Source organism: Neltuma alba, unplaced genomic scaffold (assembly GCF_004799145.2).
Source record: "Neltuma alba isolate B1F8T4 unplaced genomic scaffold, ASM479914v2 tig00011648_pilon, whole genome shotgun sequence".
Classification (NCBI taxonomy): Eukaryota; Viridiplantae; Streptophyta; class Magnoliopsida; order Fabales; family Fabaceae; genus Neltuma; species Neltuma alba.
The window spans coordinates 2,160-138,483 of NW_021636296.1; the positions used below are offsets into that span (position 1 = coordinate 2,160).

At 38.2% G+C, this 136,324-nt stretch overlaps 20 protein-coding genes, 3 long non-coding RNA genes and 1 pseudogene across 36 annotated transcripts in view; 16 read left to right on the top strand and 8 right to left on the bottom strand.

Moving 5' to 3' along the window:
• Window positions 1–9,219, top strand: part of LOC114716250 (helicase protein MOM1-like) — a 10,966-nt gene extending 1,747 nt beyond the window's left edge. Inside the window, 12 exon segments of the mRNA XM_028901231.1 lie at window positions 1,131–2,064; window positions 2,233–2,342; window positions 2,593–2,697; window positions 3,666–3,801; window positions 3,804–3,980; window positions 3,983–5,110; window positions 5,257–5,588; window positions 6,086–7,216; window positions 7,311–7,524; window positions 7,654–8,057; window positions 8,268–8,444; window positions 9,064–9,219. Coding sequence (XP_028757064.1) covers window positions 1,131–2,064; window positions 2,233–2,342; window positions 2,593–2,697; window positions 3,666–3,801; window positions 3,804–3,980; window positions 3,983–5,110; window positions 5,257–5,588; window positions 6,086–7,216; window positions 7,311–7,524; window positions 7,654–8,057; window positions 8,268–8,444; window positions 9,064–9,219 — 5,004 coding nt within the window.
• A 5,707-nt stretch (window positions 9,220–14,926) lies between these two features.
• Window positions 14,927–19,530, top strand: LOC114716207 (E3 ubiquitin-protein ligase WAV3-like). Its single transcript, XM_028901170.1, has 2 exons — window positions 14,927–15,435; window positions 17,171–19,530. The coding sequence occupies exons 1-2, from the start codon at window positions 15,202–15,204 to the stop codon at window positions 19,088–19,090; spliced, it is 2,154 nt and encodes a 717-aa protein (XP_028757003.1). The 5' UTR covers window positions 14,927–15,201; the 3' UTR covers window positions 19,091–19,530.
• A 3,078-nt stretch (window positions 19,531–22,608) lies between these two features.
• Window positions 22,609–27,842, top strand: LOC114716209 (receptor-like serine/threonine-protein kinase NCRK). The gene is given in 11 exon segments (XM_028901173.1): window positions 22,609–22,968; window positions 23,813–23,882; window positions 24,129–24,233; window positions 24,604–24,717; window positions 25,055–25,324; window positions 25,483–25,724; window positions 25,865–26,161; window positions 26,349–26,582; window positions 26,871–26,973; window positions 26,976–27,100; window positions 27,273–27,842. Coding segments are annotated over 10 exon segments (1,794 nt in total). The 5' UTR covers window positions 22,609–22,968; the 3' UTR covers window positions 27,507–27,842.
• Window positions 27,843–30,485: 2,643 nt separating this feature from the next.
• On the top strand, window positions 30,486–34,708 carry LOC114716214 (exosome complex component RRP41-like). 4 transcript variants are annotated; one of them, XR_003737605.1, is made up of 8 exons: window positions 30,486–30,677; window positions 31,744–31,822; window positions 31,905–32,007; window positions 32,100–32,220; window positions 33,071–33,159; window positions 33,505–33,654; window positions 33,884–34,472; window positions 34,552–34,708. XR_003737605.1 is itself a non-coding variant. In XM_028901182.1 (7 exons), the coding sequence occupies exons 1-7, from the start codon at window positions 30,545–30,547 to the stop codon at window positions 33,971–33,973; spliced, it is 765 nt and encodes a 254-aa protein (XP_028757015.1). In that variant the 5' UTR covers window positions 30,486–30,544; the 3' UTR covers window positions 33,974–34,708. The 4 variants fall into 4 exon arrangements, 2 of the variants coding, with proteins under 2 accessions (XP_028757015.1, XP_028757017.1); XR_003737604.1 differs by having other exon boundaries at window positions 33,884–34,465; XM_028901182.1 differs by having other exon boundaries at window positions 33,884–34,708.
• Window positions 34,709–42,045: 7,337 nt separating this feature from the next.
• On the top strand, window positions 42,046–44,986 carry LOC114716216 (cytokinin riboside 5'-monophosphate phosphoribohydrolase LOG1). The gene is made up of 7 exons (XM_028901185.1): window positions 42,046–42,309; window positions 42,598–42,695; window positions 42,810–42,840; window positions 43,419–43,518; window positions 44,273–44,343; window positions 44,442–44,585; window positions 44,686–44,986. The coding sequence occupies exons 1-7, from the start codon at window positions 42,190–42,192 to the stop codon at window positions 44,779–44,781; spliced, it is 660 nt and encodes a 219-aa protein (XP_028757018.1). The 5' UTR covers window positions 42,046–42,189; the 3' UTR covers window positions 44,782–44,986.
• Window positions 44,987–45,142: 156 nt separating this feature from the next.
• Window positions 45,143–51,093, top strand: LOC114716206 (uncharacterized). The gene is made up of 4 exons (XM_028901169.1): window positions 45,143–45,415; window positions 47,515–48,640; window positions 49,287–49,957; window positions 50,064–51,093. Exons 2-4 carry the CDS (start codon window positions 47,547–47,549, stop codon window positions 51,083–51,085), a joined length of 2,787 nt encoding a protein of 928 aa, XP_028757002.1. The 5' UTR covers window positions 45,143–45,415; window positions 47,515–47,546; the 3' UTR covers window positions 51,086–51,093.
• Window positions 51,094–51,114: 21 nt separating this feature from the next.
• LOC114716217 (uncharacterized) lies at window positions 51,115–66,594 on the bottom strand. The gene is made up of 3 exons (XR_003737606.1): window positions 66,518–66,594; window positions 66,280–66,281; window positions 51,115–51,187 (listed from the first exon to the last, which is right to left on the bottom strand). It is a non-coding gene; the product is annotated as an uncharacterized LOC114716217 (long non-coding RNA).
• Window positions 52,788–55,117, top strand: LOC114716212 (UDP-xylose transporter 1). 2 transcript variants are annotated; one of them, XM_028901180.1, is made up of 9 exons: window positions 52,788–52,891; window positions 52,972–53,017; window positions 53,154–53,310; window positions 53,446–53,630; window positions 53,808–53,875; window positions 53,977–54,109; window positions 54,220–54,381; window positions 54,483–54,755; window positions 54,868–55,117. In XM_028901180.1, the coding sequence occupies exons 3-9, from the start codon at window positions 53,190–53,192 to the stop codon at window positions 54,970–54,972; spliced, it is 1,047 nt and encodes a 348-aa protein (XP_028757013.1). In that variant the 5' UTR covers window positions 52,788–52,891; window positions 52,972–53,017; window positions 53,154–53,189; the 3' UTR covers window positions 54,973–55,117. The 2 variants fall into 2 exon arrangements, with proteins under 2 accessions (XP_028757013.1, XP_028757012.1); XM_028901179.1 differs by lacking the exon at window positions 52,788–52,891 and having other exon boundaries at window positions 52,904–53,017.
• LOC114716210 (protein-tyrosine sulfotransferase) lies at window positions 56,607–61,558 on the top strand. Of its 5 annotated transcripts, none has more exons than XM_028901176.1 (13): window positions 56,607–56,862; window positions 57,254–57,347; window positions 57,475–57,622; window positions 57,705–57,776; window positions 57,931–58,219; window positions 58,413–58,553; window positions 59,013–59,117; window positions 59,239–59,380; window positions 59,615–59,661; window positions 59,745–59,813; window positions 59,918–60,037; window positions 60,724–60,852; window positions 61,085–61,558. In XM_028901176.1, the coding sequence occupies exons 2-13, from the start codon at window positions 57,299–57,301 to the stop codon at window positions 61,226–61,228; spliced, it is 1,455 nt and encodes a 484-aa protein (XP_028757009.1). In that variant the 5' UTR covers window positions 56,607–56,862; window positions 57,254–57,298; the 3' UTR covers window positions 61,229–61,558. The 5 variants fall into 5 exon arrangements, with proteins under 5 accessions (XP_028757009.1, XP_028757007.1, XP_028757011.1 ...); XM_028901174.1 differs by having other exon boundaries at window positions 56,608–56,862; window positions 57,457–57,622; XM_028901175.1 differs by lacking the exon at window positions 56,607–56,862 and adding an exon at window positions 56,890–56,970 and having other exon boundaries at window positions 57,457–57,622.
• On the top strand, window positions 62,775–67,082 carry LOC114716213 (GATA transcription factor 11). The gene is made up of 3 exons (XM_028901181.1): window positions 62,775–63,135; window positions 64,145–64,399; window positions 66,158–67,082. Exons 1-3 carry the CDS (start codon window positions 63,127–63,129, stop codon window positions 66,794–66,796), a joined length of 903 nt encoding a protein of 300 aa, XP_028757014.1. The 5' UTR covers window positions 62,775–63,126; the 3' UTR covers window positions 66,797–67,082.
• Window positions 67,083–71,463: 4,381 nt separating this feature from the next.
• Window positions 71,464–75,636, top strand: LOC114716208 (auxin response factor 18). Of its 2 annotated transcripts, XM_028901172.1 has the most exons (7): window positions 71,464–71,600; window positions 71,709–71,769; window positions 71,903–72,104; window positions 72,234–73,443; window positions 74,115–75,001; window positions 75,148–75,213; window positions 75,364–75,636. In XM_028901172.1, exons 4-6 carry the CDS (start codon window positions 72,370–72,372, stop codon window positions 75,209–75,211), a joined length of 2,025 nt encoding a protein of 674 aa, XP_028757005.1. In that variant the 5' UTR covers window positions 71,464–71,600; window positions 71,709–71,769; window positions 71,903–72,104; window positions 72,234–72,369; the 3' UTR covers window positions 75,212–75,213; window positions 75,364–75,636. The 2 variants fall into 2 exon arrangements, with proteins under 2 accessions (XP_028757005.1, XP_028757004.1); XM_028901171.1 differs by lacking the exon at window positions 71,464–71,600 and having other exon boundaries at window positions 71,623–71,769.
• LOC114716218 (uncharacterized) lies at window positions 75,631–76,075 on the bottom strand. The gene is made up of 2 exons (XR_003737607.1): window positions 76,001–76,075; window positions 75,631–75,908 (listed from the first exon to the last, which is right to left on the bottom strand). It is a non-coding gene; the product is annotated as an uncharacterized LOC114716218 (long non-coding RNA).
• A 1,380-nt stretch (window positions 76,076–77,455) lies between these two features.
• LOC114716219 (serine/threonine-protein phosphatase 6 regulatory subunit 3) lies at window positions 77,456–86,951 on the bottom strand. Of its 2 annotated transcripts, none has more exons than XM_028901187.1 (19): window positions 86,547–86,951; window positions 85,610–85,713; window positions 85,383–85,469; window positions 85,206–85,281; window positions 85,031–85,105; window positions 84,871–84,924; window positions 84,618–84,677; window positions 84,415–84,531; window positions 83,667–83,761; window positions 83,373–83,581; window positions 82,409–82,506; window positions 82,094–82,197; window positions 81,789–81,954; window positions 81,345–81,467; window positions 80,871–80,953; window positions 80,239–80,380; window positions 80,017–80,046; window positions 79,629–79,699; window positions 77,456–78,531 (listed from the first exon to the last, which is right to left on the bottom strand). In XM_028901187.1, the coding sequence occupies exons 1-19, from the start codon at window positions 86,583–86,585 to the stop codon at window positions 77,703–77,705; spliced, it is 2,562 nt and encodes an 853-aa protein (XP_028757020.1). In that variant the 5' UTR covers window positions 86,586–86,951; the 3' UTR covers window positions 77,456–77,702. The 2 variants fall into 2 exon arrangements, with proteins under 2 accessions (XP_028757020.1, XP_028757019.1); XM_028901186.1 differs by having other exon boundaries at window positions 77,456–78,534; window positions 86,547–86,949.
• A 2,333-nt stretch (window positions 86,952–89,284) lies between these two features.
• Window positions 89,285–93,290, top strand: LOC114716221 (CASP-like protein 5A2). 2 transcript variants are annotated; one of them, XM_028901190.1, is made up of 6 exons: window positions 89,285–89,433; window positions 89,704–89,983; window positions 91,632–91,764; window positions 91,841–92,406; window positions 92,545–92,668; window positions 92,833–93,290. In XM_028901190.1, exons 2-4 carry the CDS (start codon window positions 89,769–89,771, stop codon window positions 92,030–92,032), a joined length of 540 nt encoding a protein of 179 aa, XP_028757023.1. In that variant the 5' UTR covers window positions 89,285–89,433; window positions 89,704–89,768; the 3' UTR covers window positions 92,033–92,406; window positions 92,545–92,668; window positions 92,833–93,290. The 2 variants fall into 2 exon arrangements, with proteins under 2 accessions (XP_028757023.1, XP_028757022.1); XM_028901189.1 differs by having other exon boundaries at window positions 92,545–93,290.
• A 578-nt stretch (window positions 93,291–93,868) lies between these two features.
• LOC114716220 (double-stranded RNA-binding protein 2-like) lies at window positions 93,869–96,856 on the bottom strand. The gene is made up of 3 exons (XM_028901188.1): window positions 96,366–96,856; window positions 95,239–95,458; window positions 93,869–94,948 (listed from the first exon to the last, which is right to left on the bottom strand). The coding sequence occupies exons 1-3, from the start codon at window positions 96,609–96,611 to the stop codon at window positions 94,245–94,247; spliced, it is 1,170 nt and encodes a 389-aa protein (XP_028757021.1). The 5' UTR covers window positions 96,612–96,856; the 3' UTR covers window positions 93,869–94,244.
• Window positions 96,857–100,483: 3,627 nt separating this feature from the next.
• Window positions 100,484–101,267, bottom strand: LOC114716223 (uncharacterized). Its single transcript, XM_028901192.1, has one exon. The coding sequence runs from the start codon at window positions 101,137–101,139 to the stop codon at window positions 100,666–100,668; it is 474 nt and encodes a 157-aa protein (XP_028757025.1). The 5' UTR covers window positions 101,140–101,267; the 3' UTR covers window positions 100,484–100,665.
• Window positions 101,268–103,177: 1,910 nt separating this feature from the next.
• Window positions 103,178–103,932, top strand: LOC114716222 (60S ribosomal protein L12-like). Its single transcript, XM_028901191.1, has one exon. It carries the CDS (start codon window positions 103,214–103,216, stop codon window positions 103,712–103,714), a length of 501 nt encoding a protein of 166 aa, XP_028757024.1. The 5' UTR covers window positions 103,178–103,213; the 3' UTR covers window positions 103,715–103,932.
• Window positions 103,933–104,069: 137 nt separating this feature from the next.
• LOC114716225 (uncharacterized) lies at window positions 104,070–105,308 on the top strand. The gene is made up of 2 exons (XR_003737609.1): window positions 104,070–104,104; window positions 104,492–105,308. It is a non-coding gene; the product is annotated as an uncharacterized LOC114716225 (long non-coding RNA).
• Window positions 105,309–108,976: 3,668 nt separating this feature from the next.
• Window positions 108,977–110,730, top strand: LOC114716244 (aquaporin PIP2-7). The gene is made up of 4 exons (XM_028901226.1): window positions 108,977–109,350; window positions 109,448–109,743; window positions 109,833–109,973; window positions 110,076–110,730. Exons 1-4 carry the CDS (start codon window positions 109,044–109,046, stop codon window positions 110,187–110,189), a joined length of 858 nt encoding a protein of 285 aa, XP_028757059.1. The 5' UTR covers window positions 108,977–109,043; the 3' UTR covers window positions 110,190–110,730.
• Window positions 110,731–113,732: 3,002 nt separating this feature from the next.
• LOC114716245 (uncharacterized) lies at window positions 113,733–114,520 on the top strand. Its single transcript, XM_028901227.1, has one exon. It carries the CDS (start codon window positions 113,785–113,787, stop codon window positions 114,193–114,195), a length of 411 nt encoding a protein of 136 aa, XP_028757060.1. The 5' UTR covers window positions 113,733–113,784; the 3' UTR covers window positions 114,196–114,520.
• A 596-nt stretch (window positions 114,521–115,116) lies between these two features.
• Window positions 115,117–117,159, bottom strand: LOC114716246 (uncharacterized). The gene is made up of 3 exons (XM_028901228.1): window positions 117,048–117,159; window positions 116,812–116,931; window positions 115,117–115,448 (listed from the first exon to the last, which is right to left on the bottom strand). Exons 1-3 carry the CDS (start codon window positions 117,066–117,068, stop codon window positions 115,332–115,334), a joined length of 258 nt encoding a protein of 85 aa, XP_028757061.1. The 5' UTR covers window positions 117,069–117,159; the 3' UTR covers window positions 115,117–115,331.
• A 662-nt stretch (window positions 117,160–117,821) lies between these two features.
• Window positions 117,822–121,833, top strand: LOC114716243 (protein disulfide isomerase-like 1-4). 2 transcript variants are annotated; one of them, XM_028901224.1, is made up of 12 exons: window positions 117,822–118,445; window positions 118,700–118,829; window positions 119,238–119,403; window positions 119,492–119,616; window positions 119,750–119,830; window positions 120,103–120,189; window positions 120,290–120,364; window positions 120,520–120,588; window positions 120,672–120,752; window positions 120,846–120,980; window positions 121,245–121,301; window positions 121,408–121,833. In XM_028901224.1, the coding sequence occupies exons 1-12, from the start codon at window positions 117,886–117,888 to the stop codon at window positions 121,570–121,572; spliced, it is 1,731 nt and encodes a 576-aa protein (XP_028757057.1). In that variant the 5' UTR covers window positions 117,822–117,885; the 3' UTR covers window positions 121,573–121,833. The 2 variants fall into 2 exon arrangements, with proteins under 2 accessions (XP_028757057.1, XP_028757058.1); XM_028901225.1 differs by having other exon boundaries at window positions 117,823–118,445; window positions 119,498–119,616.
• A 129-nt stretch (window positions 121,834–121,962) lies between these two features.
• Window positions 121,963–127,495, bottom strand: LOC114716242 (4-hydroxy-3-methylbut-2-en-1-yl diphosphate synthase (ferredoxin), chloroplastic). 2 transcript variants are annotated; one of them, XM_028901223.1, is made up of 20 exons: window positions 127,281–127,495; window positions 126,536–126,769; window positions 126,104–126,261; window positions 125,859–125,965; window positions 125,662–125,762; window positions 125,487–125,563; window positions 125,263–125,382; window positions 124,923–125,153; window positions 124,719–124,835; window positions 124,538–124,612; window positions 124,368–124,445; window positions 124,121–124,180; window positions 123,969–124,031; window positions 123,729–123,873; window positions 123,381–123,519; window positions 123,179–123,256; window positions 122,930–123,089; window positions 122,739–122,837; window positions 122,486–122,590; window positions 121,963–122,358 (listed from the first exon to the last, which is right to left on the bottom strand). In XM_028901223.1, the coding sequence occupies exons 2-20, from the start codon at window positions 126,744–126,746 to the stop codon at window positions 122,257–122,259; spliced, it is 2,226 nt and encodes a 741-aa protein (XP_028757056.1). In that variant the 5' UTR covers window positions 126,747–126,769; window positions 127,281–127,495; the 3' UTR covers window positions 121,963–122,256. The 2 variants fall into 2 exon arrangements, with proteins under 2 accessions (XP_028757056.1, XP_028757055.1); XM_028901222.1 differs by having other exon boundaries at window positions 126,536–126,779.
• Window positions 127,496–129,221: 1,726 nt separating this feature from the next.
• Window positions 129,222–132,896, bottom strand: LOC114716259 (uncharacterized; annotated as a pseudogene).
• Window positions 132,897–136,324: the final 3,428 nt, after the last annotated feature.

Here is a 136,324-nt window from a genome sequence, read left to right on the forward strand (position 1 = left end):
AATAAATATGGTTTTTGGGGTTTATTGTATTGATTCCCTGGGGGCTTTTAAATATAACCTTTTTTTTTTTTCCAATTCAAGCTGGACATGCCATTCTTCATAAATTTTTATGACATATTGTGGTTTATACAATTTTGCAAATGAATTTCTGCATCTATTTCACTATTGTTAAAAGAATTCTATGCTTCAGTTTTGACACGATAATAAATATAAAATAATTCTCTTGGCACTTAACTAGTAAAGAATGGGTGGTGATAGGGTTGGAGGAAAACTTTTACATGTTCCTCTTATTTTGTTCAAATTTCCCTTTTACAAACACGTACACCAATAAGTGCGCGTCACATATATTTGTCCCTGTGCAGTTTGATTTAAGGTATTACTATATCTTGACCAAATGCAACTTTTAACCAAGTTTTCTTGTTGTGAGGGACGACAACTGGACAAGAGTTGGGAGTCTTGCTCACCCCTGCCCTATTCTCTTTTGTAGGGAATAAACTTCTTCCGTTCCAATTCCTCATAGGGATTTGGGATTCTCATATATGTAAAATCTTATAGAAAGTAGCCAAAATTTTATAATTTCAGTGGCAAGGCTTTTATGGGGAAACATGTTGATGATTTATTGTTCATTATGGACTTTAATGTTATTATTAGAATTTGAAGCAATCTAAAGAAGATTTATTTCTTTTATGTTAGTCCAATCGCACTACTCAAGTTTTACATTCTTTGTTGTCCCTTCAGTGATAATTTTAGGGTGGATTGTGATTCAGGAACTTCTAGTGTAGGTTTTTCCAATTATAGAGTTTCCGTTGAAAATTGTTTATATCCGACTTCAAAGAATAGTTAATTTCCTTGGCTAGGCTTTCTAGACCGGAAATTTCTTAACCGTCAACTGGTCAATTATTATCTGTCAACTTTGAGGGGGATTACTTAAGCAAGGAAGTCAAAAAAGCCTAGAAATAAGTAGTGATTGTTATCATAAATTTCAGTTGTATTCTTCTTATTGTTGTGCTGCCTAACTTTCTTGGCAGGTTAATACATGAGGACTATTATTCTTCTCTTTTTTTCGTGCCTACATTCATTTGTCCAGTGGGTTATCTAATGTTATTATTATTAAAATGATTGGTTTGCAGTCTATAGGTGGTTCTGGGAAGGATTCCATGGGAGACATTTTGGATGATTTCTTGCATCAGAGATTTGGTTCAGATGCTTATGAGCGGGTTGACAAAGGTGTCTTGCATTCTAAGAAGCTAGCTGCCCTGAATCTGTTCAACAATATCGACAGTGGAAGATTCATTTTTTTATTGGAAGCATATGCTTGCGTTCCTAGCATTAAATTGTCATCAGTTGATATCATTATTATATTTAATAGTGATTGGAATCCAATGAATGATATAAAATCGCTTCAGAGGATAACACTTGATTCACAGTCTGAACAAATAAAAATATTTCGTTTGTATGCATGTTTCACTGTTGAAGAAAAAGCCCTAGTTCTTGCTAAGCAAGGTAAGACACTTGATAGCAATTTGCAGAACATAAGCTGGAGCATCAGTCATACGCTGTTGATGTGGGGTTCATCTTGTCTATTTGATAAATTGAGACTTATTCATTATCGCAAAAGTTCTAGTTCATGTGCCAATTATTCATTTGAAGACTCCGGACAACTTTCCAAAGAAGCATTCCGTGAGTTCTCATCCATACTTTTGGAAGACAGTGGACATAATGATCCAGGCAACAGTTCAATTATATTGAAAGTCCAGCTAAATGAAGGAAAATACTGTACTAATTTTGCTCTGCTTGGTGAGAAAAAACTTGGATCTCCGGATGAGGGATTACCCCATGTGTTTTGGACTGAACTTTTAAAGGGAAAAGTTCCTCAATGGAAACACTCATGTGGTTCATCTCAACGGAGTCGTCAAAGGGCTCATCATGTTGGTGGTTCAGTAAATACTCCCAACTTTGAGAGTGAAGAAATAATAAGGAAGCGCAGGAAAGTGATAGATGGTGTTGTTTATGAGCCCCCTTCAAATTTTCAAGGTGAGAAGTCATCCAATGGAAACGAGGAAGGTTAGTGGTCACCATTATTATTACAGCTACTCTCTTATGACCTTTGTAGTTGATGGAGCTGAGAAATTTTAAGAGTTCTTGTCTTTCAATTCTTGCCGCGTTCAACTGCTAATGTCGGCTATCCACTCTGTGATAATTATACCTTTTACTCAATTGATTTGTCTCAAGGTGATAAAGCTACATATCAGAAAAGAAGGAAATTGTGTGATGAGCAGAAGAGCTTACATATCTTACTGGTGCCAGAGATAGCAAAGCTTTGCGAAATTCTTCTTCTTCCTGTATGCATCTCATTATTTTTCTGCCATGCTCTACTTATTGTCTGTCAGTCCTTTGCTGTTCTTTATCATTGGAAAGGCTGGAATTCATTTATGAGACATTTTCAAAATTGGTAGCCTGTGATCCTTTGCACTGTAGAGCTACCTCATTTTATGTGTCTTTGTTGGCTAAAGTTTGGTTTGTATATTTCAATGCAAGCTTCATCATCAATATGAATTTGATGGCATCTTGAAATATGTTTATGTGATGCAGGATAATGTCAAGACTGTGGTGCATAATTTTCTTGAATATATTATGAACAATCACCACATTAGCAGGGAATCCGAGTCAATCTTGCAGGCTTTTCAAATATCTCTGGTCAGATTATTCTCTTGTATTTCCTACCATTTCATCCTCTTTTTCATCTCTCCCCATGGAGAAATGAACTGTTATTTATTCTTGTAGACTGTTGGAGGGATGATCAGAGTCAATCAATCTCTGACCTCTACTCTTTTACCATTGTAAAAACAGAGGCGTGGAAAATTGGGATATCCTGGGATGATCAGTGCAATACAATAATTTCATGCTATCAACTAAATAAAGACAGAAATACAATCTTTTTTTTTTTTTGGTTGACTTAAGAAATACACAATAGAGAACATAGAAGAAAAATAATTGAAGGAGAATTAAAGTCGCTGGATCGGGAAGCACTCAGAAAAAGGGCATGTGGTCGCTAACACGTCTCTGTATTTATAGATGGCTATTTGGCGATCTTGTAGTAGACATTATTCTAGCGTCGTTATTATTCATGTTGTTGATTCATGATCTCAGCCTTCTCCTCTACTAAAATTGCTTTGGGTGTCTGTTACCCCAGAATTCCTAATTAACATAAACATCAAATTCTTTGATGTTGCATTCGTATTCTTTTTCTTTCTTTTTTTTTTGTTTGGCCAAACTTTACTCTTCTTTTTCAACTGAGGGGGTGTTTGGGTAACCCCAAAATCACTTTTCAAAAGCACTTTTCCGCAAATCGAGACAAACTCCTCCACATATTTACTTCGTATACCGTAAAAGCACTTCTGAAACCATGGTTTTGATCTTACCCAAACACCCCCTGAGACTTTTTCGCTGTCAATAGTGAGACTCTCTCTCTCTCTCTCTCTGTGGATTTTTTTTCCAATGTGGTCTCCTCTTCATCGCTATAAATCATTTGATGCTGATAATATTTTAGTATCTCTTTTTGTTTGCAAGTAATTAGTTTGCTATCTTGCGGGTCCTTGATGCCCTAATGATTATTTTCAATATTTATGTCCGATGTGTTTTTTAATCAACCCTCCAAATTTCAGTGTTGGACTGCAGCTTCTTTGCTAAAGCACAAGATTAACCACAGAGATTCCCTAATTCTTGCGAGAGAGCATTTAAAATTTGACTGTAGAAAGCAAGAGGCTGATTATATGTATTCGATGTTGCGATGTCTAAAGAAATATTTTTATATCGCGCTGGAAATTCCAATGGGGTTGGCTTTTCTAGACCTTGTGAATCACCAAGCAAGGTTTATTCCTGTACAGGAGTGGCACCAGGGGTTGAATTGGCTATGAAAGATGTTACCAAAAGCATTGAAGAAATTCAGAAGAAGTTCCAAAAGAAGCTGAGGAAGCTCCTTCTAAGCAAGATGAAGAAAAGAATAAGCTGAATCAAGTCAATGAGGAGAAAAAGGCTGTTTTTAGGGAAAAATACAAAATAGAATTGGCTGTTATTCGTTGTTGTTTTTCTAATGATGCAATGAGGTCAGAAAAAATTAAGATTTTGGATAAAGAATTTGCTAAAAGAATTGAAGATTTGGCATGCCAGCATGGAATACTTCTCAAGGATCTTGAAGCTGTACAACTGGAAGCAAGGCAGAAATTCCAACGTTGGGAGGCCACTTGGATAGAAGAAGTGAAGTATTGGGCCCAAGATGAACTGAAAATATGTCTTTCAAAGGAATTTGGGTCTGGGTTGAATCACTCCAAGACCATTGACCAAGCTCAGCCTCATGATGGTTCAAAGAATGTTGGCACTGCGCCTGATTATGTTGATGAAGGTTCCATTGCAGCTTCATATGGAGGATCAATATCTAGAAATGATGGTCATAATAAAGCTGAAAGTTTATCTGAAAGTCAAGGGAATATTATATCCATGCTTTCTGATTCCAAGGAACATGATTCTAATAGAGCCACTGATGGGGCATATGAAAGTGATAGCCAAAATAATTCTAGTTGTTCTTGTATAGATGATATAGTCAATTCAGTTCTACCTTCATCTGAAGGAAAGGTATGTGATGGGAAAACATTGGACGCTTCCATCCAAGAGGCGGCTGTCGAAGTGCATAATTCTGACAGGTTAAATGATGGCTGGGATGAGGTTCCTTCTACTAGGGAGGGGGGCTTTTGTCAGACTGTATTGCTTAATCCTGATAGTGGTTTTTCATTAGGAAGCAAGGTCAGTGTTTCTAGTAATGGTATGGATGTCTCCTTAAATTCGCAATTATCTCCAGATCTTATTCCAAGTGCAACTGCTGTATGCATACCAAATTTTGATAATGCTGTACAAATCCATGAGGCCAATGAAAGCGGTGGTATGGACGCCTCCTTAAATTCACAATTACCTCCAGATCCTGCCCCAAATGAAACTGCTGTATGCTTGCCAAATTGTGATGATGCTGTACCGATCCACGATGCCAATGAGAGTAGTGGTTTAGATAGACTTGCCACCTTCAGTTCGCCCTTTTCTGAAGATAGAACAGCTGAAGGTGCCACGGGATTTTTATTAGAAAAAGAAGTACCTATTGAAACAATTGGGACTGTCTTTTTGACTGATTCTCCAAAAATGCTATTCCTCCAAAGCCTCCTTCATCCATACAACAAAGATTTGATGAAGGTGCCTCGAATGTTTCAGATGGAGAATTATTACTAAGGCCATTTGGAACTGCTGGCCCAAGCCATGGTTCTGATATTATTTATGACACTAATTCACTCTCGCCAGAGCAACAACCTCTTGGAGAAATCCCAACTGAAGTGTTAGAAAATAGTCATGGAGAGAATGAATGTTGTAATGACAAAGAGAACCAGACAGATGTTATAATGTTGGATAACATTGCTTCATTAGATCAACAGGAAGGAATTTCTAGAACCATCAATGAAGACTCGGTGTCGCAGGAAATTCCAGTATCATGCTCACAGTCAGAGCAGCCTTTAGTGATCTCATCCCCTGTGCCTGCTGTGAATGAGGTGCGAATCAGTTTTTAACCTTGGCAATCCAAATAAATAATCTCATTAATCTCTATCTCTGCATACTTAAATTATACTTGTGTTTCTCTGCTAGTAAAGTTAAAAAGTTTCCCTTATGATAATAATGCGTCTGAGTGGGTGCTAGTTACCAGGTGAGCTGCATTATATTGTGGATGTTATAAACAATTTCCTACAATCAAATAGCTATGTATAGAATATTCTCTCTGGATACTCTATTTTCCTTCAAATTTTGTGGGATATTTCCTAATTGTTTTACCCAATACTGTTGACATGATGCAAAGCTACTGGGGTCTTTATAGCAATTGCTAGGAATTGTTAAGTTGTCATTTTAAACTCTTCGGAAGGAGGGTCCTTCTTTAATAGGACCAAATTATATATAGTAGAAGATTTATCTACCTAAATGGTTCTTAAAATTTTTCAATAATATTAGGCTCATTTTACATAAACCTTTTTTTTTTTAATGTTATACTTACCAGGTGCCACAGGATTTTCGTACCTCTTTATTTGCATCCAATAAAATTGCTGATGAAGATGTAAGAGTTGGAGAAGTGCATTACTCTTCTCAGCAAGCAGAGCGATCATCTGGTCTAGTTGATGATGTAGCGATTCAATCTAATCCTGAGTCACTAGCTATGGAGACTACAGTGCAAGTGCAGCTGTCATCTGCAAAGTTCCCTTTTAGCAGTCAGGATGCTACTGAAAAAATGCTAAATGCTTCCCAACAAGCTGAGTCGGTGTCTACTCCTTTTAGTACTGTCCCGGTCACTCTAACTAACCCTGATTTACTGCTCGTGAATTCTCCAGAACAAGTACAGATATTACATTCTGCAGAGTTTCCCTTGTCCAACCAAGATCTAGCTGAAGAAGTGGAGAAATTTTCCCAAGAAGTTGAGCCGCTATCTAATCCTGTCAGTCTTGTACTGCCTAATCAATCAAATAGTGAATCACTAGTCATGGAGCCTCTGATGCAAGAGCAGCATTTACCAACTTCAGAGTTCCCTTCTTCCAACCACGACATAGTTGAAGAAATGCATAATCCTTCCCAACAAGACAGGCAAGTAATGGCCAATCAAGATCTGGTGAAGGGATTACCGTCTGCAGAGCACCCTTCTTCCAATGAAAATACTGCTGAAGAATTACAGAGCTCTTCTCAACAAATTGGATCCGTATGTTGTCCAATTGATTATACGCCACATGCTCGAGCTAATGGTGAGATACGGGTGATGGGGCCTCTGGAGCATGCACAGCAATTATTGTCCGTAAGGTTGCCTTCTTCCAACTTGCATCGAGCTATTTTACCTTTGGCCCCTACAGCTGAGGACCAACGAATCAATGAAATTACTGTCTCCAGCCACGTTCCTCAGGCAATAGATGAGGTTCCTAATCAGGTTGTTATGCAACTTGATTCAATGACGCCTACTGGAGGCAGAACACATTTCTCAAACACAATAAATAGGTCCACTCCTGGGATGAGCAGTCAACCTATTCAAACTGCAACCCGATCTGCTTCTAGGATTCCTCCACCATTGTACGTTGATCCGCTTGAAATTGAAATGGAGAAAATACGTAAAGAAACATATCAAGCTGTGGGAGACCATGAAAAAGTGGTCAGTTTCTGACTTGAATTGCCTTGTTGATGCTTAGTTTGAGTTTTCTTTCATTTTATTCTTTAGTTTTAACTTATCTTGCTCACGGGAGCAGAAATTGCAGTTGAAATCTGATCGTGAAAAGGAAATGAAAGAAATTGTTAGGAAGTATAATATGAAACTTCAGGAGATGGAGGTTGAATATCAGCAAAAGAAGAAGAGCTTGAATGCAAATATGAAAAAAACTCTTGCCGAGATGAAATTAGCAGAGGTTATCCGGTCAAAATGTTGGGGCCCTAAATTAATAGGTGCAACGGGAATGCCAATAGGTATGTTAATTGCACATTTTTTTCCCTTATTGATGAAGCATACATGTCACTAAATGTGTTTAATGTACATTTGTAATGCTTGCGTTACCTTTTTCGTTAATCATTTCCTAACGACTTGGTTAATGTCAGATGCAAATTTCGCTCAACAGTTTGTTCAATTTCATGGAGAACAGAGTGCTGTCAGGCCCTCCCTAGTTGGTTCATCTTCATGTATGCGTCCTGCAACCACTCTGCAAAGTAGCTTTGCCATGGTTAGATCTCAGCTTGTGGCGACTCCTATTCAGTCTTCATATGGAACGACAGGAAATTTCTCCAATGTTTCTGCAAGAACACCTCAGGTTGTTGGTAATATGCATACCTTTGCACCATGTCCCCAGCTGTATGGATCATTAACTTCTATGCCCACCACGAGTCATGTCAGTCACCCCACCCCTCTAAGTGGGACGTCCAGTCGCCTAGTTCCCAGTACCATCCCTGCAACGCCTTTCTCACTCCCTTACATTTTACCCCAACCGACACCACCACCCTATCAGGTATATCCTCGTAATAGTGGGCAATGGCCTTTCTACTCTTATGGCCTGAATAATCTTATAGATTCTGCCAATCAATTTGGGCTCAATTTGCCAAATGTTCGGCCTCACATGTAAGGGGTAGCTTTATTGAGCCCATCTTTAACTTGTAATGGGGATCGCATGCAGGGTAACTCAATTTGATAGTAGTTTCTCTTTTCTGTCAAACTTTAGTTACAGTCATCACCACGGTATAGAACATATGTAACTTGCTTGTCATTGGTACTTTCGAGTTTCGATTCTAGACATTTGATATTTGGGCTTAATGTTTGTGACCTGTCTGAAGCAACTGTTTCGGAAGGAATATCATCTCCTGCTGCGGCACTGGAAAGTTTTCAAGGTGGGAAGGGGGTAAGTCAATGTCGAAAGAGGCCTCAAATTTTATTAATACTACGTTCAGTCATTAATACAAAAACTAGTTACTAATTTGAGTAGATTAAAAAAATTAGTTAAGTTAGTTATTTGTAATAAATAAGCATTGTCTTCTTTAAAATAATTTTATGAATCATGTGTATTAGTTAGAATTACTATTTGATAAAATTTTTAACATATGCAATTACTGTGAGAATTACTTTTAAAAAAAATAAATATAAAAGACAGAAATACGAGTATAGGAATATGTTCCTTTCCCGGGATGCGATGGGTAACTGCGAGAAAACGGAAATTATTATTCAAGTATAATAAATTGTGTTTATTAGAAGTCATATAAACCAAGGTAAAAAAAACCGGACCGGACCGGCCGGTTCAACCGGAAAACCGGTGAACCGGTCGCTAGTCCGGTCTGGTTTGAAGAAAAAACCGGAGGTGGTTTGAACCGGTGGGGAACCGGTCCAACCGGTAAAAACCGGTGTTGAACCGGGAAAAACCGGTTGGGCGGTTCACATGTTTTTTTTTTTGGTTGCCTAGCCACAGAAAACGACGTCGTTTTGTCCAAAAAAAACCAGAATGAAAACTCTTTGTCCCTCCCTAGGGTGCCAATCTCGACTCAAGCTGCCGGTCCTCCTCCAGTCCTCCCCATTTGGCCATTTGTGACCAAATCGCTGAGATCTCTTCCCCCTCCTCCAAGTCCCAGATTCGTGCCGTGAACCCCAACAAAATCGGATCTATGGCGTCGCCTCATCACTGACAATGGCACTCCTTCCTCTTTGGCTCCGTTCGCCGCTCACATTGCTTCGCATTCGCAGCTCTACTTCGCCTTCGCCGGTCGCCTTCACCTTCGCCTTCGCCGTTCACCTTCGCCGCTCACATTGCTTCAGATTTGTAGCTCGACTTCGCCTTCACCGTTCGCCCTCACAGCTCCCATCGCAAGTCATGAGTCTCCATAGTCCATCCTGCTTCACCTTCATCATTCACGGACGTCCTGCTTCAACCTTCGATTCAGGCATTGAGCTCTAGCCTTGTGGGTAAGCTCAATACCTTTCCTTTTAGTTGGGTTGTTTTTTTTAAGATCGAAGAGCTGCTTCTCTCTGTGCTATGACCCTGTGACTGCTGTCGTGAGATTTCAGATTTGATAAGGGAGGAGAGTGTTGTTTGACTTGATCCATAGCTGTGAGATTTGAGAAGGGAGGAGAGCGAGATTTAAGATCCATAGTCGTTGATTGACTTGATATTAATTTTGTACAGAAGAGAAGCTATCGTTCTGTACTTCTGCATTATAATTTTGATTATACTGTGAGCTTAGTTTTTGCTGTTGTGCTGATGTTGATCTTCACATATATAATTTAATTCCTTTTGTTTAGTTGTGGATTGGTGATGGATATTTTGATTGTAAATTATATATTCTGGAATAGATTTAATCCAAACTTTAGGTGCCTAACTGATTTTGTGAATTAAATTATATTATTTTATTATGACCGGTCCGACCCCGGTTCGACCACGGTCTAACCAGTGACCCTTAACCCACTACCTGGACCGGTTGAGTTCCCGGTCCGGTTTTTTGTTCCTTGATATAAACTGACTAACCCGAACGGGCCCGGCTAATTCCATACCCTCCCTTGCTGATTTTACCAGTAATGGCCTCTCTACGCTCAACAACGCTGATGAAATGTAGCTCCCGATTAAATTTCATTCTGATGATTTTTTTTAAAAAAAAAACAGTCTGCATTTCAATTAGGAAGTTGATTCTTGAGTGTGTTAAAAGAATTGAAAAACTTTTCTGTTCAATGAAAATTAATTCATGTTAAACAATATAAATTGAATTTTGACATTTTTTTCTGACAACATAGAGTTTGACATTTCGGTCAACAAAGAAAAGAGGCTCTATGATGACCTTACGCATTAATTACTGGTACGAAACAAGGTGATCTTTTATAATGAAAATTAATAATAAAATTAAAAGAAAAAAACCAATGTTATCTTCAAACCATTTTGATTGGTTGAATTAAATCAATTCCTGCTCACAGCCCATTCTCCGTCATTGAACACATGACAAGATGCCGTTTGAATTGACTTTGTGCTTTTCCTTTCGGGACACTCACCACCACCCTGATCTTCCATTTTTGCCTCCTTTATTAGGCAATCTATGGAAGTTGACAACCACCACACTCATTCATATAACTTTCAATTTTCATTCAAACTTGGCCTTTTCTTTTTAGCAACAAGTTCAGTTTTGTGGAACCAGCTTATCCCCATTCCCCACCTTCCCTATCTCAGCTTACGTTCTTCTGCATAACACCCACAAGCCACATGGATAAAGATATTGGTGAATTCAAACCGGCCATCTCTTGAGATCCATTGAACTCAAACATTAGGATTTTAGAGTTGAAAATGCACCTTTAAATTTGAGGGACACAGCTAAGGCCTAAGGAAACGGAACAACCCAACTTCGCAGAGATTAAAGGAGAAAAGATGAGCCACCCACAAACAAACTGCGCACTCTGACACAATCACACTAGAAAAGACAAGTCACAATGTTGTCCAAACTTCCCACTCATTTCTTCCGCCTTAAGAGGGCCCGTTATAAAAGAGAGCCTCTATCTCTGGAAGCAAAGTTATTCTTCTCCACAAGTTAACATGAACAAGGAGACCCCAGGGCACTGCTTCCTTTTTCCCATTTTAACTCCTTTTGAGACCGTCAATACTACTTGGCAATGAATGCCCCAGTTTTTGCTTTCTTCCTTTTCTGGTGGGGATTGAGATGGAGTGCTCTTGCCAGTATCATTGGTAAAGAATCCCCAAGATTCTTTCTGGGGTTAAGCCTCTTTCTCCTAGCCCTAAGTCTGCAAGACTTTTTTTGGGCAAGTCAACAGAAAAAGGCTTAAAGCAGCGTTTGTTTGTCACCTCCTAATCATGTCTCTAAATGACACTTTGTTGCCTAACCATCTTTATTATAACATATCATAGGCAGATGTGCATAAAGGTTCAGCATGACCCTGCAAATTGCTCACTGCATTATTCAACATTTGTCTTTTTCCATCTGATGTAACGCATCACTTACAAACAATTTTGCTTGAGCGAGCCTACAAATGCTGAGATTGTTTGCAAGCCAGAGGTTTAAATTTATTTTATCCTAACCCACAGTTTTCGCCTATTGAACAGTGATGAGCTGATGTAATATATCCGTGACACGTCTCGCTCATCTCAACGGCCGATCTCGCATCCTATCGGTTGTAGTTTCGTATTTAAAAGTTTGGAATATCTTTAATCCATGTCACTCTTTTTTCTCCACGGAAAAGAATGTCTGGGGTCCCACCCCTTGTACATTTTGTTGGGATTCTGAAGCTGTTTGGGTTGGGTCCAAATCAAACCCACTTGGTGAATTGCCTTAGCCGAAGACGCACACATATATATAGTCGGACTGCAGCCGAATGGAGTACGCATTAGTGATTAGTGACTACCATATCATTTTCAGAAAGGGTGGTCCAGAGACATTGAGCGGCCACTACGTCAAATTAAGAGAAAAAGGAAAGAAAGAAAGAAAGAAAATAACTGGTGTCTATGTTTGCTATCATGGCCTCGTTTGTCTGATGACCAAACGAGGTATTTTCCTTGAATAGCCTCTTGTGGGCTTGTGGCCCTCAATTTATTAGCTGTGAAAAACTGAAAGTATCGCTTCCATGAAGAAACCCCTACAAAAGCATGTGATTCCTTCTCTGTCTCATAAATGAGAATGAAGGCTGCCATTTGTAGTTGGAGGTAAGAAACAAAGTTATATAGAGCCGAACTAACACATTCGAGAGGTTTTTGCTTTATTTCTGTCCATATTTAATCACAAAAAACTCTTGACTTCAACGGTTTATGCATGTCATGAATGAATAAACCTAAGAACACGATCAATGGCGGAGACATTAAAATAGAACAGATAAGGTTGCGTCATGCACTAAGATTTAGATTAGGTTCTCTAATAGTGCTTAAATAAATGGCCTTGCTTTTGGTTACACCAAAAGTGGTTTTCCTTTTAATCTTTACCCAGAAGCCATCAGAACTGAGAGCCACCTGGACGGCTCTGTTTTGATATAGTTTACTGGGCATTCAATGTCAACAACAACTAGGGGTAGATGGTGTTTGTGGCCGTAGTATTCGGCCGGTTTGATATTAATTAGTGGAACTGGAATCTCTCTCTCTCTCTCTCTCTCTCGCGCGTCGGTTTCTCTTTCTTGGTATGGGCACATAGTTTAGTCCAAGACGTTTCCTTCCAATTAGAGAAAGCTCCACTTGATGAGGATGAAAGATTTGGATGAACCTCGCACTTTTCTTTTCTTTTTTTTTCAAAGAAAAATGAAATTAATTACTCCGTCTTCTGTATTCGTTTTTTGAAAACGTCGGGAAGAGAAAAAGGACAAAGCAGTCTTCAAGTCCCTCCGTAGAAAAATGAGAAGGAGCAGTGCACGTAAGCACGCTGAATAGAAACACCATTAATATAGATATAATGTTTTAAAAAATTATATAAATAGTAAAACTGTGCAGGGAAGTAGTATTTGGTCGGTCCCCCACCTAAGCATGACAGCCTGTACCAATTTCTAAACTATAATACTCTTTTTTTTAAAAAAATTGGATAAATTGTTTTGATAATTCTTCTATCTTACGTAAATGATAAAATCCTCCTTTTTTATTTTGAAAACGCAAATAATTTTTTTTTTAAATTAAATCGTATATTATACTTTTACAGGTCTCCTTTACATATTTGAATTTTTAAGGTTATTTGGATTTTTTTTAAAAATGATTTTATAGCGTGTGAAATATTTTTTTTATTTTGTAAATTTAATTATTAAATTTTATTCTGACCAAATAATCATTTTTAACGTGGAAATCATTTAAATATCTATATTTGCACCCTCCAGTCGGCCAACCCTTGGGGCTGGAATTCTTAAGTCCTTGACTATGATTTATTGATTTTTCTTTTCAGGCGGCGTAATCTGCAATGCGTTTCGTTTGCAGCCCGAGGAGGGTGGCGGTGGTGGAGGAGAGGTGAGGTCGCAGAGAAATTTTTTCTTGGTCTGAGACTGAGAGGTGGCAGAGAATGAGACAGCTTGGATTATAATTAATTAATTAGAGAGTGATGTGCACAAAAATTACTATTAAACCGGCACAATCCCCTCACTCTGAATCTCTGATTGCGAACAATCGCACGACCTGGTTCGGTTCAAGGTCCAACCTCACAATTAGATATGATCTTTGATCGATTCTGTCTTCTGAACAATGATTAGATCACTAAATTAATCATCCATCTCTGCACGACAAGACACAGAAGCAAATCACAGAAAAGGGATAGGCCTAACATGAGATTTGCCAACTTGCTAATCATCTCATACAATACAACTAAAGCGTCATTATCCAGAAGGTCAACGATTTTAAATCTAAATACGTCATTTTGTGGCATTTAATTAATTTACTGCTATCTATATTCCAACCTTCAACGCATGGTGGTTAAAAACAGTTTGCGTCATCCTCCGGAGAAACTTTAAACAATTGTTGTTAACAAACCAAGTCACCTAAATTATAACGATATGTCAATTGAAAAGTTAAAATCATTAAAGCTATTAGAAGTAGAGTCCGAAGGAAAAAAAAAAGACGGAAATATTGGAGGAAAAAACATCTCACATTAAAAATTTTATTAGCGATCATAACTTGATAAATTTTTATTTATAAAAAACAGTTAATCGTTTACAAATTTTGTATACAGAGTATCAGTATTATAATCCAGTCATTCTCTCCAATACAATTTTAATTGAGAATTTTGCCAATTTTTTTAAAATGCATATTCAACAATGATTTTTTTTAAAAAAATTAACCTTTCGGGGTCTAGTCCAAATCCCTATTTTGCATATGTAGATGACTATGAGCAAAAAAAGAAGAAGAAGAACCATTTGATTTTTCCTCCTATATTGATGTGTACATGTAGCAAACTTTATCTATATTGGGTAAAAGTAGATATATTTATTTGATTCCACCCATATATATTACTCCCTCCGTTCTTTATTATAAGAGACATTTGATGCTTATGGTATATTTCTATATATAAGAGACACTTAAAAGTTGTCCCTACTTTTTTGTGTTGATTTCCTATTTTACCCATATTTATTGTCTCCAACTCACACTATCTCTCCCTCACACTTCTCTTTCTTTCAATAATTTAATTGTTTTCTCTCATGCTTTCTCTCCCCTTATTAATGAGGGTATTTTAGAAAAAAATTATATTTTTTACACATTGATTGTTCTTAACTAATTTTAACTACTTTTTTTATCAACGTAATTCGGTTATTCATCTCTTATAATAAAGAACGGAGGGAGTAATATAATTCTCAAGCTAAGCTTACAATGTTTTCGCTGACCAGGGGACCCAAAAAAAAAAAAAAAGGGTAGCAGAGGCAAATTAAAACTTTGACAAAACTAGAATGGTCATTCAATTCAGGCTGATGATAAAGCAGGGGCAGTTTCGACTTCGAAGTTGGTGAAATATTATAATGAGAAAGAAACCTTCAAAAAAACTGCTTATTCAATGACAATTGGGCGGAAGATGCAGCAATATTGCTTCCATCTTCTTCACTCCCATTCCATGGCCCTCCCCATACCATGTTTCCTCCTTGGTTCAGATTCCTTCAAATCTTTCCTGCGTTTCCATTCAAGTTTTCCAGCTTAAAGATCTGATTGTCTACCCTTCTGGACCGACATGGGAAGCAAATGGAGAAAAGTGAAGCTTGCTCTTGGAATGAATATGTGCGTTTATGTTCCAAGAGCTTTAGATGATTCCTCTTCTCCCCTCAACTCCGTCGCCAGAGCTTCAGATGCTCACTCCCGCTCTAGTGTTTCGCCGGCCGATCATAGCTCCGGTTACCGCCCAATGACCCCGACGCCGTCTTCCTCCGGACTCCGACTTCCCAGTAACGGAACCAAATCTCCCAAGGTTAGCATTTCCGATCACACTTCCGTGTATTGAAAAAACAACTCCAGATTTTCTCTTTTATTGCCTTTTCTGATTCAGCTACAAATGAAAAATCAAATGAATCTCCATGGGAGATTCTGGTCTGACCTTTGGACTGTTTTATTTTATTTTAATTTTTGCTTTGGGTGGCGGTGGGGAGGCTCGTTCACTGGTTTTTTTTTTTTTTTTTGCACCCTTGGTGCCGCGAAATTACTAAACTTTCTACGTGAAAACACATTTTAATGAATTTTAATGAACATAATTGAAAAACACATCAGTATCAGGTCTGTCTATTGGTTTATTGCTGCTTTTGCTTTGGCTTTTCTGTTGGGGCATCGTTGTGGCACATTTTAATGAATTTTAATGAACATGATTGAAAAACACATCAGTATCAGGTCTGTCAATTGGTTTATTGCTGCTTTGGCTTTGGCTTTTCTGTTGGGGCATCGTTGTGGGCTTATCAGATTGTGACGTATCTGACAATTGCGGGAACGATGATTACTATTCCTCGCGTTGTTTTCAACTCAACCGCGGCCTTACCATTAAGGACCAGTTGCTTGGCTAAGCTTATCAGAAAAAACTGAATGAGATTTACATTTAAGACCGTTCTTTTTCCTTGGCTTTAGCCCATTACTGTGTTGTTTACATGTCTGTATTATGCCCTCTTTCTCTCTCCTTTACGTGCTAATAATGATATATCCCCACAAAGACCCGTCGACCGTTGATTGTGAGATTTCTGGATTCGAACAAAGATAAAGTTGAAATTTACCCCATTAAAAATATTAAAGAGAAAGAAATCCTAGAGCGATGAATCATCTCTGTCTCTTTGATCTCCCCTTCTTTTGATGACATTTTATTTTTTAATGTCTCGAAAGTTTCAATATTGGAGTTTCAATTTGTCTTAGTGCTTTAATATGAAAGTCGTTCGCTCATTGTTGTTTAATTTCCCTTGGTATCCTCAGCGTTTGACCACTTAACGTTGACCTTTGGCCTTTTATTAAGTGGAGATTTGCCTGGGAATCCTCGATATTTGGTCATCAGCCATCTAAATAGGATCAGTGGGAAGGATGGGTTGCATTCTGTTTCACCTTTTTATGCGCTGGTCTTATTAGTGGACCTGCATCACGACAGAAGGGGACAGTGTTAGACACTATATTGTATTAGTGGGCTTTGGCCTTTGCGTATTTTTCTTTTATCTATGAATACTTTCTTGAGGCACTCCTCAGATTCGCGGATTTAAAGAACTTGGATATCTTTCCTTCTTTTTTATCATTATTTTCCCCCACAAAGGCATGTTGCAACTTTCATCATACCTAAATTTTGTTTTATCTATCATAACTATCATTATTAAAGAGCTCCACTATATCCGTGATTTTAATCTTTAACTAAAGGCAATGTTGACCAGGTCTCAGCGTAAGTAGTGAATGGATAATATTGGGCAGCTTCCGACTTCGAAGTTAAAATCTACTATTTCAGTAACGGGGTCTGGAATTCCAATTAAAGTTTTCTAGTTGTTACTTTTAGTCTGTTGGCAGTTAATTTCGTATTCAAAGACTAAACTTGAGTAATTCCCCGAACTCGACTTTGTTAACCGTCTTAATCTGAGGGATCCAACTTGTAGAGTAACATTTGACGTGTACGAGGAACTTCGTTGATAATTTGTAACGCTAATCTGTGGTCTTTTTCATCTCACACTGTTTATAATTATTATCTTCAGGGGACATGCGCAATATGCCTAACTGCGATGAAACCAGGGCTGGGGCACGCCATTTTTACTGCAGAATGCTCTCACTCTTTCCACTTCCATTGCATCACATCTAACGTAAAACATGGGAACCGGATTTGTCCCGTCTGCAGAGCAGAATGGAAAGAAGTGCCTTTTCAGGGCCCTGCTTCTAATGTTTCTCAAGGAATGACTCGAATCAACCAACCAGCTTTCCCACCAGGTGGTGACTGGACAACTGTCTTCCGCCGGCTTCCTTCCCCTCCAGCTGCGGGTGCAGGTCGTCAGAGTTCATCTATTTATCAAGTTCCTGAACCTGCCATCTTTAATGATGATGATGCTTTGGATCAACGAACTCCAAGTACTCCTTCTAACGAACGGGGAGATTCATTTGATGCGATGGAAATCAGAACCTATCCTGAAATTTCAGCTGTTCCAAAATCAGTTTCTCGTGATAATTTTGCTGTATTAATCCATCTCAAAGCTCCTCATTCAGGGAGACGGCAAAATAATGGTGAAAACAATGCAAAAACATCGCCTTCGGATCAAAATTCCCGTGCTCCAATCGACCTTGTCACGGTTCTTGATGTAAGCGGTAGCATGGCAGGCACTAAGCTTGCGTTGCTAAAACGAGCCATGGGTTTTGTCATACAGCATCTAGGTCCAGCAGACCGACTTTCTGTCGTTGCCTTCTCCTCAACAGCCCGCCGCATCTTTCCTCTCCGGCGGATGACTGGTACTGGACGGCAGGAGGCATTGCAGGCTGTTAATTCTTTGGTATCAAATGGCGGGACAAATATTGCCGAGGGCTTAAGGAAAGGTTTGAAGGTTTTTGTTGACCGTCAATGGAAGAATCCGGTCGGCAGTATCATATTACTATCTGATGGGCAGGATACGTACACTGTCACTAGCAGTAGACCCCATGTTGGAAGAGATTACCAATCACTTGTTCCAAATTCTATTCATCGCAATAATGGGGTGGGCTTGCAAATACCAGTGCATGTGTTTGGCTTTGGTGCTGACCATGATGCTACTTCAATGCATTCAATTTCTGAGGTGTCAGGGGGTACATTTTCTTTCATTGAAGCCGAGGATGTTATCCAGGATGCATTTGCACAGTGTATTGGGGGACTCTTGAGTGTGGTGGTGCAGGAATTGCAGGTGGAAATAGTCTGTGTTCATCCCCGACTGCAACTTAGTTCAGTAAAAGCAGGAAGCTATAGAACCAGCATGATGGCCAATTCAAGAAAGGCTTCTATCGAAGTAGGAGATTTGTATGCTGATGAAGAAAGGGACTTTTTGGTGACAGTCAACGTTCCAGTTGATGGATCCAGTGATGAGATGTCATTGTTTATCGTTAAAAGTCTTTATAGAGACCCAATCACAAAAGAAATGGTGGCTTTGAACGACAGCAGTGAAGTAAAAATCCAGAGACCCGAAATAGCTAGAGAGGCAACTCTCTCAATGGAAGTAGACCGGCAGCGAAACAGGCTGCTTGCTGCAGAGGCAATGGCTGATGCTAGAGTTGCAGCTGAACGTGGTGATTTGGCTGCCGCAGTTTCTATCCTGGAAAGCTGTCACAAGGCATTATCTGAGACCGTGTCTGCTCAAGCCGGCGATCGGCTATGTGTGGCTCTTTCTGCTGAGTTAAAGGAGATGCAAGAAAGGATGGTGAACCAACGTGTGTATGAGCAATCTGGAAGGGCTTATGTTCTGTCAGGATTGAGTTCACATTCATGGCAGAGGGCAACAACAAGAGGTGATTCCACCGACAGTACCAGCCTTGTGCAAGCATACCAAACGCCGTCTATGGTGGACATGGTGAGCCGTTCTCAAACAATGCTTCTGGGCTCTCCACAAGCCCGGCGCTCTCTCCGGCCTGCTAAATCATTTCCTGAACGGCGCGGACGATAATGATGCAGAAGTTTCTTCTCAGGCTACAAGCTTCTTGAGGGGTCCTTCAAGTTCCTCCTTTTATCGTCTTATTTAATTTTTTTTGAGGGGGCTTTACTAGTGATTTTGTCATGGTGGGTATAATGAGGAGTCTAAGGTGGGCAAAGATTCTAATTTGGTCAGCATAAATATGTAGAATAATAATAGGCGGGGATAATGGGGCTTTGAAGCGGACGGAGGAAAAGAATTGGTCCGGATATTACCGGAGTGTGATTCTGAGGGATGTGCATAATTCTTTTTTATTTTCTCTTCTTTTTCCTTTTGGGCTTTTTTATTGGTTCTTTCATTCTATATGCGAGCCTTTTAAAGGAGGGGTATAGTCTGTCAACTGTGAAGATATTCCTGGTAATTTCTTCGCTTTAATACATGATATAATATGTATTCTCCCCATTCATTTCATATCTAGTCCTCCCCATATAAAATTTATTTTAATTACTACCCAAAAAAAAAATTATTTTAATTATTAGCAATCAGCTTCTTTTGTAGGTGCAACATTTGCCTGGTCAGATGTTATTTTACCACTTAATAAATCTTTGACCTAATAGCCTTCGATGCTGTTGTCATTCTACTCTTTCCATCCTTAATATAATATCTATTTAACTAATTTGATTAAATTAAGAAAGTTAGGTAAGATAGTTAATTATAAGAAAAGTAACACATTTTTCCTAAAACACTATCATCATCTTTCTCAATATCCTCTCTCTCTTTTGTACTTGATTATGGTTGAGGGAATATCTATAGGAATAATTTAGAGAAAATTGATAAATATGAGAAATTGGTCTTATATTTAAGATCAAAATCAATTTAAGAATTAAGTCCTATATTAAGTACAGGAGGAGTACACCAAAAAAGGGGAATTATTCTTTATTTGGGCTTGGGTTTGTCAATGCTCGAGATTGTTAATATTGATGATTTGATAGCGCAGTAGAAGTCGGAGGAAGGATCAACTGCGATTGGATCTAATAGAAAAGATGATTTTTTTTCCCCGTGATATGACCAATTAAAGATCAAATTTTTACAGAAAAAGATGCTCATTTGTTATTTGATAGCAGCCTGAGCAAGCGATATGAAAAAAAAAATTATTTGATAGTATTAAGTCTATTAATTGATAATTGATATTGATTAAAGAAAAATGTTGACTATAAATAAATGGGAAGTTGAATCATGCTCATATTCATAAAATAGTTTAGATTGGTATAAATTCTATATCGGTTTGGCAAAGAACTTTATGTAGTGTATTACTACCTCCGGTCCTAATTATAAGACCCAGTTGACTTATTTGAGGAGATTAAGGAAGTAAGTTAAGTTAGTTATTTGTAATAAATAAGTGTTGTCATTCCTAAAATATCCTTGCTAATTAAATATATTGGCTAGAACTATCATTATTAGAAGGATTATCTTGGAAAAAAATGCATAAATATGAGAGACAAAATAGATTGGGGTCTTATAATTAGGACCAAACAAAAAGTCAAACGAGGTCTTATAATAAGGACCGGAGGTAGTATTAACTAGTCTAACTATATAAGATTTAGTTCGTATTGCAACTATAATAAGATCAAAACACTACTATTTTCAACCCTAATTAGAAGATCTAGTATATTAAAAAATATACTTTATATTATTGGTTTTTAATATAAGAGTTAATTGACTAATTTGAGTAGATTAAGAAAATTAGTTAAGTTAGTTATTAGTAATAAATATGTGGTCTTTTGTAAAATATCATTACTAATTAAATGTATTAGTTAGAACTATTATTATTATAAGAACTATCTTAAAAAAATGAATAAGTATAAGAAATAAAATGAATTAAAATTTTATATTCAAGATAAAAATAAAAATTAAACAAAGTTTTTTTATATATATTACGGTTTTTGCTGGAGAGCAAGGCCACGTGTTTTCCAGAGAGAAGCAGCGGATGCCACCTGCGCATTACCAGCTTTAATGCTTTTCCTCTGTGGTCACTTCAAAATTGAAGTTGGAGTCCTGAAACTGCAGGGCGCGCTCCCTCCTCCCTACGCACAACTGAGTTTTATGCATCTTGAAGTGCCAGTGGCAGCAATTTCCATTGTGATGGAGAGGCAGCAGATGTTCCTATCTCGGCCAATTCCGCGTTGGCAGGTACAGAGTTGCTTCAGAAACGTCTAAAGTTTCCAGCTTTGGTCTGGTGAGTGTCTCCCGCAGGCCGATCATAAGAGATGGTCATAATCTCCAGTTTCTTGTTCCTTTTTCTTCATCTTTCATTTCGAGGTGCGCAATACTATTTCGTCTTCCTCAAGAAGTAGCTTTGTTGTTCCCCATTCATCCAACTGTCGCTTCCCTCCTGAATCCAACCCTTTTTTTTTCCCCAATAGGTTATTTTCTAATTTAAAAATGAAAAGAAATGATTATGCGGGATCAGTAAAATTCTTCGGGGATCTATTTCACATATGACAAGAGTTTCCGAGACATGATCTTTGTAAGCATTTTCCAGTGAATTCAGAATCACCGCTAACAGTCTCTGATTCTGCTCAACTTCTCCTTAGCCGACGCTCTCGTCCCGAGGGGCCCATATTAATCGCAGTTCCCGCTGTGGACAACATAGGAGGTAGTCGGACCCGCGGGAAACATCATCAATATAAATCAGCCGTCTTATCATTTATATAACCACGTATATACTACATTACTACTTTTTTTGACCGAAATATACTGCATTACTACACTAGTATTGCGTATGATTATTTATATAAATTACTTCCGTCTTGTTTAATTTTTATTTTCATCTTAATTATAAAATTTTAATTTATTTTATTTTTATATTTATTTATTTTTTTAATATAATTATTTTAATAATAGTAGTTTTAGTCGCTCAATTTGATTAATAACAAAGATATTTTAAAAAACATAATATATATTTATTATAAATAATTAATTTAATTTAATCTATTTAAATTAATCAGTTAATTCTTATATTTAATACAAGATCCAAATATATGAGAAATGACACTGTTTTTAATGCGCGACAAGAGTAAGAAGCTTCCCCCCGACCCCGAGGAATAGATGACAAGGCTTTTACCATCACAGACTCGCTGCGTACCTGCGTTGGTTAGACTAAAATTTGTCTGCGCGCGAAATTACGGACCGTGAACCGGATATATGTCTTTGAAGCTAAGTTATGTGTAGTCGTCGTATCTCCCCACAAGATGCATTTCTTTCCCCATTTTCTTGTCTAATAGATGACAAAGTTCTTACCTTTAGCCATCAACTGTAAAATATTCTTATTAACATTTCTTATCTTGATATAATCCAGAATCAGTGACAAATCGTCTGGTTTTGGTTTTTATTTTATAACAACGACGCTTAGTAGATGTATTTAAGGTTGACAGGTCCCTTTCAGTTGGCGAACATTTTGCTTTCAGGGAGTTGGTAGATGGTCCCCCCCCCCCCACCTCAAGCCTCAATTTTTTCTCGCTTGTGATTTTGTAGACCCATTAGTCTCTATCCGCGCGTTATCTTTTGTCATTTGCCTATCATAATCCTCCATTTTAATTTGCGGATAGATTCTTGTCTTGCGTTTTATTCGGGTGGCGATGTTGGAAGCCGGGAAGCTGGTGTAGATGAGCTCCCATTGGTCTATTTACTGCTCTCCTGTTAATTCAAGTTCAGTGAACTAGTTTGATTACGAACAGATAGGCCCTGCTTGTTACATTAGTCCATGCTTTCTAGGGGAAAATTCATTGGCCATCATGCTGATTTGACTTGCGCTCTCGTATCTGTTCCTATTCTGATGAGAATCTTCAAGACCAAGCTGTTGCATTTCCAGACATAAAGCATACAAGCCTCTGATTCTGAAGATTGCGAAGGTTGAAACCGTGATAGGTTCTTGGTAGTTCCTGATTCATTACGTTAGTAGATTTGTGTATTGAGTATGATTTTGGAAGTCCCCTACACTGGACAACAACAGCATTCTCGGGGGTCAATTCATTTGACCAGAAATTAGTTTATGCTATTCAGTTGTGGATTTTTATCTATGGCTGTTCTTCACCGTATATAAATATTAATATCATAGCTGAAAATGCTAATTAATTCATCACTTCCTGCTGCTCACCTGGCCAACCATGGATTTTTTCTTCACCACTTGTTTCACCTAGTTACATAAATACTCCCCAGAATTTGGGCCCACAAAAAGGAGTTCCTCTTACCAAACTTGATATGGTTGGCATTCATTTTCTTCCCCCTGCTGGTTCGTGGAATAAGCAAAGCTGAAACTGAATACTTTTGGCTGTCTTCATATTTCTGATTAACTCCGCTTTTTTGAAGGCTCACCAATTGATTGGCATCTGCAATTTTTATTATGACTTGATACACTGGCACGGTAAAATTCTAGCTTGGAAACTGGAAAAAAAAAAGGAAAAAGAAAAATTCTTTCAGTTTCTTCAGTGTTATGTTCTAGGGCTAATATATAATTATATATATTAGCCACCTGAATGGTGCTTCAATTGTTAAAGATCGGTAATAAATGTATACTCGAGGTTGACTAAGATATAACTTATGAATCTTCATACTTCCAGTATGTTATATAGCCAATAATAGATAAAATACCGCCCCATCTCTCTGTTTCATAGCATGGGATGCATTCTTACCCTAAAATTTATATTGCACTAAACGGTTTCATTTTCTTTCTTTGTTGGGTATGGGCTGTAAAAGATGAAGCTGCAATTCAAAGTTGCTCTTGCTTCTGTTATTAGCTTGCTCTGGATTCAGCCCTCATTCTGTGGTTAGTATTACAATTTATTACATGTTGCCTACTTAATGCTAAGAGGAGGATATAGCTGCTTTTGATGTATTGGGCATCCCATGGCATGGACACTTTAACCCAGCAACTTATATCATGATTCAATTGTGTTCTTTTGATGATATAAAGCATTTATCGGATTCGTAGTCCACATAGTGCTTCTTGGTGACCGGTAATATTCACAAGTCCCTTTTTTGCGTGTGTCTGAGTGGCATTATTTCCTGTCAGATGGACCTTCTGGGAGCCTAAACAAATGGTTATGTAGGTGTTCTTTTCAAGGGAACCAGAGTTCCTCTCTCGCTAACTGTTCTACATCATGTGATTGCCGTTCAGGTATACTGCCTCATTTTCACCCATTAAATGTTCCAATTGATTTGGCTTGGGCTTGTGCATTTGATGATTGTATTCTAGCAGAATCTGCCTGGTGTAAACTTATTAAACCTGTTTCTATTTTCAATTCCAAATTATGTTCCTTAAAGGAAGATTATGGTGTAGGTTGGCAACAGCTAAATGGATAAGTAAGATTCTATATGGGTAACTCCTTTTCTTCTAAATGCTATGTTGCAAAATTCAAGAGGACTTTCTTATATAAAAAGCTGTCGGTAATTGTATTAGTCAATGTGCTCACAGTAGCAATGCAATATGCGTTATCCATATTAAGTTAGCTTGAATAGTAGCGTTTGCTTCTTTGCCTCAAATGTAGATGCCAAAGAGAGTGCAGACTTATGGACATGCTTGTGTGACCCCACTGGGTTTCCTAATGTGGAAGCCGATGGTCATAGTTCGAATTGCTTTACTGCCTGCAACTGCACCTGGGGTATCTTTCCTTCTGTCTCTCTTTATAATATCGGATTCCCACTGCAATATTTCACCAAAATTTCTTCCTCCATATGATTTAGATGGACTAGTTTTAATTGAAACACATATATATGCTCCGGACATTTTCCTTGTCACTACACCTTGTGTTAAGTTAATGCAAAACATTCACCTGATTGAGCACTTGTCCTAACTGTGAAACTTAGCTTACTTCTTCTCTTTAATCCCATGTATTTGTGTCATAGGAATGATCGTACATCCTTGTCCATTTGATAGAAAATCAGTAGTACACAGATAAGGTACTTAACTGAATCTATGGCGTTTTGAATGTTCTGCAGGAGCTCTCACCATCTCACAAGGTTCGAACAAACACATTTCCAGCAAGACTGTTATAATTATACTCTTACTCAGTGTAATATGCACAACTGTTGCATTTCTTGCCTCAATCGCATGCTATGTACGGCGAAGGGACAAATGGCCTATTCAATCACCCATATTCTCATCAGACAACGAAACAAGTTACAATAGCACTGCCATCTTGATTAGTAATAGAACTTCAGTGCCAGAAACAAAAGCTGTTGCAAATTCTCCCTTTAATCTGATCTCAGGTAAGTTAGTTTCATGTTTGCCTAGTTAAAATTTATTTCTTTTGAAAAAAACAAATTCAACCTACCTGAATGTGTGGGAAAAATCAAGGGTTACACTCTTATTTTCCCATGTCATATGGCTTTTGTCTTCACTATGTTTTTATATTATTTGTATGCAGGATGCTTTCGGACGGCCTCTTTCTTGTGTGGGAGCAAAGGAGAAACTTTTCATGGAAATACTATTCAATTTTCATTTGCAGTACTAGAAAATGCCACTGAAAAGTTTTCGGCTTCCAACCTGATTGGACTAGGCAGAAGTAGTTATGTATATCGTGGTCAACTGAAGGGTGGTACTAATGTGGCAGTGAAGCGACTAAGAGCTCAAGTGGGGACCGAAGCAGACTCTGAGTTTTTGACGGAGGTTGTACCCTAGGCCTGCAATATCAGTATTCTTTGTTTTGTTATACAATGTTAAATGGTCCGTGATTCTGGATAATAAACCTATAACATTTTCTTTTCTTACAGCATTCATTGTGATCAACAAAATTTTTATGTATGCAGATTGAACTACTCTCTAGACTTCATCACTGTCACCTGGTGCCTTTGCTTGGATACTGCTTAGAATCAAAAGGGAAACATGTTGAGAGGTTACTTGTATTTAAGTACATGGCTAATGGCAATTTGAGGGACTGTTTGGATGGAGCTTCTGGAAAAAGTCTGGATTGGGCGACCCGTGTTACAGTTGCAATAGGAGCTGCAAGGGGATTGGAATACCTACATGAAGCGGCTGCTCCAAGAATTCTACATAGAGATGTTAAATCAACAAACATCCTTCTGGATGAAAATTATCAAGCAAAAGTACGAAGCTTGAGTGTTATAGATGGTAGTTCATAATGGTTTTTAGTCTAAATTTCTTGCTGCTTTTTCCCCCATTAAATTCTTTTGGAAAACTGCAGAAGTATTTACCATAGTTGGCATTATATCACTTATGACTTGCGTCATCATAAGGCATAATTTTTTTTTTCTTTCAATAATCAACTTGCAGATTACCGATCTTGGTATGGCTAAAAACTTACGAGCTGATGACTTCCCCAGCTGTTCAAATTCTCCAGCCAGAATGCAGGGCACATTTGGTTATTTTGCACCTGAATATGCAATTGTTGGAAGAGCCTCTCTTAAGTCAGACGTCTTCAGTTTTGGGGTGGTTCTTCTTGAGATTATCAATGGTCGAAAACCTATCTATAAATCTAAAGGCAAAGAAGAAAGCCTTGTCATATGGGTATTGTAGATCCTCCTTTTAAGCTTATTACCCTTTGTTCACACATAGGGAAGATCTTTAATATGCTTAGCTCAGCTCAGTCTTTTTAGAATTTTATGAATAAATGTCTTTTACATTTTTATAATATATTGGATCTTCTGCCACCAGTATGAATTTGTATGAAGTACACTATGATCAATAATGATTAACTACCTGCTTCAAAATGAACTTGCTCAATAATGTCAGTTAACACATATTTTGTGGAAAGTCAACAATTGACACGGAATACAAAAATTTCTTTTGTCATAGGCTGCTCCTCTCTTACAAGATAAAAGGCGCATAATAACCGAGTTAGCCGACCCACAATTAAAAGGAAACTTCCCGGAAAAGGAGATGCAGATAATGGCATATTTAGCAAGGAGTGTTTGCTGTTGGATCCTGATACTCGACCAACCATGAGTGAAGTCGTTCAAATTCTTTCAACTATATCGCCAGACAAATCTAGAAGGACAAGAAACATTCCAGTGATCCTTTTCCAGGTGAGCACATTCACTTCACGTCCTCATTACTTAAATGCGATGCTGGGTTTAACTAACTTCTTTTTTTTTTGGGGGAAAAAACTGCCATTCAAAATAATCCTCCCGTATCAAGAAAAAAGAAAAATCAAATCCTGGCCTTCTTATTCCTCTTTCTGGACATTTACATGTATAGGAACCAAAGAATTCAGAGAAGCTAGAGCAAGTTCCATCTAGTAGAGTAGACACTGACCACAATCTTTGGGTCGGAAACCTCAATAATGAAGCAGATATAATTTCTGCTACGGATAGTTTGGTCCTCGCGACTCCAAAAGCTGGGAGCTGGTATGGATCCGAGGAAGAAATTGTAGACCTAACTGAGCCTCGGTTTGAATCATTTTGCGTGACAAACGTTAGTTCATCCTCATAACTTGTACCTGGCATGAACAGAGAGAAGGAGAGAACCTCAAGTCTGAAGAATCCACAAAGGAACAGTGCGGTTCTGTTCCAGATTCAATTGTTCTACCCTTCTCCGGCGCGTTGCTCAGTGGGATATCAAGAAGGAAGCAATCTCGTGTGCTGGTTTTGTGAATGTATTCATCTTTTTTTCTTCACAAAGGTCATTTTTCGTATTTGTGTATTGCACAGGAAAAAGGGGGCATAGGATACTCCCATTCTACTGTATCAGAAGAGGTATGGGGTCCAAAACTTATAGTTGCACAGTAGATGTTTTGGTTATAGAAATGGTTATTCCACGATTCTCCTATGTTCTGCATTTAGGTACTGTTTGGTATGTGGAAAATAGTGGGAGGGGAGGAAAAGAAAAATCTTAATGACCTCTATTTAAAAAATTAGATAAGGTGGGTTTTAAAATTTTAATTAAAAAAAAGTAATATAAAAGAGTAATACAAATTAATTAAAAGCTTTTAATCCTACTTGTTAAAATTTTTTTAAATCAAACTTATTAAAATTTTTTTCCCCCTCGCCTCCATTTTCCCTCATGCCAAACGGCTGAAAGTATCAATCTGCCGCCGACTTTTTTGCCAGGGTCCAAGGTTCACCGTTGAAAACACAAGTCTCATGTGTACGTGATGTACAGACGCATAACATTTGTATCCTAGAAGTTGAAGTGGTTGACCGTGATTGCCGTTAAGGATGACTTGCCAGTATTCATAAATTATGTTAGTTGGGTTGGTTTTTGTGATTTTGAATGCCCGTTTGAATGGTAGATGAGAGCAGGGACTTGAGTAAAGGATAGCGTTTTAACCTACAGATGCACGTAGAAAATGACCTGTGTGCCTTATCTGGTGAGTGGGTAGAACAGAGGCAACCCCCTTTTAGGTGTTTGATGGATCGACCTCCTCCTCCTCCTGCAGCAGCACCCCTCCTGGGTCCAGCTCCCTTTAACGGAGGATTCTTGGATTCTTGGTAACACATTATTCTTCATTTGCTTTTGTTCAGGAAATGTACATAAAACCAGGAACAGGGAATTGACCTTAATTTTTTGTTTCTTTTTCCTTTGGTTTTCAATATTGCAGCTTATGGTTTCTGACCTGCTGCGGTCTGTTTAGCTGTTGTTGTCCTCTCCTCTTTGAACCAGGGCCTCCTCCTCCCTAGAGCTTTGCTGCTCTCCTTCCAGATTTTTCATTTTGTGTTTCGGGGAATTCAACAAGTGAATGTTGGTCAATATTTTCCTCACTTCTAAATCCACGACGCTGTTCAGTTTTTATTGAACTGGCTTCCAGTTGTGAGCTGGGACTTTGCAGGCTTTGGTTTTCTATTTATAGTATGGTTTTCATTAAGGCGCGCAAATTTGTTTGTACGAGGGAAGTAGAAGATTAACATTAATCTTGCCATGTAATGCAATTAATTGATATTTCCCCCGTTTCGAGCCGGCCAAAATATCAATCCTGAGATAAGTTCCTCTTTAACTTTACTTTCATGTCCTTGGCGTAAAACCTAGTGAAGAAGTTAACTTTGATTTAGATGTAAGACTTATTTTATATGTTTACTAATTTTTTTCACATTAATCTTATTAATATTTTCTAAGAATAATCAAGTAAGATAGAGAGAGAGAAAATTAAGAAAGATGTTTAAGATATTTTTAAACATATCATGTTAACTAATTTAACTAATATCTTTATTTCACTCAAATTAATTAATTATGTCTTATATTAAGGATTGAAGGAGGATTATTTAAGTTTGTTTTCCTTAGAGATGGTTCCAAAAAAAAAAAATTATTTACGTGATATTGCAACGAACAAAATAATAAATTTGATTGTTCACTTGTCATAAACTTTAGCCATTTATGTGTACCTTACTTATACATTTCAATTTTAACTTGATCCATTTTTATTTTGTATCAATTAAGCATTTTTGGCCGAAGTATCAATTTGGTTTCGGTAGCAATCTTAACCAGATATCGTATTGAAGGAATTAAATAAGTTGCATGGAGTTCAAATGAAATGTGAGATAGAATTTTGGGGGGAAAAAAGGCCCGGGATGTGATATAATTTTTATTATTTATAAATAATACAGCCACTATAAATTTTATATTTGTATTGAATATTAGGATTGATTTAAAGTGTGCTGACTAAATTTTAAAAATAATTGTTGACCCAAACAGGCAAAGGCAAGATTAAATCTAATCGTTCATTTAGTTGTCTGACATATAACTCTCCAGGTTTAGCCATTTTTTTTTCCAAAGACTCCAATTGAAATTTGAAGACATAATATTGAATGAAAAAATAATGATTAGATGAGATTATTAACTTTCAGAAAGGTCACGTTAGAAAGTTCAGCACTTTCAAGGTAGAATTATTTCCTCCTATCCCATTTATAAACTTCAACTTCAATTATGATTTACTTCAAATTCAATTATGATTTACTTATAAGTTTTAATTTAGGTTTGTTTTAATATTTTTTTTAATATTATCCTTAATTATTTTTTTCTTATCATATTTTCATACATATTCTCTTTCATCCTCTTTCTCATTTATTATAAGGGTGTATTTAAAAATAAAAGTATATTTCTAACCTATTTATTATTTTCAACTAATTTTTAGTTATCCATAAATTAATTATTCACTTATTTGAAATTTATAATAAGAACCAGAGTGAGTAGTTATTAGGCATTTTTCTCTTTTGATATTATTCTTCTGATCTAAATATAAAACTCCTTTTGTAGTGTAAATTACACTACGAAAAAAGTCTTATATTTAAGACCGGAAGAGTATAATCAAAGAGTCTGGATATAAAAAAAAAAAAAAGAGTTCTTACAGAATATCTTGCCATAAAAATGAATGAGGGTATTTTTGATAGGAGATTAGAGTTTTTTTTTTTTTTCTGGGAAAAAATAAACTGGGGTGGAACCGGGGAAATCAAAAGCTAACCGGACCTGGTTGGTTCCCTCGCGGCGCGAAACTCTTTCCTTCCTTTCTCTTTCACCAGGGAAAGCCAGTAGTTGAGATGGCCGGAAAAGCTACAAAAACTCCGACGACATACTCACCGTCGCCGACTACTCATAAAACGAAAGCAGCTTGTTTCAATGACGATTGGATTCGACCCGATGGCCGCGGTCTTCACCAGTGCAGGCCTGCCTGTAATCACATACTTAATTTTTCCTATACCATATGTGATATGTTGCGCTCATGTAAATAATTGTTTTTCCATTTTCATGAGTTTCAAAAGCTTTGATTTTGGTAATAGAGCTTGTATCATATTAGATTGAATACAGTTTTTCTGTTTCTACTCAATGCACTGCAGCCATGCAGGTAAGAACCACGATGTGAGACTGATTTTATCGGAATGTGCAATTGAGTTTCTCTATTCCCTTTGATCGTTTTTGTTTTTGGGTAGACAACGTTATGCTATGTGGCGCTTTTTATATCTGCTTTGTCAATTGGCTGTTTTTCAGTTTGTTTAGGCTTGCTTACAATTGGTTAACGCTTGATAATGCCTCTTTCAATAGGTTGATAGCTTTATGCCGTTGTAACTAATACTAACTTAAGCCATGGAATAAAGTTTGTGTTGTCGAATGATGGATTTTCTTTGGTTCACTTTTGTATGCTTTTCCTCCTCATTGATTCTTCCACGTCATTGAACTGCTGGGAATTGCATTTTGCGCCACCAGTATATGAGGTTCAAAGCATATGTTGTTATTTGTATACATTTATTTACTTGCTTCTAATGCATATGTAACATGCTTTTGCTCTGTGGTGTGGTTCAAGGGAATGTCTTACGGGCGATATTTACATTTTCTTCCATACTGTAGCCTGTCCCTGTGTTAATACTTGTTCTTTTAATTTAAAAGAGTGGAAAAGTTGTTTCTATTTCAAGTTTCGAGAAAGAGCTGTAGATCCCTTTGTCTTTCATTTCTGTGTTTGATTCTAAGGGTTTTAGTTCAGAGAGATTGATGATTTACCTCCTTGCCTGTTTTTGGTTAGCATAGGATTTTACTAGAGGCCAGAAGGTATCAATAAATGAGGGTATCTCTGTGTATGAGTGCATACGGTATAATAATATGCTGGACTACACCAAACTTTGTGGGTACTATCTGTGCATAGGTGTTGAAGTTTCAGCTTTACTTAAAAAATATTTGCTTTGGATTTGAAATATTGATAGTGTATTGGTTGCATAATGGTTAATGGTTTTAGGTTGACTTGCAGTTTTCAGGACTAGGGCTGTGAATACTGCTGCTGGATCTGCTTACGCTGAGTTTGGGAATACTAAAGTCATTGTATCTCTGTGAGTGGATGTGTCACTTCAGAAATTTGCAGCTTAATTATACCAGCTTACTGAAGTTTGTTGTTTGCATTTTTTGATTCAGATTTGGGCCAAGAGAGAGTAAGAAGGCAATGATGTATAGCAATATAGGGGGCCTAAATTGCAATGTCAGCTATACAACTCTTGCAACTCTATCTCGTGAACAGGTGTGTGAAATTCTATAATTAAGCTTTGTGCTTCTTCTACTTTGTTTAGTTGATTCCCATATTAAGTAGCATTCTTAAATGGCACGAATTAGGGATCAAACCACCAAGAGTATTCCATGATGCTTTATAAAGCTTTGGAGGGTGCAATAATTTTAGAAACTTTCCCCAAGACGACTGTGGATGTGTTTGCATTGGTGCTGGAATCTGCTGGCAGTATGTTTACAGTAATGTTGTTTCAGTTTGAACCCTCAGTATATGGTAGTTGGTAGTCAGGACTATAAGGACAGAAAATTCGCAGAATACGAGTTCATTAAAATAATAGATGATGAAATTTGATTGGTCATAAATCATGGCATTGGTTTACCTTACTGTCATTTATCTATTAATTCAATTGATTTCCCATCACTTGCTTAAATGTGTAAAAATAATCATGCAAATGTTTCTTATTAATTGACTAAACCAACTGTGTAGAGTTTTGCAACAGAGAATTTATTGTGTGAGATCTTAATCGGTAATAATGACAATTGATGCTATATGCATACTGTCATACTCAATAGATTTCATCCACTATTTTTTAAATCAGTTTTTATATAATTATTCCCATAAAATGACATAATAAAATTTCTTTTGCTGTTCTGAACACCGTTGTGTGTCTGTATATGCTTATAAATTGGGTAGCATGGACATAGGAAGTATAGGCATATTAAAGGTGATAACCTGTTTTTTATTATGCGGTTTCTATTTTGACATGGTAAAAGTGCTGGATAATTCAGGCCAAAAAAAAAAAAAAGGTGCTGGATAAGATGATTTAATTTTCAATGGTAAAGTTCAGTTGAACTTATCTGAGATTTTGCATCTCGTATCATCTCATATTCTCTTCCTTTGGATTTTGTAAAGGGGGAGGATATGCGGAATAATTACGGCTGTGTAATTTATCACTTGAAGCAAATCTCTGTTCCATCTAATTTGATTCCATTGTATTATTACTATTGAGTAGGTGCCAAACTGACAATAAGTTTATACCACGTTTCTAGCAATGATAATACTAACGTGATTGTGCCAGGTGATCTCCCAGTTGTCATTTCATGTGCTAGCCTTGCTCTAGCAGATGCTGGAATAATGATGTATGATCTTGTTTCCTCAGTTTCTATGGTATGGATCTTACATAAACATGCAGCCTTCTGTGATTTGGGGTGCTGAAACTATTTCTCAATTTGAGTTTTCTTGAATGTTTTCTTATTATATTATTACCATCCTTTACTCCCCCTTTTCTTTTCAAATTTTAGGGCTTGCATCATGCATTGCCTAGAAAGACATTATTTTATTAATGCCAACTTACGACTTCTCTGGGTCACTGAATTGATGCCTTTGTAACATGTTAATTCATAACATGACTCTACCAATGATTTTTCCTGTCCTTGCAAGATGATTTTGTTTCTCAGAAAGACTTGTTTAGTTTCTTACAATAAAAATTGTTCATCTGTTCGCCGGTTCCAGTCATGTCTTGATAGGAACCTTGTCATTGATCCTAATTTGGAGGAGGAGCACTGTCAGGATGGAAGCTTAATGATAAGTTGCATGCCTTCTCGATGCGAAGTCACTCAACTCACTGTTACTGGGGATTGGTCCACCCCAACGCTTGATGAGGTATACCCATTCTCTGGCACTTTTCTTGTAACTCCTGGAGAAGTCTCAGCCCCTTTCCTCATTGCAGGATATCATAAATGTACTGCATCTTGTATCTGAAATTTTTTAAAGGTGGATAAGTACGACATGCATGCATGCATACACACAATACATACATATTCAAATTAATAATTGTATCAACGGTATTATGGAATTCTCAGTGACATACTAGATATTGTATGCATGGCAGGGGATGCAGCTGTGCCTAGATGCTTGTGCTGAACTTGCGAAGATTATGAGGTCATGTTTGCGAGATGCTGCTTTAGGTTGCCAGGAATAGGATGAGAGCTTTTACTGATTGATTCACAGGATAGTGCTTTTTATCCCCCCAACAGAGAGAGGTTCCCTTCTTTTTTTTGTGGTGGGGGGGGGGGGGAGAGGGAGGGAAATTTTGCGGTTAGGACCTTCTCAAAGGATTCTTGCTAATATTATTATTTTTAATTCTAGCAACTATTAACTTGATATTTCATTCATAGTGGACACAAAAAGCTATGGGAAGCAAATATATAACATGCTTTGGGAGCCACAATCCTTGAATGATTATCTTAACAGAGCTAAACCAAAGGAATCTGCTGTATATTGTAGCTTTTAATTAGCAAAAGTAGAATCTTGCTTTAGCTTGTGATTTTCTTGTGACTTACAAGAGATTCCTACTTGAGAATAATGGGGATGGACTACATGCAGAACAAGTGGTTCTTTTGCTCTTTCTTTTCGTACCAACAAACAAATTCATGGTGTGTGCCACTAAGAATGTCCGGGCCTGCACAGTTAGGTAGTTGGTACGACAATATGAATGATGACCCTGCTTTGCAGCCTGCTCCCATTCTACTTTATAAATTCATGTTTTCGGTCTCACAGGTATATCACGCAATTCGAATGTTGTTCACTTTTGAGAACAGAGAAAATGCAAGTGGCATATGTTGCCAAACTTTTGCATTGGGAGTTTCATATGCTCCTTCGACACATAATTGATTGAAATAAGTTGTATAATTTTTTTAAGTCCATGTTAGTATCATTTGGAGCTATGTTGAATTATTGTTAGCGAAGTCAACTTGAAAGTCACGAATGCTATTATAAATCTTAATACTACTCCGGTTCTAAATATAAAATAATATAAATTAGCTATTATATTTAGGATTAGTCGTCAAAAGTAGTATTATAGAACAAATTAAAAATTTAATCATTTGATTATAGAATTTATGAGCTCATTTTAGCAATACTTAGCCGCAAGTCTCGCAGCCCATGAGCCAAACGAAATTCAAGACCATCATTGTTACATCGAATCTTAGCATTCAAGAATAATACATGGATGGTAACAAAGTGTAAAGACATTCAAAATCAGGGAAGAGGGAACAAAACTGAAGATGACAAGGTTCAATGATTAACTTATTTCATAGTTAAGCACCCAAAAAAAAAACTTATTCCGTAGTTAAACTTATCTTGCGTGGCATCATATAACTCCATGTGATGATATGAAGCAGCACATAATGATGGCTTAAAGAAAAGAAAAGAAAAGAGTATGTTTAAAGAGATGAAATCCCTTCCAAGTCGAGGAAGTTTTCGGCAATAGACAAGGGATGGCAGACATATTCATGGTAAAACATAAAACAAGCTTCCAAAGGAGGGACAAAATCCGAGGTAAAAAGTAAACAAAATTGGACCCCCCCCCCGGGGGGGGGGGCCCTGATGTTACACAGTCAAGTTCCTGATCTCTTGTGCACCCTTTGAAGGGTGTGTTTTTTTCATGGGTCATTTGTCCTCCTGCAATTAAGCACCCCCAAGCAATGGACCCACTTTGACTATTGGCCTGGCTCGGTTTCAATGAAACTTTGCAGTTTTACTTTTACTTCTCTACATTTAGGCACGAGAACTTAATTTTCCCATAGATTAGCTGTAAAGACTTCAATAGTTACAGACTTGCATGATTAATGATCAACGTTTTCTGTAATGATGAGCATATTCACTTAGTCGCCTTTTAATATCAAAGTTCTGTCCTTTGAAGAAGTGAAAAGTGAAGAAAAGAATCTTGAAAGTTGAAACCATATGGTTAAAATGGTTGTGTCACAAGCCGTGAGACAACTTTCAACGCACAAGCTTGAAGAAAACAAACAATTCACCCCCACCCCACCTCTGACCAATTTGTTCCCACGAAAAGAACATATTTTTATTTTTATTTTTTAGGCAAAAATATTAGGAAGCGTTCGAAAATGTTGGGAGTTATATACAGTCGATGTTTAGAAGAAGAAGAAGCAGATAGAGGAAGCAATGGAATGGAAGAGAGATTCAAATGCATGTGAATTTGATAATTGACCAAAGGCTATATCAATGACTTAGCCGGCAGGGTATGGAGTTGGAGAACCCTAAACAAAACAGGGGGTTGTTAACCTAATTTCTTCTCTCGTGTATAAAATTATGGCCCCTCCATTCTCCACCAACACTCTCAAGATAAGGGTTTGTCATCAAGTGAATATTCTAGACTGTGATTATTTTTTCTTAAAAAAAATTTTAATGATGCCCCTGTGACCCAAATTACAAATATGAATAATTGTGACGAGGCAAAATAATATTTTATTATCCTGTAATGAAACCAATTTCCAATAGACAGTACCGTTTGAATAATTTGTGATTGACTACCGTACGTTTTGTTATATTAGCATTTTTCAAATTGTGCTATTGATTTATTGTTATTAAAAATTGATTAAAAAAAAGGGGCATGAATTTAATCACTCATGTTTGTTAAACTGTAAAAAGCCCACAAATATATCGAAACTCTGAGAGCAATTAGACCCCGATAGCACCATGTGATACAAATTCATAATTATGGGAGCCAAGTGCTTGAAAGTGGCAAAACATATACAACTGACTCATCTAAACACCGTAATTAAATTTTCCACTCTCGTACGAGTGAGCAAAAACTAATTTTTTTATATGAATTTATTTTTGTGAATATCAAATATTCAGATCATCACAGAAAAACAAGTTTGTTGAGTTGGCTTTCAAATTGGACCACAATTATATGGCTCCAATTCCAAAAAGAAAAACAGGACGTGACGCGCAGAAAATAATAAAAATCAAAATCAAAATTCAGGGGAAGAAATGTTGGTGACCAGAAAGAGCATGATGAAGAAGCTACGGGTAGAAAGCCAGTGTCCAAGTGATGGAACACCATGATTATAAGTCCCCAACACTAAACAGAAACATCCATATTTCACTTTTGAAAATCATACCAACAACATTCTGTGTTCTTCTCTATTATACCGATGAAGCCCCACTCTGGCATGTCCATTCCATTCCATCAAGAGCAAAGGACGGTGCCTCCCCTCTCTCACTAATCCTCTTTTCCCACATTTCATCTTAAAGGGCCGCCCACCTGATGGTTAAAAATCTTATGCTAAGGCAAAATTAATCACCACTTCTATTTACTCCCTTAATTTGACTTATTAACCTATCTGTTTGTTCTTGGTAGTACATGCAATGGTCGTCCGTTTCACAACGTGCATGCAGGATAGGCTTTGTCAAAAGGACTTGCTTTTGAATTCACAAAGCAGCAGCCCTAGCAATGACTCTACGCCTCCCAGGGGACCACCCCATCACACTTTAATCATTTAACTGCACATTGATAATCTTGTTTGTGGCGATTTTATCGTGTTTTACTATTAACCCTTTTCCTGTTCAAAGCAAGAGAATACACAGGAAAATAACTAGCTATTTTTGTTAGTTAATATGAACACAAGTTAGGCCAGGTGAGAATTGAGATCGATCCTGGCGATTACCGATAGGCCTTACAGCTCAAAAAGCAATTATAAATCTACTTGCATATTATTATAGTATTACCCATCAAACGAGATTCTTGCATCAATAATGGGGTTGGAATTATTCCCGTGTAATATTTCTTGGCATGGCGAACGAAGGAATTATTAGTTGATATTGTTGAGTTGAAACAAGTGAATATGGTGAAATTTTGGAAGGTACTTGGAAGGAGGAGCATGTGAGGGTCGGAGGGGGGAGAAGAAGGTGAATGATGGAGGCGATAAGGACAATAAGGATAAGCCAATAATGACAAGGATGTGGCAGGCTTGTTTGGTTTGGAGAGATATCAGCGGTGACAGCAGGAAGCAAAGTAATGGCTGATTGCTGCTAACAATAATCAGACGGGTGGGGAAGAGGGAGACAGACTTTAGTTAAAGAAACTGCAAAGAATGTCTCATGTTCTGCGCATGTTTCATTATTTCCCCCCTCCCCTCCATTCTTGTACCAAGTTCACGCCATTTCTAGGTTCTCCTGCCTCTCAGTTCATACATTTTCATAAAATTTACTGTTGTAACAATCACGTACGTACCCATTAATTAGATAGAGATAGTTGGAGTACATTATTTTTGGGGTCAAATTGCAACCAAGGTTTCTCTCTCCAATAGATGTTATCAAGTACGAGAATGGTGGTCTGTTTGACTTTTACACGAATGACAACGAATAATTCAACGTTAAAAAAGAATGGATGGTTGTTGGGGTGATCAAATTAGAAGAGGGAAGCATAAGGAGTCGATAATAATAAGGAGGGAAGGGAAGATGGGGCAAAAATGGGAATTGCGTATACAAGTTGGATTCTGCAACCGCAGCCCTATATGCAGAGAGAGATGATTGTTGGGAACTTTGCTTGTGAGGTTGGGAGTGTTAGAAAGTGACGAGCCAAGAAAAATCATACTAGCTGGCGTGTCGCATTTATTTTATTCCTCTCGGAGCGCAGCACCGAGTCTAAGTCGGTGCTTCCATTGTGAATGAACAAACTGGTTTTGAATCCCCTAATTATGTTGACAGCCACTACTCATCCCCTGTTGCTTCTCTTCTTTCCCATTTCAACCATATAATTCATGGAGCTGCTTCATTTGAATCTCTCCCTTGGTCACATACCTATAAATTACCCTGCAACGCGTCCATAAAAAAGATGCATAATAATAATAATAACAATGCTTCATTTGTTTGGATTGAAAGGTAAGTAACGCTTGCCACCTTTATTTTTTATTTTTTGACGTGACAACAATCGAGGTCAAAAGACCAACAATGCTCATGTCATCTTCCAAACTCTGCCCAATACAAGTTCAAGAAATTATCGTTGTTGACGTATCCGGAATTGAAGGACCCACGGGCCATTTGTACCAGTTCAATTCATGCTCCTTTATGGAATGTCATTGATTAATCTATTAATCACTAAGTTAATACTGTATGGTACTCCCTCCATTCCTTATTATAAGAGATATTTTTTGCTTATGGCATGTTCCTATATATAAGAGACACTTAAAAGTTGTCTCTATTTTTTTGTGTTGATTTTCTATTTTACCCATATTTATTGTCTCCAACTCACACTCTCTCTCCCTCCCACTTCTCTTTCTTTTAATAATTTAATTGTTCTCTCTCATACTCTCTCTTCTTATTAATGAGGGCATTTTTGGAAAAAAGATTATACTTTTACACATTGATTGTTCTTAACTAATTTTAATTGTTTTTTTTATCAACGTAATTCGGTTATTCGTCTCTTATAATAAGGAACGGAGGGAGTATAAAACTAATAAATATGCATGTTATAACTCATATTTGAAATTTCAGGATACTGTAGGAGGACCCACATCTAGTTAAAAATAATAATAACGACAGCCAAAATGGGAGACTGCACATAGTAGGACGACCTAACACTTTGGAGTGAACTGAATATGCTTTGTTCCATTTTCAACAAAGACGTTAAAGATTAATACCCATGAAGGAGTTATAGTTTCAGTTTAAACGAGAATAATGATATTAAGGTTGTTATGCTTTTTGGCGACGTGTTCACTAACATGCAGTAAGAATTTATTATTAAAATTAAATAAAAGGTGGCCACTTTCGTTGATGAATGTGAATGATCAGCTACCACACCCGAGTAAGCCTATGTGGAGTCAAGACAGCAGTCAGACTCCCACACTCTTTTGAGATCGGGCTGCAAAAAGGCACTCATGAAAACTCACACTTCATATAATCAGAAGACTAGCCTACCCAGCTACGAACACACACACAGACACACGCATCAATCTAAAGTGTGGTGGTTTTGGTTTGTCAAACAAAACCTCTTCCATAGTTTTTAATTTCTCATGATACCCTGTCACTGAACAACGCTGGAGACCCATTTTCAAACAGAGTGATTACTATAGTAATGAATGGATGGGATAGGCCTCAAAGTCTGCACACAATATGATGGAATGATGTGTGTCTGGGACGGCTATGTAAAGATTATGGTCTCCCATAGAGTACACAAGTAATCTCATGGTGCAGTAATGGAGACTGAAAGGCTGCAATGAGATCTAATCTCGGGGAGATGATAAGCTGTCTGGTTCTGATTATTATTGGCATGAATTTACAACTCTCTGAGGTTCAGATCAGCAAAACAATTTATAAATGGACGATCTTTTGATATAGGTTTCTATCGTTATCCAACAGTAAAAAACCAACGTGTTTATCTTCATTTGGAATGAGAGCATTTCCTTTTTTGCAACTCCAGGACAAAGAAAAGTGTAACCCTGCCTTTTTCCTCTGCCTCAACCCTCCACCAAGTAAACGTTAAGCACCGATAAATATAACTCAACAACCCAGATTTGACTAATGATATTGAGCTGTGATGAGGCATGATTAGCTGTTAAAACACATACGAGCGCACAAAAAGTGACAACCAATGAACAGAGCGGTTGAATGAAAAAGACAAAAGAGTGCAACGCTTTGCCCCAACAAAAGAAAAAGCTTGGTGGTTGATTGATGAGAAAGGGGAGGAAGAAGAAGATGATAGAGTGAGTTCGTGACAGATCAAACTTTCCCAAATTTGGGGAAGCCGATGTGTGAAGGCAGGGGCAGAGGCGTCGACCTGTGATTGGGGGATGAGAGAAGAGCCTTTCCAAAATGACCAAAGTGCTCTCTCTCTCTCTCCCCCCCCCCCCTCACACACACACACACTCTCCACAACTTTGTCATCAAATAATGGCTGAGGAACGCACATGCCCTTTTCCATCATCTTCCTAATGCTAATGCATAGCAAAGGTATGGCTGTCAGTGATGTACGCATCCTCCATTTATTCTCCTTTATCATCTCATTTCAACACCTATTATTGCACGGACTAAACCCACTCACATTTCCTATCTCTAATCCGGTGGTTATTTTATTTGCCATTTACAAATCGCAAATCATTGCCTTGCGGACTAAATGCCTCTCTCTAAAAGCTATTGCTCCTAATAAAACAACACCGTAGTTTAAGTATCTCTAATAACATGACAAGTAGTTTAGTAGCTTACTCTGCAAATACAGAGTATGTTTATGTGTATTGGGACAGCAAGGTTTGGTTCATCGGAGGAGTATAAGATGAATAAAACGGAGGTGTTAGTGACTTCTTTTCTGAGTGAGCAGATATAATGAATGTTTCCTAGACCTGCATCAACATTGTCGAGTGAAGGATGGTAGTTGAAGGTGCAGATATAGTGGGTCATGGGTCTCCATTTCTCGTCTATGCGAGCTTTCACGCAAACCTTGTACCCCTATAACGTCAAAATCGAACCTTTCTTTTTTAAAAAGAATATTACAATCAGTTAATGACTAGGTTCGTTTCTACCTTATGTTTATAGCACAGTAGTGTTCAACCAAAATTGATGAGGAAAGCTTAATAAGGATCAATTTAGAAGGAGTGGTGTGCGTCATGCAGATACCATATGCCAAACAGAAAGGTTAGTTGGATGGATGCTACAATAAAGTGAATCCTATGAAAATATGGGATTACGAGTCAACCCCAGATGAAAGATGCGTATGGTTTTAGCTAGTAGCAATAGATACGACAGCGTCAAAAACTCTAGTGACAAGGGGTTTCACGAGCACATCACAAATAGTGCGCGCCAAACTCTGCTATAAGAACTAGGAATCTAAGCAATTCATTGACAAAGTCGAAATTTTTCCAACAGTGGGTCAACTCCTGTGCATTACAAGTTGCATCTCTAACCAGAACAGATCAAATGGCAGAAGAATTTTTTTGGCTTTCCTCCGAATTCTTGACTCTTGCTCATGTAAAAACAAAGAATGCTGTCACCTCGACTTTCAAAACTATCTTGGTAAAAGAAATTATAAAGAGTTTTCCTTGATCCTATGAAATTTGGACCAGAAAATCACGAGGATTTTACTGAAATAATAGAGATAAACATGTAATTATGTTGAAATAGGACCACAATCAACCTTTTTTTTTTAGGTGCGTGTGTATGGAACAAGGGACCATGGTAAAGTAGAGACACACATCACCGGACGAAGTGTTGTACATACAATGCAAGTTGGGTGAGTCAGCGTCGTCCGTGATGGGAAAGACTCTAAAAATATGCAGTCTTGCGTGTGCCTCTCCTACCAATATATATAGGCAAACCCCATAGCTCACCCCCATGAGCCTATCTCACTGATTCTCAAGTTGTGGGACACAGAGGAAGAGAGATTGAGAAACGAGGGAGATGGAGACAGAAACTGAGAGGAAACCATCCAAATTCAAGAGGATTTGTGTTTTCTGTGGCAGCAGCCCTGGCAAGAAAAGCAGTTACAGGGATGCTGCAATTGAGCTCGGAAGAGAGTTGGTAATGCTTCTCTGTCTCGTCTTTTCTCTTCACTTGTCCTTCCCACAAATTAGCTAAAATACTATCTGTTACGAATTTAATATTCCTCCTTCTTTGTTCTTTGTATTGGTTGTGAGTTAAATTGAAAAGACGTATTCTTTGGCACTACCTTTGTTTGATAACTAGAATCATCATCTTATCCTTAGTCTTTCACGGATTACATGCTGTATAACTTGGCCCGTCCCAACAGTTGTTAGGAAAAGATAATCCCACTCACCATTTAGATGCTCTGTTTTGGTTTCCTTGAAGGTGTCGAGGAATATTGATCTGGTTTACGGAGGAGGCAGCATTGGTTTAATGGGGTTAATTTCGCAAGCTGTTTATAATGGTGGCCGGCATGTGATAGGGTGAGTATATATTTTGTTCATAACTTGTATGGTGAGGATGCTCCCCACAAGATATTACACATGATCATCTCCAACTAAACTAAAACTAATGTTTGTCATGTTATTGTCTTGCAGAGTTATTCCCAAGACACTCATGCCCAGGGAGGTAATGTTAAAATGTTTTGGAAGCATTTTTGAGAGAGAGAGAGAGAAGAGAGAGCTACAAAGAGGGACAGAGAGGACCGGGGGGGGGGAGACAGAGGGAATTAAGTCATATCTTTTGCCTTGCTAACTCAATATGTTTTGCATTCCAGTGGCGAGGGGGGGTTGATTTGAATGAGAGTGAATGAGAGCCTTAGGTTTGTTATCCCAATATATCTGAAGATGACACGTGGCAGAGGGCATCTGAGTGGGAAGAAGTTATCCAAGACACCACCTGGCAATCTGGGGTCTTTCGGTGACGAACCATTTTTGTCCTGCTGCGCGCAGTTGCATTATGCCAACTTTAGATTCTCATGGCATGCCTAGTTTTATCCCCATTTTCTCTGTCATTGAGGAACCAACCTTTATTGTTCTTTCGCCTGTCGCTGTGCATAACTTTATTTGTTTCGAGGGATTGTAGTTATTATGCAGATGCATGATTCCCCTGCCACGCCCATCATTACTTGTGTGTGTGAGAGAGAGAGAGAGAGAGAGAATTTGGATTGACTTAACTGGGGGGGACTTTGCCGCAAAATTTTGCAGATCACTGGAGAAACAGTGGGAGAAGTGAAGGCTGTTGCAGACATGCATCAAAGAAAAGCCGAGATGGCCAGGCGCTCTGATGCCTTCATTGCCTTGCCCGGTTTGTATTTTCAAACTCAGCGTGCTGCTTTTTAGTTTAACTTTTATTTTCCTGGAAAATTTATAAATAGAAACAGCAAGAGATCATCTTGTCTTGTCCTCCTCAAGCAGCAAAAGATTTAGACTCACAAAGAGAGTTTATCGCCGTACTGTAGTCTTATCAGCTATCAAAGAGGATAGGACAGTTTCAACGTCAATTACTGTGACCTAGGTTGTCGCTCTGTTTTCCACGTAATTTAGACATACTGATCCCGTTTTAAATTTTTATCTTTATTTCTAGATTTTTTTAAGGAAAAAAGATGCCTTCTTTTAGTGCTATCGCTGTGCGTTTAGATATCATTTTTAATGAAAATTTTCTTTTCTGCATGGGTCCCTGTTTCACGGGGCAAAACCGTGCACAATACACGCGATAGATAAAATCTAGTAAACTTTGCAATTGCTTTTTTCTTTTTTCTATGGAGTAAAATGTACCCTTTTCAAGACAAAAAAAATTATAGTTTATTTAAAAACGAGTTATTCATAAATACGACCATAGTTCATATCAAATTTCATGCACACATATCTTAACATAAACCTGAGTCAATTTCCCTTTTACCATTGATCAATAATGTGACAACAATGAAGTGAAAAAACAAAAACACAAAGTAACAGTAGAATAAACGTTAGCCCAAACAAAAGACAGAAACAGAGCATAGACTATTGAGTGAATTACATAGGACTCTGTTTTCAAAGCATGGTGAATGATGATGATGAAGGTGGGTATGGTACACTGGAGGAGCTTCTGGAGGTGATCACTTGGGCTCAACTTGGAATCCATGATAAACCAGTCAGTTCCCCTCCTCATAACTAGTAGAATCGATTATGAATTATTTCATAAAAATTGCTGTCTTGCAAATCTCTGACCAAAAGTAATGATTTTAATAGGTGGGATTGTTGAATGTGGACGGATACTACAATTCCTTGTTATCATTCGTTGACAAAGCAGTGGAGGAAGGCTTCATTAGCCCTAATGCACGTCACATCATTGTCTCTGCCCCAACTGCAATAGAGCTTGTAAAAAAGATGGAGGTGTGTATATACATACATATATATATGGTACTAATAATATTAGTTAATTAAGCTCTATGCTTAGTGAAACTGATGTAAGTTTGTTTTTTCACTGGTATAGGAATATTTCCCACGCCATGAAAGAGTTGCTCCCAAGCGAAGCTGGGAAAATGAGCAACTTAGCAATGAAGCCACCGCGTATGAGATCTTAAGGTGATTCATACACTAACGGATGGGAAACATGTGGTAGAAAGAGTTGTCAGTTTAACGTTTAAGGGACCTTATAATATTAGCCTAGCTAGATTATGACCCACAATTTCCTTCTAGTGCAGTGCGTCTTCTCTTCATCACTTTCCGTGTTGTTATTGTAAACCACATAATTAACCGCAATCTAGTTATCAAGGCCTGACCACTCCTCTCAATTTCCACTCCGGTTTAAGCACAGCAACTTTTGAATCAAGTTGGGTGGTAAAATATTCAAAATTTTACATCAAGGTTTTAGGTAACTGAGTTATCAGATATAGGTAATAACTTGCGGATACGAGACAAGTTCAAAACTCCACATCAACAAAGTGGTTGTTCTTTTAATGTATCTTCATCTGCGCCCAATATAAATACAAACTGGGGAGCAACCAAAATTACCAAATAAACTGGACCGTTGATATATATATATGTGTGTGTGTGTGTGTATAAAATACATGTATATATCATCGGCAAGAAATAGCCGGGACACTTGGCTATGGCCGGCAGAACCATCACCAACAACGTAAATCATTCCTGACGAAGCTTCCGTGTGTCCTGCTTGCTAGAGCCACTCGTATTGTTGATAACCACCAATCAATTTCAAACCAGTAAGTCAGTCTATAAGAGATTTTATGATGGGTAAAGTTTATTTACATGATTACCATATGTCGGATTCTCATAACCCATATTTATTTAGTTGTCTTCTTTTAAGCAATTTCCAAGTTCCCTTTTCTTGATCTCATGAGCTAGTTTCTAAATCATATTCCTGCAGTAGAATGGTCATCCGGATGTTGCTATAGAAAAATAAAAGACCATTTCAATCTGAATAAAAACAACACGCCGAAAATTAAGCTGTATTAAATCATGAATCTGCATTGTCCCATAATTTAGACAACTGGGCAATGCAATAGCCGCAAGATACCTCCTAAGTTCAGCAATTATAATATTCCTCCAGTCTTAAATATAAGATATTTTTTGTAGTATAATTTATACTATAAAAAAAGTCTTATATTTAGGACCGGAAGAGTATGTATGCAGTATAAAGTTCTCTCTGTTTGTTCGAACAAATTAAAATTGGAAGCTCCAAAATTACTAGGTTAATCTAAGAAAAGGATGTGTTGACTTTAGCGTAAGATAACAGGAAATCAAAATTGAAGTCACAGACAGTGAGGGTTACACGTGAAAGCCCAAAGGTCATGGATTTGACCACTCGTAGGATCTTAGTTTTCGCAGGCGTTGTGGCACGTGAAAGTCGACAAAATAGAATTTTAAGCCATACTGATGGCTATAGAAAATAAGATTTCACCCTTTGAAAATCCATTTCACTGATGCAAAATATCATTCCCTGATTCCATCTTCGTTCAACATCCCCCCCCTTTTTGGGGGTACAAGACGCTCAAATTTATTTGATTTAAAGGGTGTTTGGGTAAGATTAAAACTATAGTTTCAAAAGTATTTTTACGATATACAAAATAAATATGTGAAGGAGTTTACTTCGATTTGCGAAAAAGTAATTATTGAGGTATCCTAACACCTTTTTAGTTCTGGGGCTAAATATATAGACAAGGTATTTTACATGGCCATGGCCCATGAGTCATGTGGCCTTCCCTCTGTTATGGATCTTTCCGGTTAGTCTAAACTCCTTTCCTAAATGGATATAGGTGCTGCATGTGATTTTTATAATTTAATTCCAAACTTCACGCAGTGTAACTCTATATAATATGAGTGTTTATTCGTTCTTTCCTTCTGCAATGCACCTCACCGGAAAAAGAGGAAAAATTAAAAATGAAAATTGACCCCGTTAATAGATGTCAACCCCTTTAAGCGATCGACTCATTCGAATTCTTTCTTCTTTGAGTGAATCCAGCCATGGGTTCCTTGTGTTCTACTCGCCTAAGTTCGGCCTCTTCCAATTGACAAAGTTTGCCGATATTCTCATTTACGCATCTTCCTCCCGCAAGTCAAATACATCTAATATATATGTAATAGTTTTGACTATTTTATACTCAATGTTCGTTGTCTCCAGTAAGTAAATGCAATCGTGTCCAATCAAGGCCTTGCGGAAGAACCATTCACAGAAAATCAGCAGTGGATTGTGATGTCCATCATCACGGGTCTAGCTTAAGCTCTCTTAAGTCCTAGCCTGTTTAAAATGAAGAATAAAAAAGCTATGTTCCTCGCACTTTGGATGTCTTCGTGACCTTGTTTTTTCGTGCTTTAACTGTTAAATCTTATTTTACCTACAGCTCATCGTTTCTTTTGTTAATATTGCTTAAATATTATATTTTGTAAATTCTGTGTCAAAATGCAGCGTGTGGAAAGTCCCGTGTGAGTGACAGAGTGAATGGATTTTATTCTTTTTGAGGGTTATCAATAATCAAACTGAAAATCTTTGGAAAGAAACTGGAAAAAGGGGAAAAGTCAGTTAAAAACGGTACATATAGAAGGAGGGTAGTGCCAAAAACGCAGGGGTAGCCCTTCTCTGCGGCATCAAAACCGGCTTTCTTATGCGTATTAAGGATTAAAATAATACGAGAAGCAGTTCTACTCAATGAAGGTAACGTGTTTGCTTGCTTCAAATTCTTCTATATGAGTTTGCTCCATGTGACCTTTGCTGCATTTTTCATGGGGTACCTCCCCTTCCTAATTAAAGTTTATCACCATTTCTTGTACATTTAAACATTCCTGATCCTATATTCTTCTACAGTTTGAAACATTGAATCTGATCCAACTTACAAAATGAGTTTTGGGAGAAAAGTGAGGAGTGGTGATTACTTGGAAGGGATGATAAATGAATGCGTTGGAGGAAAGGCCAAAGCGAAGGCTCCAAAAAATGGCTCTGCTAAGCTCGTTGCTACTCTTACATGCCTTCAATTTTTCTTCGCAGTTTATGCAACTTTCCTCTTGTATTACATGAGTCCTCCTATAGATTTACGTACCAAACCAGACTTCACTTGGGCCACCCGAATCGCACAACAATGGAAGCATCTTATGATCACACCTCACGTATTGACTCGCTACCAAGAAGTTTCTTCTTCTGTTGTCAGCAAGGAGATTCAGCCTATTACTCCCTCTCAAGTTTGCGAGCACGAGAAGATAGACTTCGTGCAGAAGAAATCCAATGATGCTCACATGATTAGGTTGAAGAGAGAGCTTTACAATGAGGTGTTGGACTTCCAAAGAAAAACCATTGGTCCAGAGACTCTCCCTCAGCTCATGGCAATGAAATCCAGATGGAGTTTGCAGAACAGACCTAAAATCACTGTCATATTGAACCACTTCAAAAGAAAAACACTCTGTGCACAGCTTGATTCTTTGCTTCAACAGACGCTCCCATTCCATCAAGTTTGGGTGCTTTCATTTGGCAGCCGTAATGAGGCCTCCTTCAAGAGAATTGTGGATAGTTATAACGATTCAAGAATCAGCTTCATAAGCTCCACTTACGATTTCAGGTACTACGGAAGGTTCCAGATAGCTTTGCAGACCGAAGCTGATCTTGTGTACATTCTAGACGACGACATAATTCCTGGGAGGAAGATGTTGCAGATTATGGCGCACGTGGCAGGGACAGACAAATACAAGAATTCTGTTTTGGGCAGCATAGGAAGGATATTGCCTTTCAGACAGAAAGATTTCACTTTTCCTAGTTACAGAAAATTTCGGTCTAAAGAAGCAGGACTATATTTGCCAGATCCTGCTTATGATATCACGGTTGATAAAGTTGTGCAGGTTGATTTCTTATCTAGTTCGTGGTTTTTATCTGCCGATCTTGTCAAAACGCTTTTCATTGAGACGCCTTTTACCTTCGGAACAGGGGAAGATCTACACCTCAGGTACGCCTACAAGTGCCCTTTTCGTACTCTTGCAATTACTTCTGAAAAATCAGCACGACTGCTTTTTAAACTTTTTTGTCTTTTCAGTCAAAGTCATAGTTGAGTCGGTCTTTAATTTTAGATGAGAATTATTTATTTATCTATTAAAATATGAATAGCAGTAGTATTGAATTAAAAATGGTATAGGAATAAACTAATAATTTCTGGTATATGCCCGCAATCAGATTCTTCACAATAAATACCATTTGAGGAAGATACTCTAGCCTGGGAAAAACACTAAAAATAGAAACTTTGATTTGAAGATTCGTCAAAAAAGAATAAATTTGACAAGGCCAAAAGCTGATAGGCTGCAATTAGTTATTGCTGTTTGGTTGTCAGTCACCAATGAACAGTAACATAGGAGTAGATCCAGAATTTTAAATATACTTTTATTGATCAAGATTTTGACAAATAAATATTTTGCATTGGATCGGATCAGTCATTTGTTCAATTGTTGAGATAGGCTGGTTGGGTTTGTCCACAAAATAACAAAATTAATATTGTTATTTTGGGACAACATTCGAGGTTGCCTAGTTAAAAAGTGAGCAGACAATCCAATATTATTGTGTTTGAAAAATTAATATTAGGGTTCGGTTTCTGAATGCAGCTATCAGCTTCAAAAGTACCGAAATGGTGGCTCGTTTGTTCTTCCTATTGATCCTAATGACAAGGAAACTTGGGGTGATAGTGAACACAGGCTTGCTTATGTGTCTGAGACTACAGTAATCTTTAAGAATATAGTTCAAGTCAGAGATGAACAGTGGTGGAAAGCACTATCCACTGGTTATGTAACTCAGTGGGCAACAATGTACCCCCAAAAAATTGATGCACTCTTCTATGCTCACTCTGTGGATGAAGTTAAAGCGCTTGCACCCCTTCTTGGGAAGTTCAGATCCACTATTGGTAAAAAGGCTTACATTGTTGTTTCCGGAGGCAACTTCTGCCCTTGTGAAGAAGCTGCAATAGCTCTTAAGTGGCCTAAAGCAGTTTGTAAAGAGCGTCGTTTTAAGATCTTTGATTTATCAATTGGAGATCTTTCTGGTATATCAAACTCAGAGGTGCCAATTGTACAAGCCACATACTCTAGTATGAAGGGGTTGATCAAAATTCACAATCCTAGTTTGATTATCACTATATCTGACATTGATCCTAATGTAAGGAAAGGTTTGAATATGGCATTAGAGGCTAATTCAAATACTACCACCCTAATTCTTCTACCAAGAGCTTCGGTGTCAAGAGTTTTATGGATGGCTGATCTACGCTCAACTGCATTACCAAGTAAGCAATATAATATTCCCAATTTATTTTTATAACCTTAAATTCCAAATATAATCACCAACATTTTCACTTATATTTAATCACTTGACATAATTGTCTCATGCAGATTGGAATAAGATGCAAGTCTCAATCAATATCATCACACAAAATCGAGCCAACTCACTAGCAAGGCTTCTCAAATCTTTAAGCAATGCTTACTATGTCGGGGACCAAGTTCCTATGACCTTCAACATGGATAGTAAAGTGGATGAGGCAACTATAAGACTGGTGAGTTCTTTTGAATGGCCTCATGGGACCAAAACCCTCAGAAGAAGAATTGTCCAAGGAGGACTAATCAGAGCTGTTAGTGAGAGTTGGTATCCCTCTTCCGATGATGATTTTGGCCTCCTTCTTGAGGATGATATAGAAGTATCTCCTTACTATTACCTATGGATCAAATATGCACTCTTAGCTTACCACTATGATCCTCAAGTCTCTCTCCCAGAGCTATCTTCCATATCACTTTACACCCCAAAATTGATTGAAGTTGTGAAAGAAAGACCAAGATGGAATGCCACAGAATTCTTCAAACGAATCCATCCAAACACACCTTACCTACACCAGTTACCATGCAGTTGGGGTGCAGTATTCTTCCCAAAGCATTGGAGAGAATTCTACGTGTATATGAACATGAGGTTTACAGAGAATCCTAAGGAAAACCCTGTTCAAATTCCAAAGTCTAGAACAAATGGATGGGCGGCTTCTTGGAAGAAGTTCCTTATAGACATGATGTACCTCAGAGGTTATGTTAGTCTATACCCAAATTTCCCAAACCAAGCAAGCTTTTCAACCAACCATATGGAACCAGGGGCTCATATTAGTGCAAAAGACAATGTCGTCAACCACAAGAAACAAGACTTTGAGGTGCCATTATTGAAAGAAGACTTCAGGAATTTGTTGCCAGGAATGAAATTGCCTCCAGCTTCAAAGTTACCATCTTTGAACCTCTTCAATCAGGCCCTTTCTCTCAAGGCTCTTAAAGCTGCTGGGGCCAAGTTAGGTCAAGATGTGCTTAGATGTGATAATGCCACCGAGATGGTGATTGTAGATCACAACACTGGTCTGCCACAGCGTTGCTTCAAGTTCTGAATATTATTATTATTTGTCTTGATGAAGTATTCTTTCTTTCTTTTTGGGTTGTCCTCTCAATTTGGGATTTATTTCTCAATTGCTTTTACATCACTTGAGAGACTAGGATGTCGATATTGTTGTTAAGGGGAGTGCTTGAAGAATGCAAAGAAATATAATGATATGACAGTTTCCCTAAATGAGATCATCGAACACACAGATTGTTGCGTATTAAAAAAAATGTAATGCATTATCATATTGATGTGAAGCCACAAGCGGCTGTCTAAATAATCATGTAATACTTATTTTAGACAATCGTGTTATTTATAATTCTAATTATATATATGGATTTAATTATTTAAACCTAACAAAAAAAAATTGTATACGTAGATCACAAGCAAGGTCCCGAATAGAGTCAAAACTACATTGTCGAAATGTACCTATAAGGCTGCAACGATGACTGCGCTGTTGAAAAGAAACATCTATATAAATTGCTAATGGTTTTACCAAGTTGTAACACAAATAACAATGTCACTAATCTTGCTAACTTTATTCAACATCACAAATATATGCCAAGGAAGTGTAAAACCAACAAATAAAAAAGGGGTCCACTCACATGGAGATGCCAGTTGGCCTTTTTGGTTGAGGAATTTTTGGCATTCTTTTTTGTTGCAGGAATATGAGCTCATATGGGGTTCGCAAATATAGATAAAGAGTGTTTATTTAGGAGTGAGATTAAAGGTGTCCACCAAACAATGAATTGGGTAGGAGAGCCTTGCTTGAATTTGCAGATTCATGGCATAGGAAGAGATGTTAGTCTCACTCACTCACCTTCCTATCTTGCTGCCCAAGACTTGTTTAAGTATTATAATTCTTGGATGCAAAATGGGCATTCAGAAATTCAAAAAGACTGTTTGGTAATGAAATTGAATTTCCCTAAAAGAACCAACTTGGACGATGCCCTTTCACCACAGCGTCTTCATCACCATCATCGTCGTCTTTGATTTTAACCTCTCACCAGTTTTCCTGGCTGTGTTCAGCACAGTCAAAAACAATCTCTTGGTAGTTTCATTTTAATGAAATCCAAATCTCAAGTTTTTGTCATATCAACAGCTTATTATGAAGTAACTTGATGTCATCAATAAAATCTTTTTTAATTCACTTTTCATCAATGACTAACGTAATATAAATTATTTTCAACCCTCAAAAGAATCTAAAACAAAATGATTATAGTCCAACTTAGTCAATTATGGGTTTCGTCCAGGATATTATTCTTTTTGACATTTGAAGTATAAGTGCTTCAGCTATTTAAATACTAGAAGAAAAGCATTAATGTCCAAAGGGTGAAACACGCATGATTTAAATACTAGAAGGAAAATATATTTTAAAAATTACTGATCAAAGTCGTAGGCATATAGTGACATATCGAATTATCCATATTAAACTTAGATGAGAACTTAGAAAATAAGGCAGAAGGTAATGTAAGATGAGAAGGGGTTTTCAGAGCAAGAGAATGTGTTGATTCGGTTGCTTGAGATGGCCGTTAAGTAGCTTCTGGAAGTGAAAACAAAAGCTCCCGCCATATGATCCGGTCAAGTTAATTAACGGCGTTAGGCAGCAAGCAAAGCCCGCCAGCTCAACAAACAAGGTTGCAACTTGCAACATAAAAAGGGCCAACAAAAGCTGCATTCATTGCCATACAAGCCTCAGCTCCCCCTTCCTTTCCTCTTTGTACCTTGAACCTCCCAAACGCCTTCTCTTGTCTTTATGTTTCATGGAAGCATAGGAGCCCTTTCACCTTCCACCCCCGTGTCTATATTTTTAAAGGTTTTATACATTCTTCTCACTTCTCTTACTCTATTTCTCTCATATCTGTTCACCTCTGTTTCCCTTGTCTTCATTTTCAGGGCTCCTATTGCTCCATCTTCTTATCTTCCTCAAAAGCTGAATAAGGTAAGCATCATTAAATTCCTCCTCTGGCATCAACCCCCGACATTCACATCCATATTTCCCTTTATTATTATCTGATGTCTGTACTTTTAGCATATTGCATTCTTCACATTACGTGCATTGGATTTGACATTTTCAGTGAATCACTGAGTTGAGTGTTGCATAATATTGGAAGATGGGAGAGATGTCGAGCTTCCAATTGGGTGTTATTGGCGCCCTGTTTCTCTCTGTGGCCTCCTCTGTTTCCATTGTCATCTGCAACAAAGCTCTCATGAGCAATCTCGGGTTCCCTTTTGGTATTATTTGTTGCTCTCCACATGACTTGTTAATGACCGTTTGTTTAAACTTCAAAATATGAGTAGATTTTCAAGATAGTTTATAATATTTACTTGTATCTCCCTGTTCTTATAATATTATCAAATTATCTTCAGCCACAACGCTTACGAGCTGGCATCTGATGGTCACATTTTGCACCCTTCATGTGGCTCATCGCCTCAACTTCTTCGAGAGCAAGCCCATTGATATGAAGACCGTCACGCTTTTTGGCATTCTAAATGGAATCTCCATTGGCTTTCTTAACTTGAGCCTCGGTTTCAATTCCATTGGCTTCTATCAGGTTCTCTTCCCCTGTTTTAATAGTGTGAGCCGATTTTAATTGATTGAGATTCAGTAAACCAGACATGAAATGATGGGTCCAGTTGCAAGGAAGATGCATATCTTTTTAACCCCGATGATAGGGCTATTCACGTTATTTACTGTGTCCTACTGAATATATATTGATTTTACCTTTCAGATGACAAAGCTTGCAATCATACCATTCACCGTATTGCTAGAAACTCTTTTCCTCAAGAAGCAATTCAGGTAACAAGTCATGAGAACACTCGATCCGATATGGTGCTAAGTTATCCAACTATGGTCGTATTATGCTGAATGTGAAAAACCCCATCTGCTCATTGCTGCAGCCAGAAAATAAAGCTCTCTCTCTTCCTCTTGCTAGTTGGAGTTGGCATTGCCTCTGTCACAGACCTTCAACTCAATTTTGTTGGAACTATTCTTTCCCTTCTAGCTATCATCACCACTTGTGTCAGCCAAATTGTATCCTTTGGTCTTTTCTGCTTTGACTACTTTGGCTTAACTATGATATGGTTTAGACTTTTGCTTAAAGCACAGAAGAATGTTTATTCTTAACCATGTGCAAAATTCAGCTTACCAACACAATACAGAAGAAGCTTAATGTGTCTTCCACGCAACTGCTCTATCAATCTGCTCCATTCCAAGCAGCAATTCTTTTCGTTACAGGCCCTCTGGTGGATCAGATGCTCACCAAACAAAGCGTGTTTTCCTACAAATACTCTCCTATAGTCTTGGTAATATCAGATCTCAATCCTTACTTTGCAGTGTATATTAGATGATGACTAACTCGTATGATTCCCAAACTGAGTAAATATTTTTTCTTTTTGGGCTTAAGGCATTCATCATCCTGTCCTGCTTGATAGCTGTTTCTGTCAACTTCAGCACTTTTCTAGTGATTGGGAAAACATCTCCTGTAACTTATCAAGTGTTGGGTCACCTCAAAACTTGCCTTGTTCTAACGTTTGGCTACACATTGCTCCATGACCCCTTCACTGAGAGGAACATTATTGGAATACTCGTTGCCATCTTTGGCATGGGCTTGTATTCTTATTTCTGCACCCAGGAGAACAAAAAGAAACAGTTAGGCGATCATCCAATAGCATCTCAGGTACGCCACGTCCTTCCTCATCCTCTCCATCTTTTCACTTTATTCCTTTGTTGTTTTCTCTCAGCTCTAAAATTTGTTGATTTATTTCTGATTATGATGATTCTCCTCACAGGTTAAAGACAAAGATCATAGCGCACCACTTTTGGCTGGAAAAAACACGGGCCACCAAGACAAGGAAAGTCCTGATAAGAAACCGAGCAAGGATTCTCTTGTTTAGGAACATAGGCCCTTCCTGATTTATAATTTCTTATTCATATGGACGTTTTATCCAGTCTTCGATCATGAAAACGAAGAGTGTAAATCAATTTTTGTATTAATAACAAGTTCTCTGGTGTAAGTCAATGCATTTCCATTAACAACGATGTTATCCTGCACAAAATATTAACTTTCATAAAACTATATAATATTTCACGTTATATTCAAAAGGCTAGATCCCATGAAGTAATTTGACTATCCGAGTGTGAGGTTCATGATTCCCCTTAAAAAAAAAAAAACGCGTTTCAGTGCGTTCCCCACTACTACGTTTTTTCTTTTTTTCTTTTAAAAAAAAACTTCATCTCCAAAATTTGTTATTGAAATCTGAAAATGCCCTGCCTCTTGAACCGCTGAAAAGTCCAGCAAATTCACTAATATATTTGTAATGATTTACAAGCAGTTTTTTAATTATGATTTTTTGTCATCGCATACATGTATATTAATAATGTCAAACAAGCGCTAAAGTGACAACATACCAAGCGAAAACAGTGAGCTACTTTGTAAGTCAAGGAGACAACTCAAAATAAAATACTCGTATAAACTTAAATGAACAAAGGTCCCCCCCAAAAAAAAAAAAAAAATAGAAGTGACGAGCATCCACGTGCATCGCACTTTGGACTTTCCAACTTAAAAGATGGTTCCCAAATCCCACCCACTAGTCGATTCTGCTCATTGCGGTGGAGGGGTACATCGGTCATTCAATCGTCTCCGTTTCCAACAACCTCCATTTGGCGGAGGGCACCTCAGTCAAATCAAGGAAAATTTCATGCTAGTCACTGCAATGAAAACAGCGACGGATAAGACTATAAATTTACAAAATCAGATAGAACGTTTAATATTTTTTTACTGTGAAAAAACTGACGGATAAAAATGCTTGCTCACTACACTCGATACCTTGTTAGTTAGCTGGTCAAAAAAAAAAAACTTGTTAGTAATAGGATTGAAAGATACAATTTTAAATCATAGATAATTAAGTTGTAATTGCAAATTCCGAAGATGAGCTGTAAAATAAATTAAAACATGTTTTCCAAATATAATGTCAATTCAATTTCCAAATACTAATTTTAATCCTGCAAGATGCACTAATTGTTAAAAATTTATAGTTAATAGTACTTAAATAGTTTTTGGCCAACTGATAGTACTTAAATATTAAAATGCAAAGAAAATATTTATTGAGAAATTCTTAAATTATCATTATAATTAATGAGGTAAAGATTGGGCGAAAAATGGAAATCCCAAAGTCATATTGGAAATTGGTTTCATTTTTTATAATTTAAAACTCATTTTTTTAAAATGTACAGGTCAGTTGTTTGGTACTTATGATTCATCTTTCGAATTTCTTACACTTTTTGCTAGAACAATTTTTAACTTGGCCTTTAAAGATTAAAAAATATGCGGTGTTGCTAATTAAATAGGGGCATTTTTGTTCAAGTATTTTAATGTTTGATTTCACATGCGTCTAAAGGATGAATTAATTGCATTGGAGTTTTGCTACCAGCTCCACCTCGTATAACATCCCAAAGACAGTTTCGGGCGTCGAGTCGTTCGCGGCATGCTCTTTTCTCCAATTTACAATTGTACCCTTCATCTCCTTTAATGCGGGGTGGTTAACCTCCACTTCTGTGTTATTGAGGGGCCGAATGGAGGCAAAAGTCGTCATTTCCCGGGGAAGAAGGGCCCAAAAAATTTAGGGTCTTTTTCCTTTCCCGGGAAAGTATTAGTAGTGAAACGTTCGGGATCAACTAGAAGGGTTTTGGGTGGGTCCAAGTTGATTTTGAGTTTCTGTCTGGGGGAGTCCCAACATACATTTGGGAATTTATGAGCACGAGATCTCCGATTTCAATATCAGCAGGTTCATTAGCTTCTCTTTTCATATATGTCCCCTCTAATTGTGGCTTTGATTCTTGCTCTGTTCTCGTCGTTGGTCTAACCCGAGTTTTGTTGGTGCTTCCTGTGATACGTAATAACCTTTTCCTCATCCATTTGTGCTTGCAAGTCTGAAGTTTTCTGATTAGTTTGAATCCGTTTTATTCTACCTCTGTTTCTTATCAACATAGATTACTCGTTTTCGAGTTGTGTTCTGCTGGTTTGTAGTTAATTGGAACCATTTTGGATATATCTTGGTGGAAGAGGAAACTTTAGTCTGTTGTTCAGCTAATCTAATAAACTATTAATCAAGGGCTTTATAATTCAATTTTATTTGATCCTTTATCTCCTAGTTAATACTACTAGTTCTGCATCAGGTGTCTTCTTCCTTGGCTCTTGGCTCCGGAGTAGTCATTTTGTGGATGGATCCTAATCTAAAATTTTATGTCTTGTTGGTGCTTGTTGGGTTAGGTATATTATTTTTCCACTCAGTCTCTCCACTCTCTACCTATGTATTGCTTTCTTATTTTTATCTAAAATCATATTTTGGCTTAAACTTTGCTTTTTTATTTTGTGCTAGTGGATGTCTCTTTTGCAGAAACTGACTTTGGAAATTGTGAAAGAGCTGTTAGAAACTGGGCTTCCTCTTCTCTTGATAAGGAAATCAGACAAGATAAACACACACTAAGGGACTTATTATTCTTCCTACACGTCCCCAGAACTGGAGGGCGCACATATTTTCACTGGTAATTTTACTATGAAAAATGTTAAGCGTGCATTTTGTCAGATTCATTAACCTATGCTGCTGCTGGTGTATTATTTCTGCAGTTTCTTGAGAAAGTTGTATCCCAACTCTCTGGAATGTCCTCGTTCTTATGATAAGTTGCACTTTGATCCAAGGTGCGTTCTGAATTCTGTCATTCACTGGACTGCTATTGCATTTAGAGCAAAGCAGCTTTTGAAATATTATTTATTATTCAAAAAATATCGAGTAAAATAAAAATTATTTATTCCTGATCCTTTTATCCCCCCCTCCTATTTCATAAATTTGCAGAACACTTAAGTGTAGGCTATTAGCTACACATGACGACTATAGCTTGACATCCAAATTTCCAAAGGAAAGGACTTCTGTGGTTACCATACTCAGGGATCCAGTTGATCGTGTCTTTAGTACGTATGAATTTTCAATAGAGGTTGCAGCTAGATTTCTAGTGCATCCAAACTTGACATCTGCAATAGATATGGTGGCGCGCTTGCGTGGCAAGACTAAAGGAGCAAGCACGCTTGATATCTGGCCATGGAAGTATCTGGTCCCATGGATGAGGGAAGACCTATTTGCTAGGGTATATTTCTTGTTCCAGTTAGAGCAGTATTCCTCAACTTTTGCATTTTCTTTCCACGCTTCTAAATTTTTATGGATTACTTCATTAATAACATTTATTGAATATCGTATTGGATGTCCATTATCAAATAAAGGTGTTCTTTCTTACTTTCCCGTGACATTTTTATGATTGATTTTGCAACTTTAATGGACAGAGAGATGTGAGGTATGGGAGGGGACAGCAAATAACTGAGAGCAATGATTCCTATGACATGGAAGATTTTGCAATGCCATTACATGAATACATCAATCATCCAGTGGCTGAGGAAATTGTACACAATGGAGCAACATTCCAGGTATCAGCGTGCTCTTTAGAATTATGGGAACTTCTATACTTCTATTAAATCTTTTAATTGCCATATATTTTCACTGCTTTCTGAATTTATGATATGACTGAAGTTACATGACATGGAGCTTCTGTTCAGATGCCATACTACAAAAAGATGAGATGTTTTTCGGCTGCGGAACTCACCATTATTGTTGACAGATTATCAATTCTTAGTTTGTGCCATACATTATGATTTTTAATTGGATGGTATCTTGTGCATCTGAATATTTTAAGTGATAGCACCTCATTTTTAGGTAGCACAGTACTTAGGCAGTGCTGTAGGTACAGCAAGTGCATAATTTAGTAATATAGCCTGTGGGTTTAGTCTCTTAAATCCAATCCAAACACACAATTCTTTTTCTTTGCAGAATTTTCGTAGTATTGTTATCTGCTGTATTTAACAAAGAGTCTGCTATTCAATTAACAGGTTGCAGGTTTGACAAACAATTCTTACCATCCAGAATCACATGAAGTGCGCCACTGTGTACAAAAGCACAAGAGTCTTGGCAAATATGTGCTTGGAGTTGCAAAGGTATGAAATAAACTTGGGAAGTCACAGCTATTGAATTCTTTATTCTTTGGCCAACTGCATCATATAATTATTTACTGCCCTTTATTAATACTATTGTAGCATATGATTTTAAATCTTACAGAAGAGGTTGGATGACATGTTATATATTGGTCTTACTGAGGAGCATAGAGAATCTGCAACTATGTTTGCCAATGTCGTTGGTGCTCAGGTGATATCACAGATTAAGGCGCCAAATTCTAGCCTGAATAATGCCGATAACATCGGTTAGTGAGATGGAAACATTCTTTGTTTTGCTTGAGCTTTTTTTCTCTCATTCAGATGACACAGCACAGTATGTGGAACATAATTCTAAAGCCCATAATGTCTCATATATCTGCACATGTATGTTGTCACTCGTCTGGTGGCTTGGGTGTGTCGAAAATGATATTTTGCATTGAGATTTAGTAGTTATCTTGGTTTTGGATTTCTGTTTGGTTGATTATGTGCTTGTAATGCAGAACAGAGTTCATTTTCAGATTCAGAACCTGATAACAATGAACATCAGGTAAGCATCCCCTTGATGAAGTATTATGAGATTAAAGATTGAGTCAGAAAACAATTGTTACAACATCTCTTGCTGCAAGACAGAGTAGCACGTCAGACAAGGGATTGAATGAGACTGATTCTGGTGAGAACAGAGAATCAACAAAATCTGATGTAAGGCTGTTTGTTTGGTATGATATAATGTCTTATATGAACTTATTAGATAGCACCTGTCCCTTATATGTTTGACTATTACATTGATTTATCATTCATTTTAGATGACTGTGGAAAAGCTCACAGAAGCTTACGAGAGCTGTATTCATAATTTACGGAAGGCCCAGGCACAACGACGCATCTCTTCTTTAAAGAAGATTTCTCCTGTGAGCTTCTCAAAAGAGGCAAGTTACTTTTGGCTGGGTATTCTGGGCATTCCGACTCCAAACACCCCCTCCCCCACATGAGAAGAAGCAGTTTCTTAATTCGTGGTAGAATGCATTTCCCTATAATACACCTCACCAAATATAAAGTATGAGAGAGAAATTTGGGATTCATAAAGAGGAGGCCAACTATTAATTAAGGGCAAATCCGAAAATAAATTAAAATTTTGCTACAAATTAAGTTAGCTTAACCAACTTTAACTAGTTTTGGTTTGGGTGAGTAGGTATTTGTGTCTTGCATTCAAGATCAAAGGTAGTATTTTTTGTGTGTCTTATATAGTGGTCCTTTATTAATGAACCCATGTGTCCATAGTCAGTAGCGTGTGTTCAAAGCTCAAGTTCAACACAGGCTAGTAAAGTTTGGCACCTGCAACGTGTATGCTGCCTATTTATTGTTGCTGAATGACGTGGATATAATCAGATAGCAGTGTTTCTACATTAGAGCCTTTTCAGTTGTCCGAGGAACAGCTTGATAGTAATTTAATGAACTGTTTATCCATCTCAAGACTTGTGTTGGCCTTAATTATGTGCTATTAATAATAATTATTTTGTATACATATTCGCAATAAGTGGTGGAAATTCATGCTGTCTGTTGCCAGCCTGTGCTGTTCTTCAATCCCTTTTCTAATGATTTGTATGATTTCCAGGCACGACTTCAGATTCCTGAGGTAGTTCTCCAACGGATACAATATCTTAATGACCTTGACTTAGAGCTTTATGAATATGCAAGAGACCTTTTCTCCAAACAACACAAAACCATGCAGACACTGAATCAGGTATGACTTTCAATTATTGATCTAAGGAGTTCAGAGTTTCCAGTCTCCTATCTGCTGGAGGCAAAAGGATCAAACAGTGTTCTATTATGGGGTGCTGGTTCTTTCATTGTTCAGTATTACCAGCATGGTTGTATTTTTATTTCTATATGTCGGAAGGCGTATGATGGAGGACTTATCATAACATGCATTTCCCATCTTTGTGTTTATCATTGATTTATGTATTGAATTTCAGGAGAGATGGGATAAGATAGCGAGCAGTGTCTACGGCCTCACTCTCTGGACAATCCTTCCTCTGGCAATCACTTTGGCCTTCCTCCTTTTCTTGTTCCTTGTTATTGTAAATGTGAGAAGAAGAACGTTGAAGGTTAAGCTGTGAATGCCTTTAGATTATCTGATTTATCCCGGGGTTCTCAAGAGTGAGAAAACAGATACAGTGTTGCATGCGCGTCCAGCCTTGGCTGCCCGTGGCCTTAATGCCCCAACTGGTCTTTTGCAATTCTCCGATCACTGAAAGCTGAATCCTTGAGGGTCTATTGCTATTACATGCATGCTTTTAATTTAGGACAAGTATATTCTACTCTTAAAAACATTCCACTTCCAATTTTGCAAGTCAATTACTTTAAATGCTGGGCTGTGGAGAGCTTGTGTGATTTTTTGGCGCCTGAATTTGTCTTACTGTTATGGGGTTCATTGCTCTTGGTCAAAACGCTTTGTTCGCTTTCGTGCCCGACGGCCGGTAAAAGTGGGAATCAAAATACGTGATACGCGTTTGTTTTGTTTGTTTGACAAATGGTATACGCAAATGAATTTAATTTTGATTTTGGTGAGAAATAAATGAATCTAATTATTTATTCTCATCTCTGTTTTTTGGCATAAGTTATTTACTTCACATCAAATCTGAAAACTTCTGCACATCCTCCTAAGCACAGGTGATGGCTTTCCTATCGCAGGAAATTGCAGGTTGCTGGGGCCGCTCCTTTTTTTTTTTTTGGGTGTTAATTTTTAACGTTACGTAGCAAAAAATATTGATGTGATCTATTTTCGTTCGGGCAGGCCATCGATTTAAGGCCGAAAATAAAATCATAATTTAAAAAATAATAAAAATAAATAAATTGTATATTATTTTGGATTTTTAATACAAGAGTTAATTAACTAATTTAAGTAGATTGAAAAATTAGTTAAATTAATTATTTATAATAAATAGGTGTTTTTTTTAAAATATCTTACTGATCAAGTATATTAGTTAAAATCATTATTATTATAAAAATTATCTTAAAAAAATAGATAAATATAAAAGATAAATTGAATTAAAATTTATATTTAGAATCAAAATAAAATCAAATAAGTTTTTATGTTAAACTCAAGAGGCAATATAATTCTTCAAAGCGGGTCCCGCGTTAAAATATCAATGGCAAGAATTATTAATTGTCGGGGCCCATTTGCATTTCAGCCGAAAAAACAAGAGGACGAATAGAAATGTAATAATTCTCATTGGTCCGTGAAGATCGTCGGTGATCGCTCCATCAAATCTGTGTAATATATAAATCATTGATATAAATATTAATTTTTTACGAGATCCACTTATTATTTATGCCTTAAAATAATTCCCATAGATCCACATCTTGTGCCCCCATTGACATTGCCACCTCATTTGACCAAACGTCTCAATTTTATCCTCCTTCTGAACAAATTTTAATTTAACTTAATTGGCTGGGTGATGTCACCCACCGTTCACAGCAGCAATTTTACTTTCATTTTCCAGCAAAGAATAGCTGTAAGCAAATCAATCAATCACTGAAAGCTCCAAACCAGAGCTAATAATTGAATTTTCCTGTGAAATTCATTCTTCGTGGAAAATTGTGCGTGGGATTTTTAAATAGCAAAAAAAAAACCATTTTTCAGTAAAAACTTCAAAAAAAAGAAAAAGGGTGGGGAAGAGATGGAGTAGACATGGAGGAAGAATCATTTAACTGAGAGAGAAGATAAAACCCTCTCAGACACACAGCGAAAATGAGGGTTTCACTTTGAGCATTCTATCGCCACTGCCGTACAAAATGAAACCTACTTTACCAAAATCAGACACAAGGATTCAAAGGAATCTCATTCTTCTGCCATTTTAATCTTCAGGCTCAGACTTTCTTCTCTCCTCCGCTGTCTCCATGTGCTGCTAATGTGTCTTCTGCTTTCTGTGACACCATTTTCTGACATTTTCATGGCCGTCTCTCCTCACCCACCAACGTGTTTCTCTACCACCTTTTAGTCACTGAAGCAACCATGTCAGAGGTCCTAATCCCATTCTAAGCTCCACCCTTTTCTTCTTTCTTGTGTTTGATTTTGATTTTTATTTCATTTTGGTCCTTCAATGTTCAAGATATTCTGATGATTTTTTCTTGCATTCTTTGGCAACTCCGTTTCCTTTACTGTTTTTCTCGGTTCCTAGCTTGTATTTTTCGTTTTATCTGGTATGACTTTCAGAAATGGACCGATAGGCCAAGGACAAAAACTGAAAAAGGAAAAAAAAGAAGAAGGGATTTTTCCTATATTTTCCCTGCTTGTAAGGAGCAGCAGAATAATACGACATCTGAGAGTAAATTGTAGCTTGTTATGTTTGCAAATAATGCAGTGTTCTGCATATGGATTTGAGCACCTGTGCGACATTTTCTCAGCAACCAAACGTTCCACTGGATGTGTCAGTTGGTGTTTCAGGGAAATTTGCCTTCGTAGTGTTCATTCTTCAGAGCGGAAAAGGATTGTAAGCAGTGGATTGTTGTTCATTATCAGAACCCTTGAAAAGACGTTTGCTTTGAATAGTATATGAGCCTTATTTGTTTCTAGTTTCCAAACCCTATAAAACTTACTGTTTGTAGGATCCTCGATGACCCATAGTTGAGAATTTCTTTATTCTTTTGGAGATAAATTTTAGCTACTCTATAAAAACGGGCATAGAGATAATGTTGGGTTGAATTTTATGGCTTTAGAAACTATGTAGCGCTACGCTGTTAAAAAAAAGAAATTACTCCTCCGGTCTCTGCAAAATGGGTCTATATTTAGTGCAAATAGGACCGGACGAGTATTTTAACTTGGTGCTAGCAGTTAATCTAAATTGTACGCCGCATTTCTTTCCTTAAACTCTATCATTATTTCACGTGTATTTACAATTTACCATATTAAAGATCGTTTCCCTTTTCATGGTTCTTTTTTGTTGAAGTATATTCTAATTTCTTACCGTATGTGAGCAAATAATTACAGCCTCTATGTTGTATTAATAATTTAATATAATATTCTGAAACAGGACATTACAAATATGAAGGATCCTTTGTTTTTGGACAAGAGTTTCAATGGTATATCGGATGAAATCTTCGACGATGTCATAAAATTCTTTGATTTCCCGCTCGACGATGTGGAAGCTAATATTGCGGAAGAAGAAGATTGGGATGCTCAATTTAAACGCATTGAAGAGCCATCTTTTGATGTGTTCTCAGTGTCATCATCTGAATTGTGCGGTAAAACTCAAAACAATTTACACCTTGGGAGGACTTTCTCTACTGTGAGTTTTCTGCCCTCAGTAATGGAAATGACACTGTTGGATGATTTAAGCCCTGTTCTTATTTTTCCGTGACAACCGACTGCCGGATTATTTCAAAGGATCCATATTTAAGGGCGTGTTTGACTAAACAAAATGGATTGTTACTAAAATTTAGCTACATGTTTAAATTGAGGAAAGAGGAAGGAACGTTTGACTTAGATGATCAACCCTCCTTTGCTTCCCTTCTTTTCCACTGTCCTCAGTCCGGTGATAAAAGTTTCTGCACTATTTTCAATGTTTACATATCTGATGTTATAGGAAACTGTTGTCTATCAATAATTTAAATACAGAAGTAGTTGTTGGTCAAAGCATTTCTCTAATGTGCTGAATGCTATCGCCGCTGTCTCACTAAAATTTATTTTGAAAGATCTAAATAATACAAGAGAATCATCTTAAGTGCTTTTCTTTTGTATTTTCAGTATCGAATTTAGTTTTCGACTAGGCTCTTGGGTGAGCCGGCAGTAATAGAAGTGACTATAGATTATAAGATTATAACATAGCTTGAGAAACTTTTCTCAAATTTACCTCCAACTGACCAGAATGTCCTGGAAGTACTTCCATAACTGTCTGCGCCTTTATGTCATATTCATCTGTTAAATTTTCAGTTATGCAGTGGCAAGAATTCATCCGTCATAGTAGGGTTTTAAGCTGTAAGTGTTTGCTGTTTCCTTAGGAAGTAGATGATAGTGCGTGTTTTCTCTTTTGGCTCTTGTGTGCTCGTAATTGGTGGGTTACACAGGAATGAATAACCCCTTTCCTTTCTCAAAGCCCGCTTATATGTGTGGATTTAGATGGTGCTTTTGTTGAGGAGGTTGATTACAGCAGGGCAGAGGCTAAATGGCTAATCACCCTTTTAACGGAAATGTGTTACTATAGCAATAAATAAAACTAGGGAAAATATAATTTTGGGTTCTTGAATTTTTTTTCTTGATTATCGATTTAATTCATAAACTTTGACTTGGTATAACTCAATCATTATAGTCTTCTAACTCTTTACAACTTAGTCCCTATAATTTTTTAACTTGATAAACTACAAAAATTAAGTTATACCAAGTCAAGGTATAGGAACTAAATTAATAATTGAAAGAAAGTTTATGGAGTAAAAATTATGCTGTCCCTAAAAAACCATCTCCCTTCATCATCTGCCACCTCAGGACTAAGGAATTGATAATCAAAGGCTCCAAAAACCTCAATGCTAGATGAACCTATCCTAATGAGTTGCACCGCTATCTTTACAAGAAAAACCAGATTCACGAACCGATCTCCCATGATTAACTCTCTAGCCTCCCCTATTTCATCATGGAAGGGAAAATCACATTATAATTTTTCTTAGTGGGAAATGAAGCATAAGGAGAAAACAGAGAAGTTCGACTAGATGGTATGGGGTCACATCTCACGTGCTTAAGAGGGAGGAACTACCATGACGAATCACAAACTCAGATTGCATGTAGATGGAGAAGCTTCAGAACTCACATCGCCTTGGTGTTGGCATGCCTTTTAATATGATTGATTCTATTGTATATTGAATGCATGTAAATATTGGAAGAAAATACCAAGGTTCCTCATTGATAAATTTTCTACACTTGGTGGAAGATTCCTTGAAACTTTATGCACTATAAAAAATCGATACACTCTTTAGTCTAATAAAACTAATTGCTCTTGCATCTGATCCATTCTAACTTCTCCTTTTGTTGTGTGTGTGATCATTTGGTGTTGCAGCGTAAGGAGATTTCTCATGTAAAACAAATGGCAGAGGCTGCTAAGCCTAACGTCTACCTCAATAAAAAGGATCAGCCCCAGTTCCGAACCTACAGCCCAGTTTCTGTATTTGAAAGCACTACATCTTCCTCTGGTGAGAGTTCCAACTTTGATCTACCCGTCATCCCAAGGAAGCGCCCTCGAGGGAGGCGCCAGCGCCTGTCCAGCTTTGCCTCTCTATTGTCGATCCCGTTCACCTCTACATCACTGGCATTGCGAAAATCACGGAAGGGAGTTGCTGCAGGACAGTTATTAAATGGGGTGAAAAGGAAGCAGAGGAAGAAGGATTTCTCCATTCTCTCAAGTGATGTCAAGAGGAACGGATCATCATTAGGAGATTCAGGTGCCCCTAGAAAATGCATGCATTGTGAAACGATGAAGACCCCACAGTGGAGGGAGGGACCTATGGGTCCAAAGACTCTCTGTAATGCATGTGGGGTTCGATACAGGTCAGGTCGCCTGTTCCCTGAATACCGCCCTGCAGCTAGTCCCACTTTTGTACCATCTCTGCATTCCAATTCTCACAAGAAGGTCATAGAGATGAGAAACTCGGCCATGCAAGAGGCTAGGGCTTCTATTTTGGGTTTGTCATCGAATTAACCTTCCTGGAAATCATTTAGGATAGTATCTTGTCATATTTTATTGAGTGTAGTCGAAAACAGGTGCCTCTTTTTTCATTTTTCTCACCTTTTTATTATTATAACGTTGCATTGCTTAGTTTCATTTTTTCTTTTAATCATGTAAGTCAGTGGAATGTAAAAGGTGCCAGCAGCACTAGCACAGTATTTCTGCATGTTAGGCATTCCGGAAACACGTTGTCAATTTTTAGACAGAAGTAGATGGAGTACAAGTTCTTAAATTCAGACATTTGCATGTTTACCCAATATCCAAAAAAATTTTCCTGAGTCGGGTTTTGAGGGTTCACCAGAAATAGAACATGTTTTCAGACTTAGAGGGTGTTTATAGAGATATTTTGTCAACAATAAAGTTTTTACATTGGTGGCAAGGTTTGAACTTATGATTTTGCAAGTTATAAGTGGATTTTTAACTAATTAGACTAATTCTTGGTTGTTATCTAATAGACCTCAATGGCATAAAATGCTCCCGATGCTTTGTTTTGTGGGCTTTGCCTTCTCTTTTGTTCCTTCATTTTCCCCATTCTCCTCCTAGCCTAAATGCGAACAACCCACCTCAATACAAAGCAACTGGACATTTATAATATTGCACCATATACCAGAGGGCGAAATATTTCTTATAAAAAAAAAAGGTTATACAGTGCTATGGTATTTCTTTTTTATCCTTATTTCTTCTTCTGTAGTAAATAATTGATGAAGCTGTGAATTCAGCTTTATTTTTTCCGTTTTCTTTGTTGGCATGGACGGTGAATTCAAAATCAATACAAGGACCACTCTAGGAAGAGGAGGGGTAAGCCTAAAGCCCCAAGGTCCAAGAGTTCGGCGGAGTGGGAATGAAATGGAAGTGGGGGGGGGGGGGGGAGTAATAAACCATGACGTTAGAACTCCACAACCAAGTCTGCTTTTAGGACACCAACATTCCGACTTGACACTTTGAGCAGCCTAGCTAGGGGTATATGGTAGCACCGTGGTGCTGGTTGAGGCGTACCTCTATCATTTCCTATTTCTGTTTCTGATGATAAAAAGGGCATCTAGCTACTTGGGAGCCAGACACTTGGTTTGCTAATTCAATTCTGACTGTAAAGTTTGGTTAGCTTGTACGTACTTCTCATTCTCATTCCATCCCATCCTCTTTCCTGAAACTATCTCCTTTTCCTGTTTGGTCACGGGTACAGCTTTCGAAAGATAAGTCCAGAGTTTTCCGTTTGGATGGGACGGCAGGTCAAACTAACATTAATGACCTAATTAACTGTTTCCCCGTGTATTACAGAAACCATTTCTTAAACTTTCTGCAACTGCAAGGCATGAAAAGTTAATTCAGTATTTTCAAAAAAAAAAAAAAAAAGAGGCCAAATTTACTTCAGCTATGAAAACCGGTTGGTTGCATGTTCGCCGCAAGATCAATAGGACATGTATAGTGATCGTATCCACATTTTACTTATACAGAAGATGGGCATGTCTTAGTTAATTACAACTTTGGGTTCTTTAATCTCAAGTGATAATTTATAGATTCTCAGAAATCAGAATTATGGAGATATTCGGGATTCCATGGAGCTGGAAGGACACGTGGAGGTGGGGTTGGAGCAAAGGCCGCCATGAACGCCAATTTAAGCCGTGTCTGGGGGTGCTAGAGAGAGAGAGAGAGAGCAGAACGACAGAGATTCCTGAGTGTGACCCCATCCCCCACCTTAAACATGTTAGTGGGACCCCCTTTCCAACACGGAACATCAGAGACGAGCCACTGTCATGGTGACACGCGTCCGACCTCCATCACTGCCCAGCTCAGCATGTTCACCTCTTCCGATTGTCTCTAGCTGTCTAACCCCTTCCATCACTTCATCTCCTGTTCATGTTGAGAATGACATGCTTGCCCACACCCTTCAACCCCTTCTTCTTCTTCTTCAGCTTTCTCAACAATTATCTTTCTTCCAGGAAAGCGACCTCCTTTTTTTAATTTATTTAATTTTACTTTGGCCGTGCCCATGTTGTGTCTGTTCATTTGTCAATTTGTGGGTCCCATTCACTCAACCGTCCTCATCATCAAACACCCATTGATTCCTTCGAATCCTTGTGAAAAAATTTTGAGGTGGATCGATTTTGTGTGGCTGGTCCGATTAAAAGAGAAGGCAGATATTTGCATCTCTCACACCCAAAACAGGGGCTTACCAGTTAGGATTTCATGTGACGTCCGTTAAAGTTATAGGCCTTTGAGCACCAGATAAGGTTGGCGCTTCCTGCGTCTATCCCATATGCTTATATAATTAAGCAATTCTTTATTATTGATTGGAAAAAAATAAATTAAATTAAAGCAGAGATATTAATTGGAGGGGTAGTCCATGCGTCTGTGGATGAATGATAGCAGCACATTGGGTGTCGGCATATCATTGCTGATTCTGATCCAACCAATCCAATTATTTTTGTGCAGAACCACTTTTGGTTTTTCTTTGGCCTGATTTATGAACCACTATTATGTTTTTTATGTGTTGTTGTTTTGCTAATAATGCATGTGTCATGTTAGTTCCTTCTGATCATGGCTTTTACGTGGATTCCTCCAATTGTTGCGTGCTCCCACCCTCCTTTGATTGCTTCCCCCAACCAACATATATTTTTATTTATGTTATACCGTAATTAAGCTTTTTGTCTCACGCCCCCAACTATTTTTTTTATTTTTTTAAAAAAATATTATATGACAAAATAGATAGATTTAGGTGTCGAAGACAATAACAGATTATCACAAATAATTCTGACTATAAAAATTACAAATACATGCCTATCATTCGTCGATTTTTAATGTCTTATTGCATTACCCCCTCTATTTTTAAATGCAATAAATAGTTTTTGAAAAACACACGGACTAAAGATTTTGTCTCTGCCTAAAATTTTTTGTTCCTTCCATACCTTTTTTTTTTTAAATAAATAAATGATATGATCATAATCAACAAAGCATAAGTTTTGTGTGTTGCGAGAAATGAGAAGAATGAACTGCCTTATATTGTTTTAGAGCAGTTCTTTTGCCAAACCAGAGTATATTGAGACATAGATTAATTAGATAATAGATCGAACACATATAATAAGGCCATGAAAGGTATGCTGAATGAAATACTACTTTTCTCGTTAAACTTTTATTTTGCTTATAAATATAAGATTTCAATCCACTTTGTTTTTCATATTTATTCATTTTTTTCTTAAGGTGGTCTTTTTAATAATGATAATTTTGGCCAATACACTTGATTAGTAAAGATATTTTTAAAAAATACAATACCTATTTATAAAAAATGACTGACTTAATTTATTTTTTTAATCTACTCAGATTAGTCAACTAACTCTTATATTTAGATTGAAAGTAGTACATTAGTAATAGAGATATGCATAGTCCTGGCTTACGGCCTTGCGGTCTAATAATATCAAAGCTCTCCTATGTAGAATGAGTGATATAAGATCGATCTTACCTGGAATTATAGGTCCTTAACATTCATCCTTTTAATTGAAGGGGGAAATAAAAAGAAACGTATTTGTTTTGAAAACATATACGAAGACATGGAAAAATGAAGGTGTGATGTGAGTTAATGTGAAGAAATTATGAAAGGCACTACGGAAATTAGGTGCAACGTTGAAGAAAACAACAACATCAACTTTCTACGTCTTCTCTCTCTAGACTACCCTCCTCTGTTTAGCCATTACCGAAACGAGGTTCTAGCTAGCCAAAATCTTTGCATGAAGGTGGCGTCTTATCAGCATTTTAATACTAGCTATCACCAAATTACACACTACACCACTCTTTTCCTTCTCTGCAACTCTGCAAATGGAATCCATGGCCCCCTTTTACCCATCTCTCTCACCCCTCTTTTATACTCGCTCTGCCTCATTTTCAATACCTTTTACTTTTTCAACCATACTTTGATTGATTATTGCTTTCTTCCATCTCAATGATATATAACTCAATAACTATACACACCTTAAAACATATATAAAAGATTACTATGTATATAAAAGCTGTCATAAATTCCCACGCCGAGACCACTCCTGCATGACTTCCTTTCTTTTTTTCTTTGAAGAAAAAGTATTGACGATCGTGAGGATGTGGGCCATTTTTCATAGCTACAGGCAAAGAGTAATTTCAAAAAGCCATTTTTGTGTCTTATATCTTGTCGTGTGCGATATTAGGCTCGGAGCTTAATTCAGATAAAAATAAATATAAAAAAAGGACAGTAGTGAGAGAGAGAGAGTGACAACTCAGGTGACGACGGGTTGAGTCCTCCTAAGTGAAAACCATTTCCACGACGACCGCTTTTCCCTACGCTTCGTCCGACCAAAAAATCGCGGGCCCTCACTTCTGTGCCAAGTCTTCTTCACGCTCCTTCTGGCGCGTGCTCCACATGCTTCGCCCGGAGTCCCTTCGCCAATCGCCGGTCCCCTTCTCTCTCTCTCTCTCTCTCGGCCCACTGGGCGCCAGAAGATAAAATCCTAATTATTATTTGTATTTTATAATAACAACAACAATATCATACCTGCTGCTTTTAATTGCTTTTGGTGCTATTCGCCATTCGGAAACAAAATATGAAGTGCGTTACTTTGTCAACTTATGACTGGAGTACAGTGGTGGGGGGATGTTCAGGCATCGGTGAGCAGGGCTATAATTACCGCTCGTACCTCTGCTTCCTGAGACGCCAGAATTACCGAGTTTAAAGTTGATACTCGCAATATTTTCTGACATTGTGTTATATATACCCTCACATACCTCTTAATTACTGCCATCTTCGTCGGAGGCTGTAAAATTCCTTTCCTGTTTTATTAAATATTATTAAATTATTAATTATTAATTATTCCTCTTGATATCGTATTTCTTCGGTTGAGGACTCGGCTGTTTGTTTTGTTAGGTGTGTGAGAGAAGAGGAGAGAGGTTCTTTGAGATCTGGAACCAACATGGAACATCATCAGGTGAGGAAGCTGAGGCTTTTTTCTTTCCTCATGTTGTTGTGTTCGGGACGATGAGCTTCAGATTCAGCTTCTTCGGAGCTTTTCATTTTTTTAAGAGACGGACTGCTTCTGAATTTGCTTTATTTGTAAGCAGGGCCAGTAAGTCTCTGGATGGTTGTCTTCGATTCTTCTTCTTCATGGTGTCCTCTCCTGTGGACAATTTACTGTTAATGGCGTGCATGGAAACGAAGGTTTCTGAAATAAGGGACCAGAGGTTGGTTTCTTTTGTTGGAGGGAAGTTTTGATTGAAGCGTGGAATCGATCAAGGTTCCTCCTCCTTTGCGGCGCTCAAAAAGGTAAAAAGTTTCTCTTTGCTCTCTCTCCCTTGTTTTAATTATTCCTCAAAATTAAGAGAAGCGGCTTAATTTATTATTAGTGTCTAATTGTTCAACGCATTTTGGATCGTTTTGACTCTCCACTCGCAGCATTTACTGAGAGAATCGCAGAGCCTAGAAGACTTTAATTCCCTCACCAAAAACAGGAAAGAACGCTGCTAGCACTGTTTGATCTCCTAGTCTCTTCCGGTAATCACCAAGTATCCATTTTAAGAACTAATCATTAATGAGGGAAGTTGAGAAGAGGTTGGATCCGCAACTCTGGCACGCTTGCGCCGGAGGTATGGTTCAAATGCCTCCGGTGAACTCCAAAGTTTTTTACTTTCCCCAAGGCCACGCCGAGCACGCTCAGGCCAACCTTAATTTTCCCCCTTCCTTAAGGATTCCGCCGCTTATTCTTTGTCATGTGGTATCGGTGAAATTCTTGGCCGACCCAGAAACTGATGAAGTTTTTGCTAAGATAAGGTTGGTTCCTGTGAGAAATTCCGAGCTCGATTACGACGACGACGGTGTTACGGATGGTAAGGGATCGGAGAATTCAGAAAAACCAGCATCTTTTGCGAAAACATTAACCCAATCTGATGCGAACAATGGTGGGGGCTTCTCTGTTCCAAGGTATTGCGCAGAAACCATCTTCCCACGGCTGGATTACTCTGCCGAGCCACCCGTCCAAACTGTGGCTGCCAAGGACGTTCATGGCGAAACTTGGAATTTCAGACATATATACAGGGGAACACCTCGTCGGCACTTACTAACCACTGGGTGGAGCACTTTCGTGAACCAAAAGAAACTTGTTGCTGGGGATTCTATTGTTTTTTTGAGGGCTGAAAACGGCGAACTCTGTGTCGGAATTCGCCGAGCAAAACGCGGTGGTTTTGGCAGCCGGATGCAAACCCCATCCGCTGGCTGGCGTGGTAGTGCCGGAAGTGGTGTGGGCCCTTGTGGGGGCTTCTCTTATTTCTTGAGGGAGGAGAACAAATTACTGCCTAATGCTTGTGGGAATTCAAGCCCTGGAAGAGCAAACGTGAGGCCTGAATCTGTGATGGAGGCTATGACACTGGCCGCTAGTGGTCAGGCATTTGAAGTAGTTTATTATCCTCGAGCTAGTACTCCAGAGTTTTGTGTTAAAGCTGCATCTGTGAGAGCTGCAATGAGAACCCAATGGTGCTGTAGCATGAGGTTCAAGATGGCCTTTGAGACCGAGGATTCTTCTAGAATCAGCTGGTTCATGGGGACCATTGCTTCTGTTCAGGTTGTCGATCCCGTGCGTTGGCCCAACTCCCCCTGGCGACTTCTTCAGGTGCTCTCTCTTCCCTACTTTATTATGTTCCTTTCTATTTTTAATCAACATGTTGGTGAGCATTCTTGCGATCCTGTTTGTTAGGGGGTTTAAAGGGCTCGTTCTCCATGCATCTTTGTTGAAATGTTCTTTTTTTTTTTTTTGCCTTTTTTGGTGAACGAAATGTTCTTTGATTTCTCGTAGTTTAATTTTTTGAAGTAAATATGAACTGGTCTGGGCATGCTAGTTAAGTAAATCTATGTGGCAGTTGGAACACAGTGCTTTAACAAAATAGATCTTTTTAATCTATGACGCCTGAAGCTTCCCCCGCTACAACACATCCTCACTTTCCTGGAATTTCTATAATGCATGGGCAATTGTGAATTCTAAAACTAGAGTATGTGTTAATTCCCGCAATTCTCGTCCCTCTCCTCCTATATCCATCTCAATAGATAGCAGGGGCTTAACCTTTGGAAGGCCTATAATGCCCGTTGTTGATGACATTTGATATTTGGTTATTGTATCATAATCTTTGTCCTACTATATACATGTAAATATGAACTAGCCTCTTTTCTGGGGAAAAAAGAGGTGTTTGCTCTATAGATTTGAGTGCATTCACTCCGGATTTTAATTCAAATTATTCCGGTAGAATTTTGTCATGCAATCTTGATTGATCATGATCCTTAACGCAGGTTACTTGGGATGAACCAGGTCTGCTGCAGAATGTGAAGCGCGTTAGCCCATGGTTAGTAGAATTGGTATCAAACATGCCAGTCATTCATTTCACACCTTTTTCTGCGCCAAGGAAGAAGCTGCGGCTTCCACAACACTCGGACTTCCCCTTTGATGGTCAATTTCAAATACCGACATTTTCAGGCAACCCCCTTGGGCCTAGCAGCCCCTCGTGTTGTCTATCTGATAATGCTCCTGCAGGCATACAGGGAGCCAGGCATGCTCAATTTGGAATATCTTTTTCAGATCTCCACCTTAACAATAAAGTGCAGTTGGGGTTGCTTCCAACTAACATCCAGCAGCTTGATATACATCCTGGAATGTCCAATGGCAAGATGGCAAACAATGGCGGGAACAATGAAAGCTTGTCTTGCTTGCTAACCGTGGGAAATTCTTGTAAGAGTTTAGAGAAATCTGATAATGTGAAGAGACACCGGTTTTTGCTTTTTGGTCAACCAATACTCACTGAGCAACAAATTTCTCGAAGCTGTTCTAGTGATAAGTTGTCTCAGAGTGTTACTGAAAAAGATTTGCCAGCCGAAAACAGAGACAAGACAAGGTGCAAATTGGGTGATTCGCAAGCTGGTCTTTCTCCGCAGTTTTCACCTGGGAAATCTTCTAATGTTGAGTATTCTTGGCAACTAGGCTTGGATAATGGTCATTGCAAGGTTTTCATGGAATCTGAAGATGTGGGACGGACCCTTGACCTGTCGTGTCTTGGTTCTTATGAAGAGCTGTACAGAAGACTGGCCAACATGTTTGGAATTGAAAGATCTACAATGTTGCGCCATGTACTCTACTATGATGCATCGGGTGCTGTTAAGCAAACTGGATTAGAACCCTTCAGGTACCGTTTGTGTTACTTTCTCTCATCTTAGTTTCAATCATCATCTTATCTTCACCAAGGACTTAAATCTGGCTCTGTCATGAATGTCTAACTTGTGTTAAGTCATATATTTATTGTGTTTCTGTTTCTCTGGGATCTCCCTGCAGTGACTTCATGAAAACGGCAAAAAGATTGACAATTCTGACCAATTCAGCCAGCAAAGAGTTTTAAGAGTTAAGGGTGAGAGCTTGCTATACCTTCATATTCCAAGTCGCCCCTTGCGATCTTATGGGGTCCAATTTATACTTTAATATTTGTAGTATGATCTGCTTGGCCTTTTTATGGACTATCAAAGTGGTGACCAAGAAGGGTCTGTTTTACAGATATTAACATGGAATAGATGCATCAAATGGAATCGAAGAGGCACTCTTAGCGTTTGTGCTTAACGTGGCGTGGCATGAGATGTGAGAAGAAATTGAAGGGCATAAATTTGGAAGCGGCTGAATATGAACTGAATATCTTATCAACGTTGGCATCTTCGTTTTCTTCTTAAAGTCCACATGTCCCAACAAATAATGATCCCATCTCATGTAAACTATTGTTTCCAATATTATAACTGTTATCATCATCATTAGCCAAGATTTCGTTTCTGTGAAGCCCTCTTTCTTTTCAACATTGTGCTCGCCACTGCTGTGTGTCTCCACGATCACCTTATTTGCTCTGTGGAAGTTGACTCTGATTATTCATGTGCTTATTGTGTGTCGGCTTTCGCATCTCCAATCATGATCAGGCCACGCCATCTGGAGATTGTACAAGGATGAAAATATTTAAACTTTTGGCCTTCGTTGATTTGTTTACTGCCCCCCGACTTGACGGTCCTCTGTTTGTGGGTGTTCTGAAACTTCGTAACTTCGTCCCTTTTAGCTTCCTAAGATAACCAATTGTGGAATTTACCGTCAGAAAATTATGAATCGAAACCTTAAGAAGCATTTAGTGGGGGGGAAAAAAAGTGAATAGTACCTTTTTGTACTCGGAGGACATGATGAGTTATCGAAGAAAGCGAACCCTCATAGTCGCAGGATAAAGGAAAGCTATGTTTCCTGCATCCTTTAATTGCGGCTTAGCTGTAAAAATCACTTATAAGCATGTTTTTTATAAATCAAAACATTTTTTTTACATATTTATCCTGTATTTTATAAATCATGAATATAAAAACTACTTATAAGCTATTCTAAATGTACTCTAAGTCGGATGCCTTCCTTGTCACCCTGTCAGTCATAAATAATTATTATCCCTCTAAGCAATTCTCAGAAACAAGAAATGATAATTTTTCTGTAATTAGTATGTAGAGAATTTGCAATACTTTCTTTTCTTAAAAAAAATGCTGTTAACATTTAATTATGAAAATCTAATGCATAGAAATAAATATATCCTAATAAACCGGAAAGCAAGTTATAGAAAAGATATGTATTATTCTAAGATAGAAATGTGTAATGATATAATATAAACCAGCAAGGCCGGTAGAGTTGAGGGTATCTAGGAGATTGGGATCTGAAAATCCAGAAAACATGATCTGGGTCTGGGCAGTCTGCAGTCTGTGGATCAATCGCTGTGGAATCCTCACGTGTTCCCCGGAAAAAATATTTAGAAATTCAAGCAGCGATATTTGATGTGCGACGGTGCATGAGGGGTCTTGAAGAAGAGAGTCTCCCGGAGATGTTGGAGACCGAGACGGGCTTGCCATTTGCCCAACCACCCTAAATCTAAGGGTTGTTTTAGGAGTCCCATGCAAAAGTCACACGTGGGGGCGTGTGGGACCAACGTTAAAAAAAGAGATAAAACAAGACATTCACGTGCAAGCAGACGCAGCGCCCCAGCCGAGTCGCCGTTTTGATGGTCGGGCCCTTTTTGAACATTTGACTCTCCCTCTCTTCCCTTCCTTCCCCACGCTTTGCCTCTAACCCCTATCATCAATATCAGTAGCTGGTCAAAAAACAAGAAATCGCTTCGGTTCAGCGAAGTTCAGTGATCTTTAAAAGAGTAATGACTGATTGGTTAGGGAGAATCTAGTCTTCAATCATCAGTATGATATCGTTGTATTAAAAAATTGGTCGTTAGTACCTAGTATCGTCATCAACTCGTAACGTTGCGACAAGATCTAGCCCGAGACGAACGATTTCTCGCCTACGAAAAATGAGGCAGCGTCATTGAATACTGAGGTCGATATAATATTAGAGGCTTTTAGTACTTCTCAAGCTTCTTGGTAAATACAAACAACGCGCGCCCAACGAGAGTCGATTATTTGTTTAAGACGAACAGGTCAAACCTTTGTCACTTTGACACTACTTTCTATTCATAACATAGTTAACACTCGAGAACTACGTGGGATTCATTCACGGTATTCTTCCAATTAATGCATCTATATATAATCGACGCAAAAGCAGAAGCCCTAGAGACGGTGTTTAGATCAAGAGGTAAACGGACCCAGAAATTTTTTTTGAAATTTCCATAAATGAGGGGGATACCCATAAATCACGTACAGGTGGCAAAACTTCAAACAATGAACAAGGCTTTAATATCTAACGAAAGGGAATCGAAACGAAAATACACTGTACATAAATCTGCTGCATAGGCCCCTGCGAACCTAGAATGGGGTTACGTTAGCCACGGTGCAACTATTCATACAACAAGTAACAGAAACAAGATTTGCTGCTATTCCATCTCACTCCAGAACAGCAACCTCTTGATCAACCCTCCAGTAATTTGCGTCATTGAATTCCTTCATTCCAGGTCCGCCCTCTTCAGAGTTATCCTTTTCTGGCACTTTCGGGACAACATTTCTTTTCAACGGTCCTGCTTCCCCGACTATTCCTTCTTTGAGAGCCTGCTCCATAGCTTTCTCAGTACCTTCTAATTCCACACCAACAAATTCAACATCCTCCTCAAAAAGGGAAGGTACTGGTGCCGATCTCTGACTCGAGTCCCCTTCCCGCTCACTTGAATCTCTAGTAGTTGACAAACCATTTGTAAGTGCGGATTCCCCACTTGAAGGTGAACAAGAATTGGGGCTGCCTAATTGAGATTTAGCAGATATATCGCTGTCAGAATCATCATGATCAACAAAAGGATTTGTGCTTGAACCAGAAACTTGCATATCTGATGGTTCAGCCCCTCCCACCCAGTCAGGTAATGGCCTATCCCCAAACAGGTCCTCATTTTCAGATGCCTCAAACCTGAAAAATCCCATATCATGCGCAGCACCTACCTTCTCACTTTCCGAGCTTAGAGTGCCGCCATTCATTGATTTGCGGTCACTTAATCCACTGAAGAAGTTTGTACTCAAGTTAGACGACCCATTTGTGGTATTTCTGTTTTCAGCCGATTCCTCTTCCTCCCCTACCACTACCTCATCATCACTACTGTTGTTAGCACCATTTGTAGTACCTCCATTCAAGTTAATCTCATCCATCATCTCAGATGATGATGTTCCCCCAAACACACTTACATTTCTGTCATCTTGGGATGCAAACCAGTCGGAGTTTGTAAAAAGGCTACTGCACATTAAAAAAATAAAAATACAAGAAGCCCTCTTATTTCGATATCAAAATGAAGATTTATAGAGATACACTAACACAGATCCTAAGCTTCATTACCGATAGTTATCGAGCAAAATGACGAGGGGAAAATCGAGCACCATAAAACAATAGAATTATAGAACTTAACCCGATTTCACAAACAGTTGAAATGCAAGAGTGAGTTTGAACATCCATAAACCTAAATGGGTAAAGTGAACAAAACTAAGTAGTTTCAGTGACAAATTGGCATAGAATCAATGGATAAATCAAATTTTGATGGTACTCAACTAGTCAAGTGTGTTGGTGTGATAAATTGGCATAGAATCAATGGATAAATTAAATTTTGATGGTATTCAAGTAGTCAAGTGGGTTGGTTCCCCTGTCTTTATAATTATAAAGACAGGAGAACCAACCCACTTCAATACCCCATACTACTTCATGAGACTTGTACTTTGAACTACCTAGGCAATCAATGTGTTTTCACTCAACAATACTTCCACTCAACTTCTGCACCAGCTCAGAACCCTTTTAGGGTAGTCCTTTCTAGAACCATTGACCACTAGCTTTGACACCAATTGACAAGCACCCAATTGGGTTGAGAAGCCCTCCCCCCAAAACTAGTTATTGAGAGAGAAGAACTAACCAATTTAATTACCCCATAAAACATCTCATAATACTCAACGGGGGATTTAGGCATTCCATATGAAGAAGGCTGAGGGAAAGAATGAAAACCCCTGCTTGATGATTTACAAACACTTGGACAAACAAAAAGGGCTAATAGAATATGCTGCCTCCCGTATCAAAATCTGCATTTCGTTCTTCCATAGTTGCATTAAAAAAATGTCCCTTTCCCAATATTATGTGACTTCACCCTCCACTATTCTCTGTCACTGTCTTGGGAAGAGCATAATAATTTGAGGACAGAAGGGATGACAAGTGGAAGATGAAGCATACAAGAAAACCTGGAAAGATATTAACTCAATACAGTAGACATGGTACTAGTCAATTAATCCTTAGCTAGATCAAATACCTCTCAACATAAATATCTAGTCATATACATATTGGAGACTGACCTTCCTTGATCATCACCAAGTCTTAGAGACGATATGACTACCTCAGCAGAATCATCACCAAAGTAGACATCCTGCATTTTGTGCAACAAACTTATCAATGCATCAGCATATCTTAAAAAAAAAATAGTAGAAGACCACAAGATAGTTTGTTTTGCATGGGACTCATTCAAAGGAAGGACAACTCATGCTCAAATGGTAAACTACAAATCACAGAACAAGTCAGCAATGTGCTTGACAGTTGCGCGGATAGCAGACCATAAAAAGCTTTAGTCACCCACTTTTCAGAAGGTAGACATTTTATTTTAACCAAGCTGGCTCTTGTTCTCCCAAAAAATGGCAAGATCAGCCAAAAAAAATTACTTTAGTCACCGAAGATCAGAGCCTTTACCTCATCATCTCGACCAAGTCCTCCATGGTCCTAAAACAAAGACAGTCAAGATATTAAACCACAATATAGGTTTTCCAGCTCATACAACCCACCAAATAATGATGCTCAACCCCAGAAGGAAAATCTGAAGAAGAACTTGGAGGATTCAAGAATGCACATAGATGCACACAAATGTGTACATGCATGCACAGATATGGGGAGAGGAGGCAGCCAACTACAAACCTCTTCATTATCCTCGTTTCCATAAATTTTGTAATTAAAAGCTTGGTTCAAATTATTGGCTAATGCTGCAACATCGTAATCTCTATTATGAAGCTCATCATCATCACTATCCCTCATCCTATCTTGTAATGCAGTGGGGCGTCTGCGCACACAGGAAAAATAAGATAATGCCAAATGAGAAAGGATTCGCAACTTAAAAGGGAGCATATAACGCAGACAAAAGGCACAATTAACGATCATTTGCACCAAGCCATAAAAAAAATAACAAGTAAACAAGCGCCACATAATTATTAAATATTACAACCCCATCCAAAATACGTTAAGTTATATATAATACTTATCATTATCATTATCACATAGTTTTTCCCATGCTAAATTAATGCATAACCCACCTCAACCTTAGGTTATGTGTAGATAACTTCCCTGACCCTTGTACTGGAGAAAAGCTCACTTTCGGTCTTCATTATTTATTCAAGGGCATTGGATCTTGCCTACTTTAATTCATCTAATTTATATCAAGCACAGAAAAATCTAACAGATATTACACTTCAGAAAAATAATCTTGGCCTGGCCAGTAACGCTTTTTGGCTTTTGCAAAGCACTTGAGATGAACAAATGAGACTAGAACTTACCCACAACCCCAACGATGAACATTCTCAACCACATTACGCTCTTGTAGAATTGTAGCTTGCCACTCATTCCACTCATTGTTTTCCTGCAGAAAAATTAAAGACATCAAGAAGTTTACCCTATCTCAATCCTTATGTAATGTATTCACCATGTCTCTGCAAACTTGTAAACATAGTTTTCTGGTTAGGTCTAGTCTAGTTTTCTTAGCACTGAAAAACATCAAGGACTCACAAGCCATAATTCTCAAATCCCTAATATAGATGAAAATAGGCCTTGGTGGAAGATCATTAGAAGTGATATGAAATGCAAAAAGTGAAGGCTACACAAGTTCTAAATCAAAATATCAAATTTTATAAAGATTAACATTTTATGGACCCTACACATTTACACAAATGGAAAATTTTCCATTGCTGCTGGTCATCAAAATTAAAAAACATGACCTAAATGTTGCATCAAGAGTTAAATATATTACTGACCTGAAGAAAGGCCTGTATGTGGCTTTGGTTATGAGCCAAGTTAACAAGTTTGTTGGCAAATCGAGTGATATGCCCAATGTTTCCTGCCCGTGGGGTCGGTTTGCCAGCAGCAGCTACTGTTGGCTGCAAGATCATTCAAGACTGCTGTTAAAAGAGGTTATAACTGTAAGTACGATAATTGAAATGTAAAATATTATGAATTACATCCAATTATGTTACTCCAGCTTAAATATGTTTTCATTCAAAAACAAAGGTAAAATACGATGCAAATTACAATGATTAATTTCATATTTTACTGGTGAATATCTTATAAGCCAATTACGGTTCTTTGCACCCTTAATTAAAGGTTTATTGATTGTGACTCAATGGCCAACAGTGTGCAAGGTTGGCATTAAACGGCCAAGATATGACATCCCATCCATCAATTTGATATCATCGGCTTACCTGATCACCGTCGCTATAAAAAACAGGATTTTTATCCGCTTGGAGAACTTTTCCAATTATATCACACTCTCGAAGAAGATAATCAACAACTTCGTCAGTTTTGCTCTCCAAACACGATAGTATTATACTTTCTACATGATGGTGTAATGAGTTATTGAATGGATATCTGTATTGGATAAACAAAATAAGGCAAGTGAGAACCATGTCATCAGTCAAGTTCAGAAACTTCTACACAAAAGAAATCAAGATTTTGCCAGGCATTGGCAACTTTGCCAAACCCAATATCATTACAATTAGTTACTTACTCAAAGAAAAGATCAATAACTCGTCGAATGATTCCTGAGTTGACTAATTCTACTTCGGCCAATTCATTCCCGGCTTTCAAAAGCACAGCAATAAACTCAACTATCTGAAATATATAGTAGATAGGTCAAAAACAGAAAATACATACATATAAATACACGCACACACAAGCAAATATTCAGACCTTGTTAAACTGTCCTTGAGCAGGAACATGAAATGATTAAATTACAACGTACATAAAAGGCAATCAAACCGTAACATGATTTGCCAAAGACAGCCATGCATGACAAATTTACAATAAAATATAAACTTCTAACCTTTAATCGATGCTTCCCAAGAGGAGGCCTTAATTCTCCATATGTTGTGGGCAATACCTTTTCATCAGATGACACATGCAAAAGTTTAAGCAACTCACCTGCAGAGAAAACAGTGAGATTTTGCACAGAAGAAACGGTGGCCATGCCATGCTCATACCTCCTATTACATAATAATCACAACTCATCACCACCAAGCTATGACCCCCATTTCCTTCAACCCCACATTGAAAAAACACTCAATAACCCAAGAGAAAACGGATGGCAAATAAGATGAATGAATTAATCATAATTTACCTACTAACAATACAATAGAACCTTAAGCACATACAATCCCTTGTACTGGAGAACCTCCAGTAATCATTCCTACGGAATAAGCAACAAACCTATTTTCTAGAGGCAAATCCTATAACTGCTAGAAAGCATAACTCACTACTGGTTTTAATTTAAACAAAACACATAAAAGCAGAATTTTTTTTTCCTAGTTTTACTACAATGCCAAACTAAGTTTAGTCAAAAACAAAAAAACAAAAAACAAAAACAAAAACAAGATATCCACAACAATACATAAAACACAGGTAAAGTATAAATGTATCTTTCTCCTTTTGAGGGATCTTCCTTGCATACCTCCTCCATGCCAGAGTTCGTCCTGTTCTCAGTTTTCTTAAATAAATAAAAGGAAGAACGTGTATACACCTAGTAACTTGTACTAAATTGAAAAACCTCGCAACCTTCTCTGAATAATAACAAATTTCCTCAAGTTTTATTCATTACCATTCCAAATGTCATGTATTACATCAAAAACCCAAATTCAAAACATTTACAAATATTCTAATGAAAAAATATCAGAAGATGCAGAGCTTCAAATGAGTTCATGAAGAAATTAGTCAAATTAACAAGAAGTTGTGAGCATATAAACGCTCAACAACACGGGCATAACACAGAAGAAACATGAATTAAATATTACCAAGTTTTTGAAGCATTGCACCAATAGTCTCTGGATTAACAGGAACTGAAGCCTCATACATGTATTGACTACGGAAAGAATGAAAAAGGGAAGCCAAGCTTGCAGATCTCTTGGAATCCAGCAAAGAAATACATACGGAGAGAGAGTAAATGAGGCTAGACTTTGATTGTGAATATTCCAAAGCATGATCCAAAATTCTTGCCACAAAACTGCATGTTAACAACGAATTAACAATCAATACATAATTAGTATTAAATAATTAAACAATAGACTATAAAGCCTTGCACTACGCACCTTGGGCTTGAAAGTTTAATTGCTAGAGCTGATGAAGCATTTCGAGTTATTGTACACAATGTTTCAGCTGCATTAGCATGAACTTCAGGAGGACTCTGGTTCATTGAAAAGTTGTTACACACATTACAACAAAAAACACCACAGAATTTACAGCGCCTGTTTTTCTAGCCATAGGGCATCTTATTTATACCATTTTCCTTGGTTAACAATAGTTGTAGGTTTGCCCATATCCATCAGTTGCTTAATCTTCTTATTTCCCATAAGGAGAAGGTGATGATGCAATATACCATTTGTATATGCTTAATGAATCTACCTCTAAAATATATCTTCTGTATGCATCTCCGATTGGATGATCCATTAAACTGAATGGAAGAGAATTATAAACTGATCATTCTTTCTATTTTCTCTGGAACATTTTCAATAGAAGGACTCTTTATAGAACCTTGTTTTGTTCCTAGAAGTCTTTCATGTGAACAATTAGGAGATATCAAAACACCACCAGCGTGGAATACATGGTAAATTTGTCAACATTCCTTGTCTACTGACCGAAGAATAAATGTGTCCTCCACCCCCCCTACCATACATAGTGAACATTACAATATGTACCACATCAAAATTATGAAAGTTACTCCGAAAGACATATAATATCTAAAGAAGCCAGCACCAAGAACGTGGACAACATGCAACTAATAAACCAAACCCAACTAGAGCGCTAGATGAATATAAATCTAGAGAGATCTTCACTTACAGATGGGCTCAATTTATCAACAATCATCTCCAGCAGGTTGCTCTCAACCAACCATTGTATCACATCTGTAAAGTTGGGATACACATGGTCATCAGCACCTACTAATCGAACCAAAACCTGTGTAGAGAACTTGTTTCAGAAACCATTTAACAACTTGGCAAGATCACAGCACCACTATAAGTACCACTGAAAGAAAAGCTTACCTCCATAATGGATGTAATTCCTATCAAATCAACCAGTTGCTGAAAAACATTCTGATGGGCCTGCAGAAAGTATGTCAGAGCATAAACAAAAAATAAATTCACAAGACTACCACTTATCAGACAGCTTAATGGGTTGTCCGATATCGACCAAAGATTATTTCACAGGAAAATGTCAAGAAGGCAATGCATATCTATATCTGGAGCTCCAGGTCTCTCCTTAAATCCTACTACAAAAACTTGCTTATTTACTTACTTGAACATAATTCATCAGAGGAAGAGTTTTCCTAATCATTAGGCAAACAAAAACCTGAAAAATGACATAGAAAAGCGCATCAATCTGGTGGTTTATCTTAATTTAAGAAGAGCTGTGGTGATAAATGTCATAAAAAGAACTTTCAGCACCATAAGTGTACCTTGCTAAAGTACCCAGCCAGCAAGGTGCCATGAGGACGGTTCGGCTCCAGGAAGGAGAATAGTAAGTTCATTAACTGTTAAGAGGAAATGGAAACAAAAATCATTACATATATACCATTAATACAGAACTTCAAGCTTTATAAAAATTTTATCATCAATGAAATAAGTACATACCTCTTCTTCCTCCACCAAAGTCTTCAGAATAACATCAATTTCACAGGTAAAAATCTCACAGGCGATGAAAGGAAACCTAAATGGCAAATCAAATATCAGATTAAAAATGGGAGAAATGTAATTTGAAATCAACATAAAAGATTTAACCAATTATCAGTTCAGAAGAAGACTGCATACTTGAAGGCCCGCTTGCTTTCAGCATCTTCTGGTGGTTCTTCAACAATGTAGCGTAGCAATTGCTCAACCTGAGCTCTGTCCCTCAGACTAGAGGGGCAAAAAACATAACCTTTAATGGAATCATCTTTATTATCACATGTGTGTATTATGTAATTACATTTTGGATTAACAGAGTATGGAAAATGTCAATCATGTTTGTGCGGATAGAGAAAATGTGCACAACATACAAGTTAATGAGGCGACTGTTTAAGGCCTTGCATTCTTGAATTATTTCCTCTTCATCTAGAAGCTCTTCTAACGTGAAATTCTCCTGGTCTAATATTGCCTCCACCTGTAAAGCACCAGAAATGCAAAATGTAATTCAGGAATCACTAAAAGAGGACAAAGGAAGTAGGTAGATGAGCTCTCTGAGCTTAAGCCAGTTGAAGCTTTGACCATCAATAAGGCACCCTCTGTAAACTAGTCATCTACAGAGAGACCTTTAATTGGAAAGTTTGACTCTCTTAATATCAGTAACCCGCAGTTTAAGGAAACATGGTAACTTTAAAGGTAAAAGCATGTTGTTACAGTTTGCCTTCGAATTCAAATAATTATAAAATAAATTGAGTATATTTAATTGGAGTAAATCTCGCGACTTCTACATCCCATATTTTGCCCACAGTAATATCCAATAATAGGGAACCTTCGAAGTAGATAAATGCTGTCTTGGCTGACAAGTGCTTGGAAAGATGTTAATAACAGAAAGTACTCAGTAATTTGCCAAGAAACATCAATGTCTTCTAATTGAGATCCTCCCAATAGAGAAGGGCAACCAAGCAGATTCAACCAAAAAAAAAAGACCGAGGCAGAAAGGGAAGTGAGGCACACCATCAACTGCTGTAGTTATAACTTATAAGCAAAAAGCACGAAAAACTACGACAGTCGAGGTCGATCCGGGAAATGATACCATGATAATATGCTTAGCATAGCGGAATAACGATTGATATCAATTTTAAAATAGGTGAATAAAAGCCGTTTGAAGAGGATAACTAACTGACGCTTGAATACCAATATATAGTGCTGAGGGGAAGATAAAACTGAACTACGGTTTAAATTAAGTAAAATCAACGTCGGACAGTGAATTAGCAAGGTGATGAAGCTCAAAATAAGAGCAGAATAACTTACAGGAGAGGAGGCAGATAAAGAAGTGAGCTTCCAAAACATGTCAACGGAAAATATTAGGAGAAATAAGTTTAGCAGCAGGGGAAGCAGGAGCTCCCCGGGTCTAAGCCCTTGGAAAAAGAGGCAAATTTAGGTCAAGTCAGGCGAACATAAAACCAGAGGATTGGAGAAAGGAAGGGAAGCACGAATCCTAGAGGGCGCTGTAAAGGCTATAAACCCTAATTTGGTGGGAAAGAGATCCAAAAAGATGCCAGACCGTGATGAACGATAAAGAAAGGAAGAGAGGAGCCCCAAAAATAATCGGAGCTTCTATAATCGCAAATGGAGGGGAGGCGCTGTAAGGTACAAAACTACAAACGATGTACTCCAGAAGTGCCACAACAACCATCCCCCGTCACATAATGGATGCACGTGGTCGTCTTCTTTTCTTTTCTTTGTTTACAACATACGTGGTCTACATTTTTTGTTCCAATTGCTCATGTAACTGCAATACTCGCGTTTTCTGTGGTTGCGCACATAAAAATCAACCTCGCGCCATGATTTCTTTTCGAGTTCTTTTTAGCACTCACCTTATACAAAAATTGTTCGCTGTTTAATAAAGAAACTGTGGCCGTTTATTTCGGTTTTTAACGTTATGGTAGTTTTTCCAACGTAGCAACGGATCTAATTCAAAAGTTAAGAATTTGCGAATTAGATACGGGGAAGAACTCTTGAAAATTTGATATTAAAAAGTAAGTAACTCTTAAATTTTTTTATATTGTTTTGCCCAAAAAAAATTTATTGGTGGATAATTGGAATACTCTTCTGATCCTAAATATAAGACTTTTTTTAATATTATGAAAATAATATTATATTTAGGATCAGAGACAGAGAGAGTAACATGGAAGGTGTTTGGACATTTTTAAGGTGAGGGTTTCGACATTTTTAATGTGACAAATAAAAATGAAACAGGTTAAAGTTGATAAAAGCAAAATAGTTCACTCATTATTATCTCTCTTTCCCTCGTCTCTGAAACAAATAAAAGGTCGTTGACCCTCGAATCACACCAAACGTTCAAATAAGAAAATTAAAACCTCTCCTCTTCGTAAAGCTCCCGTCTCCTATCTCATGTTGAACTGACGTTGAATCAAGGCTCTCTATCTTGGTGACAAAATATTTTATATGATATTTATTTTATTGATTGAATATATATAAATACTAAACTTTATAAGTACAATTTACATTTTTATTTTAACAAATTCATTTCCACTGAACTAACCTTTTTGGGGCTAAAATTTAATTACCCGCGTCAAGCGAGACTAATTCAAATGGCAAATGCAAGTTATAATGTGAGCGTGGGTTCAAAATCATTGTAATGAAAAAATTACTTTAAAAGGATTGTTGTCAATTAAACTAAAAATTTCTCTCCATGCTCACAGATTAGTGTATTAAATTAAATTTAAAATGCTAATAAATTGTATTATTTTAAGTAGTTCAAGAATTACTTAAAATATACTGTATAATCATAATAGGTAATGAATCAAATCTAATTTTGGTGCGATCCACTCTTATTAATTATTAATTTTTTCTATTTGAGGCTAAAATTGAATTTCATTTAATAATAATGCTCTCCATTTAATTTAATATATTTAAATTCTAATTAAGATATTATTTAATTCTAAAATTAATTAATATATTTTTCATTTGAGTCTCCTTTTAATTATAATGCCCCCATTTAATTCAACATATTCAAATTCCAATCAAATTATTAATCAAATATCATTAATTAAATATATTTCGATCTCATGATATTATTATACTCAACTCATTTTTAAACAAATGGGTATTACAAGATCTTAAGGTTACATTTGATTAGTGACAGTTGGTAGTTGATTTCACCAATAACATGCTCATACTAGCCATCATATAGTCATATTAAAAAATCCTAAACATCTTGATGCATACAAAAAAATAAATTAACAACTTGCGTACAAAATACTTTTTTGTTTCAAAATCTTTTAAAACAAAGTTTTTATTTTTTTAAAAAAATCGTATTTTAAAAATTCTATCAGCCTATTGATAATTTCCAAGTTATTCCTCAAAATATAATTTTAAAGTTTTCCACATTATCAATATAACTAGAAATTTCTATCCCTTAGTATATTTGATTATATTTGAAACTAGACAATACTTATATCAAGTTTTTTATATTTACTCCGTCAAGTTTTCTAATAATACACAACCATATGTTCTATTTTTAAAATATTATTATTTAATAGTATTTAATTATAAATCCACATAAAATAAAATCACATTTAATAACGATGCTCCCATTTAATTTAATATATTTAAATCCTAATTAAAATATTATTTAAATCAAAGTTAATTATTAATTTCTTCATTTCAGTCTCTAATTAAAATCTCATTTAATTATAATATTTTCTATTTAATTTAATATAATCAAATATCAATCAAGATATTATTTAAATATTATTAATTAAATATATTAAGATCCCATAATGAGGAACAGGGTATTGTAAGATTTTAAGAGTATGGTTAAAGTTGACGATAGTTGAGTTGATGTTAAGTGCGTTGATACATTACACAAAACGCCCGGGGGGGGGGGGTGGGGGAAGGTTTGTTGATGCAAACATAAGGCTTTTACCATGCCGTGAATGGAGCGCGCGTGAGTTTTTAACTGACCGGGAAAGTGAATAACCGCCTAGATATGAGCGCGTGTAAGCAGCTAATTACCCGGGAGAAGCGGTTCTTATGCTTCGGCTAATTAATCTGTAATCGAAAGACCATCACCCACCAGCTGAAAGCGTGCTGCAGATTCAAACCAAATCTCTTTTCTACAAGACGGATCTCGATTGCGGAGTGTTGGAGTTACCCTGCTCTCCAAATTCTGGTAGGACTCTATCTTGAAGAAAAATAATCTGAATCACGGGCGGCCTTGATTCTGGTTGGCTTACTAACATTGACTTGAGATTGACAATTCGCTTAAAGAAAGAAATTAAATCCTTTTTTTAAATGCCTATAGAGTCAACATTTTTACCATTCCAACTAGGAACCTTGTTCTATTATATTATGTTTATTTTTCTGACATTCGACGGTGGAACTAATTCTTAGATCATCGGCAATAGATTGGTTATTTATTGCCTTTCATGACTCTGATCAGATTTGGTACATGTGAGAGATTTTGTGACTGCGAGAGAATTATGAATTGAAGTTTGTGGGGGAGAGATGAGTGTGAGCCATGCTTCGGTTCATCCCGTTGAAGAAGTTCCTGCAACTGAAGGCGAAGGTGGTAACGCTCCCAGAGTCAGGATGAAGGATATCCAAGGTATGCCGGGCACGCCGGGTGGGCTATGCTTGCGAATCTCTCAGTTTATTTTCGCTGCGGCAGCGCTGTCAATCATGGCTTCCACCAGTGATTTCCCTTCTGTCACCGCTTTCTGGTAAACTTTCTCAAGCGCTATTTATTCCTTGATCCTGCGCTGCTTTGACTATGATAGCTGTCCTTCAAATCGTGACTTTCCAAATCTTGGCTCAAAAGAGATTCCAATCAGCGATTGGACCTCACGGCAGCGAAATAGTTTTGATCTGCTTCCTCATTGATCGAGCTCAATCTTGTTTACAGTTCAAATTGTTTCATTACAACAAGTGGAATCTCGAATTTACTTTTTATCCGAACGGCGGAAAAAATCATTTTTTCCCCCAATCATGAAGCTTCAAGAACTATGCTTATAAGCATGTTTGATATAGATGAACACGCAGGGAGGAGATAAGATTTTCCCTGTAAGACGCCTGCTATAGTGCATGCGGCATAATAAATTCAGTCAGTTTGTGTCATTGATGGATCTGCTTAGTTATAGACCGCATCTCAGATATTCAGAAAAGCACCCCAAGGCCAAGGGTCCTATTGTGTTTTTACTTGAAACATAGTCAATCGGCTGGTTATTCTTCATATCTCGCTTCTTAGATAGCTAGATCAAACAATGTAGTGATGGTGCATGATTAGTTAGAAATAGTGATGTTTTAGGTAATTGCTTCTCAGCAATGGGATTGGAAATAATAGAGTAATATTAAGAAGATATGTAATAGGGCCTGATAGAGATGGAATATGGCACAATATAGTAAGTAAAACAGCTGTTCGTTGAGCTAGAATGGAACTAGTCTAACATTTAAATAACATTCTGAATCATTTGATTTATCTAATTTGTTTGATTAAATGATTTACTTCTATAAAGCCTTGCATTTATTTGGGCACTTTGCTGAGTGGACTCACTTGACTGTACTTGATTCCTTGTTGCAAGTACACCTCTTGTTTTGCAGCTTAGATGGTCTCTTTACTATGGACTTAGACGTTTTAAAATTCTTGAATGAATGCCCAAGCGCTAAAAAAATAGAATTATGAAGGTAGTTGTGTGCTTCGGTTGACTCATTGCAATACCACTTCTGTTGTCCATCACTATGTCTCATATACAATTGGTCTCTTCAAGTTTTGTTACGTTGGCTTCCTCACTTGGATGGACTTTATTGGGCGGTGTGTTTTGGCTGGTTAACATAATGAATGTTCCCTCTCCTTATGCCATACGGTTTTTGAAATCATGATTATGTCATATAAACAGTCTGAGAATGAAACGAAAAGATCTTGGTAACGACCCAGATATGTGGCTAATGCTCCTGAGATATCAATAACTAAATGTACAAACAAATGAAATTGAATTATAATGCAACCTTTCTAGCTCTAGTTGTCGTGTTACTCTGTTATATCAGGGTCTTTTTAGACTAGATGAATGTTTTTGGCTTTCGGTTTTATAGAGAATATACCATGTTTTGGGTCATAAGAGGTGAAAGCGGATCAATTTTTCCTCCGTGCTTTCATCTTCTGCCATTTTGATGTTGTGACAGCTGTGACATATAACTTTTTTCTTCCAGTAGTACTTTTCTGTGACATCTGATTGAAGAAATCTTGGCTTTGTTCTTCGTTCTTATCTTTTCTGTTGATGATTTGTCCGTACTGTTTGTTAAAAGCATGCCATTAAAGATAAGTTGCAACATTTCTATGGCACCATTCCTATTGATTCTCCCATTTTCCCCCAGTTACCTTGTTGCGGCTGCGTGCTTACAGAGTCTATGGAGCTTCTCACTAGCTATTGTTGATGTGTATGCTCTCCTAGTGAGGCGGTCGTTGCAGAACCATCGAGTTGTCACTCTGTTTACAATTGGCGATGGGGTAAGATATTCTGTATGACTTATGTTTTATTATCCTGTTGATTTGAGAAGAACTGTAGCCTGTGTGTATAATGCAGGTAACTTCCACGCTTATATTTGCCGCAGCATGTGCATCAGCAGGGATCACGGTGCTTATTGATAATGATCTTGGTAGTTGTTCACGAAATCACTGTGTACAGTTCGAAACCGCTACAGGCATGGCTTTTGTTTGTTGGTTTACCACTATCCCATCATTTCTCCTTAACTTCTGGTCCATGGCGTCCCAATAAAACAATTAAAAATGACACTCACAAATCTGTAAAGCTTATAAAGTGTGGCAATTTGTATTTAACATATATTGCCTTGTACATTTTTGCAACTCATCTTCTTTAGAGCTTGGCTGCCTTTCGATTCTGTATAAATTGTTGCATTTTGATATATGCACGCGAGGCATATGCATGGGAAATGGCCGGTTTGGATCAAGATGGATACTTTTGGTGGATGGCGTTTTCTGTGGAAACTCTGTAAAGTTATCCTTCGTGGAGAGATTTGTTACATATTTTATATGTCAAATAAAAACATGAACGAAAGCCAATTGGTGAGAGTTTTCTTCAGCAGCTGATAATTTCCGATTATTGTTCAGCTTCAGCAGATGCTATCGATGGTAAGATAATACCCTTCTGCTGGTAAATGATTATTTGAAAGCTTCTTTTTCCCTCTTTGGTCATATTTCTTATTAGACAGAAACCTGCATCCAGCAGTTGCAAAATATCATGTCATTCTTTATGTCAAATTCCCACAGTTGGAAGTGCTGGAGAACTTATTCGTAGCCAACAGGACATAAATCATCAAAATTTCACCTGGAGGTTGATTTGGACAAAAAGGCGGGATGGAGAAAGAATCAGTAATTTCTGTGTTTGTAACTTGTAAGTCAACAAGTTTCCTATATTTACCCCTACATTCTTACATTCGAGTCGATTGGGTAAAAGAAAGGCGTAGAATACGTCAAATGAATTTTCATACAATCAAAGAAAGCAAGTGTTACTATCAGCAGCAATAATTCTCAAGCCGCCCCCTCTTGGACGTGCAGATCCCTGATGAAATGACAAACCAAGTAAAAATCCAGCCATTTAAAGAACCAACTTGAAAGGATGAATCACAAACTGCAGATAACTTGGGAAATTCTGCACACAACGCCCTTGGTCTCATTCGGACTCATAAGGTGATGTCGCTATAACAGTTGTTTCCGGCCTGATTTGAAAAGATGAAGAATGGCAACGACTGCAAATTGCTGTCTAAAGGAAAAGCTTAAAAAACGAACAAGGGAATATGTCTCCTTGAGATAATAGGTTATTTAATGTGATAACACGGAAACAAGAAGGCACCAATGATGCGTCACAGAGAGCTGCAAAGGGAAGCACTAACCACATCTCCATATTCAGTACTACCACCTTATTACCTGCCACTGATATTCTTATTGGCTGCAAAATTTCTGTCTTTAGAAAAATTGTTCTAATGAAATGTTGTGCGAACACAATTTTTCCTTCAGAAACATTTCTGTAGATATGAAACATTGTAAAAAGGTCTGTTTCCGGGGCAAAAAAGGGAAATTCTCAAGCCCCCAACAAGAACATATCAATGGCAAGCAACAAGATGAAACCGTGAAAGTGGCGTTGAGGTTAGTGGCTTTCACTGCAACTTTCTGCCATGGTGATGAAATATTGTTCACTGCAACTTTCTGCCATGGTAAATATTGTTCTAGATCCGACCTAATCCTTAAAAAACTTGGCTCTCATAAGAGGTGAGATTCGATAAATAGCAGAGAAAATATAGAGGGAAAATGCTATTAAAAAAAAATAGGAGAGAAAAAAAAGAGCAAATTGTGCCATAGTGAATATGAATATGTGGGTTTTATAAAATGAAAATAGTAAACTTTAACGAGCGTAAAGCGACAAAATGCAAATTCAAATCAATGACAATTTAAATAAGATAAGACAGTATAATAGATTTTAAATAAGACAAGACAGTATAATAGATAGATAGATTATATGCTTTTCATTTTTAATTTATAAATGAACTAACCAATGAAAATAAATATGGTCGCAATGAAAGTTTGGAAATATACATCTCAGTAATTTACATTTTTAAAATAAATTAACTAATAATGGATGTTATTTTTAAAACTGCCTTATGAATTCCCGTTGCTCCAGCTAATGGGGCATCGAAATCTAGGAACTAGTTAGATACGTTGCCGTCCTCGAAACAGAGATGACGCCATGTAATTGAACGCAGAAGCAAATTATATGCTAGACTGCTCTTCAATCTCAAGAGATTGGAATGATGCTGTTAATCTAACTTGAGCCAACTGTCGCATTTTAACCAGACAAAATGGGACCACCAAAGGAATAAGGTATGGTAAGTGTATAACATCATTCCTATTACAAGAAAAGATAAGAAGCAAGCTCTACAAAACCATGACAAAATCCTCACGAATTTTACGTTTCAGATTGTCAACTGCTCCAATCCCTGCACTGTCTGCGACTCTCTAGCTTTCTCTCCAATTACAGCTGGAGTTTTATCTTGATCTGTCTTCTGGGTGGCACCAGGTTCATCTTTCCGAACAGCATCCACGGGAACAGCCTGCCTGATATTGACAGTAGGGGCAGCTTGTTCAGGCAGGGGCCGCCTCTCTTGATGGAACCGTGCGGCTGGTGGAGGAAGTGGTGGTGCAGCAAATACAGGGACTACGGTCCTTATAGACACCGGAGGCGGAATACTCTGGCAGGGTGATCCCATCTGTCGTATGGGAACATAAGGTGCTGCACCAACCGCAGAGAACTTCAGGGGGCGGGAACCTCGATTTTCTGATGTGAATTGGGCCATGGAATTGTTATTGGCTGCTGCTGCAATTGGAGGCCTGCTTTTAGCATTTCCATTCATTGTTGTCAATAAATGCCTGTTTCGATGAGCAGTCTTCTGGCAAATCAAAGGAAGAATCTTTGATGTGGCAGCCGGTGGAGGTTGGGCTCTGGTTGGCCTGGGATTTTGAATCTGAAACTTCCTAGGAAATGTGATTGGAGAATTAGAATTTGACATAGCCATCATTTCCTTATGACGGTAGTTCAGTAAGGCCCTTGCTATTGTGATCTGTTCTAGTTCATCGCTATTCTCTGGTTCAGAAGAGGAGCTTGCAGTTTCTCTAGCCACTGGCAAGGATGAAAAATACGTCAGTCAACGTCTAATCATTGTTGTGGGAGATGTTAGATCAAATACATAGGAAAACGAAGACAGCCATTCAAATTGTTTCAGGATCGGGTCAAAATTATTCAACAAAATGGCAAGAATTACAGCAACACGACTGGTTAGGAATTATTTAGTACGGTTTAGTTATAACGTGGTTGTTCAACTCTGTATTCATAGGGCTAATTGATATAGAGTTCTGCATATTCGCATGAAATAAATTATTTTCACATAGAAAAGTTAGCCGGAAACTTACACTGTTTCAGAGATGACCAAGCCGCCATTGCTGCATTTTTCTCTGCTTGTTTCTTATTATTGGCAGGTTCACCTGTAAATTTTATTCCAGCCAGTTCTACTGTCCCAGTAAAAACAGGTAAATGTCCTAATCCTGACCTAAATGTTGTATATTGAGGCAATGGAGCCCCAACCCTTTGTGCAATTTCCTGCAAGAGATTCTTGTAGACTCCTGTCTCATCCTGAGAAATTGCTTGTGGTAAGGATAATGAAGTAGAACTACCAACAAAGACACAATGAGTATTGTGGATACATAACAAAGGACCAGAATCCAACACGACATTAAGAAAATAATTTGAATGTGCATACTCCAGGAATGGGCATAAAATAAAGAATATGATAGGGAGGGAAGAAGAAAGGTCAGTGTAAACATGGCAGAAAAAATCGGATTTTCTTCACAAAAAATAAATTTACATTAAGAGGGATCGAGAAAACATTAAGGGAATCTGAACTAAAAGTTGACAGTGGTCAAACATTTCACAAGTTACACCAGAGAATAGAAAGGTCAATCTCTTTTAAGAAACATTGGAAGCGATTGCTGACTCGCAGAAATAGGATTGTGTTCTGGAAGAAATTCCTACTTCTGATATATATGATGATGACTCTTCTCCAAAAGACGCACCATAGATGCTGGACATCAAATTTTGTTTATGGGAAGAGAAGGGGGAACGCAGAGCTAGTAAACGATAGTTAATGATCCACCAAAAAGTGGTTCCGTTGCACCCACTAATAATCTAACCACGAAACTACGCACAATCCCACTGTACAGCTACGTATGAAGCTTGGTGTTTCAGAATTACAGTGAACTGCTTAGAAAATCCCACTGCCTGTAAAGCAGAATCACGGAAGACTATCAAGCACGACGCAGGACTGAACAAGCTTCAGCTCAACGATTCCTTTTAGACAGGTTAGCTAGAGTAACGAGCTTGATTCATTGTGAATGTTAACAAGAAGCGTTCAGTTTGTTCCAGAATTTTCGCTTGACAAATTAAATAACCACGCTAAGAGAGAACAAAATGATCGAAGTAGAGCAAAAGCGGAAGTAAAGAAGCCATTGATAAGGAGAAAATGAGAGAGTTAAAAACTGACCAAAATCCTAGCAGCAAGGGAGTGTGAGGGGCCCCGGCTAGAGAGGGAATTGAGAGCAACCTCAGCGGCCGAGTGCTCGGCTTGGCGAAGGGTGGAGCAGTAGTGATGGCTGTCGAAGATCTCGCCGTTAAAGTTCACGGTGGCCTTGAACCTCGGCGCGTGATCGGGACCTTCCCGAATGCACGTGTAGGAAGGGAGGTTGAAGCAGCTCCGTTGGGCCAGCTCTTGAAGCTGGTTCTTGTACATTTCTGCTCCGCAAGCTTCCCAATTTCTCTTCCTCAAGCAAGCGGCTCGCCCAGGGAAATGGTAGCCGGAGCCAGATCGGATCAGCTGGTTCGTCAGCCCGGGACGGTAAAGGTCCGAACTATTCCTCTTCGTGGCGCAAGTAAATTCAAAGTTTGAATGGTTTATTAGGTGCAAAAATGGAGAAGTTCAAGGAGGAAAAATGAGACAGCATTTAACAGCGGCCCCAGGGGATGAAAAGGTAGCCTGGGAGGAAGATGAAGTGAAAGGGAGGGACGGAGGGAGGATTAATTTTTCTAATTGTTTTTGTTAGTTTATGGAGTTTTCTCGTTGGGGAATAATATTATATTAGAAACTTATTTATCGCTTTCCTTTTGAGTCAATCCCGCGTTATCGTTTTTAGAGTTAATTCTTAAAATATATTGAGTTAATAATAATAAAATTGACGCTTACTCATACTTAAAAATAAATATTGATTAATATGAGAATCTATTTTCAATTGATTTTATATAAAAAATTTACAAGGAATCTAACCGTAATTAATTAATATCTTGAGATCTAGCTATTATTTTTCTCTGCATCTTTGTTTATATCTTTTGGGGTAACGTAGCTTTTTTTTATTTTGAAAACAAATACTACTATGTTCCAATACTTTATTTTCATATTCTAATTTATGTTATTTTATGAAGCTGATTTAGATGTAAAAAGGGATGAACTCAAGTAATTTTTTTTAGGTATGTAAGTAAGAATGGGATGGGATATGAATACAAAATTAAGGTTCGAGTTTTCTTTTTTTTTTTTTTTTTTGACCAGCAAGGTTCGAGTTTTCTAATGTTAAGAACAAAGGAGCTAAAAATGAATGATATAAGAAGAGTTGAAGAAACTGTGTGTGTGTGTCTTTATATGTATATGGTTCTTTCTCTTTTTTTTTTTTTTTAATAACCGGGGGTGAATAGAGCATGACGGGGCATTGTCTAATCTGTAATTCCCGATTACCAATTAGGACAAGACTGAGCCCACGACCTGGTGGAGTGGGCTACTTTTGTGGATCTCTCTAGCCCTTGAGCTTTGCCATCATCCAGAAGCAGCCCGATCTCCGGCCCAATAACTTATTCATGTTCCTCTCCTTGTTCTTCCCGCCGCTCGCTTCCATACTGAAACTCAATCGTGTCAATTAAACAATATCAGATCTCATTGCATAAAACAATATAAAATTTTAAAAAAATTAAACTTGAAGTACAACCCAAGCCCAGCTCTCATGCATAGCATGAAGTCCCGAAAATAACTTTGCATTCTTTCGTAATTTACTAATAGAAATATTATATTCGGTCTCCTATATATACTCACATTCATTTTTCTTAAAAAACAATAAGCATGGTACTGGCCAGTAAAAGGTGGAAGAGGGACAAATGCCAAATATTTGCAAGTTTTCGTGGGCACAGAACAGGCAGGGCCAATGTTGCGAACGTTGTGATGGTTTTGTTTTGGTGAGGGTATTGATGGAGAGAGATCATTTAATTTGTTGGTTGTGGGTCAGTTATCCCAGTATGTGAACCGGGTTTGTGGCTTTACATTATTCAAGCTGACTTTACATAATTCAAGCTTAAAGCTTGTCTTTGCAGAGGGTCTCCATTCGGTGTTCCTCACCTCATCACCTGATGAGCAATCTGAACGATCTGGACGGTCCATGTTTAATATTATTAAATAATTATTTTAAAATAAAAATTATATTTTTAAAGAATGATAATTAAGAGATTATTTTTATTTTTTATCCTATACCTATTAAAATAACTATTTTTAAAAAATAAAAATAAAAATAAATCTAAACCGTCCAGATCTGATGAGCACCCAGTGTAAATCCATCTTTGCAGTCTGTGCGCTCTGGCCTCCGGATAATGCTGTCTGTTTGACCAAGTCATCACGAATTAATAATTAGACCGAAATAATAATAATAATCATCGTCGTCGTCGAACCATAACATATCTGTTGGCTGAAAAAAGAAAACCAGCATATGCAGATAACAAACAACTGCGCGTGACTGGGGCCAAGTAAAAAGCCTTTTGACTTTTGTTACCGGAAAACTGTCCCAAGATGGTGGGATGCAAAGCTCAACCACGGGGAATGATTTATTTTGTGACAAAATTCATATACTCACATAACATAGAAACAATAATATAATATATATGCACGCTATTTTTTCGCCAGAATATATATGCACTTAGTCTATGCATTAACCGTATATGAATTTTCATTTTGCAATACGCTGTACCTGCTTTCTCTCTCTCTTTCTCTGTGTTTTTGCAAGTCAGACAGGTCTCATTGTTAAATATCTCATGCATGCACACTAAATACTGTTAATTTATGCTAAGCATTTCAAAATTTTAACTAAATCAAAAACAAATCAACATATCATGCAGATCCAGTGCATAAGATTAGGAAATAATCAATTTTTATTCATATGGACGACATTATAAATTTACATCAATGTTTTCAAGAGGCCATTGCACCAAATACTCAACACATTGTTTTAAAATGATTTCAAAAATGTTGCAGGTAAAGGGACCTGACAGAACTGTAGTTAAAGTTGTCATTGTTCTCCCCCCCGGGCCCCCCCCTTCTTTTTGTTGACGATAATCTTTGTTCTTTGTTTATAATACTCTATCTAGCTTTCATCTGAACGCATTAGCTCTCGTCGGAGTGTCATTACTCAGACAAACTTTGGAACTTTAATGGTTTTTGAAACTAGCAAGAGGGGTCTCTAAGTATGTTTGATTTCATGTTAATGACCTATATCATGCATGGTTTTAGTCAAAAAAACTCTAATTAAAATCATGATTTTGATTAATTCCGAGGTGAAATCAAATACATGGTTTCTGTTTAAAAGATCCAGCTGATCTGATCAGCTAGGTGCGTCTATTCATATGGCCATGTAAATGTGCTGTTCATCATCTCATAAGTTATACGCAAGCCTAAGGGAAAGAACTTGTCATGTGTGCTCAATCACGACGATCAGAAACGTCTGGGCTGGAGATCCGCTATTTTATGTCTATTTAACTCCCCTCATGTATGTGCGGGGACCATGATTAATTCTTTCCAACCTAATATATATAAGAACACTTTCGCTTCAGTGTTCTTTCTTCTCCCTTTAACTGAAGACAGCAATATAATCACGCACTGTAATTCCGTGTTAAGCTGAATCGTTAAGAAAAATTCCGTTGAATTATTACATTATCTCACCTAAAAGGCAACACATCAACATGTGTTTGTGTGAGACGTCCTCACATGTCTCCTGGAACACACAAGTACAAAAAAACTGATACGTCACTTGATTTTATTTGAAAACCAGAAAGTGGAGGACCATAAGAAGTGCAGATATAATTAATGGTTATTAACGTTGTATTCTACTCCAGTGTGAGGCGTACGTGATGAACAAAATCTGGGGCCCAGATAGGTTAAAATAATAAAATAATCCATCAATTATCTAGTTCACTAGTGGAAAGTAGATAAGAACAACGAAAGAGGACTGCCAAGTGCAGGCAAAGCTAAACAAACTAGAAATGATAACACAATAGAGCAATAATGAAGAAACACGGACACACAGCAGCATCACATGTAACGTGGCAACGTTTTCTGGAAAACGACAGAGAGCGGATAAAGAAACCTCCCTTATCCACTCCACACCAATCCTCTGTCTTTCTATTTTGAGAAAAAAATCTTCTGCACATAGGTTTCGTTACAGTCACTGAAGTAACCAGGCCGGTTCCAGTGGCCCCACATGTTATGGAGCAGAAATACTACATAGTAGTACTCCTTTCAAAACATCAGCAAACCAGAAAAATTAAATATATATCAGGGCGCTGGAAAACAAATCATACTAAGGCGGTCTCAAAGTGCACGCGTAATTCTGATCTATAATTGGGATTTACTTTAATTTCCAGTGCATGCAAAGGTATATCCATGACCACCAGAAAAACAAAAGCAAGACTCCACGACAAATTAAAGCGAAAACCAAAAACCCGCCTAAGGAATGAAGAAAGATGGATATATAATTCGGTGGCTAGTCTTGAAACCCAGTTTTGGCCCAAACGGAATTTCGGACCCTGCTCAGATCTCGGCCTTTGAGAGTCCTCCCGATTCCTTCCTGCACCGACATGGAAGCCATCCTGGTGTTGGCTAGAAACTCATGCGGAGGCACCATCGAACCTTCGTCCTGGACTTGGTCATCAACCTCGTCCTTCCCACGATTTTGCCTGTACTGGTTTCCCAGGATCTTGGACCAATCTGGAATGTCGATTGGCTGGGACGACGGATCTGATGATCGCCCCACTTCTAGCTTGGAGGAACATGGCTTGTTGGGCATGCCACAGCCTTGAACTCGGCTCTCATCAGGCTCCACGACGACGGAGCTGTGCAGGTCAAGCTCGTGGAACTCAAAGGCAGAATCGGAAGGCGTGTGCATGTTTGCGATGTCTGTGGGATTTGAGAAAAAGCGATAACTTGGTCTGCCCAAGCAGTTCTTACTGCTGGCCATTTCCAGTCAAACTTAGTTGATCGGATCTCTATGGCGCTGGTTCGTGTATGTAGTTTCTCGGTCTCTTCCTTGCAGCGATGATTTACCAGCTAGTTTTGCCCGTTCCAGGCCCCCCGGCTTTTATTTTGCTTTTTATAAAGTTAGTGTTGCTTTTCAAAAATAACAAAACAAAATGCCTAAACAACAAATTAAAAAAGGGTGGAGCTGTTGCATCTGGATTTGGATAAGGCTCCCGAATACATTCTTTCCAGTCATATTCTGAAATTGTCTTGACTATGTACTACTATTTTTCAAGAAAAATCAGTCCCAAACGTATTTGTATACTTGCCCACAAATTATGATATTTTAGACGCTTGACTCTCATTCACTATTATTACATTTGTATTTGCATTGGATAGGATGCCCGAGTTCTAATCCTGGTCGGAAATATTATAAATCTAACCATGCATTTAGGATATTATTACTGAAAGGTACGGTCTAACGCATGGGCGGTGTGTGTGTGTTGTGGACAGCTAGCCATCGGTGTCATGAATTTAGTTTCTTGTGGATAAGATTTGACATAACATTTTTCAAGACAACAATACGTACATGACAAATTAATTAGTCGCCTGTGGGCCTGAGAGGAGTGATTTATATGTAGAAGAGAGGCGTTCTTAGGGTTCTTGCTGATATATAGCTACAGAGAGTGGCTGACAGGGATCCTATATATGATATATATGTTTCATGGGGCTTGCAGGGCCAAACCTCTGATGATTAATTGGATATGCCCCACACCATGTGTGGCATTCAGATTAAAGCCGCCCAACCCCTCTATATTATGTATTCCTGTCCATATCAATTGAACATGACCTTCTTCCCCCAGTTTGATTTCTTTCATTATTTGTCCTTACTCTTTTGTTTTTTCTATCTCTACTCGCCCCTCTCCCATTCTCTAGCCCACAAGCCTGCGCAGTGGAAAACTTTGTTTCTGAGGAATGAAGGAGCTCAACATTGCCGTGGCCCCTCAACCTCTGCATATGTGGCCGAACTCTCGTTTCAACCGTTCCACTGGCAATATAATCCTCATTCCGGCTTCCGTGAAGATCAGAGATCCGCCGGAATGGAATATATATATGCTGATGAGAAGAACCAGATCGTTAATTTACTGCAACCACGATCTACACGGAAAGAAAGTAGAAACAAAGGAGATAACATGGCAGCAGGGTTGGTATTGTTTTACGGTGGGTGATGGATTTGGTGTGTTTGTGCTTTCGGGATGTCACTTTCTTTATTTTTTTTTTATATTTTTTAAGTCATTATCAACAAGTAAAGATCGTTATTTTACCATTTCTGCTTTGAAATATATAATTTTAATAATTTTAAATTTATTAAAAATACTTCAAAACATTTTCGTATTAAGGACATTATCCTTAAATGTCCATCCATTATCATAATATGCCAAATTACTCATCTCATTATCATAATATGCCTTTCTTTCTTTTTGTTGTTACTCAGAGTATCCTCCCACCTGAACCATAATATGCCTTTCTTTCTTTTTGTTGTTACTCAGAGAGTCAGAGTATCCTCCCACTTGAACGGTAAAAGACTAATTTCTCAGGGTACTGTTAGACGTCTTAACAGGGATCCCTTCCAATAATGTTTGTTCTATACACACCGTCCCAAGAATCAAACTCAAGACATGATGTTTAAGATATTCAAGTCCCTGCTACTTGGACTAACACTTGTTGGGTATAATATGCCCTCTTATTTCTATATTTCAATTCTCATAAAATTATTTTAATCCAAACAGGTCTCAGTGTTTTAGGGAATGGGAGCCCAAGTTATTTGTTTTGTTGTAGTCTTTGTCCGAGGCCCACTCATATGAAAACCGCAATGGGCTTATCGATTGGGCCTACACAGCGAGATGTTGTTGGAATTTGAAAGCAACAAAAAGGGCAAAAAAAAAAAAAAAAGGCTAAGCCGGGCATTTCCGCTAATGGGGTTCTCAAAACCCTAGCTAATATATATCTCCTTCTTCTTCGCCTCACGGCTTGAAGACTGAAGCCCTTGCTCTCTTGAATCTGCAGCCGCAACAATGCCGCCGAAGTTCGACCCCTCACAAGTTGTCGACGTCTATGTCCGAGTGACTGGCGGTGAAGTCGGTGCTGCGAGTTCACTCGCTCCCAAGATAGGTCCACTCGGGTTGTCCCCCAAAAAGATCGGAGAAGACATTGCCAAAGAGACTGCCAAGGACTGGAAGGGATTGAGGGTCACCGTTAAGCTTACTGTGCAAAACCGTCAGGCGAAGGTGGCCGTGGTGCCCTCTGCGGCTGCGCTTGTCATCAAGGCCTTGAAAGAACCCGAACGAGACCGCAAGAAGACCAAGAACATCAAGCATAATGGTAATATATCTCTCGACGATGTGATCGAGATCGCCCGAGTTATGAGGCCCAGGTCGATGGCCAAGGACCTCAGCGGGACTGTGAAGGAGATCCTGGGCACATGCGTCTCCGTTGGCTGCACGGTGGACGGGAAAGACCCGAAGGATTTGCAGCAGGAGATCACTGATGGGGATGTTGAGGTCCCTCTGGACTGAGGTCTTCCTTTTAATTTTGGTTTTATTAGTACTTTTCTCCACATAAATTTCGAGGAACAGTTGAAGTATGTGTTAAATTAAATATTTTGGGCGATTTAGATGAGCTGGAGAGATTTTATGAGCTAAGCTAGACCAGGTTGCGTACTTCTTTACAAGGATGATAATCTATTCTGATGCAATTTTGTTTCATTTCGTGATCAGAGTATTGCCCTGCTTAATCGCCATTGTGTGTTTGTTTTATTTTGATAGAATTATGCATTGTCTACTGTCTCAGTAATGCGATTTGGAATCTGATCGTTTTTGATATCTCAGAGGTCGTTGCAGCTTCTTTTCAGAAATGAGATTCATTTCCACCATTTGGTTACATCGTAAATTACCACAATTTCACAGGTGAACAATTTCGTTACTGCAGTCCTTTTAGTACTCTTCCTGTTATTAATATAGGATTCAATTGTTGAGTTATTTTTTGTCCTAAATATAACACTCATTTATTATATTTATCAATTTTCTCTAAATTACCCCTATAGATACTAGAAGAAGGAAAGATGATATTAAGAAAGATGATTATGATGTTTTAGAAAAAATATGTCAGATTTCTTATAATTATCTAATTTACTTAACTTCTTTAATCTAATCAAATTAGTTAAATGGGTCTTATATTAAGAACCGGAAGAGTACTATTTACGCTCTTGTGCATTGTTCATTCCGGATGGTTAATGCACAATATCGGGGCTTTCACCTGGTGGTCTAATATCCGCCCCGATTTTGCTTGGGTAGGGTATGCTATTCGGATGAAAAATTATTGGAAGAATTGGCATTTAAGGGGAATGGCATCTCTTCCAGTAAGGCAAAGATCGGAGCATTGGTTTAGCCTCGTGATTTTACATTTTTTCTATAAGAAATGGTTAGTTTTTGGCAGTGTTGAATGTTGAGCAGCATACTACCAATTTCATGCTGTGAGAATATTTATAATATAATATAACGTTTTCATATGACAAATGTGGAGTTTTAAGTTTATAGGAAGATGCTTTTCCGGAGAAATTTGTCCGACTGTGATGTTACTGCATTAGTAATTATTGGCCGCTTTTCTTTCAATTTTAACTGCCATTTTTCAGGGCACCTCTGTTAGTTCCAATTTGTTCATCCTTTTGGGGAGTTGATAATTATGTGCCGCATTCCCAGATTTCCCATGATTGGTCACGAACAGACTTGGGGGGTTTATTCTGATTAGATTTGGAGGGCACTGCTGTATCACCTTTTGAAAAACCACATTTTACATCCCACAGCTAAAAGCATAATTACACAATTGGCACACGAACTTGCTCGGATGATGCATTTCCGCGAAATCTAGTTTCCCTTGAATATTTTAGTTTCTATCACTTGTGAGCTTGTTTTGTTTGCCTTTTGCCATATGCGAGACATTAAGTTGCGCGGTAACTAGAATATATGCCTGTCCACGCGCGCGCGCACGCATCTCAGATTGCGATGATAAATAGCACCGTGCGCCAGTAAAACAAGGTGGAGTCGTATTTGCTTTGCAAAATAAAAGTACTGAAATAGTAAAACGTACATCTGAGTCTGGTATTTAATGCAGCATTGTCCGTGTTGCCTTTTTTCCCCCCTTGCCGAAAAGGCAAGATTAAACTTGAAGGATAAAAATCAGAGAATTAAGATTAAATACATAAAAGCAACAATTAAACTAAATCTAAAGAAATGGGAACTTAACAGAAGGTAGGAGGATCCTGAAGTAAAGTGGACCTGCATGTGCATCTTTCGCAAGTGGGTCAGAGCAAGTCAAAGCCTCTCTGCGTATGAAGAATTTCCAGGCCCCAATCAGCAAAGATGAGGGGCCTGGTCGCGGCTATCCCCGCTCTTAGAGGATGGGATGCACCACTAGTCACAAGTAGGACATTCAAAGCTTGCGAGGAATCAGGGTTGGTTTCGGATAGCATATAATTCAGCTCCAGTACGAGAGTTGAAGCCACGCTAGCCAATTGTCTCAGTCGTCGCGGATAATCCCTCCACGAGGTCCAATTCTCTCCGTCTAATCTAACATAGCCAACAAAATAGGTGGACGACTCCATCTGGATCTGGTGCTTGACCGTTCTGAAATCTGGAAAATTTTACGCTTCGATCTGCCATTCACAGTTTCCTCCATGATCTCTGTACCCTCTCTTTCTTGCATCGGTTCTTCCTTATAATCCAACAGCTATACCGAAAATTCTCATTCATGGCCATCTGGGGCTGGGATGATGTTTGGTATTCCATTTTAGCCAATCACAGAAGAACACGCGCATATATGTAAAGGTTTAATTCCGTGTTCTTAAGACCGTCACCACCCCTTGCAATTTTGCCCACACCATGACGACTGTCACCGTGCTCGCTCTCCATGCCATCCGAACGCATCTGGTCCTTCGTTTTCCGTCCCAGCTTTGCTGTTTATCCCATGTTTCTGTTGGAGTCAGTGCCCGGCTCTGCCAGCCAACGTTTTACGCTGTCAGTTTCTCTCAACGCCATCAGGGATAAGGCATAAGATACCAGAAAGATGTATCTGCCGTGCGAAATAAAAGTACTGAAATGAGTAAAATTGGACGCATGGTACTTATCCCTAGCCTTAATCTAATTAATTTTGAATAAGGACGGTGGGCTTTTGAGACCCGAAAAGCCCATCTATGTGAATGGGCCGAATAAATAGATTAGTTCATTGGAGTCGGGGGCCTCGCCCCATATCCCTTATGGAACAGCTGCTAGTGTTTAATTGGGACATCCGTATTTAATCTCAGAACCGCCCAAGTACGGTGCGCCCGCCCTCCCACCTGCACGTGTTCTTCTTACACACGAATCACACTTGTCTATGCAAAGGCCAGGTCTGCTCTTATGCAAGACATGGCATTCCCCTGATTAAACTCATGCAAACAGCCCCATGATATCCAAGGAGAAATGTGATTGATAAATTCATGTGTTCCCTTTAACCTACTGTATCTCAAGTGCTAAATTAGTGACCCGTTGGGCAATACATTCCTCAAATGTAGGTTTTTTATTCCTCAAATGTAGGATGTAAGCGTAAAAGAAAGGGAACACTGTCTTGAGCAATGCACACTAATATTTCAAATGGAGCATTCTACCTGGCCAGCAAATCAAGGGCTCGTTTCTTCTAATCAAAGAGGGGAAGCGATTTTATTCTTCCATGACTTTTTCCCTGGAACGAAGCTGAGCCACATGCGCTTGGAGGCGGCGCAATTATTTGAACGTGAAAACATAAAACTGGACCGGGCAGTCCGAGTCAGAGATGAAGCCAATGTTCGGAGGCGCAATGATAAGCTAATCAATATTAACGTACTTGTATGGAAATTAAAAATAAATTGGAAGGCAGCCGCCGACCAGTGGAAGAAAGGGTCATCCCCTCATCCTCAACTCAATGACAAGCTGAACAATAGTTTTTTAACGGATCACAAGCTCAGCGTCCAACACGTGGTGCTCTCCTGCCCACAACATCTTAATCACTACTGTTTGAAATTTCAAACTCATATGAAACTGCTTGGAGAGGAAGGAGGAGGGGCGGTTTCAATAATGTCAATTTTCATCCATCGCCTTATCTTTTTTCTCTTGTCTTGTACCTCAAATTCTCACAATGAGCATCACACCGGGCTAATGGCATATTTGTTGTCCATGTGCCTGGAGTGGTTGGAGAGACTCTGCACAATCACGCACACACATTTCTATTTCCAGCCACATTGATGCCATAACCTTGACAAGTCAGCCTGTCATCCATCGCCGCGTACTATATTTAATAGTGACCACTGCCTAACCACTGTCTAATTATTGCACTTCGTCAAGTTACTCATTATTGAATCATTTTGTATAAATTGATGATTCTTTTACTATTATACGCACAGATCTTACGCCAAGAAACTCGATCTTTAATACGTAAACTTCTCTGTAAAAAAAAAAAAACCCCTCCCCCCCCCCCAACAAAATTAACTGACAAATTCATTTAATATATAAGGTTTCATATGTAGTGCAAATGAGATCACTATTCCTTTCCAAATGTGCAGGAAATCTTGTGACTCTGAGCTGCGTGACGTCCCCCCCCCCCCCAATATGACTAAACATTGAACATTATTCAAAATCTTACACCTACCAAAAAGTTGAATAATCATATAATCAATAATATTCTGAAACCTTTGCCTTTTGCCTTGCATGTATTCTAAATCCAATCAAGTATTTGCATATAACTACTCACAGTTTGAAACTCAGTACTTTTCCAAAAGATATAGTACATATTAATTAGGAAGTTGAGTTTACTTAGAACCTAACCCCATGCTCGTCATTCCTGTCATAATGAAGCTTTACAGTCAGATACAAACAGTGGGCTCATGTGTTTTGGAGAAGCCATTTGATTTTGGTCGCGTCCAGATAAGTTCAACTGGCATGCCACCAAAAACAAACATGACAACTACCTTTCCTCATTCTCTCATCAAACGAATAATTAGCCTACTGAAAACCACGTCGAACCTTTTTTTATTATTTTTAAGGATATCGGATAATAATTTATATTAGTAGTCTCTCCTGTCATCTCGAAGTTCGAGATATACATATCATGGTCATATGTCTAAACCAACTAATTCAAATCTTCAAAATCTTAACAAGTTTTTGGCCATGAAACGGATTTATTCTACTGTACTGGATCGTTACGTTGTTAAATGATTTGAACAGAGTGTGAAGTACACGTAATACAGCCATATATAGAAGCCTTATAGACCGTTGTGTTGCTCAACTATTTGTGATTCATAAGCATTAAAACGTTCAAATGTTGCTGGTTGCGTTATTCGAACGTTTTTAGGTCATGTAGGACCATAGGAAAAAGCTAATGACTAAATTCCAAATGAGAAACATAAGGGGCGGGGGAGGAGAATGTTATAAGTCCCATGTGTGAAAATTTCACGTGGGCTTTATAAGTTTAATAAACTCTTTTTTTAAAAAATTAGTTTTTTGGGATTTGATTTTTTTTTTTTAGCTTATCACAGATAAACATATTCAATTATTGATTGAGAACCGTTGAGGGGCTGAATGGGGCCCATTGCAAGTGAAATTACGCTAATATGGACGGCAAAAAATTGCATTATTCTTATTTTTTAATCATGTCATCGTCTTGCCATAGATACAAAAAATAAACCAAAAAAAAAAGAATTCTAAATTAATCATCCCATTTTCTTACACACTCTTTCCGTCTCTCGTCCGTTAAATACCCCTTTTTCCCCATTCATCCTTCAATCAAGCAAACGAATACACAACCAGCGCAGGCCTAGCTTGTGTAGTTCAAACAAAAATGGGGAAAGACGTGGAAGTAGCAGAGCAAAGAGAGATGACGGCGAAAGACTACCACGACCCGCCTCCGGCGCCGTTGATCGACCTGGAAGAGCTAACCAAGTGGTCACTATACAGAGCCGTCATAGCGGAGTTCGTAGCAACCCTTCTCTTCCTATACATAACGGTGCTGACCATTATCGGGTACAAAAACCAGACTTCGGGCACCACCCCTGAGGCCCAGTGCGAAGGAGTTGGCATCCTTGGTATCGCCTGGGCCTTCGGTGGCATGATCTTCATCCTCGTTTACTGCACCGCCGGTATCTCTGGTAAGACGACCAACCACTGATCTTGCGGTTGACCTCTCAATATATTATGTATGTAACGCCGTATTGTTACTAAAGTTGAGCTGCGTACGTGATGCAGGAGGACACATAAACCCGGCGGTGACATTCGGGCTTTTCGTCGGAAGAAAGGTGTCGCTGATAAGGGCGGTTTTATATATCTTAGCACAAATGGCCGGTGCTATCTGCGGGACTGGACTGGCCAAGGGCTTCCAGACAGCGTACTACGACAGGTATGGAGGTGGGGCCAATTCCGTTCAAGAAGGTTACAGCAAGGGCACGGCTTTGGGTGCTGAGATCATTGGTACCTTCGTTCTCGTCTACACTGTCTTCTCTGCCACTGATCCTAAGAGGAGTGCCAGAGACTCCCATGTTCCTGTATGCAACTGATCATCTCTCTTCTCACTTTAATTATATTTCTTGGTTTACTTTTGTTTTGATCGATTTCTCTATGTTAAATTTGAAAGGTCTTGGCACCACTGCCCATTGGATTCGCTGTGTTCATGGTTCACTTGGCCACCATCCCAGTTACCGGCACCGGCATTAACCCAGCAAGAAGTTTCGGCGCTGCTGTTATCTACAACAACGACAAGATCTGGGATGACCATGTAATTTTCCTAACCATTCCGTTTATTATTTCAAAGGAAAACTGAATAGGAAGTTTATGTGCGCGCTTAATTTTGTCGATCTTTTGTGTTTGTTCGCGTCAGTGGATATTCTGGGTTGGACCAATAATTGGAGCTGCGGCGGCTGCAATCTACCACGAGCACATTCTGAGAGCTACGGCCATAAAAGCTTTTGGCTCTTTCAGGAGCAACGCTTAACATGATTAAGCCAACCCAAGGCTTTGGTGTTTCCCTGAAAACAATGACAATTTGATCATTTGGAGGGAGGAACGAACAAATGCATGTGTGTTTTCTGCGGGCCTGATCTTTTGCGTTTCTTTATTTTCTTTTTGTTTCATGCTTTAGAGGAAACTGCCAAAAGCCAACTGTAGATAAACATGTCCAAGGGTGTATTTTGTATCCCCCTCGTGTTTTGAATATGGGTTTTTCTAAAATTTTGGTTATAAATTTTCTTTGTGAAATTGGAGCATACACGAATATAAAATGTGGGGGCAAATAAAGTGCGTGCATGAACCCCATGTTTTATATTTATCTCTAATTTTGCAAAAGAAATTTATAATTAAGAGATTTTAGAAGAATCAGACTCTATCCTTTTCCTCTATAAATTTCTGCATTCCTCGTGTTTACTTGTGCCAATGCTTTACTCCTTAGTAATTTATTTTCCTCCTCTACTTCTTCCTGGTGCAAGTTAATATGTACTCATCTTCTTCCCTGTTAAAGCTAGCAATTCCCGTGTGTTTCTACAAGTTTTTTTTTTTGCAAACGTTTCTACAAGGTGTAACGTCTTAATTTGCTCTACCAAGAAAGGCCAAGGCTTCGTCGTTCAGTTCTCTTCGGATCTTCTATCCGGTCAAATGTTAGTTCCGAAACATGAAACATCTCACATGCCTCCGGGTGAAAATGGAGGGACAGACAGATAATGAGTGGAAGAAAGTAACCTTATCCAATACCAGAACCGGGAGAGAAGAGAGAGAGAGAGAGCTATATTTATCCACTTGAGATACAGGAAAAAAAAATCCTTAGTTCTCAGGTTAAAGCTCAATTTCCGGAAGTTTGGTGATGTTTTCTCTCGTGTGGTCCAATTAGTTAGGTACGTAATAGTGTTCATGTCAAGCTGGACGCGGACTATAATGACAGAGGAAATGTCACATGGAATGGACAACATAATACGGTGTCCTTGTTGCTCGTAAATTAAGACACAACATGAGGACGGAGGTATACGTGCAAGCCTACAAGCATCTTGAAACTTCCAGTTCACTAAATGCAACTATCATTCCTCTCTCACAATCGTGTGATTTTGGGATGCGATGCCGTGCTTTGGATTCTTCTTTTTCCTCTCCCATCTGTGACCCTGGTGTGAGGGAACTATTAAATTAAAGTAATGAAAGAAAAAGCCAAGCCACACACGTCACACGACAGCCGACGGCCTTGGGGCTCCTAATTTGAGTAACATGTCTGTCATTTGGAAATTAATAAATGACAAGGCGTCTCATGCCTGTCCTATCACTTTATTGTAAATAGCATGTTTGGTCAAGTTTAGCTGTTGATGGGGAGCCACCATTAGGCTTCCATTATTGAGCTTTGAGATACCGTGGCCACAGCTCACATGCAATCTCACAGATGTCACAATCCTCTTGGTTATTTTTGTAAAAATCTCATAGGTTTTCCTTTGAGGAATTTTAATATCATTAGATTATAATTGAATGACTAATATCTCAATTGAAACTTAACTGGGAGGGCTCAACTAAGAAGGTCTGAATCCATAAACTGCACAAGGCAAATTTTGTGATTAATCTCCCTCACACACACTCGGACTTCATATAATTTTGAGTTTTAATTTGCTCATCTCTGAATTCCAGGGCTTGTGGCTTATTCATCTGATTTCAACGGAGGTATCCAAATTTATGTTAAGAAGCATTAAACCAAAGGATCATCTTTTTGTTGGAGCCGAGTAATTCAATTTGCTGTCTTGGATATATGAGAGCCAAAGGACACGTTTGATGGAATTCCGTCGTCCTGAAACCAAGTTTCATAGTCCCAGTTTATTCAGCAATCTCTGGAGAACACCGGGGGATCTAGAGTTTGCTTAACAAAAGATATCAGAAGGAATAGTTAAATGATAATGGTGAAGCATGTTGAATTAGCTATTTACCGCTGATACCGATGTTACAATTTTAAAATTATATAAACTGATAAATTATTTAACATGACATAGGAATATTTTAGAAAAAAAATATTACATTTGCATAATTAAGTAATTTATTAATCTATTCAAATTAATTAAGTATTTCTTACCGTAAGCATTGGAAGAGTATAACTTATCATTTTGAATCCTTAAGCATCGTTTACTGAAAATATTACACACCCGTTATTATGAGAGTGAACGCACCACAAGACCGGACAAGTTACTCCTTCGCCGCGCAGCAGAGGCATCTGTCTTTTAAGTTATCTCCTATGGCTCCTTCCTTCTTTTTTTTTCCTTATATATACAAGCAGAAGTTTAAATGAGTTGAGTTTCAAGAGCTCATTAAAGTCAAAGCATATGTTGAAATTCAGAAATCACTTATAGGGATTACTTACAGGTTACCACTAACAAGGTACTTACATTAACAGTAAGATTTAAACTTACGATCTTATGAGTTATGAATCAACTTCTTACTAGTTGGCTTAACTTTTGCTGGCAAGACGGCTCCTTTGTTCTGTGGAGCTTTCGGTTCAAGGCAGTGAGGAAGAGGGTTGAGCCGAGGGGCGTTTTTGTTTCTAACCCAATTCATGCTAAGGCCCAATCGCCTAGAACATGGGCATTCTCTTTGGTTTCAAGCCCAACAAGACAGCCTCAATTTTAAAAGGTTCAGTACAAAATAATGAAAATATGATGTAACGGGAGAAATACAATGCAAGAGAAAGAAGGCACCACACAACTGTGCATGGTTGGCAACAAAATATAACAAGGTATGCCTATGAGTTCTGCTTGCACTTGCACGCGCCTCGCGCATTTGCAATAATAATACGAGAAAGGGGCAGCCCAATCACGGGAGAGGCTCCCCCATTATTATTATGACTCATCACTTCTCTCTTGCGTTGCTTTCTGCCCTTTGCTGCCCCTCCAAGCTAAGCTAACCCTCCCTTCCACTCCATGCTTCACCCACTTCTCTGCGTTCCCCCAAAGCAAAATACAATCAACCCCTCCTCATTATGTATTCTACTCATTATTCTTCATTACTTCATCAGTACTGTGACTTAGCCTCATGTGTAGAAATCATGGCCTTCTTTGAGTGGATGATTAATGCCTTTTTTCACTGTGGATTGCTTAATTAATTATCTGACACTTGCATCCCCTTTGTTTTTCCCCCACCTGCTCTTCCTATGTTTTTGAGTATGGCACTCAATTACATGACAACCCACTCCACTGCCAACATCATTCTCAGAGCCACGTCCGAGCCATCCGCTCTCAGGCAGTGTACTTCATATCACTTCATTGCCTTCTTTAGGACTTGAACAACTTATTGATTGATAGTCCTTGAGCGTGAGGGTAGTTTGGAAATTAAAACGGTTCAATATTTCGAGTGGCAAGGGGCCAGAAAAAAAGAAAAGGAAAAAAGAAAAAAAAGAAAGAAACCATAATTCTGTTCCCCTTTCAGTAGGCTGCTTTTCCCCTGCAAGAATTGAATTCCAAGTAACAACCACTTACTTGGACCTTATAAAAGCCAGTGAAGCCCCTGATAAGCTTTCATCCCAAAGCTTCTTCATTCTCTGCTTTTCAAGTGTCCAACACAGAAAACAAAGAAACAAGATGAGTCCGTTTGGCTTCTCTCTGCTCTTCCTCTTGTCCCTGACCCTTGTGTCCATTGCTGCGTCCCAAGAACGAGCCCCCCACGGGCTTGTTAATGAGAGACCCGTGGCTTTTCCACCATCAGCATATGACTTCTTCCATCCGAATGCAAGAAAGCCTGAGGCAGGAGACGAGTGTTCTGCATCCAAATGCTCACCGCTTCCAGAAGCGGCTCAAGTGGAAGCCACTCAGATATATGAAAGCAAAGCCTTGGCTTCCCAGAAAGGCAGAAAGCAAATAGGAGCTGGAGGGATTGCTGGCATTGTGTTTGGCGTTGCTTTTGCGGTGCTTCTTGCAATGGGAGTCTACTACGTGAGGGTCAAACGTCAAGCCAACATGAGTCGAGCCAATACTGTCCAACCTCAAGCTTGACGAGCTTTTCTGCATTAACTTAGAAGTCTCAGCTTAGTAGCAGGGAATGCGTCCCTGCCTCTCTCTATCTCACTTTCTTATCCCTTACTAGTAGTAGTTTGCTCCTCTCTAATTCCAGTGTGATGGTTAGCCTGTGTATCTATGGTTATGATAGTGACTCATTTGAATGTCATTAAGATATCACCACTGCTGTATGTTTCTGATGCTCACCTGTCGGTATGAAGATCAACAACCGAATTGGGATCCTTCAGGACATAATTGTAACTATTTTAAGCGTTTCATAGTCATACTGGGGAGACAATAGACGCAGGAGTCGGTTAAATAATTATAATCCCTGAATGCTAAAACTCGAAATTCTCTTTATCATCATTATCACATATCATAGTCGAATACCGTGTATGGCAGGCATATCAGTTTAAAACATGATTTTTTTCTGTAGAAATTATCGGCCAAAGTGTCTTAATTTCCGCCAGTCAAAAATACATTGAAAAGAAAGAGAGGGACAATAGGGAGCAAAAGCAAATTCTTACGTTTACTTTAGCTTTGGAGTTCAAAGATTTTATTAGCTATACTTTCACAGAATTTGCAATTTTTGTATTTGCCAGTGTATCAAAAAAAAAAAAAAAGAATTTTTATTTGTAAGGCGAGCGAACCGAAATCAGAAACATTGAGGTGAATTCAATTCTGGTGCGTTATATCTCTATCGAATATAATTTGCTCCATACTTGTTCAAAATTTCTGAAATCTTGTTCGAATATGAACTCTTTCACGTGACTTTCATCTCTTATAAACTTACGTTACGATCTGTCTACAAGAAACGGCAGATGACAATTAATATTAACAGAGTGCCGACCAATATGGCAATATGTGCGTTTCGTTGACGATAGGCGCCTGCTAACAAAACGCCCCTCCAGCCATTCACCCAACCCAAGCAAATCCCGCTTTAAAAAACGGGCATCTTGTTGCATATATTAAAGCAGCGTGAGTACACAGGACACATTGTGATGCATATCCGTTTAACAATTCAGGATATCCAGAAGATAAAGAGAAGATCAAAGAATTTTATGTCCATGTATCACACAAAAGTTGAAACAGAAGTTGAAACACTAGTGTAAAACAGCACTCATCAACCACTTCTACCATCCACGTGAACTGAGAGACTTTATCAAAGGCCCAAATGTCTGGTCCACAGTTTTGTTCCATGAGTGTGCCAATTCTGAACGCGATTTCTTCCCACATATGGGTTCTCTAACCTGTTGGAGCATCAAAGCCAAAAGGACACGTTATAAAAATTGCTGAGCAAATCAGGAATTTAAATGCACAGAACAGTTAAAGTGCCCTTCATTTGTTAATGTTATGTTCCCCAGGCCTGCGGTCTTTGAATCATAGTGAAAGAATCCATTCCTTTGTAAGAATTAAGAGTAAAGGCAGACATGGCATTTTATTCTTTTGAAGGGGGAATTCTTAAGCCGGTTTGGTTTCAATTTGAATCATAGTTGTAAGGCTGACAACATAGGCAAACTATAAACACACAGTAAGGACATGCTGATAGTGCTACCACAGAATGCATATATCCAGCTTTGACCAAGCTGATACCACGCAAATTTAACTTAACGTTTGACCATCTGCAATTCTGCATCATAAATGGTAAATCTCACTGTAGTCTGTAGTAATTCCCACAAAATTCGATATAGGGCAATAAGGTGATAGTCCAATTCTCTGTTTTGGGCTTTTAAGTAGAATGCGGAAATTGTAATAACTCAAGAGGACAACTCTACACTAAAATTCACATGCATGTTCATGTAGGTTGAAGCAATAATACGCAACGTCCCATCTTAAGCAACAAGGGTAATGCCAACATATGTTGCAACACCAGCCCAAAAATCTATCGCATTTTGAGCTAATATGGAAATGACAGAAATGCTCTCAAGGTGTTTCTCGTTATTCATCAGACATAGATTCAAGTAATGTGCTTAACATAAACGATTCCATTTTTGAAAGTGATAATACTCAACCAGAAACCAATTAAGATTAGAAAAAAAGATTCCTGCTTTATCATCTTATTGTGAACTAACGATCTATCCCAGGCACTTTGACAATCCAATGTATCATGTCATCACATCATCTTCAACATATGGCGATGAAAATTTTGAGCTTCCCTTTCCATTCGGTAGGTATGATTCTATCAGTGAACTATATTTTAAGAGTTTATTATGCAGAGATATGATCGAAGGCACACACCCAAGATAATAATACAAGCAATACATAAAACAATGGGAATATAACAAAAATCGAAGTTCTTTTCTTTGCACCCGCATCTTAAGATCTAAGCTCGTGGTCATGGTCATCATTGTCCAGAAAAACTGACGCAATTGTTCAACTAACATTCTCCATAAATCTAAGCCATCTTCGAAGTGATAAAAATCCACAGCTCAAAAAAATTCAGCCAGGAACCATTCATCAAGCTGAAGCAGAGAACCATCTCATCTATGTCAATTGGATTTCTATTCGACAACAAGTTAATAGAAATGAGGGACTTATAACTAGTTGTAACCATGTGCATCGGTAGAATCGAATTTAAACAAGCGTCAAAAGGGAAAAAGACATTGGGTTTACCGGAGTGTGGTGAGGAGACTCGGATTGAATACGGGAAATGGAATTATATATTTGTCTGCGTTCTTCAAACACAATCGACCCTGTAAAAAGGACTCCCAGTGTAGCCCCGAGTAACCGCTCCTTTGTATTTCGTAATTGCGGAGAAAGAAATGAAAATGGGAAATTCAGTGCACCAATGTCGGTAGAAGGGGGGAAAAACACAGAATCCTTATAGTTGATCATACAGAAAGAAATACCTGAGCAAGAATGCTAATCATGGTTGGTTTTCCTGCAACAGATTAGCCAGAAGAGAAAAATGGCCAAGCTTTTCAATTGCAGCTCCCTGCAGAAGAGAGAGAAGAAGAACGGCGGAGGCAGCGTAACGAATTTCATTTACTAGACTCGAATATTGGGCCTTCAGACACGGCACTCAATCATTGGGCCTTTAGATACTGGACTGGAGACACCTCCAAATTGTTAGCGTCCATCCATGTACAGTATTATTTAATTAATTAGTACTCTTTTTATCCTTAATATAAGACTTATTTAACTAATTTGATTAGATTAAAGAAGTTGGGTAAGTTAGTTAATTATAAAAAATATAACATGTTTTTTTCTAAAATACCATAAACACCATAATCATTTTTTTAAATATCCTCCCTCCTTCACTTACTTGATTATAGTTGAGAGAATATTCATAGAAATAATTTTAAAAAAATTGATAAATATAATAAATAAGTCTTGTATTTAAAGCTAAAATTAATTTAATAATTAGATCCTATATTAAAAAACAGAAGAGTATATTATTTTCCACCGGAAACTATCGTGGGGATCATCGTCAAATAAATACCATCAACATTTTACATAATCTAATTATAAATAAATTATGATTGTAATTACCAATTTACACTTAAACTTAGTCAAAGGCACCGCTTTGAGCCAACTGTAAGATTCTAATGTACCGAAACTAACGGCGTCGTGCGAAGGTCAGAAAGCATTGATATATTCTAGTCAAACTCTCTCCCCTCAGTCAGAGTCTCACAGACAGATCTCCCTCCTTCCTCTACTTCTCCGGTGATCTTAAACCCTTCAAAAATGCCTAGTCGACGGCACGTCGTTGTCGTTTCGCTCACTACTCTTCTCCTCTTCTCATTGTTCGCTCTGTCTTCATGCAAGGCCGTCGAAAATGACGATGACGAAGATCTCAGCTTTCTCGAAGAAGCTGATGACAGCTCTTCTTCACATTACCACTACCCGGATCCGGCCCATTCCGACGATGATGATGATTCCTATGACGATAATTTCGGTGACTTCTCTAGCTACGACGGGTCGGGGGCCAATCAAGAGGCTTACAAACAACCAGATGTGGATGATAAGGATGTCGTCGTTTTGAAAGAGAGGAATTTTAGTGACGTTGTGGAGAATAATCGATTTGTAATGGTGGAATTCTACGCTCCCTGGTGTGGTCACTGCCAGGCTTTGGCACCAGAATACGCCGCCGCAGCGACGGAGTTGAAGTCTGAGAATGTGGTTTTGGCGAAGGTGGATGCAACAGAGGAGAATGAATTAGCGCATGAGTACGATGTTCAGGGATTCCCCACTGTCTACTTTTTCGTCGATGGGGTTCACAAGCCTTATACTGGTCAGAGAACCAAGTAAGTCTAGTCTATTGGATGTGATTCTCCTTTTTTCTTCATTTGGTTTCTTTCACAGTCAGTTCTGTCACTAGTGATGAATGTTAACTGTTATTTTCTACATGTCGTGGTACCGGACGTAATTCCTTTCCACACTCTTCGAAAATTTGAATGAAAATAGGCACTGTCAGTTATATCAATTATGCCCCCGGTCATGTATTGTGTCATAAACATCTTCTACTGCTTTCGGATCTGACTTCTTAATAACAATACAGAGATGCCATAGTGACCTGGATTAGGAAGAAAATAGGACCTGGCATATACAACATAACAACATTGGATGATGCTGAACGCATATTGACCTCTGAAAGCAAAGTTGTTTTGGGCTTCCTCGACTCTTTAGTTGTAAGTATTCACTATTTATTGTGCGGCCTGGATTCATATCTGTTCTTCCTATAATTCTATTTTGTTTTATCTGTTCTTCTATTTTGTAACGATATCTGCTGTTTTAGGAATTCTCTAAGTCCCTCATTAAATATCAAATATTCATCACATTTATTTTCATTCTGATCCCCAGAATATGATTAAGACAAATTGTTGCATTTCCAACTCCATCATCAGCATCTATTGTTGATCTCTTGGATTAAACTGTTCCGTCATTCAGACCAATGCCTCTCTAAGCCTAAAATTTGCGTGCAAAAAATATAAAGGGCCTAAAATTTGTTGGATGCACAGAAATATCTGAAATCCATTTATGGGGAAATTCTGACAGTCACGAGGCTGATGACTCATTTTCACTGCCATGTTATGAAGGGTTCTGAGAGTGAGGAGCTAGCGGCTGCTTCAAGACTTGAGGATGATGTAAATTTTTATCAAACCGCGAATCCTGATGTGGCAAAGCTTTTCCATATAGATCCAAATGTTAAACGCCCTGCTTTGGTCCTTCTCAAGAAAGAGGAGGAGAAGTTAAACCATTTTGGTTTGTTCTCTTTCTAATTCTTCTCTCTTTTGCATTAACTTCTAGAGTTTTCTCTGGTCATGGAGAACTGATATATTTTTATCTCAAGCTGCAGATGGCGAATTTGTAAAATCTAAAATATCGGATTTTGTGTTGGCTAACAAACTTCCTTTGGTCACAACTTTTACGAGAGAAAATGCCCCTTCAATTTTTGAAAGTTCCATCAAGAAACAGGTAATTGGTGAATGTAATGAACTTCTCTTTTCTTTTTTAATCTTTTTGGTTTGTCCATCAATGGAGAGACATACTTCAGAAATAGATTCTTATGATCTTTTGACATTGCCTTGTGCTTGGAACTTTGTTTTAGTTGTTGCTGTTTGCAACTTCAAATGATTCAGAGAAGTTTGTCTCTGTATTCCAAGAAGCAGCGAAATTTTTCAAGGGAAAGGTATATCATCTACAGGCTGCTCAATTTTTGTTCACTGTGCCATAGCACTCTGGCAGCAAACTTGTTTAGATTTTTTATTTCAGATAGTATGCAAGTGAATTATGATCGGCATCCTCCCAGTCATCATGTAGATTAGGACGGTATTTTTTTTTTTGGGGGGGGGGGGGATTGAAATATAGCCAAGAGAGTATGGGGTTAAGTTGTCAATGTTAGATGTAGCTTGTTCAAGTATGTCACTCTATAGCCTTGTCCTTATGGATCATCTATTGCAGCTAATCTTTGTACATGTGGAAATGGATAATGAAGATGTTGGAAGGCCTGTTGCAGATTATTTTGGTATCACTGGAAATGCTCCCCAAGTAATATTTTGTTCTCTCCATATGGTTCTTTTGAATTTCATCCCAGTGGTTGAGTCATAACATTGAATCATTTCATTGAACCTGTGTGTTTCCGACGAAGGTAATTGGATACACAGGAAATGATGATGGAAAGAAATTTGTGCTTGATGGCGAGGTGACCAGAGACAAAATTAAGGTACTTCTTCCCATCTTCCTCTCCCCACCACATCATGCGAACAGCCTTATGTTCTTCCCACTACATAATGTTAAATGTGTTCGAGTGTTTCCTTATATTTCTGGAGAGCTGCAGAAGCATAATTGCATCTAAAGATCTTGCCTCTGTTATCTCAGGCATTTGGGGAAGATTTCCTCGAAGACAAGCTAAAACCTTTTTATAAATCTGATCCTGTCCCTGACAATGTAAGTTATGTTGCTTTCCTGCTATCGGAAATGTTCTAGTAAGATCTTTATCTAACACATTTTTTTTCTTAACTTGATTGCAGAATGATGGTGATGTAAAAATAGTTGTTGGGGATAATTTTGATGAAATTGTCTTGGATGAGTCAAAGGACGTCCTCCTTGAGGTACTATTCTAACCCACTAATTGTGATGGGAATGTTTATTTTATTTACCTCTGCAGCTTCTTTTTCTCAATTTTGTGCTTCTGAAAATACTAGATTTATGCACCTTGGTGTGGCCATTGCCAAGCACTTGAACCAACATACAACAAACTGGCAAAACAGCTGCGTGGCATTGAGTCTCTAGTAATAGCCAAGATGGATGGAACAACAAATGAGCACCCAAGGGCAAAGGTAGACCTCATTTTTCAGTTTTTCACCATCTTCGCTAGCATAAAATATGTGCTATTGCTTTTCTTTACTAAAATGGATTGGATTGGAACTCAAGTGTTGCCCTTTTCAGTTAAGAGTAGAATACAGTCTCTTGTTTTTTTAATAATGGATAGTCTCTTGTGTTTCATAAGTGTATGCTCTTAACCTGTTGAGTTTTAAAACAAAAAGAAAGAAAGATTGGTTTTAGAATATATTGATCAGCAATTTTTTATGTTCATTTTGCAGGCTGATGGATTCCCTACTCTTCTCTTCTTCCCAGCAGGGAACAAGACTTCTGATCCTGTTAGTGAAAAACCAGACACTAGTACCTATTTTCCGTATTGAGCTGCCTCCAATCTTTGTATGCTTTATCTTTAGATATACTAATATGACTCAGGTTCAAATGCAGGTTACTGTTGATGCAGATCGTACCGTGGTGGCCTTGTATAAATTCCTCAGAAAACATGCATCAATCCCATTCAAGCTTGAGAAACCAGCCTCAACTCCGAAACCCGAGAGTCCAGACGCCAAGAAGAGTCAGAGTAGCAGCAGCGACGTGAAAGATGAATTGTGAGGCTTTAAATGATATTCTATTTATGGTGGTTAGATTCAGATGGATGGTGATAGAATGACCTCGGGAGAGAAACAAATACGACTTCTCCTTTACTGTTGAGCAATAACCGGGATGAAATGAAGCTCTAGGCTGGGCTGCTAGATATAGGAGGCAAATAATCGACACTTGTGTTGTTGGTCCTCAACTTTTCCTTTTGTTTAGAATTTTGCGTGATGCTTAATAAACAATTGCCTCCGAAGTTTCATCTTCAGCTTTCGTTCAGTTTTGCTTGCATTTCATTTGGTATCGGACGTGTCTCGGAATTGGTTCTAAGCGGATGCAAAATGTTTTTCTTTTCCTTCTCAGTTGAATCTTTGAATTTTCAATTTCGGACTTCATCACTTAACAAAATTTTAAATCTAAAATCGATTAATTATCTATGATCACAATTAAAATGAGCTCCCTTTCAGATCACGCAAGCCTTTCACCTCTAAGGCTAATGCAATGTTAAGGAAGCGTGATTCACATTATTCAAGGGAATTCGATCATTATTCATTCTTTTTCATGAACGAGCAGCTGTGGTCCGTGTATCAACAGAGTTTCCCCCCTCCTTAATTGATGAATGCCTCAAAGTGGCAGGGAAAAGAAAGGGAGTTGCTTATTCGGCTTCTTCCATTGTTCACGGCCACAACAGCTCCGGTGATTTTACTCCTCTGTAGGAGGGTCTACCCAACGTCCATGTTCTTTTATCAGATCGATCAATGCATCGGTTGCGCGCTCCATTTCTATTCCACGCCTCACCACCGTCTGTAACGCCATTCAACTCATTGTCAATTTTCATTTCATGAGGGAAAGAACAGAGAGAGCGAGGGAGAGGGAGAGGGAGAGAGAAGAATGATCCTGACGCGTAGAAACGTTTTACAGTGGATATTACCTTCCCAACGTAAAGGTCGATCTTTCCTGGCGCACCTCCTACATACCCAAAGTCTGCATCAGCCATCTCTCCGGGTCCATTAACGATGCAACCCATGATAGCAATCTGATACGGCAGACAATCATCATAGTAGAAACGAAAAGTAATTTGAATTCTGTTAATGCTATTTTGCGCAGAATAATTATGACACATTGCAGGTTATAAATTATCAAAGAAGCAGAATTTCAGCCCAAAAAGGGTACCAGAGATTTACCGAAACACCAGGCAAGTGTGATGTCTTCTCTCGTATTTGTGCACTTACTTCTTGAAGGTCGAACAAAGTTCTCCCGCAGGATGGACATGATACGTACTCCTGCAGCATAATTTAGGCATATAAATAAGGGTCAGGACTGTTTCTTAAGTCCAGTCCAAGTCTTCTCTGTGGCCATGGTTAAACCGACTTACTGTTTTTGTATTCCTCATTCTGCATCCTTGGAGCAAGTTGAAAGATGTATTCCTCAGAAAATCAAAATCTCTATCTGGGGCCTCTAAAAGAAGACCGTCTCCAAGCCCATCAACCAGAAGTGCTCCGGCATTGGCACCGGCACCAATAACCAAGTCATCACTGAGTAGCAGCAAATTAGGTTTCGTCATGACTATGACTGTATTTATTTTTTGAATTCTTCACCAAGAAGCACAATACATTAAAAATACCTGTGGATTCCATTTGGAAACTGAATATGATGAATGACTGGAAAATCCAAGGAATTTTCTGCCAGGTACTCAAATAACCTGATGGCAATGCATGATATAGGATTAGACGATTTCTATATGGCAGTGAAGTTGAAGTTTGTAGAATAAGCATACCAGAGGGCAAATAAAATAATAAAAAGCTGCTATATTGAAAAATTCCCACCTCCTTGCTGCATGCACCCTGCTAACTTTGTTTTCAGTATAAGGTAAGTCATGGAGAAGCATAGTAACATCAACAGCTTTGAGCATTTCCAGTTCTTCTTGAGGCTCATCACCACGTACTGACACAACCAATCTTGTGCCTGAAAGGACATCAATTGACAGGATATTACGCTACTTTCAAGTGGGCAGGGAAAATATGTCACTAGAGCGAGACTACGTATTGAACAAATGACACAGACCCCATTCCCCAATTTAACGTTATCTACTTATCTTACTTTAAAATTTCAGAAAAAAAGGTGGTCAATGTAATTTGTATTAACCTAAACAAGAACATCAAGATGACTGGCACCTTGCGGCAAGAGCTTGTAAGCACCAGTTGATAGTTCCTTCAGGTTTACCAAAACCATGGCGTTGGGTAACGGCTTTGTTAGCTGCTCTGATAAAGGAGTTATCACCCCCATGCTTATATCTATCAGCCGTTTCAGAGCTACCCGCTGATCACAAAAAGTAATATCGAAGTGAATCAGAACAAGAAATTGTTTCCCCTTTGAGTATAATGTTGCACATTTTCGTAGATGAAGGTCCTTACAGCATCAGCATCATCCACTGGAGGAAGTTGCCGCAATAAGATTGAATCCACTGTAGCCAGATCCTAAAGATACAGAACCATGTAAGCAACTTCTTCTGTGGATCGAGAACAGTTGACACAACATATTCACCCAAGAAATAAGAGAAAAATACCTTAAATGGCATACCAACAATGAGTTTGGCTGCAAGGGACTTGTAGAGGAGCTCAGGCACCTGCAGGAATCAGGAACAGGAATTAAAAAAGAAAAAATGTAAAATGCTCGTTCTTAGAATGACACATGGCATGCCTGCTTCTCCACTAACTAAAAATAAAATATAGAACAAAATTAGCACAAGAAGAAACATCCAGCAGACCAGAAAAGAAGAAAGTAGGACAAAGGAAGTACGGTTCAAACGTTACCTTTAATTGATCCAAGGAGACGGACATGAGAACAGAACCATCCCGGTGCAGGACGCCTCTGTAATCCACCTCCTCACCCTGTATTAATATCAAAAGATAACAATATGTTCTAATGTGTGGGCAGCGCATAAGAACAACATAGATAAATTTCACACGGTTTATAATCTGACCTCTCTTTGTACTGGCAATTGACCAGAACGGCGCTGGAAGTCAAAATAATGTCTGTGCTTTTCTTCAAAAGGTGCCTGATGGAGTAGTGCCATTAAAGTTCATTAGCTTTTCTGATATGTCAAAATTTCGAGTTAGAGAACTTAGGCATGTTTACATCAGAGTCATTATTTGGAGACATACCACCCCTTGCTGGAGTTCAGCAGCCCTCATACCAAGGTTGGCCAACCTTCTGCAGGGATCTATCTCCTCTTCAGGCGGTTCAGTGAGAGAAACCCTAATCGTATCACCCAAACCATCCTGCATTTACAGTTACAGCAACGCTTGTGAAGACATAGCTTTATCTGCATAAATATCCGTTCAAGGTGCAGCTTCTCATATGAATACCTGAAGAAGTGTTCCAATACCAATTGCAGACTTCATACGCCCATCTTCACCTTCTCCAGCTTCAGTCACTCCCAAGTGTAATGGATAATCCCAACCAAGAACATACATTTCAGCTACAAGTAAACGATAAGCCTGGACCATCACAACTGGGTTGCTTGCTTTCATAGAGAAGACAAAATTGTGGAAGTCCAACTTTCGGCATATCCTTGCAAATTCAAAAGCTGATTCAACCTGTACAATGTATGCTCATCAGGATGAACAATTCTGTATTCTTTTCTTGTGTGTTGTGTGTGCGCCCCAGGGGGGTGGTTTGGGAAATAAAGAACTGTTCGGTGCTCACCATTCCCCGGGGAGAGTCTCCATAATAACTCATTATACGATCTGAAAGACTGCCATGGTTTGTCCCAATGCGCATTGCTCTCCCATATTTCTTACATTTCTCAACCAATGGAGTGAAAACCTGACAACACTCAGAATACATCAATCCTTGCACATGTAGAGCTCAAGGAAGCGTACAACTCCAGAAGAGTACAAAATTGAAAAAGAGCAGATGGACGGGTTCACCTGTTCAATATGCTCAAGTTCTTTCTGATAATCTTCTTCTGTGTACTCTAGTTTCTCAAATTGAGCTCGTCTATCAGCTGCAGGAGACCACAATCTTGGAATTAGAATATGTTTAACTCTAAATTCTCAGAAAATTTGAGAAAGAAAAAAACGGTGCATAAAGAAAGATGCATACCAAAATTTCCAGGGTTGACACGAATCTTGTCAAAGCATTCCGCAACTCGCAAAGCAACAGACGGGGCAAAATGAATGTCAGCCACCAAAGGTATGTTGTAACTGGTCGTAGATGGATAAGGACAGAGTTAAACGGATGCGTAATATGTAATAATGGTGACCTGGAGCTCAATATTGCTCGCATCAATTCATACTTACTTTTTCTGCACAAGAGAGTTCTTAATCTCAAAGCATGCATCTGCTTCTTTCTTCCCTTGAACTGTTATCCGCACAATCTCAGCTCCTTTGTCCGCAATTCTCATCACCTGGCAATAGATTGCATTTGAATACATTAAATTACAACTCCCGTCAGTCTTATTTAAAGTGAAGAGAGGGAGGGAGGGAGCGGGGAGAGCAAGCAACTTGAACTAAAGATACATTTGAGTTAAAAGCAGTTGGACAACCTCTTCAACTGTTCCGGCAACATCCTTAGTGTCATTGGTTGTCATTGTCTGAATTCTTATTGGATGCTCACTACCGATAGCCACATTACCAACCATCACCGTCCTTGTTTTCCTCCTGACTGTCTTGTGTAATGATTCATTGTACTTTTGCCTAGGAACTACAATAATCCATGCATCAGGAGGAAATAAACAAGTAATAATTGTCAGGCATGATGTAAAAGTTGTATCTTCGAAAACCGTAAGTATAGGTAAGATTCAATGATAAATAGTTCAGGCATGTATCTTTGAAAACCGAAAATTACAAGATAAAATTTAAAAACAGCATTTAGAGTTTTGTAAAGGCAATCAGAAAGCAGCCCCAAAGGTGAGGCAATAGAAGCCTTCATGGAATAACCTACAGTGAGGACGAGAAAAGCAGAATGGAAATTATACCTACAAGAGGGCTTCCTTCTGATGCAGGTTGAAGTTCAACAATATCCCGGCCAGGACCTGATGAGTTCCTTATAACTAAGACCTTTGTCCTCCCAGATTTTATCCTCTTCAGACCCGAAACTCTCACAAAATCCATACTTCCCCCAAATCCCAAACTGGAATCTCTGCTCTTGAGCGCAGAAAATGAAGCAGGCACAGTCCCAGTAGCCATTTTCTTCAGGCCCAACACCTCACCTTAATCACACTGCGGAATTCAAATCAACTGATGGACAAGCAGCAATTCCTACTTATAATGCCTACAGCATCTCTCATACGTTGGTTAAAGAATTAAAAATAAACGCAGTCAACGATGAATATAAAAACCAACGGGTCGTCTTCCAAAGAAAGCCTGAGTTTTTATTGACAGTCAGATTTGAAAATATGCCAATAAATCAATTTTCAATTAATGTAGAGCGTAGAATTTCAAAATTAACTACCAACCCAATTCATAAATTCCCAGTTATATAAAAAGTCAATATTGTACCGCCAATTCAACTCTAAAAGCCAGCAAATAACATGCTAAAAAAAAATTATAAAGCGAGAAGAAACACCGGTTAACAACAGCAACAACAAAGAGCCCCGTGTAATTGAAATTGAACAGATTAAAGGGGCCAAAGAAAAAAGCAAAACTCCTTCAGGAGTGCTTCTGTAGAATTACAGCGAGTTGGTTCCATTAGGTTGGTGCGCGCGCTTAATTTGTCAGTACCTGGAGGCGCAACTGATTTTTGTGAGGGAAGGATATGGCGGGGAAGAGCCGATGATTGAAAAAACTCAGTAGCCTGTGATTATAAACATTTGCAGCACTCTCAGGAAAAAATTATGGTCCTATATATATCACAGAAGCGAAGGCGAAGATGAAAGATGACAAAAATATGTTCTTCAGCATCTCTTAATTTCTTTGCCAAATATTATCCTCTGCCAAACTCAGCAGTCGAAAGGCGTTAACTTAATGGTGGTTGAGACACATGCACGTATAATATCAAGTTATTAAATCCAAATGCATAGAATCTGACATTAATGTACTGCTATAAGTTCAACACCCTCCCCAGTCAGTAATTTCTTTCTGAAAATAAGAAATAAATAGGCCCAAATGTTTAATGTTATTTCACAAGTTGTATTGTATCACGTTTCAACTAATTTTTGACAAAGCCAGGATTTTTATAGTGTTTTTTCTTGTTAATTATATTTCCAAATTAAGTCGTGTTTCTTTAATTGTCCAACTTTTTTTTAGCAAAGTCTACCTTGTTATTTTGAACCTTTCATTCATAATTAATATATTCATGAATAGTGCCGCTTACGTTCATGTACTGGAAAAAAAATAGGTGATGAAACAAGAGCATGAACTTTGATCCCTTTGAAATGATTTAAATATTATATTTTAACCCATAATTAGATGCTGACCCTATAATTGGCATGAAATTCAAGGCAAATTATACAATTTATGACTTGTTATTATTATTTTTCAATACAAAAGAGATAAAGGTTCCGAGCCGAAGGAATCTGCCTAGGAACAAGAATGAGATATTCCGGTAACTTACCGAACTCAGATGTTTCTCAGTCGCTTTTCTTGGCCAGAAAAGAAATATTGCTTTTTAACTGAAACCATCAGATTCACATGCAACTCGAGAAATTTTGTTGCTGATGTGGGCACGAGGTTCCCCATCCTATCGACATCCATTTATGAGATTTAACTGTACTTTTTAACTATTGATTCTCAACGCGTTTGACGACAATGTGTTTTTAATTGTTTTCGGTAAAAATAGTATTTTAAAGCGAAAAAACGAAAAAAAAAATCGAAACATAATTCGTTTATTATTTTTTGACTGATCATATTCATTATTATTTCAGAAACGACGGACAATAAAAAATTTGTACGCAATTAAGTCGGGAGTTCAGTCGAAAGCAGCCACCATAATTGGTCCCTCCATATATAATTCAGCAGAAATAAATTAATGGAGTGATCACTTGACTTCTTCTCTGACTTGCCGCTTCAGATACAGAGGCAGTTCCTCGGTCTCACTATTGGTTTTGAAGGAAACAAAAAACAATCAAAGAAAAAACATTAAATGTTAACTCTCCTTCCATTCAAAAGGTCCCCAAAAGATGAACCTTTGATGAAGAACTTCTTAAATTCCTCGATCCTACTATTTTACTACTCTACCTTTCATCACCATCTTCATCATCCTCTTCTTGTTTTTAATCGTTTGATACTTGGCCTATCAGCTTCTGCGTTAATGAGGTGCTGAATTTAACACCAGAGGTCTTCACTCTTCCCTAACGCATTCTCAAAGCCGCTAGTTCCCCAGTACGAAGGGCACATAGAGATCTGGGTAGCTGTCAGGTAATAGCTACCAACTTCTCTGAAAGTCATATTCATCTGTAAGTGTTCAAACAAGAATGCAATTGTAATCGAGTAGCTAAATCCAAGATACCATTTCTGGCAAAATATGTATACGTGTTATCCAAAATATCACGGCGCCAACAATCTTCAAAACCATTTGATTTTGTAAGGGCTTTTATGTCGCATGGATAGGATGATAAAATTGTCTGGAATAATCTCAGTTTTTACATATTGTAATTTGATTGAAAGTGAGACAATTGTCGTCTTAGTCACACTGTAGGGGCTTTGATCAAAGATCCCAGAACAGAAGGCATAAAAGGATCCATGCGGGTTACTAAATTATACTCTGTCTTTGGCACATCAGCATCCAAGAACCTTTACAGTAATCCCCGACAAAACTTCGAAAGTTGATTCCCTGAATCCTTGTCTCTCAGCAGACATATATTACAGAAACAGAGGACCACAAGCCTTCTGGCTTAGCAAATACCAAAAACCACAAATTCTATAGCAAGACAAGTTATGATATAGGCCAATCTATTACTACAATACCAGCTGTACAGTAAGTGACACTCCAGAATTTCATTCTCCTATACAGTATGCGTATCAAAGCCAAAAAGACACCAGTTCAGCTCTAAGTTGAGTTTTGTTGACTTAGCGCCACCGTTTGACCGCCACTGGGAGGGCCTGAATATGCTTGCGTTGCACCATGAGGAACATTATGCTGTGCTGAAAATGCCGCCCATCTTCTTCTCCATCGAACAATTTCAACAAGAACAGAGCTCCCACTCATCACTATTCCAAACCCGGCAAATGTTGCAAGGAGGATTGCCAGAACCGCCTGCACGTGAACCTGCCAGAAACAAAGGCAAGAGCAGGTCAGCGCGCAAGAAATGCATGCAGCCAACTGGCCTAAAGAACCTGCACAACTAGCTCGTGCATCTCTGAAGAAATCTTTTGTTACTGTTTTAAAGTTAGAGACAACAGAGTCCCATCTGTATCAAGTATACTGCAAAAGTGCTTCACGTTCAGACCCATTAGGTCAAACATGCTCATTCCTCATTTATGACAATAATGTGGTACCATTGCGATTCATTTCATTATTTAATATGGCACTTTGTCCAGGTCAGTTTCAAGTGAAACATTAAAGGTCATGTGGCAAGAAGGTACTAGATACAAAAATCCATTACCAGTGAATAAAATATATGTGCGAACAGAACCACAAGAGCGAATTGGGCAGATGCATAAAACCAGATGAACCTGCTATTCACTGGACAAAACTTCAAAAGGTTAGGGCTTACATAACTTAGTAACAATATTTCATAACTCATTAAGTAAAGAACAAATGTACCGTAACTAAGAATGTATTTTGCAAATATTTCTAAAGAATCATCACAAACCTACCCATGGTTGATGAAGTCATGGAGGAGAGCAGACCCAGCACACATGAGAATGGAAGAGATATGGCAATTGCACCCGTCCCCATTCTCCCAACCTGAAAAATCAAATTACTGAGTCTATACAGAATTATGACTTCGAAAGAAGCCAGAGTATCGTTATTCTTACCAATAGCTGCTCAAGAAAACAGAAATAAGCTAGCATGCTCACGATGACAAGCACAGGAACTTCCTGCCAAACCCTACAAAATTGAGTAGACGATTAAAAGTATGACTCCAAGTCCCCAGCTTTTATTTACATTCATTGGCAAAAGTATTGTAAGAGAAGCTACTGACGTTGGAGTCATTAGTTGAAGCAAGATATTCAAGGAATGAAGTCTTCAAATAGGCATGTGAGTGAGACTTCCTAAACAAGTCAGACTTTATTTTTTGGTCATTGTTTCTTTTGGCCACGAGGGTTCACTAATTAAAATTAAGGCATGGCAGAAATACTAGTCGGCTGTAAATTCTAGATGATATGTAATACCTATTACTGCAAATAGAAAGATAAAATGGCCACAAGAGTCCATGATAAAGAATTGAGTTCCCAATTTAAGTATAGGGTCAATACCAATTCATTAAACTAATCTCTTTCAAACACAAAAAAAACTATTAACATGCCTGTATGCACTTGCATCTGCCTGCTGAGACCTACTCGCCCCTGTATTCTGAGTTACAACATTTTGGACCCTTAAGAGTGTGACAGATAGGTTCCGAACCTCCTCCTTGCACACATCACAGGTCTTGTTACCCTTGATACTAAACCATTTAATGGCGCATTCTTGGTGTGCCAGAGCAAGTTCACCTTTGCAGCTGCATTCCATCTTGAATGTTTCACCTCCTTCACATAGATCAACCAAACAAATCCTACAAACTGCGTCTTCTTCAGCTATATCTTCACCTTCATCATCATCACCATCACCATCACCGTTTTCTGGACCAAGAAAGACATTGAAGACTATTTACTAACTTGTTGTAAGATCTGAGATGATAAGTACATGAAAAGGACACACTACATTATGAAACGACAAATGAAAGCCAAGGAAAAAAGGTTGACTAGAAAGAAAAGACATAAGCAAATTTCAGGTGCCAAAAAAGACGTCATTTGCTTCACATGATCATTGGTTTTATAAACCAAGAAAGGAAAAAAAAAAAAAAACTACTTCGAAGATCAGAACTCAATTGCATATACTATTGGAACAGCAAAAGATTCAAAAATTAGAAATTGAAACAAGATGAGTAGGTAAGGGGGAAATGTGGAAAGGTACGCTTTCGCTATTTGAGTGTCCAGAAAACAAAGACATATTACGTGGATATGTATATAGGAAGTTCTGACAACAACTTTGGCGATCTGACGCATCAAGAAAATGCATTTTGATCTGACTTTAGGGTGCCTAACTGTTACTACTATTGGCATGTCGCTACTGGGATAATCAAGGAATCTTATTAAAAAGACATGCAAAATTGGATCAATTTTCACAAGAGAAGACGCAAATGCTTATAATGACGTACCAGTATCTTTGGATGGGGATGAGATCAACAATTCTTTTTTTCCCTTCACATGAGGAGTGGAAGGAATAACACGGAAAAATGAATCCATTCTTCTTATGCCCTTATCTAGACCAGTGACAGGCACCGACTGAGAACGGGCTATGTGCCCCTGCTCCTTTGTTTTCTGCAAAAGGAACTGATAACTTAGAGCAAAACAGATCTAAATTCATCATGCAAAAATCAGCATCAACAGAAATTTCCCATGGGATAGTGAGGGGGTTAAGGATGCACTCAGGCACATAGTTAAGCAGTAGAGTGAGTAGACATTAGTTGTTCTAAAATTTAGTATTCCTGGTGTGTTTATTTATAAATACAAATATATGCTAACTAGTACTATAAAAACTAAAAATTAAAAAAAAAATTATACGTATAAACTTTAATGACCCAACACCTTGACTAGAACAAACCCAGCAAAAAAGTCGATCTTAATGTTCTACACATTAGCTAATGAAAAGCCTAGACACCAATTCATCATAAATAAACAAAACTGGCAGATATCTTACATATAAAGATCCGCCAACACTTTCAGCATGAACAGATTCTGAGTTTGAATGAAGCTCCTCTACTGGTAATGATGACGTTCTCTTAATTCTAGGTGTAAATATCTTAGTAAGGGACAATGAACTTGCAATTGAAAGCTTTTCTCGAGGGACTGGAGAGGAACTTTCTGGAGCTGCACTAAAAGCCTTTTCAATATCTGATGATGTCTTATGCTTGAAGTTCAACTTTGGTAAGATACTTTTAATGGATGATTTGCCTCTTGGTGCGGACGGCCCAGGAGAATTATGAACGGGGGCATCAACAGAGCGTGAAGTCCCAAGAAAATTCACCTCTTGGGAGTGGGAGTGGGAGCGGGGCTTGGAGTCATTGGCATCTTAATTCCAACAAAATCTTGAGAATGCTCTTCTGATGTTCTTGGGGGTATTTCTAAAAGAAGATTTTGCCGCTTCCAATGACGGACATCTGTTGATTCCTCAGCCATCCCCATTGGACCATCAACCTGTACACCAAAAAATGAATTTGATAAATATTTAGATATTCCATGCAGATTAGTCCCCGGCCATCAACGTAATCATTCAATCTTACTATGGTCTTCATAGGCAGACTCTTCCACCTCACCACCTCAATTTTCCCACAAAAAGACTGTTATGGATCAACATCTCGAAAAGTTGTGATAATAACCCATAACTATGAGAGTTACACATATTACCAAAGACTATACCATCAGTATCAAGAAACGATTTTTGTTAGAGATCTGTAATTTCTAAGTACAGAGCAGCACATTGTGGACCGTCACCATTGAGGGAAAAAAAACATTTAAATACTTAAAGAACAACTAAATTGATTCTTTGAACACTTTTTTTGTTTTAAAAAAAATTACTGAGATGAGAAATAGACAAGAAAAATGCAATTTAAAATCCCCGCACCATGTGTTGATAGTGATATAAAGACTGGAAAGCATGCCTATTCAGGAAAGATCAACAACAGTTAGAAAATCATTAAATCTTGAGATTCTTTCAGCACCTATTTTAAGAAAATAAAGATAAAAAGCAAAGATAGTTAATGAGTGCATTCCAAACCACCAGACATCAAATTCGGCAATAACCACCCAATCTGGGGAATCCCCCGTTGCAGTGAATTAAAAACACCGTTAAAGATCAATGATGAAGAGCGGCGATCTTGAAATCAACACAAGAAATTTCGAGCAGCTAAGGCATAAACTAATCGAGGTTGTCCAGTATCCAAGATTTGTGGATGAATGGGGACCGAGGATATATGAAATACAAGACGTTGAGGCTTCGAGGGAAACTTGCTCAATTTTCCCCACAGAATGTCTTCAAAAAGGATTTGAGCGGTAAAGGTCGACTTGGGGGAAAAAAAGTTTCAAACTGCACAGTTTAAAGTTCGGAGGCAATAAAGACAGATAGACACAGTTGATTGAAACCAGATAGACTAAACAAATGGGGGGGAAAATAGATTTCCTCAGACACAAAATCCGATGAGTTATTAACAAAAATGCATGCAAACTAAAAGGGAAAGCTCTATAGTCATACAAGTTAGTTCAGGAGACTTCAAACCATGACCAGTGATAGAATTCGTTCAAACAAACAATTGCAGATGCCAAAAAATAACAAAAACGATAACTCCCGTGAAAAAAAATCATCATCCAAATAGAACGCTGAAAAGCTGGAAAAAAAAAAAACACATAGACGATTCAGAAAACGGCGAAAGAAAAAAGGGAGCTTGAAGGCCAAGACAAAGACGACTCCATGAAATGGAGCAGACTCAAGCTCCTAATCCCTGGCTGAATCTAAACAGAAGAAACAGAAGTCGCAGTTGCAAAACCACAAGTTACCTTGGGCACTGGAAGAGAAACCGTTCTTAGGCACGAAGCAGAGTGATGTCCTTCACTCACAGCCTTTTCATCGGAACTCATTTTGTGGAGTTAAATCAGGTCCCTGATCCGTAATCCCCAGAGTAACCGAAATAGCATATAAAGTTCGCTCCTTTCGGCCTCGCAGGCACCAACCAAGCTTACTTCTATCACTTGCTTATTCTTTAGTGCGTTAGTTCAGACACACGCTCCCGCGCACCCACAAAGAAAGAAACGAGAGACACGGAGGATGAGAGAGTTAAAATAGGCTCTTGAGAAGGAAGGAAGCAAGTCGTATCGATTAGGCACAAGGTGAGGTTTTCACATTTATGAATGACACAGCTCAGCGGTTGAGAATGGCGTACTTCCAAACTTCCACATGCATTTCAGTGTACCCCGCTCGGCGCTCGCGGACTCTGCAAGAGTATCTCCGAAGTGCCAAATAGTACTAAATATACTAATTTGTCTTTTTCCTGATTCCCATTAGGAGTTTTTATGCAATTAAATGCCGCAAATTATTGATCCCCACCAAACCCAAAATGTGATCACCTGGAGGAGTTTTATATTTGTGAAAGGAAAAACAGGGAAATCAACTATTAGAGGGCAGAACAACGTCACAAGCTTTTGTGCACTCGTTGTCACGGCATGTACGTAGGATTATGAATGTGATCAACGTGGCAACTATCCAGCCACCAGAGTTACATTATACAGTAAGGCACTTTAATTTCAAGGCCCCGCTCCTTCAATCTGACTTTCTCCATTCATTTCATTGGCAAAAGGAGCAGGTGCCAACCTGCCAGCTGAACGAACAGAGAAAAGCGATAAAAAGCCCAATAAATTTCAGGTCTCTCCGAAAAGGACGGTTAAAGCAAAATGCCCAACCTCACATGATGTTTATATTTGACATTAGTCTTCATTAATACACTTTCAAGTCTGAGTATGCATGATTTAACCCAACGTTGATGGAGCAAATATGATTAGCTCATACTTCACGGCCTCAACCCAACACCCCTGGGGAACGGAGAGAGGTGAAAAATGAAAATCAACTCCAAGCCTTTGAGAAAGATAAAGCAAAATGCCAGCTCCAATTCCGTATGGTGCTTTTAATCGATGGAATCTTCAATAACAAACATGAAATATGATTAAGCATGATAACAGCACCTTTATCCAGCAATTTTTCTTTGCATCATCCTCACTTTTCAAGTTTTCTCAACTCGACCTAAAAGTAGTTTGTGCACGTAGTTTTCCAGTCAATTCTTTTAACCAGAAACGGACATCTGCAGGAGACGCCTCAAACCATGGCACCAAATCCAAACGCGTGAACTTTGGATTATACTAAGTTATCTGATGATCTTGAGCAAAGCAAAAAAAAAGAAAAAAAGGGATAAATGGAAGGATTTCGTCTTTAAAAAAAAAAAAAAAAACCCGGCACTGTTGCAAAGACAGAGACTTGAATTGTGAGAAAAGACGGACCTTTTTAGTTTTTGCTTTTTAGAAGAGATGCTTATTAGGCTTAGCTTGTGGCCACGAAGTGAGGAAGCAAAGAATTCAACTTTCTCCGTCCCCAAAAGCCCCCAAAAATTATATGGCAAACAAACGCTTTAATTATGTGAGATGGAGACGTCACGTACGCCTTTCATAGGTCAATTTTTGCAAGGAAAGAAAGCGGTGACATTTCTAAATTTTATTAAATACTTTTACTTATGAAAACATAATTTCAAAATGAGATGCACAAAATGCACAAGATCTACGAACCAGGAACCACAAAAAATAGATAAAAACAAGCACAAGATCAAGATTAACAATAGGGAGTTATCAACAGAGACTTGGATGGTTGTTGATGTTTAAAAAAACTTGGATATGGATTCAGCTGTGAATTGGTTTTGAGGGGGTCGTAATTGGGACAGCAGTTTGGGGCCACAACCAGAAGGCGAGTCGCACTCACCGACTCGGATATATGGCTCTTGGTTACGACTCACACGGCATACGATAAGGAAATAACAGCCTAACTTGGCTGACGTGTAATGCCGTCATTATTGCCATTTATTATT

Coding starts and splice junctions, on each gene's coding strand:
- LOC114716210 (XM_028901174.1), top strand. CDS start 57,299: ATGGATCCTAATCTAAAATTTTATGTCTTGTTGGTGCTTGTTGGGTTA. Junction 58,554..59,012: donor ACAATGGAGCAACATTCCAG/GTATCAGCGTGC, acceptor TTCAATTAACAG/GTTGCAGGTTTGACAAACAA. Junction 59,814..59,917: donor GAGAATCAACAAAATCTGAT/GTAAGGCTGTTT, acceptor CATTCATTTTAG/ATGACTGTGGAAAAGCTCAC.
- LOC114716208 (XM_028901172.1), top strand. CDS start 72,370: ATGAGGGAAGTTGAGAAGAGGTTGGATCCGCAACTCTGGCACGCTTGC. Junction 73,444..74,114: donor CCCCCTGGCGACTTCTTCAG/GTGCTCTCTCTT, acceptor TCCTTAACGCAG/GTTACTTGGGATGAACCAGG. Junction 75,002..75,147: donor ACTGGATTAGAACCCTTCAG/GTACCGTTTGTG, acceptor ATCTCCCTGCAG/TGACTTCATGAAAACGGCAA.
- LOC114716206 (XM_028901169.1), top strand. CDS start 47,547: ATGAGTTTTGGGAGAAAAGTGAGGAGTGGTGATTACTTGGAAGGGATG. Junction 48,641..49,286: donor GGGGAAGATCTACACCTCAG/GTACGCCTACAA, acceptor TTCTGAATGCAG/CTATCAGCTTCAAAAGTACC. Junction 49,958..50,063: donor ACGCTCAACTGCATTACCAA/GTAAGCAATATA, acceptor TGTCTCATGCAG/ATTGGAATAAGATGCAAGTC.
- LOC114716246 (XM_028901228.1), bottom strand. CDS start 117,068: ATGATTAGCATTCTTGCTCAG. Junction 116,932..117,047: donor TGATTAGCATTCTTGCTCAG/GTATTTCTTTCT, acceptor CGAAATACAAAG/GAGCGGTTACTCGGGGCTAC. Junction 115,449..116,811: donor AGTCTCCTCACCACACTCCG/GTAAACCCAATG, acceptor ATGCTCCAACAG/GTTAGAGAACCCATATGTGG.
- LOC114716222 (XM_028901191.1), top strand. CDS start 103,214: ATGCCGCCGAAGTTCGACCCCTCACAAGTTGTCGACGTCTATGTCCGA.
- LOC114716245 (XM_028901227.1), top strand. CDS start 113,785: ATGAGTCCGTTTGGCTTCTCTCTGCTCTTCCTCTTGTCCCTGACCCTT.
- LOC114716221 (XM_028901189.1), top strand. CDS start 89,769: ATGAGTGTGAGCCATGCTTCGGTTCATCCCGTTGAAGAAGTTCCTGCA. Junction 89,984..91,631: donor CCTTCTGTCACCGCTTTCTG/GTAAACTTTCTC, acceptor ATTTTCCCCCAG/TTACCTTGTTGCGGCTGCGT. Junction 91,765..91,840: donor TGTTTACAATTGGCGATGGG/GTAAGATATTCT, acceptor TGTATAATGCAG/GTAACTTCCACGCTTATATT.
- LOC114716242 (XM_028901223.1), bottom strand. CDS start 126,746: ATGGCTACTGGGACTGTGCCTGCTTCATTTTCTGCGCTCAAGAGCAGA. Junction 123,257..123,380: donor AGGGTGCATGCAGCAAGGAG/GTGGGAATTTTT, acceptor CATTGCCATCAG/GTTATTTGAGTACCTGGCAG. Junction 122,359..122,485: donor TCGACCTTTACGTTGGGAAG/GTAATATCCACT, acceptor ATGGCGTTACAG/ACGGTGGTGAGGCGTGGAAT.
- LOC114716212 (XM_028901180.1), top strand. CDS start 53,190: ATGGGAGAGATGTCGAGCTTCCAATTGGGTGTTATTGGCGCCCTGTTT. Junction 53,631..53,807: donor ATTCCATTGGCTTCTATCAG/GTTCTCTTCCCC, acceptor TTTACCTTTCAG/ATGACAAAGCTTGCAATCAT. Junction 54,756..54,867: donor ATCATCCAATAGCATCTCAG/GTACGCCACGTC, acceptor TTCTCCTCACAG/GTTAAAGACAAAGATCATAG.
- LOC114716207 (XM_028901170.1), top strand. CDS start 15,202: ATGGGAAGCAAATGGAGAAAAGTGAAGCTTGCTCTTGGAATGAATATG. Junction 15,436..17,170: donor ACGGAACCAAATCTCCCAAG/GTTAGCATTTCC, acceptor TATTATCTTCAG/GGGACATGCGCAATATGCCT.
- LOC114716214 (XM_028901182.1), top strand. CDS start 30,545: ATGGCCGGAAAAGCTACAAAAACTCCGACGACATACTCACCGTCGCCG. Junction 32,008..32,099: donor CAACTCTATCTCGTGAACAG/GTGTGTGAAATT, acceptor GGCACGAATTAG/GGATCAAACCACCAAGAGTA. Junction 33,655..33,883: donor CCACCCCAACGCTTGATGAG/GTATACCCATTC, acceptor TATGCATGGCAG/GGGATGCAGCTGTGCCTAGA.
- LOC114716213 (XM_028901181.1), top strand. Junction 64,400..66,157: donor TTGGGAGGACTTTCTCTACT/GTGAGTTTTCTG, acceptor TTGGTGTTGCAG/CGTAAGGAGATTTCTCATGT.
- LOC114716216 (XM_028901185.1), top strand. CDS start 42,190: ATGGAGACAGAAACTGAGAGGAAACCATCCAAATTCAAGAGGATTTGT. Junction 42,841..43,418: donor AGACACTCATGCCCAGGGAG/GTAATGTTAAAA, acceptor AAAATTTTGCAG/ATCACTGGAGAAACAGTGGG. Junction 44,586..44,685: donor AGCTTGTAAAAAAGATGGAG/GTGTGTATATAC, acceptor TCACTGGTATAG/GAATATTTCCCACGCCATGA.
- LOC114716244 (XM_028901226.1), top strand. CDS start 109,044: ATGGGGAAAGACGTGGAAGTAGCAGAGCAAAGAGAGATGACGGCGAAA. Junction 109,351..109,447: donor CTGCACCGCCGGTATCTCTG/GTAAGACGACCA, acceptor TACGTGATGCAG/GAGGACACATAAACCCGGCG. Junction 109,974..110,075: donor ACAAGATCTGGGATGACCAT/GTAATTTTCCTA, acceptor TGTTCGCGTCAG/TGGATATTCTGGGTTGGACC.
- LOC114716243 (XM_028901224.1), top strand. CDS start 117,886: ATGCCTAGTCGACGGCACGTCGTTGTCGTTTCGCTCACTACTCTTCTC. Junction 120,753..120,845: donor CAAAGGACGTCCTCCTTGAG/GTACTATTCTAA, acceptor TGAAAATACTAG/ATTTATGCACCTTGGTGTGG. Junction 120,981..121,244: donor ATGAGCACCCAAGGGCAAAG/GTAGACCTCATT, acceptor TTCATTTTGCAG/GCTGATGGATTCCCTACTCT.
- LOC114716219 (XM_028901186.1), bottom strand. CDS start 86,585: ATGTTTTGGAAGCTCACTTCTTTATCTGCCTCCTCTCCT. Junction 85,106..85,205: donor CTTTGGTGGAGGAAGAAGAG/GTATGTACTTAT, acceptor TCCTCTTAACAG/TTAATGAACTTACTATTCTC. Junction 84,678..84,870: donor CTCTGATGAATTATGTTCAA/GTAAGTAAATAA, acceptor TACTTTCTGCAG/GCCCATCAGAATGTTTTTCA.
- LOC114716223 (XM_028901192.1), bottom strand. CDS start 101,139: ATGGCCAGCAGTAAGAACTGCTTGGGCAGACCAAGTTATCGCTTTTTC.
- LOC114716220 (XM_028901188.1), bottom strand. CDS start 96,611: ATGTACAAGAACCAGCTTCAAGAGCTGGCCCAACGGAGCTGCTTCAAC. Junction 95,459..96,365: donor CCCTTGCTGCTAGGATTTTG/GTCAGTTTTTAA, acceptor GCAATTTCTCAG/GATGAGACAGGAGTCTACAA. Junction 94,949..95,238: donor TTGGTCATCTCTGAAACAGT/GTAAGTTTCCGG, acceptor CATCCTTGCCAG/TGGCTAGAGAAACTGCAAGC.